Source organism: Sparus aurata, chromosome 9 (assembly GCF_900880675.1).
Source record: "Sparus aurata chromosome 9, fSpaAur1.1, whole genome shotgun sequence".
Lineage (NCBI taxonomy): Eukaryota > Metazoa > Chordata > Actinopteri > Spariformes > Sparidae > Sparus > Sparus aurata.
This window is the reverse complement of record NC_044195.1, coordinates 27,996,296-28,128,977: the sequence shown is the minus strand read 5'-3', so window position 1 is coordinate 28,128,977 and position 132,682 is coordinate 27,996,296. Positions and strand designations below refer to the sequence as shown.

Below are 132,682 nucleotides of genomic sequence, written 5' to 3'. Positions count from 1 at the left end.
TGTTGTTCCCCCTGCCTTCTTTAGAAACAAAGTATGGCGAAATTTCCACGCAGTGAAAGCATTTTTTTCTCTAGCGCTCGAGTCCATAATGAGCCGTCTGGCTTCACTTGAGAGCAGAGCGTCGTTGTGACTGACTTGTAGTGAACTGTAGCAATGTGTGCGCGCGTGCATACGGTATTGCCGCATTGGCAAGTGTTAGATTAATTCATTCACATTTATTATTCAATCATCATTATATATTTTAATTGTAATCCAACTAATAATCCCATTTTTTTCCAGATGTATCTGTAATCTGATTACGTCTTTTTTTTCTGTAACTGTAACGGAATACAGTTACTGTTTTTTTGTATCCTAATTACGTAACGCCGTTACATGTAGTCCGTTACTCCCCAAGCCTGTATATATATATATATGTGTGTGTTGTAGGTGCACTAGGTGAGATGAGGGTCTTACAGCCCCAAACAACTGCTGCAGCCTACACACTGCTACGTGCACCAGGGGTTCATCATAACAAAGTATTACTATAACTTGTGATTATGCACTGGTAAAATAAAAGAGGTTGCACCACAATTAAATAGTTAGAAATGGCCAACAATATGGGTAATTATTTGTCCATATTGAATGTCAAACACTCCAGGTAGGAGGAGGGACACTGAAAAGCAGCTAACATAGCTTTGTTTTTAGCATCATTAGCTTGTTTTGCTTTTTTTGATTTAAGCTAGCTAATACTAATTAAACGTTTTTATTCAACACAGTATTTTTTTTTTAATGATATAAAAAAGACGACAAACCTCAAAGTTGGGATTTATTTTCCTCCTCCTCTTTTTCTCCATTTTCTAAATTGCGTGCTCGGACGTTGAAAATGTTAAATTAAACAACCTGTAACTGGCCTCTGCACTTCTGTCATTTCCTGATCTTATTAGGCCTTTGTTGAAGTTAAATTATTTCCCTTAAGATAGATAGATAGATAGATAGATAGATAGATAGATAGATAGATAACTTTATTAATCCCCGAGGGGAAATTAGGTCATCATAGCAGCAGGTACATTCAAGTACAAATAGTCAAATAAATCCCCTTTGTCATTTGTGCATATCAGAATTCCTTTATTTGTCCTGCAAACAGGGAAATTTCTGTCACAGCAGCCAAAGGACAGTAATATTACAATAAACAATAATAATAGTAAAAATAAACAGTATCATAGAACGGTAAGAAATAGAAATAGGCTCGTATATATATATCGTATGTACATGATATTTACAATAGGAACAGTGTACTCTCACACTCACAGCACTGGGCAGCTCCTTCAGCAACAGACTGATACACCCTAAGTGTGTGAAGGAGATGTATCGCAGGTCCTTCCTTCCTGCTACTGTCAGACTGTACAACCAGCACTGCTCCCAATAGCCTATTGACCTCACCCTGTACCCTGCACTGTGCAGTATGTCTGCACAAAGGTCACTTCTGCTTTTGCACTATTTGGTCAATTTCCTTAACACCCATATTTATTCCATATTTATTATCTGTATTTAAAATCTACGTTTAAATAACAAAACAAAACAAAACAAAACAAAAAAATGCTGTTAATTTTGCACTATATCATGTAAATATGTATATATGTCTATTTCTTCCTTTTTTAATTTTATTGCTTATTTTTGCTATTGTTTCTGTTCATGTAATATTCTGTTGCTGCTGTGACAAACAAACAAATTTCCCCGTCTGCGGGACATTAAAGGATTTCTGATTCTGATTCTGATTCTAATAAGAACAGTGTGGCAGTGTGTTGTTATTAATAAATAATAAATATATACACATTATTAGTTTTTCTGTGTGAGTCTCAGTGGCTGCATTAAACAGATGGGCACCTATAGATAGTATGCAACCTTTACAGTGAGTCAAGATGTTGAATAGAAAGATCGAGGATGAGTTTCTTTTCGTTATTGACTGACTCTTCCTTCATAAAGCCATAGAGCCCTTTTCACCAGTTGTGTGTGTGCGTGTGTGCGTGTGTGTGTGTGTGCGTGTGTGTGTGGTGTGCGTGTGTGTGTGTGTGTGTGTGTGTGTGTGTGTGTGTGTAGTGAATGGACACATGTATCCAGGCTCATACGTGTCCACCTATGTTCCACAGAGCATGTTTACCAGTATGTGCCTCTCTCCACAATCTTTGTTCCGCTTTAAAAAGCTGCCCACATGCTCGTTCCAGCCGTGGGAGGCTCTTCATTGTGCAGTGAGATTAACTTGGCAGGCTGCAAACAGCACTAATACATTTAGTCATGCCAACTTCTACAGAAGCAGAAACAATGACTCCATCACTGTAATTAAATAAAGCTCCAGCTCCACTCTTATTGCTTTATTCGACTGGAACAAAAGTTCATGTCAGATGAACATGCATTTTTGACATTATTGCTTAATTGTGGGTTCAGTGTCAAAGCCCTTTGAGTGGTGGATGTGAGGCCAAGTGTGAGTCACGCTAAGTCCTAAAAAACGGTTTAGTTCAAGTTGATTTTTATGGCACATGTTATCACAAATGCACAAAGTGCTTCACATGGGGATGATGCATACATGAAAAGAGTGTTATTGGTGCAAGTCAGCATCGAACATGTACAGCAGAATGATGTACTGATGCTCAGCTCATCGGTGGTGAATGAAAAGTCACTTTCCTCATTAGCTTGAATATGAGAAATGAAAGTTTTGCTCAGTAGATGTCACAGCCCTGGTTATCATCAGTCGATACTCTGTGTTTGTCAAAACTGAAAATACAAGAAGTGACAGTGTTTTTTCGTCATCAGAATTATTGACTGTAAGTAAGACAAATGCTTGAAAATTGTCGTCAGATCATAAAGTTTTAAGCCATTATTATGTGATCTTAAACACACAATATGTCATTTCTGCCACTGGGGGTCTCTCTGTCAAAATTAAAAAAACACAACATTTTCCATGTGTTGTGTGGAGAGGAGAGAGTTGGGTGACGAGCCGGACCTTCTGGAGGAATTAACACCCAAATTAACATTTGATTCTGCTTTGATCCAAATCTGTGCACTGACGCGAGGAGAGCTTGGTTATTTTGATATTGAAAAGTTACTGTAACAATGACTACTCGAAGACAAAGGGAATTTACTTTACTACAAGGATGACTTTACAGAGGAGAGATAATAAGAATAGACAAAAATGGTGTCTTGATGTATACCATGACTCACTATCTCACAGCTAATTTACAGTGAAATAATCCAGCTGTTTGTGACAAAGAAACATTCGTGCAAGTAACACAAACGCCCACAAATTATCCCCCTGTCAAACTTGCTCTGTTGGTGGTGAAAGTCTCATTTGTCGACACTCTTCCTCGCTCCGACTCTCTCCTGGAAGTTATAGCGACAGGAAAATCAATGAAACACACTGTTAACTTGAGAAAACGTGTAAAAATATTTCCCTGCTCTGCACTGTCCTGTGACACCTCCTTAAATGCTGCGTCCAACACCGGCGACCTCATGCGCTGGTTCTGAGGTTTCAAACAGAATTTACTGGCTAATTAGTTTCCAAAGGCAAAGTAATCTCAATTGGCCCTCTCCAACAGTCTCCTGCTGTACTAATGAACCTTGCTTAGGATATTACAGTCAGACAAATGAAAGCCTCTGGAGAGGAGACTGTTAATTTCTGTTAACTAAATGAGCAATTTATGGGTGATATTAATATTGACAGATACTGCAGGCCGTACTGGTGCATGGTTACTCTCCTTTGCACTATTAATTGGCTGACTGATTTATTTATTTTTTTTATCCCAAGAAGAAAAAACAAACTGTCTTTTAAGATCCTGCCCCTTTTCTTCAAGAGCACCTGCATTTTTCTTGAGTTTGATAATATATAAAGGCAGTCCTCGAGCACACCACCACCTCTTTTCCACAGACAGTCACAGTTTGGCATGACCTGGCCTTCACCTCAACACAGACAAAGTAAAAAGTAAAGTAAAGTAAGTAAAGTAAAAAATCATAATAAATCTTTGTGAAAGCAGAGTTGGTCAGTTTTGTGAGCTAGTTAATATACAGGACCATCCCTACGAGGATTCAGTTACGGGTATTGGTGGGATTTAAACGAGATGATGTCCATCTAATATTTTCAAGCTCTTATTGTTCATTTGTTTTATGACAAACTGTGATTATCTTGAGTTGAAAAATCATCTTTTAAATTGACAAACATTAACATTGACATTCCTCAATAGTGCTTCCCCAAGTGGTCACAAACTCCACAATGCAATGTGTAGTATTATAATTTACACAAAAGTTCTTGTACTCCTGCGTTAACTTTCGAGGGTCCCGTGTTTCAGCCTTTTTGTTTATACGTTTGTTTATTAGCCTCAGCTGTTTTTTCAGTATGCTAAAATATTCCCCGGACATTTAATTGTTGTAGGAGCTCCGGTTTGTGGGCATGATTGACCGGAGGATCTTGTTATTCACCTGTTTTGTCAGAACAAACAGAGATCGCCTCCAGACATCCTGGTGTGGGCCTCTTCATCAAAACGTGTTATGCGCTGGTTACATAAGTCCAATCAGAAACGAGGAGTCTAAGATTTTTTTTATTCGACCTTTCAGCCCATGACCTCTCTAAGCCAGTCGTGTTCTTGCTGTCAAATTTTGGAATTGTTCTTGCTCACATATCTCCTCAGTTTTCCTCATTGTGCACACAATGCGGAAATCAATTACATGTCAATACTTTTGAGTCTTCTTTTAGTTACTTTCTCCTGATTTTGTGTCTCGTATGACTCCTTCCTGTGCTCCTCCCCATCACCCTCTTTCTCCCTCTCCCTCCATCTCTGGAGACCGTTAGGCCTCAGAGCGTGAGACTTGGCTGACGGAACTGCTTAATGTGACTGAAAAGATAAATGGGCATTGCGTGACTCACAAACGTAAACACCACTCACGAACCAGAGAATGTGTGCTTGTTAATTCACTGTTTTATGTAACATACACCACGTTGAGATGGAAAAGAGAAGTATGGAGAAGCTCAATTAACACATTTGAAACCAAAGTCCAACAAACGCGAGCGAGAGAGTTATTTTTGCTCATTGATCCACCGGAGCAGTCGGTCCTGTAAATCTACTTTTTTGGGCACTTCTCGTTAGAGTCTCATCTCCTCGGCTGTCTGTGGGCAGATTGAAACGTTGCTCTAGGTTCCGCTGGGAAATTGCGAACAAGACAAAAATACACCAGAGCCGCTTGGGAGCAGAAGAGATTTGAATTCTGACACACACATACAGAGAGCGCTGAAAATAACATATATTAACATGAACAGCAGACATCTGCGAATGACATTAAGGCATCTGTTATGAACATGTGGGGGACACTCGGAGGAGGCGACTGGGAGCACTCTCTGACATCCGTCACTCAGACGTGCCCTTGGTCCTCCACCCTTTCAGATGGATATCTGCAGGATTCTCTTCATTTCCAACCTTTCAGCTGGTCGCAGGATGAATCGCAGCAGCAGCAGGAAACTTTCAGATATATGGTTTGACCATTAAAAGGACCAAAGTGTCCCCAAAGCAAAGTATCTTTCTCCAGGGAGATACATTTTGTTGTGTTTATATTTTATTGTTATCAGAGAGAAACAGTCCTGTTATACAGCGTGAAATGTACGCTGTCTGGATAAAAGCTGAGAAATATGTTAAGATTGAACAGATGTTACTGTCTCCTACACATAGAGCCCATAGAGAACATAGTCTCAGCTCTTCCGGTGGAACCCATAAGACCTTATTTTGGTAAAAAAATATGCATGATGGTGAGCAGAGGGAGACAAATGATTTTTCAATCTTGCTTGAATTGTGCCACAAACTAGACATATGAAGTTTGTGAATCTAAAAGATAATTCAATTCTAAGTCAATAAAGTCTCAGCTTGTTGTAAATGAAGTAAAATACCAATCTAGTTTTGTGTTTCAGCGCTCAGTGAACTACATCGTCTAGCTCAACACAAGTCGCCAACACCAACATGGCCGCCGCCTGGACACAGAAAAGGTACTTAAAAGATGAGAATCACAAATCATTTGTCTCTCTCCATTCACTATACAAACCTTTTCCAGAATAAGGTTCCATGTGGCAAACCAGAAGTGGCGTGGCTTCGCCTCTCAATCGCACTGAGGGACGCGCTCGCCGACGGTTGAGCTGAGTTGAACGAAGACATCCGGCTGCAAAGTCAGTGTCAGTGTCAGAAATTAAGGAACAGAGTCTAAAAAAGTGACGTCAGTACCACTCCAATCTGCAATCAGACATGAAACAGTGAAAATAGTGAAAAAATATGCATTAAAAAAAAACATGTATGATGTAACGTTGATTTTTAAAGCTGATTATTTCCATTTACTGCAGCAACGTCTGCACCATGAAAGTAGAGTCAGTCAAGAGCAGGTTCAGAACTTTTTGTCATCCATCCTCTTGTTATCTCCAGTCACTTTCACGCAGCGGTGGTTGTTTACTTCTCCAAACAGGAGCTTCCGTTTACTCTCTTTATCCTGATAGACAAACCTGAGCAGGGATCTGTCGAGGCACAAGTTCAACCAGATTATTAAAGACAAATAAAGCGCTCGGTGTGTGTTTTCAGTGAGGTTTCTGGTGCTAGAGCATCTGTCTCAAGTTCAGTTACTTTTAAAAGAACAGAGCCGTGAAAGAGCTGTGTGTGTGTGTGTGTGCGCGTGTGTGCGTGCATGCAGCAGGTAGTGGCATCTAATCTTCCAGTCCGCGGTAAACACTTCCATCAGGTCAGTCTCATGCTCTGAGGCAGTTCCTCTGGTCTCCACAGGGACACAGATTCCTCCGGCTGCAGAGGTGATACAACAATCTCGTACGACAGAAACCAAATCATTCACAGAGCCATTCATGTCCTCTGAAGGAGACGCATCGCTTAAACATATATTATCTTTGTATTAGAGGTAATGTAATTCTATGATGTACATATTATTTTACAGTATAGTATAATAATCATAATGTTATATCTTCTTTTATTCTGTACAGGTGTGAAAATGACCCTGAAGTATGAAATATAGAGGATTTTGGACTAAGACAAAATCATTACTTTCTAACATTCAAAGTTACAGTTAATTTTAAATACATCCGATATTGAAATTACACTAATATTACGATTCCTGTTCACATTGATAATAAGTCCTTGTCCTGCCTCATCTTACATGCACCACCTTGCAGCAGGGATCATATGATATCAGTCAAATGTTAATTTGTGCCATCTGTGGCAGAAGGTTTACAGATTTAATGTGTGTATATGAGATGGTTGGCTGACTAAAGCCTGGTGGCAGCTTAGCATTCCCTCTTGAAAAGAAGCATTATGTAGTTCTGGGTAGGAATTTTTAATCAGAAGAATAGAAGAGTAATTAGCTGAGCGATAAAAAAACAACAAAAAAAACTACAGGGAACGCTGAGACAATATAGGGAGGTAGAAATAAAGTATCGGCGTGACTGACCTAGATAGAGAGGGGAAGATAAGATGTGTGCCTTTGTGTGGTAAAGCAGGTCCACCCTGGAGATCTAATCTTCCAATGTCAGATTTCTTAGAAAATATGTTACAGGTAGAAGTAGAGAGCTGCTCTCCACTGGAAAAGAGATTTTTACACCCTCTTGTTCTTCTGCAGCACCCATTACTGGTAAAATATTTTAATGGAAAGAAACTTTGAAAAAGCAGCCAACAGTGTGACGGTGTTAAAAGCCATTTTCCTGAGAAGGATTAACATACATCACCATTTATTAATTCACTTTCTCAGAGGAGCTTTACGAATATGAATGAAGGTGCTCTACAAAAGCTGAAGTACAGTCAGGTAATTTTATTTGATCATTTCAACTCTCAAATATTCTCTGATCAAATTTACATTTTTCATTCATGTATTGGAATGATTTGCGAGCTCCTTTTGAACCAGCACTGTCGGTTTGAGTGTTTTCTTTATTCCCTATTCCAAAATTAAATACTTCCCATAAATTTCCCATAAATTCCCATAAATACTCAATTTTAGTTTAAACTGTTGCGTGATACTCCAAAATGGCAGTTTCATTCTAAGATTGAATTCCTCTGAGCGGCAAAACAAGCCACGTGGTTTGGAGCGACTGTGTTGGACTTTCGCCTCTGAGCCTGACCTCTGACCTCAACCCACTCACTGTCCTTGGTTATTATATGAAAATGAACATTCTGGTGCAGTGTTGCTCCCGTCACAATATCTGCTGCCCTCGCACACACGTGTGGCTCCGGCATCTAAATCTCCTCAGGTTGCTTTTCTCCTTCATCAATAATTCGCCGGGGACACTCAAATTGTTAATAAGATGAGTACGTGTAGGTGGAAAAGGTTATGGCTGAGAGCGATATACAGCATTCATCGTATTTTTTTGTTATGTTTGACATTGTGCCATTGAATAGATGTAACCGTCAAGCTGTGAAGTGACATATAGGTACATACAGTCCGACCGGGGATCGTAATTTGTTCTTTAAATTTGATCACCTATGTCAATGTTTACTCTGCTTCATCTGTCGAGGGGGAAGGACAAGATTCATATGCGTAGTGTGATTGTGTTAGGTTTTTCTATCTTTGATGCCTGCTCCAGAGCACAGTGAGGGCACAGCCTCAAATGTCAAGAGAAGACGCACGCCTTTCTTCAACATTGCCTGCAAAGTCTGTGGACGTTCAGACCCACGTATAGAAACATAAAGAAAGCTTCCTTTTTCTTGCCATTGCAGCTTCAATCATTTCATGTTGACCACTCAACAGGACAGACACACAATAATCAATAATTTAATAATGTGTAAATACATTTATTCATAAAGAGAATAAATAATTTGTTGTATTAAATCAACTGGAAAAATGTATGTTTTGCAATCTGATCCGAATTACTTTGAACTCATGAACTCTTGGGATGAGGTAAATGCGCGTGTGCGCACACACACACACACACCTGATGCTGACTGCATAAAAGTTGCGATGGCTGCATGTTTTTATTTGTTTGATACGATACCCTAATGCTTATTGTTTTTGCATGGATTTTCATTGTGATTTTTCCTTCATACTTTAGTTGGCGTAAAATTTGTCCCCCTGGATCGTCCGTACCCATTCAAACTCCGAAAGTTTCGCCCAGTCAGGATTGTAAACAGTATATCATTTTGTTTTCGCGCTGGTGGCTTGCATGTATTTGCTCCATCTCCTTCCTCGTCCGTCTGTCTCACATTTCAAATGGAGATGCTAAAACATATTTGATCATTGGATGGAGGTGCGCGCACGGTGCATATGATTGGATGTATGATGTAGACGTAGACTATAAACAGGAAGAAAACAGACATTTTTGATGGGAACCTTTCTAGACTACAGAACGAAGGGAACCAAATTAAGGTTTTACATTTTCCCCCAAAAAACAGGACAAATTGTGTCCCGGGAGAGATTTGTATTTTCCCGGGACAGCTGATGAAAAAAGAGAACAATTCTGGGAAACACGGGACGGGTGGCAACCCTAGTGTCAACATAACAGGTTAGTTAACACTAGCCATTGCCTCCATTAAATGACTTCAAAACTATGCCAAATGCTTAGCAACCATCATGTTAATGGAAACTTTTTATGTCGGTAGCCTTAGTCAACCTAATATTAAGGTTTGTGGTTGAAAGACGTAGCCAGCAGTGGTAACCTATTGAGCCCTATTGATCTCAGAATGTGTCATGCTGTGTACACCTTTACATTGGAAGCATTGGTGGGATTAAGCCAATCAATTAACATCAATCAGTCTCATGTAGAAGCCCACACTCTCACCTCTTATTCAGTGTAACACAAGTGGAAGGATGTTGCTACATGGAGCAGAATTTGGCTGAACAATGGGCTTCACAGCACTTAGTGGGAAATGATGCTGCAGATGGCAATTCATATAATAAGAAGGGCTTTTATTCTTTTTACTTAACTACAATGGGGCCGTTGAATGAATGAATAAAAAGCACAGGAAGTGCCAAATTAGAAGAGGTGGAAAATCAATTACCAATTTTTTGTACTCTTTGTATGTTGAAAATTCTCGCACCCACACAGATGTTGTCAGTCATTCAGGCTCATATCTGCTCATGTTGAATGTGGGTGAGGCTATGTTGGGAATTACGTCAGTTTACTAAAAATGTAAATTTTTCCTGCCTAAACAGATTAAGTCAACAGGGGAGGTCAATCAGTCAAACCTGAGTCTGTACAAAATACAGGAAAGTAAGATGGTCACACGCCACTTTCAGTTCAGATGTGGTCTCGATTGACTTGGCCCTTAATTCAAATGACCTGATCTCAAATTACTTGAAACCCACCAGGTCTCAAATGACTTGGACTCGTCTTGAAGGACTAGAATCATACTTGTCTTGAGACTTGAAACTTGAATTAGATTTGTCCCGAATAACTTGGACTTGGTCTTGAATGACTTGACACGTGAGATTTCAAGTCATTTGCGACGGATTCAAGACAAGTGGCAATTCATTCGGGACATGTTTTCTAATGACATGAAACTTAACTCAGACCTGTTTCGAATGACTTAATACTCGATGCGTTCTTGTCTCAGATTACTTGATTCTCGACTTGAACTTGACTGAAACTACTTGAATCTTGACTCAGACTGATCTGAATATGACTCGACACTTTACTCTAATGACTTGAGACGTGACACACTCAAAATTTAATGACTGGAGACTTTACTTGCACATAGCTCCTCGATGTAAGAACAAGCTGCGTACTCTAATCTACTTCTGAGCTTTATCTTTCGTATGGTATGTGATTGAAGCTGAGCAGGTCCTCTGAGAGCTCCACTACAGAGGCATCAGATATAAGATCTAGATATAATGCTGTATGACTACTGTTCATTCAGTTCCTCTTGCAATGCCCACACAGTGTTGCTATGTGAAAAAGGCGGAGGTGATAAGACTTAATTTAAAGTAATATACTGATAATTCCTCAGGACATAAAACATGAGGCCTTTGTTTTGTTTGCGCAGAACTAAATATAGTTTTTTCTTTCATATTTTTCACATTTCAGCAAACGACACTGGAGCTTAGACCTAGTGCGTTCATTATGACTCAGTGTTGGTGCACTGAGCCATGCGCGCATTAATGCAGGATTTATAATTCACATTCAACACATATTTATCTCAAGAGTTAGATAGGCGGTACAAAAGGCTTTTGGATAAATAAGTGCCAATCCTCAATGTATCAGACATTAATCAGACATTTTATTTAACTTTTCTTCACGGTCAAAACATTCAATCATCAGAAGTCACTCCAACAAAAAGAATTATACATTTCTGAACAAACGTTTCCCTCCACTTTTGGCACAAAGTACAAAGTAAGATCATGTCGGGGAAGTGTGGGTGTGTTTTTAAAGTGTGTTTTGCTGACAGGCAGGTTACAGGTCAATGAATCTATAAAGGAAAGAGAGCATTCAAAAATATCAATGAGGAAACAGTTCACACCGCACATTGTACCACACAGGGAGATCACGAATCAATAGAAACCTTAGGTCTGTGATCCACACACTGTGCTCTAGGCTATGGCGATGTTCAACAGAGATGTGCGTTGGCTAATCCATCGCTTCATGTTCTCTTTGTAGATAGATTGTGATCTTTCCGCTGTGAATTTCCTACTCTTTGTTCTCATTCTTTCCACATCTTCAACATCGATGCTTCAATTGGCTGAAATCAATGTGGTACTGTGCTGGTACGGTGTCTTCCTGTATGATAAACAGCACGGATAATATAGGCGTTTGAGGGAGGGAAAATAAATGACAGTGTAAGAATTTTTGGTTAATTAAGTGTTTTGTGTGTCTGACTTCTGCCTCTGTATGTTGGCCTTCAAAGTCCTCACTCTTAGCTATTTCTACCTGTGTGTCTGCTGGCATTTCTTCATTTTAGTTCCCCCGGTGATGACGATGGAAGCTGCAGAACATACCACCACTGAGCCCGTCCAAATTGGGGAATAGACCCCTGAGCGCTGACTTTCTTTTCCATGCTGTGCTGTCTTTCAGTCGGTTGCACCGCACATCAGCCAGTCTTTACTCTGCGACATCATTACCACCTGGACTCCTCCTGCTGGTTCACTGTGCATTATGCCATTAAGCATGCTTCGTCTCCCATTCGGAAGAGAGATGGAATGCTAGTTATGCCAAGACGTTGAGGACCTGAGGCCAGGATCTCTGGTGTGAGCAGAGGAAAGGAAATGAGAACTAAAAACAGACACATTCGACTCCCACTATAGCTTGACAGTGTGAACACAGAAAGCCAGCCCAGCCCAGCTGCCAGGATATAATGTCAGTAATCAACGTTAATGCAAACCACAGATACATCCAAGGTCGACATTTGTACCAAACGCTGCATATCACGTTCCACATTATAAACCTATTATTTGGATCTAGAGGGGACGGTGGCGGTGTTATCACACGCCACAGGGCTGCCAGCCGGCGACTGCAGCTTGACTTTGTGGGGAGATTATTTTTCACAGGAGGGCGGACCATCTTCAGCCAGTTTGTGGTGACCAAAAAGGGGTAGGCCATTTTAAGTCAAACCATGATTTTCTCAAACCGTAACCAAGCTGTTTTTGTGCTTTAACCTAACCAGAGCACAAGCAGAGCGTTGTGACGAGAGAGAAATAGAAAATGTAACTTCTGTTAAGCGCTACATTAAGCAGCAACCTAAAGAAATCTTTAGTTTAAACTGATCTGTGGTTTTGCAAAAACATACTTGGCATTCATTATGCTGGTGATTGGGTTGAGCTAGCTGCTTAATTCAGAGTATACGTTTCAAATATAATACACATTAGTTTAGCGGTTTGTCCTCTTGATTGTGGTACAAAGACTTTCTCTCAATCCACTGACAGGTGAAACTGTAAATAAATACAGTATATTTATATACACATAACATCTGATGTACCTGGGTTCCCTGACAGAGGTTGGACGGACTGTCCTGTTGTATCCTTGCCATTGTGTAAAACGGTTCAGCACTGCACTTGCAGTTGCAGTGAGCAATATTTTCATGGTCTCCAAAAATAGTTGTTAAATTCTTGTATGTATAGTAACAATATCACCACATCTTTGAAGCAGTTTCTCTCAATAAAGCATTTTTTTTGTTGTATTTACAGTATCTTACCACCAGTCCACATCAGATTCAGTTGAGCAGTTCCGTTCATCTTTACCCAGTAAACCAAACAAATGATTTCAGTCCAAGTTAGACTGTCGCTGCAAATGTTTCACATCGATGTGCATTCAAGCATCAATGAAGCAGTTTTGAAGTTTGTCTTTAAGCTCCTCTCCAAAGGCTAATGAAAACATGTTTATGGTCCGCTTGAAAGCCCAACCACTCATGAGAAGAGTTCCTTTGGTCACTGAGGTTGAACCTAAGGGCCCAAAAGTACCTCTTGTCTTAAGTCTTGTGACCCTGCCCCTCTCTGTCCCTTCACTACACAATCCCCTCGCTGCGTTTGCTCCTCCACACCACCAGGGCAGTCATGAGGAGGGTGACCAGGATGGGAACTATGATGAAGGGACCCAGGATGCGGTTGGGTGGGTCTCTAAGAAGCCGCCCCGACAGCGAGCAATCGTGGAAGTATTCCCTGTGGACTCGGATGAAGAACTCGTCCACAAGCCTGTTGGGCCAGTAACACTTCATCTTGTCCGCCACCAGGGTGGTGCAGTTTGTCAGCTCGCCGTAGAGTCTGCATGTTGGTAAGACAAAAGAAAAGGAATAAGTGAGCGAAAAAGAATAAAAAAGGAATCATACCAATCTTTGTTCTTACATTGCACATACGCAGGTACTGCTCAACATTCTTAGTCATCCTTAAAACCTAACCTTAAAGACAGCTAATCTTAGCCAAAGATCTGATACCATCCAGGGTGAGCCCGAGCATGATCTTGGATATAGCAGATAAATAAGATGTGTAACTAGGAGGTGCTAAATTATCCAAGTGACTTCAGAGGCAAGACACTTGACCTTCACCATTGGAGACCCTCCAGGAAAAAAGAAAAAAGGAGCGAGAGGCAGCAGTCATGTGTCTTCAGTCTTTTGTTTAGTCCTACAATGTGTGAGTGTGTTGCTCCTCCATGGTGAGACGATCGTAGGAGTTCACCGGGCCATAATTGAGTTAATGACCCATGACTATGACTGAGCACACAGAGGACACTGCGACCGCACAAATTAACGTCAGATGCATCATAACACTTAGAGTATACTGTATAAGGTCCAAACAGGCATTTCAAAATTACAGAGACCACAGGCATACACACACTTTCACAGTGGAAGTTGATTGACTAAGGTTCATTGGTGGCGTGGCTGGGCAGTGGAAAATGTTGATTTGTGTTTAAAATGTAACCAGCTGCTTCTTTTACATGACGCACATAAAAGTAACCATAACTTTAAATGGTTAAACTGCAGATTTGCGCTGCAGATGTTTTTTTGAAATTCTTAATCAGACCTGGTTTTAAGTTGCTTTGATATATACACAAATCAGCCACAAAAAACAAACCACCAACAGGTGAAGTGAATAATATTCATCATCATCTTGTTGCATTGCCAAGTGAACCCCCTCATAGCAACAGCACCCCTCGATGCTCAGATTTGCCCAAGGGAAGTGACAAAGTGGTGTGAACTGGTGTCAACTGGTCTCCAATTTTCCCAGCAACCAGTCCATTCATGCATCTGTTGGACATGCTGGAATAACTCTGATCCATGGATGCCCAAACTTGCAACAAAGAGGACTCAACGGATCTGACACCAATGCCCTGGATACCCCTAAAGGTCATGCCTCAATGGGTCAGTGCCAAGTGAAATCTCTGGCAGGGCCTTAGTGGATCGGAGCTGGTTCAGCATGTCCTATTGATGCTCAATTAGATTTGGATCTGGGAAGTCCTACAGATGCTCGATCGGATTGGGATCTGGAAAGTTTGGAGGCCAGGTGAGTGCTTTAAATATTGTGGCTGATCTGTGTATATACCCCTGACAAAGAGTACTATCCCTGTTCGAGCTGTTTTGACTATGTAGAATGAACATTGCTGTCGTCTTTCTGGCTTTCTGGCTCTGACTTTACTAATTCAAGTCCTTTTAGCTCTGTTTTGGTCTCCACCATTCCTGAGAGGTAAATATCTCTAGGGACTAAATGCTCGGGATAACTTCACCAAGTGGTCGCTAACGTTGATTGCTTGCCATTTGATCCAGAGCAACAGATTCATCAGAGCTTTTTTTTTTTTTTACTTTGCTGCTTCTGAATACTGATATCTTAATCTTTTGATGATGTGCCCCCAACATGAGGTGTTTCTTTGTTGAAGTCTTGTTGATGTAAACAGCTCAGGGCAGCTTGGCATGGGACCAGCACTGCAGAGCACTGTGGCTGCTTTGGGTGGCAGGTTCACTCTGTTTACTCGTGAACTTCCTTCCTCTGCTTTATCCTTGAAGTTCTAAAAATCAGTCGTGGAAAGAGAAAAAAGAGAATTCCGGTCACGCTGCTGGTCTAATGAGCATTGAGGTTTTCAGAGGATGTTTATGAGTCACCGACTGAGAAGTCACAGCAGAGTCGAGGCCGGGGTCGTGTACACAAAGAGATGCAGTCGGTTACAAGCTCACCGCATGAAGATACGGTCAGCGTCAAATTAAACCTGACAGCATGCATTTTCAATGAGAGCGTGTGTGTTTGTGTGTGCTGCTAGATGTGATCAAGTATTTCATTTCTTTTTGTAACTATTTCCTCTTTCATCGTCCAACCTCATTAAAGTGTGTTCAGAATAAATAAACCTGTGGGAGGTAAAACCACAGCAGTTACACACTGTTAAACTTCTTTTAATTTTTGAAGCCTTACCTTGGTCGCTGACTGCACGACCGAAACATTCAGCGCTATTTTTATGTCTCTTACCTCCGCCATTTCACAGGCCACAAGGCAAGTGTGTGTACATGCATTCATGGGCACAAGGAACATGCCATGTATTATGCATGTACCATTAAGTTTTAATGTATCTTTTTCCCAATCAATAACAAAGACTGGGACTTGAAAACAACAATGAGGCAGTCAGGAGTGTGTAAAATTTAATTTCCTCTTCCACTGATCTCCATCCTAACATCGAGCACCGTGACCAATAGTACTACCACAGATTCTCCACTTTATGAAATGCATCTTGAGGATTAGAGTCTTGAGGATTAGAGATATCAGACGTGCTGGTGGGCAACACAGAGCGTACTGTTCCTCTTTTACAGAAATACAAATGTAAGAAATTTAAAATGATGCTGGTTTCGATCAGCGCAGTAATCAAGAGTCCATATTGCGTTATGCTCTTGCTGTTTTCTCTGTAAGGATCAATAAACAGCAATGACTGCACAGTGGTAACAGGGTTACTGCCGACTGGGTGCAGTGACATTTAAGATTAACACAGTCACAGTAAATAGTAAAAGGTGTGTTTATTTGTTTTTAGGTCAATGCAGAGAGCAGAGAAATGCGACTTTTAGCAACATTTTTACCTGATTTCACACGTTTGTGTTTTTGGTTGGTTGGTTGGACTGTCAGCAGGATTATACAAAAAACTACAGAACAGATTTTCACAAAACTTGGATGGAGGATGAGTCTTGACCCCAGAATAGAATCTGTGTGGACATTCCAGGACATTTTTCCTCACCTTCTTTAAAAAAGAACGGAATTTTTGGATCTTGATGGAAAACATGTAGGTGTATTTAGGTGGCTTGTCCGAGCCTAAATTATGCTAAAGCAGTTATGGCTGGCTTGAGTGAATTAAAGGAGATTAACTGGCGGAGGTATGTGCTCTACTGAGGGGCATTCTAGACGAGAGGCTTCAAAGGCCAAAGTATTAAGGTTCATCAAGACAGCCAGACACTCTATTCCAGTCACGTACTGGGTGTTTATGTTAGCATCGACTAATGGATGTTGAGTTTGAGTCTGCACCATTCCCTGAATTATCTATCCCGGATTGCATTTGCCATCCCAGTTTGAACCTCAGGACGTCGGACAAAAAGGTTTACATAGATGGCTCATCTTATTTAGACAAAGAGACGGCGCTGCTCCACACAGGGTTAGCTATTCTAAACAGTCACAGTGTTTCTTGCCCTGGCACCCATTTAAAATCACTTTAGATCTACTGATAATGATATGCCCGGATTTCTTACAGGCATTTATGTTTGCTAACAAAAGGTCAAAGTATTCCTCGGGAGGTAAATCAGCACATAGAGTAAGTCAGTGTTGCATCCTCCTGAAAATGATGCGGCGTCACATTTCAAAGATTCACCTGTTGCTTTTATTTACCCAGCTTCAAAGCCCCGAGCGCGCTTAATATGAATTTTATGGAAAGGGCTAGACATAAACAAGATTCAAATGATATCGAACTGTCTGTTTACTGCTCACATATCTTTTTTTTTTGCTCCTGTTTTGAGTGCAGTTTTGTTCAGTCCATCACTTTCACATCATTTTGCGTTATCAGACAGCACACACCAGTAAGCATGGTCAAGTCTGTGCATAAATGCGTGCCCACTCTCACGTCGAGTGGTTTTTGATTTTGTATATTCTAATCCGAAACTGTGTGGGAGATGAGGTGCGCAATGTTACATTTATTTTTTCAGGCGATACGGGTTTTGAAAAAGGGATGTTGAGGAGTTTGAGCTTGCAAAATGATGCTCAGAAACGATTTCAAAAACCTGTGCTCGTATGTCGTCTGGGAGCAAATGAAAAATTCATCTTCAGATCAACTCAGACATGGAGACAAATAGAGTATGAGACAAATGTGAAGTGAGAGACAGGCCTGAATTAAAGCTTAACAGTTCATATTTATTTATGTCAAAGATGAACGACAGAGGCAGCTGAATTAGGCAGGCGCATGCTGTTTTTAGTAGTTTGATCTGCTGACTGAGGAGCACAGCGTGAATAAATAAAACCTGGATAATGAATAAATAAAGACAGAGCAAAGCTGCTCCAGTGACTTGTGAAATATGTCTGGACTGTTCCTTTACTCCACTGGGGGACAGCCACAGAGCTCGGTGCGTAAGGTGGACAGGTATGAAGCCAAATAGACGGTGTGACATGTGACTTAGTTACGTAATGGCTGCTGTCCTTACAAGGCAGAAAGATGCCAGTGAGGTTATCAGAGCCTTGAACGATTCACATGATCTCTGCCAAGGAGGTTGTGTTTCTGTTCAGGGTCAAAAAGACGCCAGTATCCTCAGTCGTTCCGTGTTAAGACACATTTAGTTTTTGGTGTGTCGTTTAACACCGTCCACGCAGAGTGCCAAAGTCACGCCCTTGGTCAAAGTGACTTCACAGCCAAAGTCAGTCTGTCATAAAACAGATGTGTTAGTGTTGAACGCACTAAAACACGTAACTTAAACATTGCAGAGCTGCTCCTGTATATTCCTCTTAATATGACCTTATATGATTTATTATGATTTTCATCTTTTTTGGTACTTTTCTGTCCCGAGGCAGCGGCCATATTGATGTTGGTAACGTGTGTTGACTGGGACGATGTATTCACTGAGCGGTGTAACACAGATTGGTATTGATGGTATTTTACTTTATTCACAACAAATTGTGACTTGGAAAAATTCACTTTTAAATTGGCGATATATATTTAATATATTACATGTTTAGCTCGAGACACAATTAAAGCAGGTTTTTAAAAAAAAAATGTATTGTCCCTCTCCATTCACTACCATACAAAGCTTTTTTGAAATGAAGTCCCATCAGACAAACGGGAAGCGGCTTGACTTCGGATCTCTGTTAAGTTTGTGTATTTAAGTTATGATGAGTGTGACCGTCGGTTTATTCCAAAACAAACACACGGATCCTGCGCTAAAACTTGCGTCTCTTAGCTGTCTTGGTAGCTTCCAGTGTGGTGGGCTTGTTTAACCAACTATGCTCGCTTCAGCTTCCACCCACAGTCTGATATTGCATTATTTCACATTTGACCTATGTAGCTGTTCTTCTGGTGAAGACGAGCTTGCAACAAAAGATACCTCTGTTGTGTGGATCCAGATGCAGTCTGAAATGTTTTTGTACAAGTGACAAATCCTCCTCCCAGCCTTTAAAAGCTTGAGCTTAAGTGGAGGAGTGATCATTTCTACAGGAACCATTCACACAGTTGGAAATGCTATTTTTAAAACAGACTAATATCATGCTCTCACCTTCTAGCTTTTAATGTGTCACATTTTTCTGAAAGTCTGAAAAAGTAAAATGCAATTTGCGAAACCCACTTATGTCTTGTTTGCCGCTGCCCTCCTGACAGCCTCTGAGTCATATTATATTCAGGAGCAGATTATATTTAGCCGTGTTAAACTTCTCTTTGAGATCACCATCAGAATGGGAAACATCTCCAGGGTCAGGCTGCTCGGTCATGTTCAGACAAACTGTGTCCCCGTGTGAAAATAAAACTCATTCACTGGAACGAGTCTAGTCACAAGCCTGGTGGATTATATTGCAACATTTGTGTGGTTCTTCAGTCTGGAATGCAATCGTTGCAACAACAGATAAAATAACTGCTGCTGTGACTTCCTAAAGGTCGAGAATGTGCAGTGCTGCATATTTAGGCATCTAATAATCATTGATACTGATGTATCCATTCCTCAAACAGGACTTGGATTGTATTTAATTTCTGCAGCCAAATGCATTTCTTTTCAACAGGGGACTGTTTTCAGCCACCCGACTGAATTGTCATCACCTGATTGAATGAGCATCATCCCTGTAAAGGTTATTGAATGCATCAGTGACAAACTTGTGGCCTCATTTAAGTTCTGACCCCAAGAAACAGTGCATCACAAGCTTCAGTGTCTCTTGTGAGGCGGACCAGTTTATCAGTACTTTGTGAGCAAAGAACCAAAGACTGTGCCCTGGAATAAGAGGGACAACAAGACTTCATGTTCCGGCACTTTCAAGTGTCATGGTAAAAGAAGGGCAGCGTTGTGGCGCAGTGGTTAGCACTATTGCTTCACAGTGAGAGGGTCCTGGGTCCCAATCCTGCAGGGGAAGGGCCTCTCTGTGCAGAGTTTTAACCACCAGGTTAATTAACCCTTGCATTAGCCAGTATCAACTCGAGGTTAAGTCTCCCTGACCAAAGGCACTGGATAAGATCTGATCCCTGGATGTGAGGGTCAACCTCACGATGAGTTAAATGCAGAGTACCAGTCTCAGCATTGTATGGTATGTGATCAAATAAATATTCTCCTTCTTTAAAGAGTTATGGCATCGAACATGCGCCTACTTGCACTCGTGTTACAGGCCAAGTGTCCCCTTAGGACAGTGGCGGTCTGCTGCGTTCGATGATGCCAGCACAATATTACGGCCATTAGATTATAAAGAGTAAGTGGAGACATTTTGGATGTACATTTAATAATTCATAGATCAATGTTTCAATGTAAACTCTACATCACAAAGTTCAGGACTTTATTCTCTGTGTTCTGATACAAATCGCTTAAATGAAAGATAGTACAGACGCTCTGGGGTCCAGAGGGTTAAATATAGTCACATAGTCACGCTGTATACGTGAATAATAAAGAGCTGCATACTCTGGTTTGTCAGGTGGAAGTAGCTCCCGTTATGTGGCGCTTCTTGATGATAAACACGAGTATAATCAGCCCTCTTTGGAAATGTGGGGTGCAAAAAACAAAAAAAAGAAACAGTTGAAAAGCTCACAAAAATTACATGATGTGTATTTATTCCTGGAGCCTTAATTATGGAAATGCAATTGAAGCACTCTTGAAACTGAAGATGTTTGGCTGGTTGTGTTAAATGGCTGTAAACAGTCAGCTGAAGAAGTATGTCTGACTGTGAGTGTGAGTGTGAGTGTGTGTGGTCTGGGCTCAGTCTTTTATTCAGTGTATGATTATGAAGAAGCCTGATACCCGTCGCTCGCTTATTCAAATTTAAATGAGAAAAATGTGATTCATGGCAAACTGCTGTGTAAAACATAACTTTGTACTTTGTTCAGAAGTTATTGGTGCTAGACTTTTGCACAGATATCTGAAGAACAGACGGATTGGAAGTTTTAACAGATGTTTACATTAAAACATGTCGTGCTGTGACGCCATCCTGAAAATAGATCTAAACTGTTAAAGCGCAACTCCACCAATTTTACACAATAAAGTGTGTTGACAGGTCTTGGGGAATACTACTGCAGAGGAAGCTGCATGATGCCTCCAGTGATGTCACTCATTGGTGAAGATGCATTATGGGTAATGTAGGCACAAGGAAGAAGAATGTGTGGAATAAAAACAAGAAAATCTCTCTAGTCCAACAGCATTATTGGACTGCAAAAACAAAAACCTCAAAACATTACCCACAATTCAACTTCACCACAAAGTGACACCATTTATCAGACAACATGCAGTTTCTTCTGGGGCCACAACAGGCTTTATGCTACTTTTTTCACTTATGCAGCAGTACGCCACAAGACCTGGAAACACACTTTAACGTGTAAAATTGACGGGATTACCCTTTAAGTACACACAAACAAGAACAGTAGTCTATTAGAAACACCGAATTAACATTTCTTGTCTTTAAAAGATTAAGAAGTCACCTGGTGGGCAATTTATGAAAGATAAGATCGATTTGACATGGTTATTATATTGTTATTCATTATAACTGAGGAGAATGTCTGATAAGATAACAAAGAGATTCCCTGGAGAAGGAAAATGGGTCATGAAGCATCAAAGCAGCGCGGCCGGCGCTGAGAACAGGAGACACAGAGAAGCCTATTGTAGATTAAAGACTATTGTCATTCGACACAAAGATACATATCTGTGCTCATTTAGTTCCAGTTCTAAATGTCTAAACATGACCTGGTGTCTGTCCTGTAATCTTGAACAACGTGTCATCACCGAAACTCCTCCACAGTAAATGGAAGTGATGAAGTGAAGCCTTTCTGTCACGTCAGAGCAGCGAGAGAGAGATTCCTCCCTCTGAAACCAAAGAAATCCAAAAGAAAACAGGCCAATCTGTCACCGCCGAGGACATCACACAAAATGTTCCTCCTCTTTCTACTTTGTTATTCTGCTAACCTCCTGCATCCCTTTCCCTCCAGGGAGATTAAACATCTGAGTCTGTGCACAAGTGTGTGTGTGTGTGTGTGTGTGTGTGTGTGTGTGTATGTGTGTGTGTGTGTGTGTGTGTGTGTGTGTGTGTGTGTGTGTGTGTGTGTGTGTGTGTAGCCCTCTCTTTCCTGCACAACAGCAAAAGTGAAAACTTTTGAAAGAGGTTCTTTTTTTTTTTCAAACGTTGAAGCAGCTTCTTGTCGTCTCTGGCCTCCAAAACACACACACAGCTTTCTCTCGGTTGCTTCTTATCTTCCTTCTCTATCAATTTCGAATCAGTCAGTCGGTGTCACACTGAACAGACGAAGCTCAGTCTGCGCTGACGCTTGTTTTCGACACACGCGTGCTTGTGTTTGTGTGAATAACTGCACATGTGCCGCATGCGTGTTTGTGTTGGAGTGCTCTGTGTGTGTGTGTGTGTGTGTTTGTTTGCCCGGGTATGAATTTGTTCTGCGCCTGTTTATACAGTTTAAACATGTGTGTATATAAATGTTTGTCCTGTCCGCGCTAAAATATCCCCGACCACACCTGGACAAATAAACTAACTCAGATGCTACAGCAGGCCCGCTTCACATCATTCACACATGCTGACCTCTGCGTCAAAAGCAATATAACTGAAGAGGCTCTTAGAACCAAAGGCTTTGTTTTATTTAAGTTTATTGTTTTCGTTTTCATTTAAATAATTACTTTCATCATGACTTGACACTCCCCTCTCCTTTCTCTCTCCGTATCCTCTCTTTTTTTTCTATTCATATTATTGCCACATGCCTTTTAGAAAAAGAAGTACATTTACTCAAAAGATTACTTATCAAAGTATATTATATTCTATGTAATCGACGTGTAATTGTTACTGCAGTTGGAACTCTATAAATCAAGATTGTATCAAGAGAACTTTTCTCAACCTTCTTTACTTTGAATTTCGTTCAACTACCCTTGTACAATATACTGTAAGAAACATATCAAAACATAAATCAACATATAATTTACCCAAAATCTTGTGGTGAAAGTAGCGACAGAGCTTCCCCTTGTTGTGTCCAAGCAAAATATATAATATAATATCTACTAAGCCTTTATAAAAATCATACATTTGTTGAGTTGTGTACTTTAACTATTGCAAAGGTTTCCAACAGGGTTCAGAACCAGAGAATCGATACTTTTACTCAAGAGAACGTTTCAGTACAAAAAATATCTGTTGATTGTAGCTGCAGTCTGGTTGATAAACGGGAGTGAAGATAAATCCTGCTGGTAAATGGCTCCAGATCAGAGCGCCATCTTTATTCCTCCACTATAACGGTTGGAGTTATTTCCTGTACTATCAGCTCTGTCCTCATGTGTCATGTTTGCTTTTCATTTCCTTTATTTCTGACTTTTTCTCCTCTCCACCTGTGTCCTGTGTTGAAGCCTGTGTTTTCCAGTTACTCAGTTCGTCTGTTCTCTCTGCCACATGTCTCCTGTTACTGTCTGTATCCCTGGTCAGTCCTGTTCCTCGTGTCCCCAGCTCTTCACTGGTTTGTCCTCGATTTGGATTTTTTTTTCTTTTTATGGCATTTTCTTTTGTACCGCATGTCTTCTGCCACCTGCCTTTTGTTTCTTTTCTTTCTTTTCTAAAGCTTGCTTTTCTGTTCAGTCACCCACCTGCATGTGTATATTGTGTTTGGGTCCCTTTTTGTTTAACATCCAGGAGGTCTGGCTCTCCTCCAGAGCTAGCCGGGCCACCCGGCCCTCACAAGGACAAACATCTTCTGTTTTGTTTTGATAGAGAGACGTCTAGTGGTAGAAAATTTCATATTTTAGATTAGATTAGAGTATCTGTTCTTTATTGTCCACTAGGGAAATGTATTTTTATTTTTTATTTTTATTGTGACTATAGTGAAAATTTCTCTACCTGTCGCAGGGAACTTTAACAAGAAATTCAAAATAAAAGAGGAACACTGCGATGGATATGACCTGAAACCTGTGGTCATTCATGTATTTCATGTGTTATCTTACCAGCACAGATGACAGTCTGGATACATTAAAAGGGGATATTCTCTCTGTGGAGGTGTATATGTTAGAAGAAAGACATGCAGGGAAAGAGAGATGAAAGGTGATGGCTAACAGTAAAGAAAAGAAAATGGTTTTGGGGGAAACTCATCCTGAATTCCTGCTTCAACAGAAACCCAGAGGGACCAGAGAGTCGTCAAAGACAATGTTTGCAGTATTGATATACAAGGAGACGGCTCAATTAGAGCAGGGAAACATATCCTGCCTCTGAAGGCTTCAGTGTGAAGCCGTGTCAATATAATATAATGATGACAGAGGAGGTGGAAGATTATAATGAATTGGAGCTGCAGTAACGAAGGGGAAGAGATGATGTTTGTTCCCTTCAATGAACGAGAATAAATGTAGTGGTTTCCCCCTCCGAGCAGCCTATGAGACATCCCAGCCAGTTTGATGATCTTCAAAAACGGCGGACTACTTTTTAATCAAACTTTAATCCCACTTAAAAACCATCCTGAGGAGGGCAAATATTCAAATCATCGTCCCTGTGTTCTTAACATAACAGCTGCAGTCTCGAGGCAATCTAGCTGGCACTTGATGTCATTCAGTCATTAGAGCTGTGAAAACATACGGTAATCTATTTCTAATCACAGGCTAATCAGCCATTTATTCACGGAGGTCCGTCGAAAGGGAACTTCATTAAGCTTCCACTCTACAGAGCTCGCTGGATTTGTCTGGCCCGGGCTCGCTCGTAACCCGATGTGAGCTCACTCACAAAAGGGTTTTTAAATAATTACAGACGGCCGACAGGCATGCATGCAGGACTGACAGACCAAAATACCCTCCAACAATCATACAGGAGAAAAGCTCCTGCAAAACCAAGAAACTGAGCTATTTTTAGCCAAAGAGCCTGCAAAAACAGAGATAAGGGCAAAGGGGGAGAATAAACAGCTTAATTAGGATTAATCAAGCACACAATATTGGTCTTTGGATTTATTTGGGAAACTGTGGATCCTAAAAAAAAAAGTCGGCCCAGCCAGGTGCTCAGAACAAGCTGACTTGACAAAATGACCAGTTACCTCGTCGCTTACAAGGTCACCAAATCCAACACTGCTCAGTTGAGATAGGAACATTGAAGGGAGACCGTGCAGAAGACAGGGTAACATTTTTAACTAGTAGAAAGAATACATTAAGAAACTTAACCGATTACTTTCAGACAATTATTTTCTGCATTACAAGTTTGCTGAAACTTTAAATGAATATGCAAAGTAGACATTGTCTAATTAGAATGCCGTCATTTGCATATATTTCCATAAACAGAAGTCTGAACACTGACTAAGCTAAGTTCAAAATTATTGTTTTATTTTGTTGAAATATTAGCAAAATTTAGCATGTTTATCCAGAATAAAATGTTCTGTAAATCAGAATATAATAAGGAAAATTTACAGTGAATGTGTCTGTAATCCACAGATACTGTTCATTAAAATGTGTATGTGTCATCGGGTACATGTCATGTACTGATATTAGTGATAGACCGTTACATCGGGCGGCCGATATTATCAGCCGATTTTTGTGTTTTTTACGTGTATCGGCATCGGCCGATGCGGGCTGCTGCGTTCGCCGATCCGGCATTATTTACAGACAGGCGTCCACAGGCAGCTCCGTGTTGCTGGAGACGCTGCAAGAAATGGCATAGCAGGAAACCAATCCAGTGTAGCAGCATTTCACAGAGCACTGTTCTACCTCACCTGTTTTTAATATTTGTTAAATATTGTTTACTTGTTCTTGTTCTACCTCACCTTTTTTAATTTCAATAAATGTTCCTTTTTTAAAATTGAGACTCGTAACATTTGTTATCATCATTGTGTAATTTTTATGATGTAAAATATGTACAATATCCAAGCTGGCTTTGTCTGATCACAACAGGTATTTCAAGCCAAAACATGATGTTTTCCTAACCCTGACCAACTGGTTTGTTTACCTAAACCTCGAGACAAGAGAAATTGGACATAAACAAATGGAAAGTTTCAACATAAAGAAACGTAGAGCTTTAACTTATCTGTCGTTTAGCTTAAACACATTTATTAAATCATGTGATTGGGTCGCAGTTTAATCAATCCATAATACAAAAGATCCTGTCAGCCGTAAAAATGTTTTTCAGCATAAAATGTTGTTTAAATCAGAATATGAATGATAAACTAACAAACCTGTTAAAACCTTCAGAATATAGTTGGGAATATAACTGGAATGTTCAGTGCAGTGAGTGCTACAGCAGTGGACAGTTAAATTATGAGGGGGAAAAAAACAACCTAATTCTGATTAAATTCTGAACACAAATTAGGTTTTATTCACTACACAAAATCTGAGCTAATATGGAAACTTGATACATTTTCTTTGCATTAGTCTAATAAAAGTTATTTATTGGGAGCAAAATAGCCAAAAATCTCAAAAATGACCAGTGCTTGAAACACATGATGTTTTCACATTTCTTTTTGTAATGAAGACTTTAAGCTACACTGAATAATAATCAGAAGAGAAAAAAAAGAAACTTTTTGGAACTTCAGTCTGCCCCTCGGAGGCTCTGTGTCGAGCCTCATTGGTTTATTTACACAGAAAATGAAAACTAAAATTAAAGAAAAGTTGTTTCCGCGGTGTGTCTCAACCGTGTCATGCATAATGCAACAGGAGCTGTGTGCGTGTTGGAGGCTACGTTGAGCTGCTGCCGCTCTGAACGCAGTAATAATGTGCCACAAATAACTGAGTAGCCCGACAGACAGAGCGGACGGATGAGCAGATGCAGCCTACAGGGTCGTGTGTTACGGAGGCTGGCAGATGGATTGACTAAAGCAGAAGCATTCTTAACGGAGCTCATACATATTCACGCGCAGCGGATTATCTCAAGTTGTTGATGTTAAAGTTTAGAGAAATAGATGGAGGGCAAGTAAACTTTATTTTTCCATTAAATGCATATTAGTGATGTGAGCTCCACGCTTACATATTTATTTGTCATCGATTTAAAACTGAAAAACAAACACCACGATTTTATTAAGGAGGACGGTCGGTTTTATTTATTTGCTGAATGTTCACAAACAAAATGTTCTCGCTCTCAACTCTTCAAATACGGCAGCTTGGTCATCGGACTAGTGCTTCAAAATATGTCGCTTGTTGTCAGTTTTGCATGAGCAGGGCTTCACGGTCAAGTGAGTGATAATTAATCCGGTTAGACTTTAATAATAAATCTTACTGACAAACAGTTGATGTGATATGAGTTTTAGACTGTAATTAACATTGTCAAACGGTTGCAGTTTGGTTTGGTTTTGGAAAAGATCACACTGGGTTTAAATCACGACATTATGGAAAATGTCCACCGTAACCTCATGTAGGGTAACTTGAAATAACTTAAAAATAGAATACTGACTCTCGGGCAAAAGCGGGATGGATGTGTACTCCAGTGTCGAGAGGGAAAGTCCAGTTTTATGACCGGTCCAGCCACCATGAGTCATTACAAGAAAAAAAGGGCAAAATCAAAGAGGAAAGAGAGAAAAGTAATACAAAAATGACTCAATAAAAAGAAGACATCACATCGTAAGAATTAATAACAGATTGAACGATGAAAAAGCAGCAAAAAGAATAGTAGTAGATAAGCAAATGGGAAAAAAAAATTAGAAAGATGAAAAATCAATTACAAAAAGACTTGTCTCCTCAGGTAGGTTGTTATAAAGTCGAGGGGCCCTGACGGCAAAGTCAATTTACAAGAAAAACCTTGTATATTCAGAGTTTAAATTAAGAAATGTGTGAGAAAAAACAACTCAGGGATCAGCAGAACACTTATGTGCATCATCAGGAACTACAACACAATACACAAACAGAAGGTTACAGGTGATTTCTTGTCCGGTTGATGACCATGATCATGTGACTCTTGGCTGAATCTGATTCCAAGCTGATCAGGACATCCACTGCAGGCATAACACACGACAGAAAACTGGGCGTGATGAGGTTGAGCCAACCTCTTTAGTGAAGCGATGTAGTTTATTGACGAGCGGAGATGGATTAGCGGAGCCATGATCAGGTTAAGAAAAGAAGGCTGGGATCAAAGGCCATGCTACAACGTTAACAACAGTGGTGTGAATGTTGTATTTTTGTATTTTGTTGTATTTTCCATGTTCTGTGCTCCTGAGACATAAGTATCATATTTTATTTTTTATTTTGGTTTTCAGGATGTGGTCTCCCGCCTGTCCACGTACCGTTCCACGTCTACAAACAGAAAGCCTTCACAGCAGACACAAACTTTGAAGTGCGGCCCACGTTACATCGTCCCTTCCTGCTTAGCTGTCAGTCAAGCCCGTACATCTGCCTGCCCACTCAGAGGCTCACAGGAGGAAGGAGAAATTCTCATTTATCTCTGGAGCTTCTCTTAAATTCTGTGGACTTTGACTAATGATGTTCTGCTAATGCTCTTATTCTGGTAAACAATATGATTGAGTTGTATCTATAATCTCTGTGTGGTCATTGGATTAAAACACAGACTCCACCCGCAGCGGTTTACCAGAAGGCTTTTTCCTCTAATAATGGCTGCAGAAAAAGACCACTGTGAAGACTCAGACACCCAATAATTGGAGTTGCACCCACCGGCTGAAAGCAATTAAACTGCTGCTTTCTTTGTAACAGAGAAGCCGCTGGCACAGAGTAATTGGACATGACAGCTGAATACCAAATACGTTATCATTACATATTTTTCTCTCCAGCAGTTCTTAATCTGATCAAGAACTTCCTTTTTGGCCAATTTCATCATGTTATATTTAATCCCAATTAAAAAAAAAACCCTGGACTGACTACAGTTACAAACCATCCGATTCACAAGTGCAAAGTAAATCTGTGCACATCCTCCTCCGGTTGTGTGCACTGACCCAGGTGACGCCTGCATTATTGAGGCGTCTTCGGTAGCCTGACCTCACACAGAAAGCTCCCGGGCCACAGAAGCTATTAAAACTTTAGTAAGAGATTTAACGGGTGAATGAGGAAATAAAGACCACGACGGAGGTGAAAAGCGGAGAGTGGAACTTCGAATACTTGAGTATTTCCGTTTCTGCTCCACTGCATCTCGGAGGTATTTATTGTGATTTCAAATTTGATTTTTTCTAATTAAGTGAAGGAAGAAGTGTTCCTTCTAGAATGAAGCGCCACAATGCTAAAAACAGGGCTGTTTTTCTGAGCTATTGACAAAATATAGAAAGATCCTATTGGATGCTGTGTTGCAGTATGACCTTACTGAATATAGAGTAGTTAAAATGCTTTATTTAAACGTGTTTTGGGGATGAAAAGGTTTTGGTCCAGTAGATGGCCTCAGCTGGCAGCAGTGGGTGCAACATCACCCCGCCTGCATATGCTTGTTGTTGCCACTTCCAGGCTCAGACTGTCATTCTGCATGTCTAAGAACAATATGGAGCGGATTCCTACAGAGACAGGCCTTTTTGTTAAAGAGCGAGATACTGAAACAGACGACGTTTTATCTTCAAAGCCACCAGACTCCATTGGCAAAAACAGTCATTTAAGCCTCACAGAATGTTTATGTTGCTGGTCTTCTGCTGCGTCAATCATTCACTTGATGTTTTAAAAGAGTTAAATTTATATACTTATTTTTAACCTGAGTAAGATTTTGAATTCAGGTCTTGTTGGGTGTATTTTCCCACTGTTATATAATATAGAAATAAATATTTACTGGGAATCCCAAATCTCTCAAATGCCACTTCATTAAAAATTAAACAGGAATATGTTTCTTATATTTACCTCCCTCTAAAGTTTCCCAAATTAAATGAAACTGAATGGAAATCAATGGAATGTGAACATAGAGGCGCAAGAAACCTGCAGGCAAGCAAACCTCTGATGCAGGTAACCTTAAGTTGAATGGCCTGATTGGTCATGAGGGAACGTCCCACACTGCTCTCAATCACCAATGATAAGGATGTCTCCACACCTGAGCAACAGATGACCTGAACATACTCCAATCGATCTGGTGGGATTCGGACATTCAGCTAAAATAAAAAGAAAGGAAGTATCATATATCATTTTTCCTCCCATCTGTGGAGCTATTTATCCATCTAGATTGTTCTGGAGACATCAGCTGATGAGACGTCTGTCTTGTCTCAAACATAATGGGACTAAAAGGCACTTGTGCTGCTCAAAGTGTAAAAAGAATGCACTTGAAGAAAAACTTAACAGCCTCTGTCTCTTTCCTGGAATCATGACCCATGATGAGATGATCCACAGACCTTGCTGCGAGCGGTTTCATGCAGGAACTATCTTCTTTTTGTCAAACTACACAAGCCGAGTGCCGTCTAGTTATATTATATTCTAAGTAGAGGATCTTTCACCACTGGTGTTTATACTGCCTTTAAAATTATCATACCTCAGTTAACTACATGAGCCGCTTCCTCCCTTCAGCTCACCTTTGTTTTGCATGACTCAGCCTCTAATGACTACTCTGATATGAGCGGTATGTTGCGGATGAGTGACCACGCGGCATCAACAGGAGCGTGTCCTGATTAATCATAATGTCATCTCAATGAGCCGTAATTAGAGACGGAACTGTGAGAGGTTTAGAAAATAAAAGCACAGAGGACAAACAAACGATTAACAGACAGACGCGTATCCGCTGTTGTTATTTTTAGCATTTATGATCCTAAAAAGGACATAAAAATACAATATATTATAAGCATGGGTTTGTTTTTGTGTGTCGGTGAGAGTGTCAGATGAGCGGATCAAATGCAAAACTTTAGAGTGCTTTTAATTTTCAAAGCAACAAGCTGGAAAATGTTCAAATTGAACCTAGATGGAGACTTGTTATCATTCCTGTCTCCAGCTGGACGTCCACGTCTTTCCATCTGCCTTCCATCTGCATTAACAGACTCGTCATATTTTCCATCTGCTAAGTGTCTTTATCCATACCTGGGTCCGTGCTGGCAGACGGAGGTGATTAACTGCAACAACATTCTTCTCCGAATTATCATACAACTAAATGCAACCGGATAATTTATCACTGTCACAGCGGGGCCGGTATGAGAGTAATTCAACCGGTCCCAATTAAAGATCACCATGTCAACGGCTGAATTTCTCCTTTTTCCAATCTGAAGTCGTCTAATTTTATTTCTTTTTTTTTTTTTTTTTCCATATAATTGCTAAGAGGCCTGTCTACCCTCTTTCAAGGTTTCCCTCCCTGGGAAGTGTTTTCTGGAGGTAATTAGACAATCTTGACAAGTTACATTGATTCATTGAGCTGAATATTCAGCGGTAAATATATATTATGAATTAGGTTGTATTGGGTGCATGCTGATATCTGAGTTTGTGATTGAGTCACACGTCGCCTACTGAACGTAAACAGCTTTTCTGGTGCGGCGAGGAGCTCAGAAGGATCACCGCAGCTGATGTGAAATGTCTAAACGCATTGTAAATCCTCTTCCTTCATGAGTTTCACACGTCAGAACGTATTACAAATGATTTCCATACATTTCCATAAGCGGTGAGAATCGATTATAAGACTCTTGGGACTTCCTTGACTTGACTACTCCGTCACAGCAAACACCGCGTTTGCAGATGCAAGCTTAGCTCGGACCTTAAAAAATCAAAATCAATCTCCACTTCAACTGCTTGACATTCAGTCAACGTCACCGTCATCAAGTCGATCATCGGACTGTTCAAATACAATACAAATTAGGCCCGCGGTCGTGTCATACAGACACTGTAGAAACCTACAAATCAAATGAAACATCAGCTTCTCCTGCTTCACGTGTCTTACCGGAGGAGGTTGCCACAACGGAATGTGCCCCTGAAGGAAAAAAAAAAGTTTGAGAATATGGAAAATCTTCTACATTCATTCAGAAATTGTGCCCAGTACCGTCTGGACGTTTCAAGCAGCATCAAAACTGATCCATGCTATTATTAACATCCGTGGTTTCCTTTGTGTATTTGGTTTCTGTCTGATGAAAAGGGAAGATATTTGCTATTCCATCTCCAGTAGACTGATTAGAAATACTACACACTGTCATGATTATCTGCCCATTAGCGTTATTGATTGCTACATTGCTTCTGAATTGATTTGAGATATCCCTGCATTGAGTGGCGGGTGGTGACCTGCTGAACGGATTTCTTTTCCCTTTTCTCATTGCATGCTGGGAGTTGATGTGAACACTACGGCATATTGACAGGAGAACAAATAGTATCAGGAGGGGTTGTGGGAGTGCAAATGTATAATGGATGTCATTAGCTTGAAAGGTCACAGAAACAAATGCAATGTCTCTGCATTAGCAACTGTGACATTCTGCCATCACTGTACCATATAACAACAGCTATAATGTACAGGAAATACACTTTGTAAGCCTGAAACTCCTGGATAATGTTAACGGGAAGGCTACCAAGCAAGAGACTGTCGTTCAAGATGGTGTTTCAACATATCATACCGAAAGCAAGAGAACGCTTTAATAGACACCGTTTTAGCATTTGTCAGCGTGAAACCACACTGTGCACTTTAAATGAGGAAGTCAGCAAGCAAGAGCAATGTTCGAGAAGATGTTTCAACATTTGTAAGCTTGAAACCACAAGATATTTTCAATGTGAAGACTACCGAGCAAGAGACCGCTGTACATGACAGTGTTTTAACATATATAAGCATGCAACCACTGGATGTTTTTACAAGATGCTGCAAAACCAGAGACCACTGTTCGAGACGGTGTTAAAACCACACAAAAGCATGTTGTAAGTGCAAAACCGATGGCTCTTTGTAAGGAGACCTCTGTTTCTGTGTCTAAACCTAACCACACCATAAACAAAACATGAAATTGAAAAGCGGACATTACAACATGTAAAGTTTCAACATATCTATAGTTTGCAGAAACCTACATTACCAACATTCATTCTGGCGACTGGGTTGTTTTCACTGAAGATGACATACTGTATTTAATTTAAACGTCTTTGAATGCAGACGAAAGGCAGCCATGCAAAGTCAGTTTGACACTCGAGCGCTTTTCTCTCTGTGAAAGCTTGTAAAGTGTAATGGAAAGAGGACTATTCTGTGATCTGAGGAAAGGACACACACACAGACACGTACGCAGACGCCAAATGTCATCTCAACTGAATTAGAGATCCCCAGTGGCATCTTGGCCAAGATGCAGCTTTTCCTCGAAGAGGAAGCAACTGTGCTGATATTTGACCTCTTCTACACAGCTGAGCAATTTATGACATTTTAATCTTTCACTCATCCATCTTCCTTTTTTTTTGTTGTTCTTTTCCTGCTTTTTCCGTTTTTTTATCCGTGAGGAGGATTGAAACAGAAATTCTATTCTCGAAAAGCGATCAAACGTTGTTCAAAGATAGAATTTCTGTCCCACAAAAAGATAACTGACTATGACTTTCATCCACATCATCGTCCGTTTTATTTATACTTCGATATAACCACTAACATCCAATCATATCCATGCAGGTGTACAGAATAACCCGACACTTCTCACTTTCCTGTTCTGGTACCAGCTCCCTCCTCCTCCTCCACCCCAACCTCCTCCATGTGTACTATATTTTTGGTATAGTTGATGTAACTAAAATTGTGTAATGTTTGTGTATGTTTATCAACAGGGGGATTAGTTCTCCAGAAACATCGTCACTGCGATTTCCCTCAGAGAGCAACAAACCTTACTGTAAAGCTTTATGCCTTAAATGGTCAATGGTTTGACGAAAGAGGCTCTGACAGACTCTTACCTTGTTGCGTGTGTAGTTTTCCTGAAATGAGAGATAACTACAAACTCTCTGACCGCTCTACTTCAGTTTCACTGCCAAATAAAGCAGTTAGATAATATAAATGTTATGTGAAGGCTTGTTTCACGCCCTAACAGACCTTGTTGCAGTGATACTGTTAAGATGCTAGAACTTAGCAACAATATGGTGGCGTAATGGCAAAGTAATCATATGCAATGTCAACGTTTCTTTATTTCTTATTTCTTTGACTGAATGAAACACTACTTTTATGTACCGTGCACCATGTGGTCGGTGTGGATGGTGGACGTACAAAGTGCAGGACTGTTACACCAGAGTCCAGGGTTTCGTGTTTGGTTAAGATGAGGGAAAGATTGGGATTTCAAAGAATTGTTAATTAAAAAACACATGTCCTTTTTTGTATTAAAACACATGGTAACTGTTCCCTCACTTTATCCAATTGCTGCCAGCCTAGACAAGACCACAAACAATTTTGAATAACACTGTAGTTTGTTGTGTAATTTCAGTCCTTCGCCATCTCCTTGCTGTTGTTGGTAGGGTAGTTGATGATCATGGTGGTACGATGCAAACATGACGTAGCTGAACTTTCTGCTATGCTTATTTTATGTACCTTGTAAACCGAATCTACCCAACAGCGACATGTACGACTATGGATAAACTCAAGCTGCCGTTGACACGAGTAGTTGACTTTTTCCACTGGTTCTTGCAGCTTAGTGAACGTAGATAAACGTGTCGTCTGCATACACCAGGATTTCCACATGGATGGACGATGTACACATTGAATAACAGAGGCCCGAAAACAGAACCTTGTGGTACTGTCGTGGTTCAGGCTCCCACTGTTGACAACTCATTATTCATTTAAACACAAAGAGTGCAGTCTGTGCTGGGATTTACTGTCTTTAGAGTGATTACAGTAAGTACTAGCTAAGTGAATATTAAGGTCCTTATATTGTTGCAGCTTAGTTATTTTCCACTCCTACTATGACATAGTTGGCTTCCGACCAAAGCGCTGTGAAAGGGATCGAAAAAGCATCAGTGTGTACTTCTCATGAGAGCAGAGCCGGTGCCGCTCATGAGACTACAACAAACCAGCCTGGGGTCAGACTTATTAGAGACCTGCTTAATTGGGTTCCCCTAAGGTTGATGACAGTAGGGGAGTGGGGACTTGTGAGCTATCTCAGGGAGGCAGCGTGATATTACAATTAAGGTTTTATTGTCTGAATACAAAGCAGTTTGATGATCATGAAGATTATTTAATTGTTATGGTGCCAATAACTGGCACTAAAATCGTAAGAGCAATGAAATCCTGTGGTGCCAGACGTCTTTTACAGACAGTGCAAAGATAATATTTGTACAGGCACAAAAGATCTGTGTTCATGCCAGGAACATACATCTTTTGTTCCCTGCACTGACTGTCGCTCGTCCCCCTTCATTCTTTCCACTCACTTACTCTCTTTCTCTGCTGTCTCTCACGCAGTATCTAATCAGCCGTTGGAAGGGGACCAAAAACTTTGAGGATTGTATAGATCACAAGCCAAAAATACTTACTCGACTGTGTCCTCCCAGCTACACCACTGCCCCTGGTCCAGCTCCTGCATGTCCAGTCTGAATTTGGCCAGGCAGAACGCCTCGATGGCGAGCTCGTACTGGGGTCCACACGCCAGCGCAGACACACACTGCGACACTGCTGAGTGAAGGGGAGACGAAAGAGAAAACATGGATGAGAAAAAAGGCAGAAAAACTCAACGTAAACCATTTTGCTTTGGAGACTAAAGTGGGGTGACAAGCTGCCATGACCTTAAATGTTGTTGTTTGTTTTCCAGTCACTGCAACCCAAGATGTCTCCCCATCTATGGGGCATGACACATAAACACCATCTGCTGTCACAGTGTTAGCTGTTAGCAATATCACAAGACCCAGAAAACAACTACTTAACTGGTTACTTAGTGGTTGGTTATACAAGCCTGTTTTTTTTAATTTTTTTTTAGAGGAAGCTGCTGAAAGGCCATTCGCCAGGTCGTTAGCTGCAAAGGGCTTCAGCTGCTACCTGTCAGGTAACGTAGGCTTCTCTTTATTTCATGTACTGACTTACAAATTATTCAACTAATTTATGAATTTTTTTAATTGGGGAAAAAAAAAACAAAAAAAAACTTTTCAATAGTGTCCATACATTTAAATGCAGATTGGATCATCTGAACAATATAAGTAGCAACATGCACAAGGAATCATGGAGGTGGTTTTCATTTTTTGGTAGCGCAAATGTTCTCAGTCTGTAATGGTGTAACATAAAAAAATTACTTTTTAATGGCAGTAATCTTGTAATGTAACTTTTACAATTAAAAAGCAGTGCTCCCCACATCTGGAACACACTACTTGTCTTGTCTGAAACACACTCCCTAAACATCCTTCTTTTTATGACTTCCTCCTGACTCTCCTCTTCCTGTTCCCCTGCAGCCTCCACATACTTGCATTGCATCTCTTGTTTTTTTTTCCCTTATTCCCTAGACACTCGTCTCTCTCTCTCTCATTTTCTTCATAAGCGGCTGTTTCTCATGTTTTCGTCTCGGTGAATCTGTACACAGTACACCTCCATCATCCCCTTCCTTTCTGAACCCTTACAACTTCTCTCTCTCCTGCCCCCTGAGAGTTTGTGAAGAAGTGGACTGATGGGTTTGCATATGTCTCGCTCATTCAGAATCACTTATGTCAACTGTATTATGTATGCAAATGTGTATGTTTATATGTGGATGCCATACAGCGGGGATGGGGGACAGAAGCAGATAAGAAAAGATAAACATGGAAAGAAAATCGTATAGAGGTTAAAAAACAATCTTGTTTACGTTCCTACAAAGACTCCAACTCATGCTGTGAAGAGGGAGGATGAAAAGGTTTATCTGCTCGTCTACACTACTCTGATCAAACACCGTGATCAAAGATCAAGATTGTTTGTGAAAAGCCACAGACATAAAAGAAGAGAGAGAGAGTCGCCTCACGACCTCTTTGCAACAATATGCTGACAAATACATTGCTGTGACTGACTTCAGACAAGTCATTTGATGTGATGGCTCGTCCCCATGACACCTTCTAAAACCGTTCCGAAAATGATCCGTGTGACAGTCCTCCGATCTGCCATATGGTTGAGCCTGAGTTAGGTTCAAGCAATGATAGCTGGTTACATGACAAACATTTCTTCACTGATTGAAATCATTCTGATTGAGAGATTCCAACAGCTGTTTACGTGGATGTGAAATAAAGTGACTAGGACTTTACTGACATGCGCAACTTTAGTGAGAACAGTTTTTTCATTTATTTTATGGTACCAGCCGTTAATACAATTTCAAGCTGGACCCACATCTAGTCATTAAAATGAGAATTACAGCGCATCAAAAAGGTAACCTTGGTGTCGTGGTTTCACAAAGAGGACCCAAACGCAGACACACAAGCAATTTAACAAAAAGCAAGCTTCAATACCAAAAGCAGAAACTCCAAATCTAACAGAGAAGCAACAAAAGTCAGGAAACAAAACTCAGAAACTCCAAGGACAATGGCAAAAAATGTTCAAGCCAAAAAGCAAAGCACGAACCAGAAATATTGCGAGGGATATGGACATAAAAGCCAGGACACAAGACGAAAAAAGTGTCGGGCAGACACAGGATCACAGAACATACGGACGGACAAAGAGGATTGATTAACTGACAGAGCACAGGTGAGGAGTCCACAGGGCGGGAAACCAGACAAAGGTAGGAAGTAGAAACTGAGACATGACACTTCAGAACTACAACTTAAACCGTCATCTTTTAAAACAAGTGTTGGAACAACTATTTGCTTCGAATCTTGTGACGCATTCAACCATCCTTAAATCTAGCAAGATCTACTACAAAAATGTTTGTTTAGTCTGTCGGCCACAGACCAGCTCTTTTTTGCTACCGCCATGTTTCTGTCCAGAAGCAACGTCAGAAAAAATATGTTTATTTCCACCGGAGGGAAACAATGAGCAAGATCATGGTTAGAAGAAGCGTTTGTTGGTAGGGATCCATCCAATCACCCCACCAACCACACAAGGTTTTGAAATGTTATAACAATATCACACTTCAACAACACTTTCTTCTTGGAGACAACAGTCATTTTCATTAGGGTTGTTTGCCACAAGAGAGTGTTAAACCTGTATGTTTAATCACAGCCATTTTGGACATGCATCGACCAACACTGTGGTGTACATTTCTGTAGAAACAGTAAAAATGAACCCAAATCCCTGTTGACTGCAGGGCCCTCAGGCCAGCGCTCTCTATATATATCCACATTATAAATCCATCCATGTGAGCGGCTCATTGAAACATGCTAATGATGGCTCAGTTGCATGTATGTTGACGCATCAGAGCCTGAAAAATTAATTAATTACATAATGATGACAGCAATCTGTGCTCTACAATCTAGGTGTCAGTTCTGCACCGATCAAAAGAATAACGTAAGATAGTATTCAGAGATAAAAACACTGTAAAAGTAATTAGTAACATTTATTCTCCTCTGCCTTTAAGATGAACATCGTCTTATCAAATGTGGAGCACTGTTTCACATCACCACCACTTTAATTTTATTCTGCCAGTTTCCTTATCACACTGTTTTAAATAAAGGCATGCTGCCAGTACATCATATCAGAAGGCAGCAGCATTGTATAGCCAGAGTCTTCCCATGAGTGTTTAGTGTAGCAGCAGAAGATATACAGAACGAAGCTCCTGCTTCTGTGGAAACTTATCTAGTAGTCAAATGGAAAAACATATTTTTTTGCAAAGAAAAAAAACAATCTTTCCTCCTGAAATTCCACCAAAAGTGTACAGTGAAACAGCCCAGACAGTCTGAAAAAGTGTTTTTTGCTTTTCATTTCAACTTCACATGAGTCATCTTCATCCAATCACTTGCATGAATCTCTCCGTTTTCAATCGATGTTTTGTACCAGACTGGCGGGAAGGTCATGATTGACTGAGGATTTTTCTCATTTCCTCCTGCATCCATATATCGATTCGGAGATGAAACTAAAAATAATGCACTGAGGCCAAGTTTCAACCCCAGAATGACTCATGTGCATGCGTGTGTGTCAGGGTGCTGAAGTTTGGTCCGAGATGGGTCCGACTTTCTCCCTATCCCAACTCAACTTCAGGAAAATGTGCCAAACGGCAAGAGTTTCTGCAAATTGCAGATGTGTTCATGTTTTTGATTTTACATTTAAACGTATAATTTCATTGTCATTCTTTAACCTTATCTATACAGAATTAAAAAACATTCCCAATTATGTTGTTGTACAAAACACAGTTGCTGTCTGATTATGTATCCAGCAGGTGTTTTTTGAGTGAAGTGCTACATATCTGTCTTTGACACTGGTGAGTGTTCAGAGTCACTGAGGTGGTTAGTTTGAGGCTATATACAGCACTTTGTTAGAGACAGGGTCATAGTTAGCATTTTAGAAATACCAAGGTCATGCATCCTGGCTCCATTTGGGGAGTTCGGGGGCGTACTGTACCCAAAAAACATACGACTAAGTAGTTTCAGCAGCTCCAGGACATGACCTTCGTGTCCTCAATGGTAGTTCTGGTAGAGGTTGGGAAAGATTGTGGTTTTGCTAAAATGTTGAACATCTTTTTGTCCTTCATCGAGTAGCTGAACTGTTGCTGTTTAAAGCCAAGACCATCATCATTCCCCACTCTTACCTCCAAACCATAAAGAGGTTTAATGACTCTTTTGCTGTATTACTATAGGAGATTATCTAGTGCACCGTGACAAACTTCATTGCACTCCTTTCACAACATATTTGCCGTCGTGAATCAGTATTTTTGAGACAGTACCCTCCTTCAGACCTTTTTTCTGACTTTGATCACTTCAGTAGAACTGGACCCATCACGACACTCTTTGAGGATTTTAATCTCAAGACTTCACTTTTATCTGGAGACTTTTTGGAAGAGTTTTGGGGTGAAGCCCGCAGAGACCGCACACTGGGCTAAATAAACTTGACTTGACTTGACCCGTGCGTTAAGCTTCCTTCTGTAAATACAAACAGGCTCTTAGTCGACTTGTCTGGTTGAATAACGCTCAACAACTGCACTTGAAGTCATTCTTGTAAGTAGACAGCGGCCTTTGACCCGGCACATGCTGCCTCGTCTCTCCTCTCTGTCGGGGGGGGGGAAACTCCCAGAATGCACCTCTGCCTGTGTAGAAGCCAATCCAGCAGCTAGCTCCAGGGGGCTCTGTGTACTTTATGTGTGTTTGTGTACATGTGTGTGAGATAGATGTGGACTATCTCGCTATTTATAGTTACGCTCCGTCTTTATCGTCATCCAAGAGGCATAACGCTGTGTACTGACAGCACGGAAACAAACAGATCTAATCTCACAGCAAGACAAAGTGATCTGCCCATCAGGGACTCATTACTGAAAGAATTTTTCTATTTTCATTATTTAATTTGTTTACAAAAGATAGATGAAAGATGCAGGGACCATGTGTTAACATTTAGCGTCTATCTGCCGGGAGATTTGTGTGTTTGCGTGTGAACTTACTTGGAGTTAATTCTGACCCTCACCTGAAGGTTACTGAAGGACATTTTCTCACAAAAAACAAAACAAAACTTCTGTCATTATCCACTAATTCCCGTGCCAGTGGAAAGTCAACAGGAAGTTTTACAGTCAACAAAACATTTATGGAGCTTCACAGCAAATCCCAAACAACTGAAGTAGATTTGTCTTAAAATGCTAAACATCTGAATTTTTGTTTTAAAAAGTATCTTGAAGCCCTGACATCCCAAATTGATCTGAGAAGACATGATTAACACCCTTTTAACAGCCGAAAACTTCAACTTAACTCATTAAATCCTTCATCTATCCAGCTTTTCTTTATGTGTGGTTCAGCTTGTGCACACTTCAGACGGAGTGCATGCTAATGCTTTTAGCCTAGCATCTACAAGATTTTTGCATTAAAAGGCTGCACATAACATATATTCAAATCAATTCTAGCGTCTGGAGACTTGGATTTATCCAACAAGCCGTATGAAGCCATTTAAATTACTTTGTATCGAGTTTTTTTGTTTTGTATTGTTTTTTTGTGTTTTTATTAAAATGCTGCAACTTTGTTTTGCTGTGAAGCTCCAGAAATCGTTTGTTGTCTATGAAACTTCACACAACTTTCCATACACATGAGGCTGAGATAAAGACTGAGTTTTCATTTTTTGGTGAACTTGACCTTTAATTTCTTCACCACATTGCCCCGTTGAATGCCTCAAAGTCCATATTTGCATGTTCAACATGTACGTTCACTTTGACAGCCACTCATCTGCGGCGGTTTCATCATGCTGCCAGATATTCAAATCATATCTGGAGTCTTTCCAAACAACAGCCTCTGAGCTTATGCCTGACATGTCGAGATGCTTTGAAATAAACAGAAACAAGCACAAGTTGTTGGAAAAAAAATGGGGATTACATGGGGAATTAGTCTGAAATAGAAGCAAACAGGCCAAGATGGAAGGCAGATGAAACATTAAGCTACTACATGCATATTAAAAGTGACTACAGAGACGTGCAGCTGATGTTGAGATTCACGGCGGATGAAATCAACGGCTAAATATAGATGAGGCGGGGGCAAACTTCAGGGATGACGCTTCACAGCACGTGGCAACACAACTTTTTTGGCATTCCCGAACACTTGATGCAAACTGCGTCAAGGGAAAGATTTGAGTAACTTTTTTTACAGTATGCAGGTCGACCTGTTTCAGGAAAAGAAAGAGCAAAGACGAAACGAAAATTTGCACCAAATAGCAGAACACTGTCATTAATATTTAAACAGCTGATCAGTAAAGATGATTTGATCAAATAAAACTCATCTGTGTGTTTTTTTTCCAACTGAGGTTCTGTCTTTTGTTTCAGATTTCTGGGGAAAATTAGGAAAATACAAACACTTACAAATTCCTACAGGGCCTTTAGTCTGAGAGTAAACACAACCCAGAGGAGAAAACCAACAGCATGAACGTTCTCCCTTCTCTTTCTTGTCCTGTTCAGTGAGGTCAGACGTTGTTTTTCTCATAAATTTCTAACATGTTCCTCGGCAGCATCCCACAGTAATGCTCAAAGCAGCAGGGGCTGGCAGAGCGAGCGCTCCTGAGAGAGGAAACAAATGCAAATTTTCAGTGTACTGCATTGATGACGATGCCTTGATGAAGAAGAAGAAGAAGATTTGGGATGTTTTTGAGAAGTTTTAGTCGTGGCCTCCCGCAGCAGACAGTTTTGGTCTTTATTCGCTTGTCACAGAGGACAAAGAGTTAAAAAGGAAGGACGTTTTCTCTCCCCGCTGCCCAGCTCTGAATTATTTTCCATCTCCAGTCTCCATCCTACGACAACTCTGTCACTTTCACGCCAAATCCCACTCCAGCCTTGAGTAATTATTTCCCCTGATGGCAATTACAAAGCGTCTACTCAAATAACTTGAGTAGTTATTAGATATATTATGCAATTACTGTGAAGTTTCCTCTCTGGACCTCCCCCACCATCGTTTAGTTCTCATTTGCAGAAATAACAGCAGCATGATGACGATCAGACGATGACAACTAATCCCTTCCAACTTCTCCGGATCAACCATTTCCAGTCCTGATTCCACAGAATGAAACAATACTCCCATCGCACACGTGTATCAATTACATTCTCGTCCCACTGCCGATGTCGCTGGTCTCCGTCCGAAGCTCATCTCTTGTCAGTGGTGAGGGGAGGCCAAGGACACAGCGCAGAAATAAAGGTCTATGAGGTTCAATAGTAGCTTGTTCATCAGTTGTTGTTCAACATGGAACGACATGACAAAAGTAAGACCACCACTTTCCGAGCATCAGCAGCCGCTGAGTATGTGAATATCAGCCTCAATGTACCTGAAACCTCGCTATTTTAAATGAGCTCCTCGGGTTGCATTATCTTGTTCTTTACAGGGCAGCAGCAGCAATACAAAGAGCAGCCTGTAAAGGGTGTGTGTGTGTGTGTGTGTGTGTGTGTGTGTGTAACACAAATACCCACTCTACAGGCGTTAAAATGTACCAGCCTTCTATTTTCTATGTTTTGCGGGAGGTGTGCACGGCCATTATATCCAGAAACAGGTCATACAATCTCAATATTTTGTTAAATTAAAGGATTTATGCAATGTAGGTTTGGGGAAGTCAGAGGGAAAGAGTGATTGAAAGAAGGGATTGATTTTCATGACTGAATGAACTGAATAAACAAACTGTCAACACAATTACATACGGTTTTGTATTTGCAGGGAACCTTGTAAGTAGCTACTTTTCTAGCTTCGAACAGTGTTTTGGAGATCAGAAAAACTGATTAAGCCATCCCAAAACAGCAGGCTCACCCTCCTGGTGTGCATGTGACTCACACAATCCTACACCACATGCAGTAAAAACTTTAGATTTCACATCAGCTAATCAGTTCTGTGAGCAGCCTGCCAGTATTCAAGTTAACTTCCTTTTCTCCCAATGAATTTCTGAAATCCGGGACAAAGGTGACGTCTCTCGGAAACATCAGCAGTCAGACAGACGGACAACGAGGGGCTAAGCAAACGTATTTGAATGACAAATAAAAGGTGAATATTCAAATTATTATCTCCAATGTTAAAGGAAAGAAAGCTGCCTCCTGACAGGTAATGTTCGCGGACGCCACAGTCTCCCGTTTTTGACATGAGACACACTTCACCGTTCTCAAAACACCTTCCAGGCTCCGTCACTTTTCAGTTTCAGCTCCGGATAAAGAGATCTGGTCGGCTGAACCTGTAACAACCTATGTGATTGTCTGACTGCTCGTGTTTCCTGCTCTGACTTCACTGTAGAGAGACGTCGCCCGTTTCCCCCAAAAAAGTCCAGCCCTGTCAAAACAGACAGGAATGATTGCCACACCAGTTATAAGCCGCAATATAAGACAGCAGTTGTTAATAAGCCTGAGTTAAAAGCAGTAAATGCTCCACAGTCTGACTAAACTGTCTCATGAATAAATGAAGCAGCCGTCCTGGCATCACATCCACAGAGGACGGACAGTCGTCTCAGACTGTTGAGTCACGGACGATCCAGCCTGTTAAATATTTCACACGCAGCAGCCGGTGACTCCTTTCATTTTGGAAGTGACAAACAGACGAGAGGCAGGCAGATGTTTTCTGTCAAAGGCGACGACTAATTAAGCAGCCGGATCTGATGTTCACAAATGAACCGGCCTCCTCTTCCTCCTCCTCCTCCTCCTTCTCTCTCTCTCTCTTTCTCTCTCTCGCTGTCATCATTTTCTCCCCGATGATTCATAGAGAAGGAAATCTACATCTTCGGCCTTTTGATCCGGATTATTTTTGACCACCGCTGCCCTGTCGCCCAGTCCAACATCAAAACACCCACTTCCTTGACTTTCAAACACTTTTTTTTTCTTAAGTCATGAATCATCTCGGGTTCACGGAGTAGTAGAGAAGAACGAGAGAAAACGAGAGATCTGTTTCTCTTCCCACCTCTCTGACAGCTCAATTTAGATTCTGTAAAGTAACACAGGTTTTATGCATATTTTAAAATAAAACCCACACATTTTCAGCTCTCCTTGTAAAAACTTCATCTATTTGATGTTTACACTTGGAAAAGTTTGGGGTGCGAGTCTGGCGCACTTCTGTCACTTTGCATCTGAAGTCTTTCCTGTTGCCACAGCAGGAAAATCAGGGCACGTTCCCAATTCATGCGTCGAAAAACTTTCAATTCTGTGCAGTCAGCAGTCTGCAGCTGGAGCGCCAAGTGACAGTGAGTCGTTCTTCCCCTTCTCCTTCTTTTAGCGAGTTGTTCAGGAGCAAAATGATACCGGTGTTTGTGTTGGTGCAGAACCGCCGCTCTGTTCTTTCAGATGAGACGGGAAAAAAATAAATCTACTGTCTGCATCTGTTGGTCAACCTTCCCTTTCTGTTTTATAAAGTGACATTTTGGTGTCCAGCGCACCAGAATAAACACAGTGCTGTCGGTCCTTTAGGTAAAGCAGACATGTATTTTTGTAGCCAAATGTTAAAGATTGAGATGAGATTTTTTTTTTTATGTTGTGCAGTAATTTTTAGGGCTTGCTGGAAAATAAAATGATTTAGCTAAAATAGAAAAGTTAGGGGGAAAATAAAGATAAGGAAAAACAAACTAAATACTAATAAGTTGTACTGGATGTGACCACTAAGCATGAAACCACCGGATATTTTTTACATTTTTAAGCATGAAACCTCTCGATAGATTTCACATTTGCAAGCGTGATACCACTGAATAAAAGACAAAAAACTAAAACTTTTTAAGCCAGAAACCACTGAATATTTTTAACATTTGTAAGCATGAAACCACTGGATAGTTTGAATGTCTCCAAGTATGAAATCACTGGATATCTTTTAACATTTGTAAGCGTGAAACCTCTTGATATTTTTAGAATTTGCGAGTGTGATACCACTGAGTTTAAAAAAACAACAAAAAAACATTTTAAAGCCTGAATATTTTCTACATTTGTAAGCGCAAAATCACAGATTTAAAAAAAAAAAAATTCAAGTTTACAGCCACTGGATATTTTTAACATTAGCAAGGGTGAAACCACTTTTTCGTGGCAACAAAACCGGATATTTTTGATGCGCTCTAGACAATTTCCAGCTGTGTTTGTGGGGCAGAACCAAGTAAGTCGAAACATGATCTCCTCTTTAACCTTCCCAAGTGTTTTTGTGCCTAAACCTGATCCGACCACGAAGAAAGGGCTTGTTATGACATACGATTAAAAAATGAGGAAACATATCTGTAGTTTGCAGAACTGTACGCTGCCGAGATTTCTTCTTCTCTGTACATACTGAAGAGTCATTTAAAATATCAGGTTCATCTGTGACAAACTTTGTCTTCACATCCTCTGACTGTTAAAGTTAATGAAGGGATGTCTGTGATTGAGGTTGTGACTAAATATATATATGAATAAATCATTCGGTGATGATAAAAAGTTCATTTTAACAACAATTTCTCATGTCAGTGGAAAAATCAATTAATCACCTAACTGCTTCAGCACTATTGAAGCTCTAGAATTAATAATTAAGGTCACAAATAACTCTAAAAACTGACTATTCAATTCATTTAACTTTCATTTGATCTCTAACATGAATTCTTTCAGCCTACTAAAAATCTTTTCTGTCTTTTTGTTCTCACCCAGTTTCCCGACGTTCTCATTACAGCTGCTGAATAAACCAGCAGACTGTAACGTTCCTTTTAACATGAGTGGAAAATGGTAATTCTTCACTTGTGGCATGTTCCCTCAGAATGATTGTGCACTTCTGAAGCACAGACGTGTTTTTCATCCTCGGCAGTCTGCAGCCTGTAAGCCGACTTATCAAAAGAGAAGTGGTTTACTGACGTGAGCATGCGAGAAACTGACCATATGTTTGGCGCTGAGTGTTTACTCCGCTGGTCCAAACTACACGTAACAAACCCATTAAGTGAGTGTCTGAAAGAGTGTCTGACAGTTTTATGGGCAGTCGACTTTTCATGTGTCTGTATGTTGTAAAGGCAGTGCATTGTGGGAAAGAAAGTAGCCTGTTGCATCATTAACACAGAGTTGATGTTATACTATGTTGTGTACTAATCAGGCCTGGATTTATTCGCGGGAGTTATAAAATAATTTGTGAGCCAAATAAAAAACATTTTACGAAATAGCTTAATTTCTAATTTGTGCACATTCGCCAGTTGTATGACGCAAGAGCACAACGTTTTTGATATGTGTTGTTGCGGATTGGTTGACACATCCGGCAAATAAGAGCAGACACATCTGGAAGCCAGCTTTTATAAAAACATATAGTTCACCTTGGAAAAGTGGTGAACTTTTGAGGGTCAAGAGTCGAAAAAAAAGCTCAATACCACTCTTACTCGTGTCTGTTAGATGCAAAGCAATTTGTTTTTTTTAGCAATTAAACAAATGAGCTGAGATGTGTAGGTGGATTCTATGACCTTCGGACTTTAAAGGAGAACTTCGGTCGATTTAAACATGCAGCTTCATTGCTCAAGCTACCCTTGACTTGCCAGTACCGAAGACGCAAACACATTTGGTCCAGCCATTACAGAGCTCCGTGAACGGAGATTTAGCATTGAACGCTAACAGCATGGGGTCAGAACTTTACACTGTGTTTTAAGCGTCTTAACATGCTGGATTTATTTGCAGGATTTATTTATGAATAATATGTGAGCCAAATAAAAACCATAGTAATTGCGGTCTTAAAGGAATAGTTAAAAATTTTATGAAATAGCTTAATTTCTAATTTGTGCATGTTCGCCAGTTGTATGACGCGAGGGCACAACGTTTTTGATATGTGTTGTTGCTGATTGGTTGACACATCTGGAAAATGAGAGCAGACATATCTGGAAGCCAGCTTTTATAAAAACATGTAGTTCAACTTGGAGGTGGTGAACTTTTAAGGGTCAAGAGTCGAAAAAAAAAAGCTCAATGCCACTCTTACTCGTGTAGCCAGTTAGCTGAACTTACCTCAGAGACATTGGGGGAAACGGCTCACCTAGGTAACCAGTTACTTCCTGTAGTCTCAGTCAGCTTTTCTGGCACATAATGCCTTTGCAAAGAAATGTGTTTTTGTAGCAATTAAACAAAACGACCTTCAGACTTTAAGATGCTTAGCACCTTAAAGTTTTTTTTTAGTCTCATTCCCAGCTCGTCAAATAATGACAACAAAGCGTGGGGTTGGAAATGAGACTAAAAAAATCTACTTTTCTTTCAAACAGCACCTTTAATCAGGCTATTTGTTTCCCCCTGCTGTCAGTCTTTGTGAAAGTGGCGTCAGTAATCTCATCTAACTTTCCACCAGAACGTGAAAAGTAATTTACCAACTTTAGCTTTAAAATCACATTCTGACACAGGACCCTCTGCAGGATCATTAGATAACGAAGGGCTCGTCTCGTCCATATTTTAATGTTGGTTTTGGGAAGTCTGAGGCCCCCACATGGCAATAAACAATGTAGGCGTTGTCAAAATGTTGCTGAAAACTCCAGCTGCAGTGCAGAAAGTGCAACAACAGCACAAGAATGATGCATCGAAAGCAATCTAATGATTTTGCTCTCAGTATTCACTCAGCAGGTACATTGATCATTTAAGCAATTCTCAAAGAATGTGCTATACGATACCGTTCTGACATAAATTATCGGTCAATGGGAGAAACCCAAAAAATGTCAAACTCACTTTTCCATCCATCGGCCACAGTGAAAGTGGGAACATTTGAAATGTCAACCCCCCGAAGGCAGTCTGAACACAAGCTAAATGAGGTTTTCACCCTCTCAGTCTACATTTTCTACGGAGTGCTCTCCGAGACAAAACAAATCACAGCGAACCTGGTGAACCGCTGATATGTAAATCGTCTGTTTATCACAGTTGGATACGAGATGAGCTGCGTGAAAGTGAGTCAGTCGTACACTTTTATCTGTTCGGCGAGCGGTGCACGTCGGATGAGTTAGCGGAGAGGAACGCCGGCAGCGGTGCATCAGCTGCCGTCATCGCATTGTATTACAGTTTAACCTCCAGCTCTGTCTCACACACACACACACACACACACACACACACACACACACACACACACACACACACACACACACACACACACACACACACACACACACACACACACACACACACACACACACTTCCCTCCACCTCGCTGTCTGCAGTCCTGATCAGACAGCTGGAGCGCCAGGGGGGCGAAGAACTAACAACATCCTCGACAGGGGGAAGATTCCCCTCAAAGAAATGTCAAAATGAGCAATTTATTCCCTTAATCTCTCACTTCTGATCGAACTTTATTACACACACACACACACACACACACACACACACAGTCGATCCTCTATCCATGACGCAGCGCCTCGAGATGGCCATGAAGCTTAACAAGCCATTCTCTACCTCCAAGGCACTCGAGCGTTATTATTAAACCCTGCGGCGTGCTTCACTGCGATGTGTCACTGCCTCTTGTTAAAGAAAAAAAAAAAACAGCCGCATAAATAAGCCCCTGAATTTGAATAGGGCCCCGAGCCACCCGGATGGACTCGAGATCAGAGGAGACATTTAAACACAGACGCACACAGTGAGGATACAAGAAGTGTTTCTGAGGGGAAGGCCAGACAGATGCCGTTTTGTTTTCACTGAGTGCTTTAAATTATGGTTGTGTGCCGTAGCCTAAAAAGGCTGAACTGCCTGTTTGTTATGACACTATTAAGCAGTCCGACACGACCAAACAGCCCTCTTGGATGTCCCTACGGTAGAGGGAGTATGACAAGTGCCCTCTAGAGAGGCCCGCTACATGTGGTATAAAGCGTGATAAAGGGCCCACTCGGGTGCCCTTCAGTGAACCATCCAGAGGTGTCATATAGGCTGCCGAACATGCTAGAAAATTAGTTTTCACATAGCTACTTAAAAGTCACATGACTAGAAATCAAAAAAAGGTGTTTTGTGAGGTAACAGTGACTTTTACTTTGATAACAATCAGTTCATCTTTCATTCTTGAGATATCTTGTTCACAAAAATGGAACGGCCGGATGGACGGACGACCTGAAAACATAACGCATGATCAAATATTTAAATCTTAACAGTTCGAGCTGTTTTGCCATTAATTTGAGCTGCAATGACTGGCTGATTAATCAATGTGAAGAAAATGAATTGCAACCAATCATAATAATCAAATAATTGTCATTTTTCAAGCAAAAAAGGTCAGGCGTTTGCTGGTAACAGCTTCTTATATGTAAGAATTTGCTGCTCTTTCTGACGGTAATGAAGAGTCTCTGGGTCCTGGATAACAGAAGGAATTTAAAGACGAGACTTTGGTTTCTGGAGAGGATCTGTTTCACAATTTTTTGACCATTTGTAAACTGAAAACTGAAACCAAACTGCAGATCAAATTACACTCAAAACGATCATTAGTTGCAGGCAAGTCCGTCCTCATCGGAGGAGAAACGACCATACAGGACAAGAATGCGGGCGGCAGGTAACGAGCCATGTTTACGCTTGTTGTTGGCAGCGGCCTCTAGTGGCTGCAGCAAATATTACAGCTTCGGAGAAGGAAGACAGCCGAGGTGGTGTGAAGAGCGAAACGTCGGTGTAGGGAGGAGGTCAGGGACGACAATCAGGTTTGAAAAGCACGGGACGTTCACTGAGGGGACAACAGTTCATGTCCAGAAGTCAACAGTAAATTATTCTAACCTACCGATGCAGCAAGGTAACGTCACCTACATAACGTAATGTTACGCTTGTAAAGTGATTTTAACCCAAGCCACCATATTTTCTGACAGTCAGCCTGTTCGGTTGTGTCGGTATGAGGGTGTGTTGATGCAGCCTTGTCGTTGATGCATGCAGCAAATGCCCTCTTCATTCACCCGTGCTCCTCTGACAAGCCCGAGTCTTCCAGTGTGGGCTGACGTCTCTTTTGCACAGCATGTTTTTCAGATTCTGTTCAGCGCCGCAGAGTCAGCGGTCGCAAACGTGAGAGCACTGGGCTTGAGCTGAAGAAACAGAACTCAAAGTGCTCAGTATCTTCCAGTGTAGCAGCTGTGTTTTTGAGAAAGAAGAGGTGAAAACGCACAGAAAAATCTCTGTCGCCTTCAGCTGCTCACATAATGATGTGCTTAAAGTGAGACGGCAAAAAAAAAGGCGAGCTAACAACACCGAGCAGAAGAAAGAAAGACAAACTAGGTGTGAAGTGAACTGAAGTGTGTTAAACTCCCGAATCTACTGCTGCTGCTGCCTGTTACCGGTAATTCAAAGAAACAGTGCAGCTGTTTACCAGAATATGGTATTTTTTCAAAAAAATACCCAATTTGTTTCCTCCAGAACTGTAGTGCTCACAATAGACAGTCGAAAAGAGGATCATACTTTTAGTCTCATCTGTGTCTGTCTTTGTCTAAACCAGGCAGAAAACAGCCGGCGGCAAACCGACCGGATCTTGTAATCTGCTACCCGGTGATGTAAGCCCTCCTTCAGCGCGCCCACTGCTCCCATGTCACGGTGTAAATTACGAGTGAGAAACCGGACTGAGGAACAAACATGAAGTCAGAGCGTGACGTGATCCCATCGCTCTTCTCCGCTGCGTGGAAAACCAGTTTTTATACATTTAAAGCATCTTGATTAATGACCTTAAGAGGTGGATTTCGTTGCCTTTGGACAAAGCAAGTTGAGCCGTTTCCCCATTTTTTCCCCAGTCTTTGCGAAAAAAGCTAGCTACCTGTGACATGTTGACATAATACTGTACGATCCAAGCGCACACACAGGCTGACAAGCTGAAGAAACAAATGGACCCGTTTATGCCGGAAATAACCCACATAAAATGTGTTGACAGCCATCGTTCTTGATGTGATTAGATCATCTCTCCCTGGAGCTCTACATACAGCGCTGTACGTGACTGTGATGGTGCGCTGAGAGGAACAATAACACAGAGGTTTCACTCCGGAGGCTGAGAGCTGTGCGAGAGTGTGAAAAGTGCTGAAGATTATTTCTATTTATTCTAATTCATATCCATCCTCACTGGAACTAACAGGCCATACTAGACGTATCAAGCCACATTAAACGCTCGGGCCGACCTGGCAAACCAGGCGCAACAACAAATGATTTCATGGTTTGGCTCTTATCAATATCAACTGGAAGCAAATGAGATTTTTATCACAGGGATTAGGCTCCAGGGATCGTTCGCTATCTGACGTAAAACCAATTTAATTGCGTTTATAATTGATTCGGTATTTAATAAAGACAGAGAGAGAGAGAGAGAGAGAGAGTGCTGCAGTGTAATTGGTTTCATGTGTCTCTACAGAGCGGGACGTCCCCGAGAACCAGAGCTCCTCAAAGTTTAAATGACTGAGTGCCGACGTGTGAGCGAGGGGCCGAACAGGAAAATACAAGAAACACAGAAATGCGGCACAAATAAAGGAATTCTGTTCCCGAAAACACAAGAATGTACCATCGAATTTGTGATTGGACCAATAATGGATAATGGCTACTCTGACCGCATGTTTCCTGAAAAAGACAGATCAGTTTGTCTGTTACCTGTGAGATGATATCTTTACTTTTACTCAATTACTATCAGGTACTTCTTGCAAACCCTGCCTGTGGAGGATACCTCCTGCTGACCGGTGCAAGTTAGAATCAGAAGCAGCGCATTCCGGATGGAACCGGATTTCACTCCGTCCTGAACACTTCTTGGACGCATTAACATTTAGCTTCTTTCCCCGATAACGACCTGATGTGCTGAAGAAGTCCACAATCTGCCCTCAAGTCTCTAGCAACTTATTCATGTTATTCACAAAAGGACCGGTCCACTCCGCTCTCGTGTCCCACTGCGCTCCTAAAATAATTCTAATCCCTTTGAGCTGAGACTGAACTCCGGGCTGTCACAGCTGGAAATGAATCTGTCAAAAAATAACCCATGAAACACTTCCCTCCTTCCTGCTGCTGCGGAGTGAGGATCTGTGCACACTGTGGGCTAAAAATCCCACTCGTTCCCACTCTCCCTTAATATTCGACCGCCATAATGCGCTTGTGTTTTATTTCTCTTGCCCTTGTTTTTATGTTTTTTTTTATTGTGAAGCTCTTTATGATGTCCTCTCTTGGGAAGTGCGATAAAAACGCAAACTTTGCTTCCTGAGCTACAGCCGACCCCTCATTAGTTCCTCCATTATCCTGAAAACACTCTCTGTGTGTTTACAGACGCGCTTGCACGGGTCTCATTGTCCGGCTCCCTTTTGATCTGAACCTCGTGAAGCGCACACGGAAACGCCACCATTTTCCTCACACTTGCTAATAAACAGAATAATGACTGAAGTCGTCGTGCGTCTCCACTCTGACACGCAGCTCACTGAGATAGACACACCTTTGCGAACCCACACCTCCTCAAACACACACCCCCCCTCAACCCCCGCACATAAAGACACTGTACTACTGTGTGGCAATTACTGAAGAGGTGGTGCATTAGTGTGTGTGTGTGTGTGTGTGTGTGTGTGTGTGTGTGTGTGTGTGTCCACCACATCTATCTCTGTCAAGCTGAGACTCATCCATCACCGGATGATCATTACAGCGAGCGGGGCTTTCAGCACAGATAGAGGTCTGTCCTGACCCGGGTCTATCTGGTAATAGCATACAATTAACGCACAACAGTAGGATGAGCCGCAACACCTCAGCAGCGCGTTATCTACAGAGCAGAGGGCACAGAGGTGCGAGTTAATACATGCCAGCGATACGACACACTCAATTCTTGCGAGGAATATAAAGACGTGGATTTCTTTCTTCGTCTTTGCTTGCAACAGTTGTCATTTTGTAATCTCTGTACTGACGTTCGGCAGGCGAAGAGCGCTGTTACTCCTTCAAGATAGCGGTTTATGAAGTCTGATGGAGCTGATAAACAGTCCCTCTGACGCCATTTCATATACAATCACTGAGCGATAAAATTACATTTAAAAAATGAACTAAAAAAGAAGGACAAGGAGGGAAATTTTGTGGAACAAATTATAAACAATGCAATATTACTTTTTTTTTAAAAAAGAAGATATTAAGATGTAATTTGAAACTAAAACGTTTAGCGAAGCGTGAACAAAACACAGAAACACATCAGCCTCCAGCTGAGAGAAGCATCGTTAAGCTGCTCATTATGTCGACGAGAGCTACTGAGAGACCATTTGATCATCAGGGAATGTGTCGTCAATCAGATTTCCTCCCAAAACACAAACTACATACTCTGAATACACATGTGGAGACAAACAATAAATACTTTCAAACAGGACACGGCTCACTGAACGGCCTTCACAGTCACCATGATTCAGCACTGAAACACCTAATGAGGGATTATCCTCAGGAAGTATAACTTGGTCACGATGGAATTATCTCACCTCTCCAATTGTAGTTGGATTGAAATAGCATTGTGCACAACATTATATCTTATATCAATCATGCACTACACTTCCCATAATCCTGCATTGCGGAAGAAATCTCCTTGATTTCTAATGATTGGCCCCCGAAAAAGCTTTATCGGCTGACCCTTAGAATAAACACCTCCGTCGTTACAGAGCGATTCATTCTGTCCACACAGAGCTGCTCAAGTTACCATTAACTGCAGCCCTACTTCAAACCGGTGAAAGAAACGCTGCATCCAAACAAAATATGAAAATAAGTCAAAGTGAATCAAATCATGAAAAGGCATGAAAAGACAGAACGGACTCAGCTCGGTCTGCCACAGGGGGGGGTTTGGAAATGGGCCATGGAGGTAAGCAGCAATGATACCAAACAAGGCTTGAGAGAGAGAGTGAGGACTGAGTCGTGGATCCACATCGATGTCCTGGATTTGAGTGAGCGGCAAGGCGTCCGTAGAGTGCTCTCAATCTGAGGAAACAGCTGGAGGAAAGACTCAGTGCACATGAACTCAGGGATTTGCGCTCAAATCTGTCTGTGTGCACTGAAACAGCAACAGGAGTTTAAATCTGTCGCGTTCTCCATCTTCCTTGAGAGAAACACGAGGAGATGGGGATTTTGTAACTCACGTCCGACGACCGGAAAGAGGCGAAAGGGCGAGAAGACACAGGCACATCTGTATTTACTGTGATTGGCTGCGATAAGGGAAACACACACAATCCACAGGTAGCGTGCGTCAGAGCAGGTTTGATTAGAGGTGAGCAGGGGGGCTGATGAGGCCACCGAGGTGAAGAGAGAGGCCGTAACCCCGTCAGGAGGATTTAGAGGCTGGGAAAGAAGGAATGAGCTGCCCGGTCGGCCGTCAACACGCACGTACCTGCTCTCTGTCTCCGTGTCGTGGTGATGTCACGGGAATCTGTGTCTACGCAAACAGGAAACTGATGAGGCTATTTTAGGGTTAATTGACTTCTGAGCAAAATCAGTTACCAGAAACAATCGTGCAATATGTCTCATATCACATTCACATTACATGTTTGTGACCTGACTGTCATGTCAGGAGGTGGAGGGGGACGGTGCTGGTGTAACATTTGTAAGTGTGAAACCATCAGATGTTTTTAAGGAGAAATCAGGACAACTTCCGAACGTGTTTATGGCGACAAAAACTAGTTTTTTAAGCAGAAATACGATGATTTCCCAACACTGAGTGGCATTTGTGCCGTCACCTCACCAGAGATGCAGTGTGAGATCATTTTGTGTAATTTTTTTTTTTTCTTGATCAATAAAGTGAAGTATTTCATTTTCCCTACATTCAAATTTCTGAATAAAAGCGACACCCCTAACATTGCACTTGCAGACTTTTGCCCCAGCTGGGGCGGCTGTAGCTCAGGAGGTAGAGCGGGTCGTCCTGTAGTCGGAGGGTCGCTGGTTTGAATCCCCGGCTCCCCCACCTGCATGTCGACGTGTCCTTGAGCAAGACACTGAACCCCAAATTTCTCCTGATGAGCAGCTGGCTCCGTGCATGGCAGCCTCCACCATCAGTGTATGAATGTGACAGGTGACAGATCCTCAGCACGACCACTGCAGATGTCAACAGTTTACATTTTGTTCTAGTATTCATGATCCTTTTGGACTTTTGGACTTAATAGCACGATGACATAAAACAGAACATGCAGCGAGGGCGCTTGACGACATCTGGTTAACGACCTGGACGACACACAGGATACATGTCTACACCTGCTGACGCACTTCATCCACGTTTCCTGTGATGAAAAACTACCACGGCCGAGAAAAAAGACCGAAAACATCGTAAACATGTTCGCGTCCCCGTCTGTTTGCATCCTGTGTGCTTGTCGGCTGCGCTCTGAAGCAGCAGCGGTTTTGGGGATGAGAGCGCTAAACTGGCTGATGGAAAGCTGCCACGGTCCGTTCACGGGGCTGATTAGACATTTCTGTGGCCGAGTGAGAGTTCGGGTTGGTGGTCGTCTCGCCTCATGTCGCAGCACCGCCTGCAGCCGGAGCCAAAACCAAACCACTCATCCACTCCAGAGCTGCAGAGGAGGACTCATGAAGTGTCCAACACTGTGAGTGAAATCACAGAGCTGCTGCGGCTGCTTTCATTATCTTATCTAGCTTTTCCCATTACTAATATTTTTGAATTAATTTGCCACATCGTGTCACTGAAAGACTGTTTTCTGTCAACAGGGTGAAATATGACTTGTTTTGGTCGAATCTGCATTATGCTCCTATGCAAATTTCTTTCCTCCTCACTTATTTTCCCAAATACTACACTGCGTTTCAGCTTCGACAAGAAAACCCTGTTGATTTATCGCCGTGTGACCTCCCCGCTGTGAGCTTTAGGTGCCTGCAGCGGCAGTAAAACGTCCAGCTGTAGATTATGTTGAAGCGGGAGAGTAACAGAAACCTCTCAAGTGAACTCTCCGCAGAATGGAGGCATAAATCCTCCGCCTTTTGTTGTTTTGTCCGAGTGTCTGCTTCAGCGACCGGAGACCCCGAGGAGAGTAAAGAGGATCCGCGGGGTCACATTCCTGCCGAGGGGCCTCGATATCGGTCTCCGTTTCCCTCTGCTTCAATCCGCATTAAGTTAACCTCCTCCTTTAATTTACCTTCAAACAGTCCGCACTGATTAGTATGCTCAAATTTGATCATTACGAGTCATAATTTCAGTTATATTATGTCAAATCTTCAGTCTACAAATCTTTCAGTCAAAACACAATATGCAAAATGAAAAAAAAAACAAAAAAACAACACTGCCATGGTCTTCCCTTCGCTCTCTCTTTTTGTTGTAATCCCATCAGAGAACAGACACTAAGCCAGCTCTGCTGCAGTGCCAGCAGCACTTCTAAGCCAGCAAAGGGCACAGTCGTCGCCGCTAACAGCTGAGACCTCTGTCTCTTTCACTGGACATTTTGTGTCGCCAGACTTTTAGCCAAAAAACAGAACAGAAGGATGAGAGGGACGGAGACAAAGAGTTGAGTGTCTACAAGGCATTAACAAGGTTTCATTAAGGCTCGGTAATAACACTGGCCGACTCGCAAAAGCAGCATGATACTATGAGCTCAGAGGAAGCAGAGAGAGGAGGGAGATACAGTGCGAGTATCAAAGGGAACTTGTCCAATCAGTTGATGGTAAATGTAGTCTTTAAAGCATTAAATCTTTCAGTGTGTGCTATATTGACCAACGATGCAGAGTCCTCCTGCTGCAAAACCGTTCTGAATGTCCCAGGGATGTAAAACGTTCTCGTCGCTAACATCCACTCTGCTCATATTTTGGGATGTGACAATTTTTGTGTTTCACGAGACATCAGGACAATTTGTTGCCGAAAAAATAAAAGGTATTTTTCAGGACAAGTCAGGATGATTTCAAGACGTGTGTGTGAGAACACAGCTGGATGTTTCTAAGAAGACAGCAGGACATTTTCCAGTTGAAAATTCAATATTTGTGTCGAAACCAGGTGTTTTTAACAAGAAGTCAGGCAAATTGTTTGAACCAAAAAAGTGTGTATTTTTGGCCAGACTTCAGGACAATGTCCAGCCATGTTTTTGCCAACTAAAAAAATGATATTTTGAATGAGGCATTGGGACAATTTGTCGCTGAAAACTGTGTATTTTTTAAATTTATTTTTACAAAATGTTTTCCAGCCTAACCAGATGTTTACTTTGACAGGACATCACGACACTTCCAGGCATGTTTGTGGAAGCACAACTAAATTTTTTTTTAACAAGACAGGGGATATTTCCTAGTTAATGATTGAATATTTTTAACAAGATGTCAGGACAATTTCCAGGCATGTGTTTGACAACACAACTAGATACTTTTAACAAGATGTCGGGACATTTTCCAGGCATGTGTTTGACAACACAACTAGATACTTTTAACAAGATGTCAGGACAATTTCCAGGCATGTGTTTGACAACACAACCAGATACTTTTAACAAGATGTCGGGACATTTTCCAGCTGAAAACTTCAACCAAACATCGAGGTAATTGCCAGCTGTGTTTGTGCAGAATCTACAGAGCCAGATGAGGCCAAACATGATCTTTTCTTAAAAATGAACAGGAGTTGTGCGCCTTAACCTAAATAGACCAGAAGCACAGTGTTTTTTACAGCATCAAACTGTAAATCCAACAGAAAGAACTCTAAAGTTTCATAAACTCACTAGTATCAGAAGAATAAGAGACGTTGCAGCAGGAGGACTCGACTTTCATGGCCACTAGGTATCCCCAACGGAATGTATTGCTTCATTTGACTACATTTACCATCAACACTGATTGGACATCCACATAAACATGGCAAATCTTCCCTTTATCTTATTAAAAAAAGTAATTTCATTGAACACTGCTGCGAGCGGGGAGCATGAAGAAAGAACACAGAGAGGTGAGCTGTAAATCAACATGATGCTACGGCGGCTGCATGCTCAGCCGGGACTCATCTGCATAATGCATAATCGCTGAAGTAAGGAGCTGTCAAGTATAACCTGCAATAACTCTCTCCCGCTCCCTCATGCCGTCGCTCTCTCAGTGCGACTACATCTGAAACCCTGCGACCGATGTCACCCACTTCTTTCCTATTCTTAGTCCGCCTGCCGTCTCTCCGCCGAGCGCTCCGAACATCCTCACCACAATCTTTCCTCCTCCTCGACCCGCCGCTCCCGCCCACCTTTCAAAAGGTCGAGTGTAAAATTTTCATCAGACGTTCAGATTACACCTGCAATCTGTTCATACAGGGTGAGCGGGGCGTCCGGTTACATGCTTGTGAAACGGTTGATTAAATTTTCAAAGCTTCCAGTTAACTGGCGCTGACGGGCGAGCTATAACGAAAGAGATCAAGAGATGAAGACGGACGACGCTATTCAGTTACTCTGGCAAGGTTCCTTCCTATTAGCTGGAAACATTACTCCATCCGAGAGGACGCGTAGCTTTTCCATGCCTGTAATTGCTTAAGCGATACTGGCGAACGCGAAACACTTTTCAAACGTCAGCAATACGACTACAAAAGACTCTCACTTGCGTCGCAATCAGCACAGCCAAACCATTACTTATGCTTTACGGTGGCTTTGTTGAAGTCGGACGAGTAGTGAAAAGGTGTTTTTAATACTGTGATCAGCTCTCAGGGCAAAAAGGAAAAGAGGGAAACATGCACAAAGCACGAAAACATGCAATCTACGAGCTTCCGCAGCATCAGTGCATCAAAACAGCAGGATTTATAACGAGTCTGTCTTTCTATTCAGAACGAATTAAGAGGTGTCACAGCTTGATGAAAGAAGCTGGTGGTGCGGTGTTGCCACCATCTCACCACCTGTTGCATTTTTCTGTCACTCACTTTCAAATCAATTTGCACACGCTCGCCGACATCAAGATCTCTACAACAGGGAGGCGACGGTGCTCACACCGCGTTAGCCCGCAGGGGCTGTTTTTAATCATTTCTCTTGTTTGTCGCGACCATTAAAAGATCATTTCTTCATGTGTTTTCACTGCAAGAGGTGAGGGAGAAAATTCGGTCTGCGCAACGATGTATTCCAGAGTTTACTGTGAGGCTTCAGCAGTCTGAGTTATAACAATTAGGAGGATATCTTTGTTCTGCTATCGACTCACAGCAGTTCGTCAGGGAAACACTGTCCAGGGAAAGATTATTCTCCTTTTCATTATGACCTTTAGTTAAACTTTCCCCGAAAACGTCTGCTAGGCGTCCCAGTCTGTTTGAAGTGACAGATGATTGTAGATTACAGCACATGTTTACATCTTTTTGCTAGCTCCTGCCTGTTAAGGTAATGTCTTGTAAGCCGACGTGGGCTGGGCGGATTTATGCGAATGACACTTGAATACCAACAACATTAAACGAAGCATTCTTGATCCGGATACGGCGTCAACTAATTGCAATCCGGAGTGATTTGATATGTCAGATCACATCTGGACTCCGTCTCTCCTGCCCACTCCGATCAGCTGTAGGCCAAATGCAATCTATGGAGTTCGGCTACATCTGTATGTCAAACATTCACCCACCAAGTTAAAGGTCACCTTGCTCTGCCTCTTCTTGCTTATCAAGCTTCTCATCACAAAGTGACAGACGATCCCCTCCGCATAAAACTAAAGACAATCTAGAAAAACCCATCCAGGAAATGTATCCAGATTAACACCATGCATTAAAACATGCAGCTGCTGTCACCTGCAACATAAGCAGAGGTCTTTGGCTGTGAAGTGTTTGCATATGTGTTTTCCTTTACATGTGCACAGGAGGGCTACACATGGAGATTTATCACGCAATGTGTGTGTTCGCACTCAGCCATTCGACTGTGCGCTTATGAATATATTTATGCACATGCACTCACCCCACGTAACAAACAGGTTTAAAGGTGCGTCAGCATGTCGGCGCCCGATTGTGGCAGTGGACGTCTTCAGACAGCGCAGCAGTCTAAGATGACAGTTCATGATCAGTTTGGACTTTTGTTGGAACAACACACACACACGTTTCACGCGGCTCTGAATGTTTCTGGGTTAATGCGACGAGCAAGGCGGCAAAACTGCCAACAGCGTGAGCTCGAGTCCAACTGGGATCCAACACGTTTAATAATGTATAAGGTTAAATGGCGCAATAATGCACTTGAGCAGAAGCGTCCACTGCTTGACATTTGGATGGCAATATAGTTTCAGGCAGTCAGTTCACTGCCGACTGTGAGGGAAGTGCATCATTACGTCAACATTTGCCGTGTTTTATGAGACTTCAGACAGCGGCCATTTTGTTCCAATTCATCAAAAACAGGGCGGCAGAACGCTGATGATTATTTTCCATACCATTGCGCCCTAGAAGGTTTAACACAATGGTTTAAATTCTATGGATGGGTATCATTATCATTATTATATCATCATCAAAACCTGCCGATAAATTCAACAATACTACTTCTAGACTGAAATATCTCAGTGGAAACAATCCTAAACTGTCAATAAAATGACAAACCCGACATCAAAATACTAAGTTGATTTTAGAAAGACATCATTGAGTGTCAGTCCTCCTCCTGATATGATTCACTGCCTGCAGGTTTACAAGAATTTGCTAAATAAAATAAAATAAAAAAAACAATACGTGGCAAACTACGCTGATAAATGGCAGCCATTGAAGTTGTTCTCATGAAACTGACTGTTCAACATCTGAGATAAATTTGCTGTATTTGCTGCTGACACCTACATTTAAATAATTACACTACGTCACATAACCCGCTGGATCCACATCAGAACCACAGGATTAGTATTTTACTGTCCCCCCCTCCTTTTTTTCTCCATTGTTTTTCACATTTGATTCCTTCCACTGAGGTTACTGAAATGAACACAGCTGTTTGTGTGTGTAGAGGCACAACCACATCTTCCCTTGGCATCAACCGAGCACTCAGTGTCTTGCTCAAGGGCACTTTTACGACATGGAGAGCGCGTCTGACTCGCTCAGTGCTTCACATGACTGCGTTCACACGTACAGGGTGATGTGTGAGGCCGTGTGCTCCAATTTCCTTTGTGTGTTGCGTATGTAAGCTACGTGAGACCGTCTCCCATTGTCTGAGCGCGGCTGTCGAGTATGGCCGCATATTTTTGGTGTGCGGATCGTCCGTGTAAATATGTGCGGGCGCCCCGTCCACAGTGAAGGTGGAGGGGCCATTAGCAATTATCCAGCCGCCATGGAGCTGACAAGCACTTCAGCACCTTGGTAGTGGAAACCACAGCGTGTGCCACGGACACACACACACACACACACGTGTATTACAGTATTACACATGCACATGCACGAACGCCTCGCCGACTACCATCGCCTCAACGCTGCTCATTAGTTGCTGAGGCGTGACAGTGAAAACTGGGTTACTGCTCTGCCAGTGCACACACACACGCATACCACACAAGCGTAAACAAACACACACATACACACAGTTGCATGTGCGAACACCAATCGTGACCAGCTATAAAACGGGTTAATGTGCAGAGAAAAGAGCCGTGGCGACGAAAAGAAGAGCTACGGGGATAAAGCGAGAGATGAAAGAAAGGCAGAGAGGAAGAACTTTTCCTTCTGATGATGTTAAGTGATGTTAAACTCGGTTACAGCTTGTGTTCCTGCAAGATCAATTCCACAGAGAAGCGGCGGAGGGAGAGGATGACTGCTTTTATTCATCTCATAATTTCCACAGGAGGTGAACATTTTACAGGACGTGTCGGCCGAGCTGTAAAAAGCCCCGTGAAGGTGATGCTGCGCCTCGGTTACCTGAGGTCAAAGCTATGCGAGAGGCAGGGCGGTCACAGACATATGAGCCGTAAAATGAGGTGATCAGTGTGGAGCGGGTGGGCCGTTTGTCCGGATCTACCCACGGCTACAGTGAGGAGATGACACCCAGTGTGTTACTGAAGCCGCCGCTCAGATCCACAGCTGACATAGAGGAGAATTTAACAGTAAACCCACCCGGATGCGACTCCTCTTTGCGGACCCATACGTGACACAAAGCACGACAGATAGGATCTAAACGGGGATTTATTGGGCGCTTTCCTGCTGCTCCTTCTTCCTCTTCTGCCGCTACAAATGGTTGTGTTTAAATCCACGCCTGGCAAATTAACAGCAATTCCAATTCAAATGGACAAAACCAGATGCTTTCATTTAGTCCAATTTGGGATTTTTTTTTTTTCCCCGCACAGCCTCGCTCAATTTAGCGCTGAATCCCCTCCAGTAAATTGGTGAGTTACGCATCACAGGCAGCGGAGAGAGGATTTATTTAAAAATGCTGACTGAAGGCAGTTCATCAGAACCCCAAAGTGTTACTCACTCCGCAATAGACCGTCTGAAACATATACAGAAAATCCTACATAAATTTGCCATCAGGGGATAAACAAGCCGTGTGAAGTCAAATAATATCCACAAGGGTGCCGAACCTGGAGCCAGTATCACAGAACAGAGGAACTGAAGGTCACTAGCTCAAATCCCTGACCTAAAATAATCCCTACTGAGACTGAATGCCACCGGAAATCCTCACCCTGAAATAGATTATTATTTAAAAACCTATTAAGCCGTTGGAAGGTTGACTGAGCAATCCCCAACCACACTTCAGAGCTGCCTCTCATCTTAACAACATTAATACACTTAACCCAATACATAAGCAGCGCGCTGTAAATCCAGTTTTACCAAAGTTCTCAAGAAAGTCGATTTTTTTATATTTACAAAACAAAATCCAGCCACTGGTTTCCACTGGTTTGGTGATTTTGATCAAACATCTGTATTTTAAGGCTGGATCGTGATACATAATAAGTCTTTTGTAGTACAAAGTGGGCTAAATGTTCGGTCCTCTCTGGGTAGTGTCGAGGGAATCAAGTCCCGACTTTGGTAAGAGAGTGTCAGAGAAGAGAGATGAAAGCGTGAATCAGCCGTCAAAAGGATAGAATGTTGGAAATGAACGATTCTGCATAACAAACTGATACATTCACATTTGTACGTGTCATAAGCTTGATTTGACACCTCTACGAAACGCGTCACGTGGCGTAACGGGGCGAGGACGCAAAGCAAAACTTCTCACCAGGAGAGTCGAAACCTACTGAAAACTGCGTGGGGTGATCAACAGGATGGAGGCATTTTGATTTAATCGTCAAAGCAGACAATGACACAGTATTTGAACTGCGTAAAAGGTCAAACTCATGACAGAGTTCAGGTTGGGATCAGTTAACAGTCTCTTGGACTAGACTGTGTTTGGATGGAGTCTGAGCTCCACTCTACACTCTACCTGACTGTATTTTGTGTGTAAACAAAGGTTTGATGATTAAATGGATAATGTCTAAATTCACCCCTCATCATCTTCAAGTTAGTGTGTCATTAGTATCCTTTATTTACCGGGAACCTACAGAATACCATGTTAGATATAATAAAACTGTAATAATCACAGTTGGACCATCACAGTTTATATCCACTGCCAACATTCAGCACAATCATCCCCAGTCCAAGTTCTTCTTGGATGTAAAAGGGAGGCGGTAGGAATAATATCTGCCTCTGAATAATTCTACGCTCTTCTGTGTTCCCAGCAGGTAGTGGAGCCAAAAATGCTGATTCCACAGTCGTATGCGGTCCAGAGTTAGAAGTGACTGAGCCTCCCGCTGGCCTGTACTGTAGCCCAGAAGCCACAAACCGCTCCAGCTGAGCAGCTCCGCGGTCGGCGGTACAAGAACTGCGGCTGCAAGAGACAGCTCCCCGACTTCCAGCGTTACGCACAAGTCTCCATGCCGGAGCCACTCCTCCCTCAGGTCATTGCTATAAATACCGATGTGTTACTATTTGACCAGTCTGCTTGGATAAATGTTTGGAGAAATCCCTTTCAGGCTTCTTGCTGTCTGTACATGACTGCGTGTCACGAGCTCTGGATCTTGTGGGCGCACTTTGACGTGTCGGCGTTGTACTTTCCGTTGAAGCAGCAATGGCAATGATAAAAAAAAAAAAAAAAAGACAGAAAGAAATTCTTCAAAAGAAAAATTCCAGCCTGATGCACTGGTTGAGTGAACCACGGCGACAGGCTCGCTATGTTGCTGTTACGTAAGGTTAAATGTAATGTATGAGAGCAGCGGCCTGGATAAATGGACTGTAAAATCTGCTCTCCGGGTCTCAATGAGGGGGCTGACGTCTTGGGATCGGAGGGCGAGGCGGGAGTTATGCTCACAGTTTGTGGTTCAATTCTTATAAAAGGAAAATAGGAACGCTGCTATGTGCGCAGATGTAGGGTGGAGAAGCTGGCATTAATAATACATTATTGCTAAAACGGCGCGTCAGAGTGTACCAACTGGGTACCAGTAAAGTATAGATTATTATATGGATGTTGGATCTTTGTGGTCAGATTTACTAAGAAATATTACAACTGTGAAAAATCAGTTTGCTCTTTATGTTGACAATAATAATGAAAATACTAATGTATAGTTTTAAGCCAAACGCCCCACAAGGAACTTTAAACTGGTTATGAACTGGTACAGAGGTTTGTAGCTTCTTTCAGCGAACTGTTTTGGTTTTTACAATTCATAACTTTGTGTGTCACCACTCTCAGAGATATTTCCAGACAGATTTTTTACAAAAGAAAAACAGACAAAAACCTGCACAGCAACTAAAAGCAGGCAGAAAAAAGCTAGCGGTCAGCTGGTGAACATTTTGGGGCTGCTACAAAAAACTGGATACTTCTCTGTGGAGTTACGGGAGTGCTGCAAGGAGCTTGGATTTGCATTCATCAGGTGAACACAACACAACATGAATGCTAATGTTGCGCCACATCTGCTGAATGAGTAATCAGGAAAGGGCTGTGTCTCCACGTTGGCTTATTAATTGAGAGATTACTGAATACCTGAACCGGTCTGTGGCTGCGGTGCTCGGATACTGAAGGAGTCATTAAACCATGAGGGAAAAGTTTGCAGCCAACATTTAAAGCAAGTCAATGGAGGTAAGAAATCAACAGTAGGTTCAGCGAGCGGGCTATAATACTGATTGTGCAGTGTGCGGAACCAAAGAAGAGAAAGTTGGTAGTGGCTAATGGGGATCAAATGGATAAATACATCAAGCGTACACACACACACACACACACACACACACACACACAGAATGGGTGGTTTGTTAATTTAGAGACTGTGACAAGAGAGACGGTTGAGATTTACCACAAGATCTGCGCCTAATTAGGCAGAGTTGTTCACAGACGGTTGATATCACACACACACACACACACACTCTCTCTCAGCACCCACTTAGATTTTCCCTTTCCACAAAACTGGAGACAAACCAGTTTCTGTGCTCGCCTATTACAGTCTGAGTCTTTGGGCTCACTAATCCGCTCAACACAGTACGAAATGGGATCTTTGAAGAAAAAGAACTTGGAAGGAGTTCTTTCACCGGCGATCACATATTGATCAGAGTGCAGCAGGCTGCCTCTGCCGCAGCTCACAGATTTGAAAAAAAAAAAAAAAAAAAAGCCCAAAAGCCTCGGCGAAGTGAAGAAGCACGACCTCGGGACGATATTTGAATTTTGCGCTGTTGTTATTTTGTCGAGAATATCTATATTCACCTCCCCTGTGAGGAACTCTCGCTGAGAAAGCGGCGACAGAGATGCAAAAAGAGACTCGCGGCGGGGGGGGGGGAGAGGAAGTCAACAGGAGGAAGTTATCTAATATTAAATATGGAAAACAGCTCCATCAAAAGGAGGCACGGCTCCATTTGTTAGTTTTGTTTTTCCTCGTCTCATCCCCTCGTTTTCCATCTATCTAATTAGACAGAGTCCGGTGGGCGGGTCGGGGCGCACAGGATGCACATAAACACACACACACTGACACACCAGGAAACACACAACACGGCAAACAGACGGAGATATATATCAGCGCTATTAAAACTTTCACCATCCAGCCCCACCTACCTCATTTATCTCTCTCTGTCTTGTTAGACTGCCTTCTTCCTGTCATTGTCCTCTCTCTCTCTCTCTCTCTCTGTGTCTCTCTACTGATTTATAGAGATTCTTAAAAACGTCCCCTCGAGTCCTTCACACCAGAAGAGCCTCTGCTTTTTTTTTAAATATAAGATCCATGTAATCTACACAGACGAGAGCTTAACTGGGGGCAGAAACCTGACAGAAATTAACATGATTATCTCTGGTGCCGACATAACAGTTCACAAAATGTGTCTGTGAGCAGTGGAGAGGGTCCAGTCCACTTCTCTCTCAGCCTCCTCTCTGCTGTCGGACATCCACGCCTGCTGCCGCTGCAGGACGTCAGCCAAAAAACTACCGGCAAAGTAGCTTTTTTTTTTTTTTTTTTTAATAAACAGTCGGATCATTCCACACTGATGCAACAAACGCTTATCTCTTCATGAAGATATGCAGCAGTTCATCATCAGGGAGTCTGTTCCTTGTCTCCTGCTCTTGACTTTTCATGCCGAGTAAAGAAACATTGGGAGCACAAAAGACGTAAGCTGAAGGACAGGCTACATTTTTTCATTGCGATAAAGTACGATAAAAAACATTAACTGGTCCCTGTGATCTTCCCTCCTCACTTTACCAGCTGTAAGAAGTATTCTATACACAAGGTCACTAATCGTTGGATGGTGGAATAATACACAGTCTAACCAATAAAATGTTGAGTGTCATTAAAGGGATATTCCGGTCCATGGTCTAACACACCGTGAAACTGTGTTAGGCTCCCTCTCGAGAGATAAAGTTTGCAGACCGCTGGCTAACGTAGTTTTAGCATCCTCAGAAACGACAGAGCTGAGGCGCTCGGTCTCAAGCTGCGATTCCAGATCTCTTACCTCCTTCAACTTCAGATGCTCATCCTCAGGCATCTTTCGCGGTTTGCCTTTGAGAGTCTGGCTGAGAGAAGTCTGTACTTCAAGCTCATCCAGAGTCAGAGGCACATGGATCCGTGATTTCACGTCCTCTCTCTCTCTGTCTTTAAGAAGAGGAATTTGGAATCACGTAGAATGGCTTTCAGGCCACATATCTCTCTCTCCAACCGCTCTTTCAAAATGCTCAACTTTTTTTTTTCTCTGAACTGATCGACGGTATATGTCATCGCTTCCTCTTGGATTTCCAGTTGGACTCAGCAGATCAAAAAGCAGATCAAATTCATCCCTGTCAGTGTCGTTTTCCATGATGAGCAGCTCTGTCTTCTCCTCTGTGTTTTCACTCATCTGGATTCTTTCTCTACTCTTACTTTCTCCTCTACTCTGGGCACGTTCCATTGAACCAGTGGGACAGTAAGATGTGTCTGAAATAAACCGAGGTCTGAGCACAAATGACAGAGATACAAATTCATACCTCCCATAACATTTTCCACTGAATCTCTGATCTCGAAAAGATCACTGGAGAACAATGGGCCTCATTCACCAATATCTTCTTAAGAATCTTCTTAGATTCTTTCTTAAGTTGTTCTTAAGAGGTTCCTTAAGAAAACCCTACGTCAGATTCACCAACTCGTTCGTAAGCCTCAGAATTGTTCGCAGCTGTGTTCTTACACTGATGAAAGCAGCATGAGCAACATATATGCCATTGTTTTGTGGGCCTTGGATGGAGAAATGCCACGTATAAATAGGGTGGGGGGGTTACTAATTGATGGCATGTTTCCAATTTACTTGATTTATCTTAAATCATTGGCACATTTAATTTATTTTAGAATTTAAATTCTTTGTAAATTACCAAAAATATGATATAAATAAATAAATGAATAAATATGGCAGAATTGTCACTGTAATATTGCATTTTATTGAACTATACAAGAGAAGAAAACACAACCATGCCAACATTTCGGCACTGAAATGTGCATAAGAGTACTCCTGAGTGTTCGTAGGATTTGTTCTTGCCCAAGAAAAAATCCTAGATTAGAAAAAATTCATGAATGCCACAATCTTCGTAAAATCTTCGTAAGTGAGACTTAAGAACAAATTTGTTCGTAAGAACGGTTCATGAATGAGGCCCAATGACCATTTTGTCTTTGATTCATTCCCCTTTCATCTTCTTGTTGTTGCTATAGCAACAGTGACAATCTTTATCTACAAAAACCTAATGGTTTTTTGTTATTGTGTCATTTCAAGTTTATTTATCTTTTTAATCTGAAATGCATGTCTGGTGCTGTCACTTTTCACTAATATCAACAGTTTCACTAATATAACCTTAGGTTGGAGACTTAAGACCTAAAATTAAAAAAGCAGAAACTTCAGAAAGTTCCGCCCATCGTGTTTAAAGTGAACCTCTCGCCAAAAAGCAACCGAGGCTTTATTTGCGATTGAATATGGGCCGAACCTTCATGTAAAAGCATAATTACGACGAAAGAGGCCGTTTTAAGATTTACCGTAGATTCGTTTTCGGGCAAGCACATTTTCTACGGGCACCCATGCACTCACATTGTTCTGTGTCAGTGTTTAAATAAGCTACTATTAGCTCGCTTTATTGACTTTCAAGCTGGGGGAGGTCAAACTTATTCAGACCCAGTATCAGAAATCACAACTGGCCTGAAGGAGCCGAGTAGCTGTGGTGTTTCCAGAAAGTTTAAAGCGGCTCTGAGGTTTTGGAGAAGAATTTTAATATTTACAATATTAATGAGGTGATAATACAAATTCAGAAATTCTGATTTTTAACTGAATAAACAAGCTGTTCTCAGAGGAAGATAAGGTCCCAGAAATCTGATTGAAGCTAGAAAGGTGGCAGGGTCCGCCACATATAAACAAAGTTAAACAGTATGAAACCGTCCTTTAAGGTGAGTTTGTGTATTCATCAGTTTATTCAGTTGGGAAAACAAAGACAGTTTTCCTTATTTATTTGGTTTAGACATGACAAAAAAAAATCAGATTTTTCTGTTCTGACTAAAATTTTTACTCCAAAACTACAGAATTAACCTTTAAGTATGAGGTATTACAAGTCTTGTGACAGAGTTTGGCCAAATCAAGTCGGTACCATCAGAAGTTAAAGCCTTTCAACATTTCCAGCTTTGTTTTGTTGGGTAGCTGTGGAGGGAGGTATGTCTCAGATACGTGCTGGCTTGTTGCCAGATACACATTTTTGGTTTGAACTCACACAGCTGAAGTCTGACACTAGTGACGGGCTTCCCTTCATGGCCAGCATGGACGGGAGGTAACGATCAGAGTGCATCAGGAGTATTTTAATGAGACAGATTTGCAAGAAGCTGAAACTAAATCAGCTGCATTTCCTGGTGGAAGCCTGGCTGATCCTGAACGAAGCCGCCGAAACAAAAATTCATTAACTCGAGCTCTTCTTTTAATAACTTTTCTCATCATGGAAGAGGAATTGATTGAAAAGCTCGCCCAAGACCAAGACTTATTAAACCAAAGTAACAGACCGCTTACTCTTGAGACACCAGACGTCGTCTCATGACCCACTCCGGGTCTCAAACCTCAGTCAGAGCACCATACATGAGCCGCACTGATTGCTTCCAGGACGTTCAGTCAAACTGTCAGAGAGTCCCCCAGATGTTTTTTCCCCTGAGCTGCTCCACAAGGTTATTTCCCTTTGGTCACTTCACTTGCTGTCTAGTCAGTAGCTTGTGTGTGCCTGTGTGAAATATTTCAAATGAATTCATTTTGAGTCCTGAGCCGACAGATGAAAGACGATCATGTCGGAGGGGGAAAGAGGATTAACGTGCCTCTCTGTGCCAATCCCTTCATATCTATGTGAAAGAGCAAAAGAGTCCTCTCCCTTTATCCGTCCAGGACTCGCTGGCCAAGAAATAAATTACCAGGAAAGAAAAGGTAAAAATGGCTCCTGTCGTGGCACAAATGATGACCTAAACGGCACCGTTTATTGGGATTGATATCAGCTCTGAGCACTGTTGATTAAAGCCTGCCGTCGATCTTAAAAAAAGTGCCTGTAAGACTGACGGAATAAATGGATACTGCGAGGATGAATGAACTGGCTGAATGAGGGATAATTATTCAGGGATCATGGGATGTAAAAATAACAGAAGGATTTTTTTTTAGAGCAAAACTTTTCGATGGGGATGTGGTGGAACAGTAACGATGGTGCTGCTGCGATGAGTCATAACTTTGTCTCTCGGTAAACACAGCACACCTACACAGAGCCTTTGTAACAGGAAACAAGGGCCAGAGAGCAGAGGAAGCTCGCCGGAACACTTTCTGTTGGAGAGCAAACAGCAGTTTGGTGTTTTTTGTGTGTTAATTTTTCTTTCTTTTTTTTTTTTCATAAACAATGAGAAGTCTGAAACAAGCTGTTACAAAACAACCAGAAGTGTAAACAGATACCGAAAACGTTCTTCAGGATGATGTTAAACGGTCAGTTTTGGGGTTAGTGGTGAGACTCGCATTACAGTTCAGCTGGAGTTAAAGCATTTAGTGGTCAGCGGTGGTGGTGGAGGGCGAGGAATGAACCCGAGTGAGCTGGATGTCTTTCATAAGGGTCAGATTACACGTTCTGGAGAGCAGAGAGACAGATGTGTCTTCATCGGCTGAGTGGTCTCATCGTACGTTCTGTGGTAGTTAGCAATGCTTAATGAAGTGAATCACGTCCAGCACTCCGATTACCTCCGCTGCACGCATGGATCCAGCGGACTCGAGGTGGAAATTATAACTTTGCTGATTCAAATCGCTTCGTTCAGTTCAGGGGGAATATTCATACTTACTGTAGTAAGTTCAAGAACGTCAGGTTTTCTAAGCTGAGTGGTCACAATGCAGAGCAGATCAAAGACGAGTCCAGGACGCCATAATTAATGGTGCTCCATTGCAACTGACTGATCACGTTTTGGTAATAGCTTACAGCTCATAGCTCAGCTTAGCTTTAGCTTCCTTTCTAACACGTTTGACATTGTGAAAAGGTCTATTTTAACCCAAACCATCTTTTCCTAAACCTAACCAAGTATATTTGTTGCCTAAACCTGACAGAAAAACTGTAAAACTGTGTATCCAGTCTCCTGATTAGAAGTCCTATATATAGCACGCTCAGCCACAACAGCTCGTTCCAACTTCAAAGATCCTGTTTCAGTCAATTTTTCGGATAAGTTAAGTTGAATTGATGGTCCTGGAACAACATTATGAACACGTCCAGCTGCCTACGATACAGCACTTAGAACACATCCATATCAGATCGATCACAGTTTGAATGAACTTCTGTACGGTCTGCATATGCAAACTTTTCCACCGATGCTTCACAAAACATTTACTGATGATAGAGGATGTAGTAGCCACACCGCAACAGCCTATAAATCCTCCAATAATATTCAGCCACACCTCTACAATCTTGTTTTTATTCATGCCTAAACAAACCAAATAATCAAACTCTCTTTGTTTTCATCACTGAATATTGTTTATATGTGGCGGACCCTGCCATCTTTCCAGCTTCAAACAGAGTTCTGGGATCTTACTTCCCTCTGAGATCAGCTTGTTTATTCACTTATGGAAAAAAAAACCCATATTTCTGAGTTTGTATAATTACCTTATTAATATTGTAAATATCAAAAAAATTCTCCTCCAGAACTACATAGTGCCTCTTTAACAGGAAGGTGATTAACAAAGAACAGTATAACATTTTCCTTTACTGTGCTGACAGTCGTTGCTACTTTGTTGCTAACCTTTTTGAAATAACCAATGGGACAAAGACTAACTCAGCCTTAAGTGAATACTTGAAATGAATGATGAAACATCACGATTGTTTCTGGGCGGGTTTTTTTTGGCAGTCTTGAAGTGAGAGGAAGTAACGCACTACGGATCAGAGGCCGGGCTGTCAAACAGTGCTCTCAGTCAGCAGCGGGGGGAACTCCAGCGCTAAAAGCAACTGATTCAATCAGTAACTCCAGTATAATAGTCTGGATCAGCAACACACTCAATCTCCCTTTTTGTACGATGCTCTGAGCTTTTAAGCCATTCACACGTAGCCGCTGCAGAAGTTACATAATTAATCCAAACAGCAATAATCCAAATGAGAATTGTGACCTGGAAGAGTTAAATGTTCACGTTGAAAGAGTTGTTTAATTAAGGGTAATTGAAAGTGGAGCCTGCAACACTCTATTGTGGGACCGCAGTTCCTCATTAATGCTAATTCGGCTAATGCTAATTACCGTTTTTGTCAACCAATGATTGTCTCCTTGAAACAGAAGCAGCACTCTGCATTACTTTGTTGTTCAAAGCACACGTGTGTTCAGCATGCAGCCATATCCAAACATCCCCGACTGATCGCTAGCCTACGACGGTAGATGAGAGAGAAAGACGAGCGACGTGTAACAAAGGTTCACGGTCAGCGCCTTAATAACTGGGTCGGCGGGCCATCGCCGAAATGTATCTGGTTTAACTCCAATCTAGATATATTCCCGAAGTCGCTCTTCTCTTGGGTCGACAACAGGTCTGTTGGTGACAGCTGCTAACAGATGGATGTACACATGAATATAGATCATCTTTGCTTATTCATTCCTTTTCACTGTAGTCGTTTCCCAGACTGAAGCGACTGTCCTACTGTATATTTGTCTTGTTCATAAACCTCTCAACTGAGCAAACATGCCTCATTCCTCAGTATCTGCTGTGTTAGGGAAGCGTGATTGCACTGACCTGATAACGACCTGATAAAAACGACATAATTGCACAAATGCTGCCACTCCAATGAGAGAGGAGCTTATACACCCACCCGTCCAAATGATTAAGTTAAACGCGCCGCGGCAGGATCAGGTGCTCTGAATGTCAGAGCGCTTTTTTTCTTCCTTACAGAAATAATGAGCAGCGCTGTACGGTTATATCCTCCTTATTGAAAGTGTAACCTGATGGTTTCCACCTCCTCGCTCGTTCTGCACACCGAAGAGAAAGAGAAAGACTTTCAGTGCGAGTTTGACCTCTGCACCTCTCGTCTTCGTTAAATCGCAGGTATGTGCAGCACAGCCACCTAGATGTATTCCATCCTCCGAGTGAAGACAAGAGCGTTACCTCCGGTCTGAACTTACTGCGACCTCAACATGCTAAAATAAGTCAACAAAAGCAGCTGAACTGGTAACTTTGGACAGATCTCCTACTTGTTAAAAAACAGAAAGAATATTATAATTAAAAAGTTAACTTCTCAGGTTAGAGATGAAGAGTGTGGGTGGTATTTAATGGATGCTTTTTTTTTTTAGGAATTATAAATACAGTTAAAAGCAAATTAGACGGTTTATCTTCACATTCAGATGAAGAGGAAAAATGGATATAATCCTCTTCCAAACCGGGCGTCCATAGATACACATGGAACCAATCAAACGACTGATTAAAAGTTCCTATTTGTAAGAAGAGAGTGTCATTATTTCACCTTTAACTCGGTAAAAAACACAGCTGAACAAATCCGTCTTGGCTGTACGGATTAAGGACCAAAGACCATCGTATAGATTTATAGATTTCTGTTTAAAGAAGTGTCTCAGTATGTGAACTCCCTCACACACACACACACACACACACACACACACACACACACACACACACACACACACACACACACACACACACACACACGTCTCCCCCCTCGACTGCAGCCTCCCATCTGTCCTGCTGCTCATCTCCAGTTTAAACAGAGACCATCTTGTTTGCACTTCACCACATAGTGTGACAGGAAGCTATAATAAATCTCACATCACATCATAAAAAAAAACTCCCCGACTAGATAACGATAAAATATGACCTCAAAGTATTTTATTGTCGACGAGGAGATTATAGTTATGAAAAGGATCAACTAATGAGGTTTTTGACCTTTTTCCTTCACATCTAGAGCCAAAGAGAGGAATCCCTAATATACATATTAAAACTTTAAGCCAAATGAGTGAATTTTGATCAATAAGAAGTTTAATGTTTTGTACAAGAAAAGAAAAAACAAAGAAGAGCACAAACAAGCTTCCATTAAAAAAGGCACTTTTTAAACAGAAAAGACTTGTTTCAGGTCTTAATAAATGAAATACACAAACTCTTCGTTTTCATGACTGAATAAACAGTTTCACTTTGTTTACATGTGGCGGACCCTGCCACCTTTTCCAGCTTCAAACAGTGTTCCGGAGACTTTATTATTTTCCTCAGAGAACAGCTTGTTTATTCAGTTATGGAAGAAAATAAATACAGAGTTTGTATCATTACTGCATTAATACCGTAAATATTAAACTTCTGTGTTTGAATTTCTTCCCTAAAACTACAAAGTGCCTCTTTAAACTTTCTGGGCCACTTGGAGACACTGCAAAAATCAACCTACTCAACCAAACACAGCTGGTGTGTTATTATAAATATATATAAATATAAGAGGCTGTGACTTCTGAAGGTAGCGACTTGATCTGGCAGAACTCTGACAGAAGCCTCGTGTTGGCTTGAACTTAAAGGTGCATTATGCCAAATCGCATTATTGGGGAAGAAATTTTGATCAGAAGTGAAAGATCTTTCTCTTCTGATTAAATTTTCATTTCCAATAATGCGTCGACAAACTTTGACAAACTGACCTTAAAGGACGACACAGTTTCATATTGTTATACTTTGTTTATATCTGGCGGACCCTGCCAACTTTTCTGTTCTTTTCTGTTCTGGAGACTTTATTTTCCTCTGAGAGCAGCTTGTTTATTCAGTGATGGAACACATTTTTTCATATATCATAAATATTAAAATTCTGAGTTTGGATTTTGTCTCCAAAACTACATCGTGCTCCTTTAATATGATTACTGTCCCCTGAAAACAGAGCTCCTGTGGAATTATTGCATTTCATTTTACTGGTTGCATTGAACTTGTTTCAAACTGATATTCACATTTTAAAATCGATAGGTACTGTGGGGATTCCCCTCTTTGGCTCTAGATGTGAAGGAAAGTGGTCGAAAACGTGAAGAGTCGACGTCATAAGTAACCCGAGCTGGTTCTGTGTCGTCACGTCTCATGATTTGTTTTATATTTTCCAAACATGAAGACTAAATGCATGACTCCTGACACACACACACACACACACACTGAGACTCACCTATGATGAACCACAGGAGCGTCTGTTTCTGCAGAGCGGCTCCGGTCTGCGATCCCATCCTGTCGCCCTCAAAACGATCCGCTGACTGAAGTTTGGCGGGGGAGTGAAAGGAGCGAGCAGCTAACAAGAGCTCAAAGAGTGAAAAGGTAACATGACAACAAATCCAGTGCGCTGCGGGGGTCCGTTCACTCAGCCACGACTGAAGCCTCTCCCGCAACACCTTGCGCAAAACTGCTCCGGTTGAGGAGGGTGGAGAGGAGAAGGAGGTGGTGGTGGTGGTGGGCGGGAGCCAAGACTCGTCCTCGCCTCCTGCTCAACCTGAACTCCCCCGAGTCTTCCTGTCACCGACGCGTTGTCAGCCACACATGAAACATACTGACTGGTAAAGTTGGCGCTGTCTCTCCCAGCAGCCGCCCGGACGGGTTTTTGGGGGAGAAATCCGGAGCGCGCAGTGTTGGAGGAAACTGCGCTGTGCGCAACGGGACGCACCGGCTGGGACCCGCGGAGCCGAGCTGAAGGGACTGTCAGGGTTCACTGCTCCTCTCGGGGAGGACACGGGAGGATCTGGGTGACGCGGGACGGACCCAAAACTCTGCAATTACAGAGCAGGGGAGGGAGGGGAGGGTGAGTTTTGGGCGAGGGAGGAGGCACGGGATTCCTTTGGGTACTTTTCCATTGGTTAATCGGACACAAACCAGCGGCTGAAGCAGCCTATGACAAAACACCTCACACATGAATGAACTGGACTGACAAACAAACAAACAAACAAAAGTAATTAAATATGGGCAGAACTAATCAAATCAAATCTTCAGTCAGTCAAGATAAAAACACAGTTGAAGTGAACAGTTATAAAGAAAACTGTTGTACAGATCCACCAACAACTTCTGGTGACACTCAATTTCCTTAACCCGCATAACATTAAAATTAGGTATGCATCAGGTCAGATGTGACTTGAGAAGAGTGGTGGAGTAGTCGGTCCACCTGTGTTGTGGATCGGACAGCTGCAGTATGTTTGCAGAGCTGCACGACACCTCCACCTGGTGGTCGACTGACGCGTTACAGCGCAGGTTTGGTTGATGTTTGGTATCCTTTTAAGACTTAAAGGAAGGATGCAAGATCTCACATACATTTACCTTTACTAACATTTAACATGTTTTAGCTTTAAAGAAGACTAAAACAAGACTATGACACAACTGCCAGACACCCCCTCACTCTTAAAGTCAGACGGGCACAAACAAACAAAATAAAAACATGAAACCCTCCTCGTCCGTCTGAGAACAAGAGGACGATGGATGATTTCTCTGCTCTTGATCAGACTTTGAGGACCTGATAACTTTGTCCAATTGTTCAATTATTTATGTTGTTTATTTGATTTTTTTCAGCCTTTGAAAGCAACACAGTAAATATTTCCCCAGTTCAAAGCGACCTATGATGAGAGAGGGGGGGGGAAGAAAAAACAGAATCAAATATTTCCCCTTCACTACGTTTAACTGCGGCAAACCAGAAATGGATATTTGCATCTGCAAGATGGTGCGTTTCGTTTTGAGTCCACGGTTAATTAAAATCCACGTTCTCTCTTATTTGCCCTCATAAGTTGATTCGGCATCATGCTGCTCTCCCCCAGCTTCACCTCCACCTCCACCTGCCAGGCTTTACAAAATGACCAGCTTCAGCAGGTTTCATCACCTTTATCACTCCATCTGTTTCAGCAGATCCACCACCAGTGTCTGGACTTCATGGGGAGATTAATCTTGCTGCTGTTCGGGGGCAGACGTCCCTCCATCACACAATCTCTCAGTAGAGCCCTCGGAGCTGAAGATTAAACTGCATCCTCTCCTGATTTAATCTGTTTTATTGTGCATCAGCTTGTTCCAACTCTTGACTGAAGCTATATCAAACCTGAGACTTTATACTGGAAATATTTGAAAAGTTTTGTGATCGCAACAAGAAGTTACAGTTATGACTGACTCGGGTGGAGGAAGGTGACTTTGCCTCGCTTTCTTTGGATCATTTAAGCACGTCCAAGAAGTAGAGAGGACCTAATTTGTTTCCCATTGAAATATATACATCGTACTCTAATAATCTTGAGTATTTGTCCTTTTATTTAAAAAGCGTCGTTGTTGCACTTTGCTTTGAACCCAGCGTGATGAGGCGCATTCATTTGGATGAAAAGGCCTGAGGATGACTCATCTGTTGATGCTGCTGACAACAAAAAAAACTCACAAAATCATATAACTTAATGGAAAAACTGTCGAACCCTCTCCCACTGAAACAGAGTCAGGACCGCAGGGACAGATGGAGGTCAGGGTGGATGACGCAGAGGCAACAAAACTACCAGTGGGTGGCTTCACAAAGAAAAGGCAGCAGAGAGGGTTTGAAAAGTAAAAAAGGCAAAAAAAGAAACCGAGGACAGCTGAGATCAGTCCGTCACTGAAGTCTGGAAAAGGTTCAGAAAAAACACAAATATCTGTGTGTAACATCATTTCGAGGTTGGGTAACTCTGCAAAGATGACCGTGTCCCTCTTGTGCAGGTGATGAGGACGCAAAAGAAAGTTAATATAACAGATCATTCGGACAATAAAGCAAAAACGGTGTGTAAAAATAATCAGACGCAGACACTCCATGAAGAAAGTCCTGAGTGAAAGCCAAAAATCATAAGACAGCCTTTCACGACCACCAAGAAACTAAAGACCAACGAATATCATCTTCTTCCAGGCTCAGTCAGGACAGAAACAGAACAAAATGTCGTGGAGGAAACCCCACAGAGCGAGGAGGCAAGTTTCACTGCGATAAAAAAGAGGAATAAAGTTGAGAGGAACTTTCACACTTTGAGCGGCCAAATCTGTGTGTTTTTGCCACAGAATGCTAAAAAGACAGCAGACGGGATTAAAACTGAGGATAATTAAAATCACCTCACATCAAGGTCAAAAGAATTACAGGGGCGTGAACAACAGAAAAGTATCAAAGAAAGAAATGAAGCATTGTGATAAGGAGAAAACGCTCGGTTAGCTCCGATGTAGATGAAGGAGACAGAACGTTTGGCAGGTTAGGAGGAGGACGGGGAGAGAGAGGAAGGTCGTCGAGAGGATATAAAAGTGGCAAAGAAGTTAAGAAAGACTAGACATGACCATCAGGGTTGAGATTGCTTTGTTGTTTACACCTTTACACCACTTGGTGGGTTCTGGGCTGGATGCCAACTTCAGTAAATATCTCTTCAACACGACACAAAGACATCATAATGTCAAACTGCCATTTCTGCACATTCTGATAATAAATTGACATACTGTGCCTTTAAGAGCTCATGGCAAGGAATCACTCCTGGTGTAGTTATGGTCCACACGTGACCACAGCTCCATGTGAGTCACAGGTTTTGTCTGAAGTTCAACACACTTCCGTCTTGTAACCTGCAGAGGTCAGTGCAGCAGCGCTCAGGATAGACTGTGGAGTTACTCTTGAAGCTGCATCATGTCTGTGAGGACCATCTCATCCAGTTGGAAGAAAGTGGAAGAAAGAAGAAATATCACATCATCTTGTGTCGTTTAACATAATATGGTGCAAGAAGCATTCGAACCTGTTAAGTCAGACATGTTTTGGCGAGGTGGTGGTTGGCGTTTGAGCTGAAGTGGAGGGAAATCCAACACGTTGCTGTGGGAATCCCAGTGACGTGAGCTGGCTGGCTGGTTTAATGAGCTGGGCGAGAAAGGCAGGCAAGCAGGTGATCCTGGAGAGAGAGAGAGAGAGAGCGTGGACAGGTGTGAGGGGAAAAACACTGGCAACCTGACCGACAGCTAAGCTCGGCCAGAAGTGTGGCACACTGACACACCGCCAACAGCACGACGATGCAGCTGAGACTGTCGGCGCAGGGCAGTGATGGTTTGATTGCAGGCAGGTGTGCTGATTACTGATGGTGAGCAGGTGTGCAGAGAGAGAGAGAGAGAGAGAGAGAGAGAGAGAGAGAGAGAGAGAGAGAGAACGCAGACAAAAACCAAAACATGTCCGGCACACAGCACTCTTACTAAAAGACAGAACATATGGTGTCAGGAAGGATTTATTGTGATAAAAATCCATATATATATTTTTTTTTATTTATGATCGGAGTCTACAATTAAAGTAACTTATCTTAATTGTAAAATGGGGTTTCCCTCTGAAATGTAGTGGAGTGGAAGTATAAAGTAGCTGAAAGTGGAAATACATCGAACAAATACCTCCAAATTGTACTTAACTTGTACTTTTAATGTACTTCTACTGTAATGTCCACTACAGGAGACAGTCGATGATGGTCTTAAATGTGAATATCATAGTTTTCAATTGTTTAATTCAAGTGATGATGTTGGTGTTCGTCAATAAAGAGATAAATGATCCTCACACGTGATTTTGTTTACAGGTCTTCTGCTGGCAAAAGCAAATTACACGTTTAAATTCCGATCCACGTGTGAAGAAGAGTCAGTCACATGTGAACAGATTCTCAAATTCTCATTTGTTTGTTTGATTCAGCATCATGCTGCTCTCCCCCCGCTCCACCTCCACCTGCCAGGCTTTACAAAATGACCAGCTTCAGCAGGTTTCATCACCTTTATCACTCCATCTGTTTCAGCAGATCCACCACCAGTGTCTGGACTTCATGGGGAGATTAATCTTGCTGCTGATCGGGGCGGACGTCCCTCCATCACACAATCTCTCAGTAGAGCCCTCCGAGCTGAAGATTAAACTGCATCCTCTCCTGATTTAATCTGTTTTATTGTGCATCAGCTTGTTCCAACTCTTTACTGAAGCTATGTGATGTTAACTTTGCAAGAAACAGTCAAACCCGAGACTTTATACTGGAAATATTTGAAAAGCTTGTGATCGCAACAAGAAGTTACAGTTATGACTGACTCGGGTGGAGGAAGGTGACTTTGCCTCGCTTTCTTTGGATCATTTAAGCACGTCCAAGAAGTAGAGAGGACCTAATTTGTTTCCCATTGAAATATATACATCGTACTCTAATAATCTTGAGTATTTGTCCTTTTATTTAGAAGAAAAGTCAGTCACATGTGAACAGATTCTCAAATTCTCATTTGTTTGTGAAAAAAAATAGTTTTTTGTGAAAATCTTCAATTCACATGTGAAACTGTGAGGCAGGAGAGGACACATCTCTCATGTGAGATTTTAAAAGAGATATCAATTTGGCATGAAAAGGCCGTTGGTTCCTTTAAAAATCATTTTTATCTACAAGTTCAAATATGACTGCAAGCCAGAAAGCATGTCTTTTAAGTTCCCTCCACACTTGACTTGATGATGCTCCAAAAACATACTGGCACAACACTGATCTGCCAGGTCTCGCTCTCTCTCTCTCTCAGAGCGTCAGGCAACAGACAGCCTCCTGGCATTTAAACCCTTCGCTCGCCGCCCGCCTGTCTGACCGTCTCCAAGGCGACCAAGTGTAAACCAACAGCAGGAGGCGTGCGGGGGGAAAAAAAAAAGAAGAAGAAGAAAGGAGAGGAAACTCTAGAGTGGAGAGTCTGCTGAAAAGGACCAAAGGCTTGGCTTTTCAGATGTCAACAGACGGAGGCATAAAGCTGGAATAATTCACCAGGGAATGTGAAGACATGACATCAGTACAGTGAGTAAAGAAAAGCTCATTATGAACATTTTATTTCATTTATGTGAGTCTTATTCTAAAGCAGGTGGAAGCAAAACTAACACATATGTTTAATGTCTAAAAAGTTGCTTCCTATTTTTCAAAACTGTGCTTCTTTCTAATAACTTTTTACACGCTGAAGCATTAAAACACTTCGGCCATCTTGACTGTTGCTCTGTTAGTGTTGTCAAACATTAAGCCAGAGTGAGTCCAGCCCTCCAAGAGTTGTGTCTATTGTGCACACACACACTCACAAACACACACACACACACACAGGTACGCCCACTCATTGTTCAATGGAGGAGAAGCTCATTAATGGATGATTATTATATCACTCTGATTAGGTAATAATGTGTGAGAATAACCTGCCCGTGCTCTCCGGGGGACCAGTGGATCATTAGAGACCAACATCACGGGACAAACATCCCGGTCACGATCACACAAACACACAGACTGACTCAGACGCTCGGCTGAACGACAGGCGCCGTGTTTACGATCACTTATTTGCCTTTTTTTTTTCTGCAAAAACTCAAGTGTGGCCTGACCTCCTGCTCAGACTCTTCTGACTGGAAACGTGTCGACTATGGAGAGAGGTGAGAAGAAAAGGAGTGTCGATGCGATGCCGAAAAGAGAGCAGGGAGCGGTGGAGGGAAGTGAAGAAGAGGTGGAGGTCTCGGACGCTGAAGATGAGGAGGAGCAGGGATCTACCCCGCTCATTGCCGCCTGTCGTAGAGGCAGGGCCGAGGTATGTGCAGCCTAGATTGCCCCAAAAAAACTTGGGATGCTGCGTAAAGTGGGCTCAGGAACACACAGCATCCCAACTGTTCGGATGTATGTGTGTGTGTGAGAGTGTTTGACGCCTATTGTTTTGTAATCGTGCTTTAGTTTGGGTTGCCCAGCTAAACAGGCCTTTCACCCGACCATTGCTCAGTGGAAAGTTCCTACAGGTGAGGTCAGCTTTCCGGCATTGGCAGGCTGTACATTTCCTATCAATAACAACAACATGTGCTAATGTGCATGTGGGATCTGTGTGACTTGGATCTCGCTCCTGACGTAACTCCTCTGCATCCCCTCGGGGAGCTGTTGCATTCAAAACAAGCAGGTGACTCACCGGTAACAAAGGAGAGACACTCCCCTCGTGGTCCCCTGTGGAGTGAGACAATCACAGAACATAACTGATGATATTTTGAAACAGCAACTTAAACACTTAAATCAAAAGGACAGAGTTTAAACACTTAAATAGCCAGATTTTTATGAATGAAGAAAATGTATGTATCTTCTTTTCATCCACCAGTTTAAGTCTCCTAAATGTCCTCTCATGTGTTCCTGCTGCTGTTGCTAACAGGTGGCAGAGCGGCTCCTGAGGGCCGGTGCTGACGTGACCCTGTGTGACTGCAGCCGGCAGACGGCGCTCCACGCAAGTCCTCCCAAGCTCCGGGAAAAACTGTTGGGATGGATGTGGAGGCCTCATCTGCCTCCCAAGGCTCGGCTGCTGCAGGCTGCCTGGCAGGGAGACCTGCGCTCCCTGAGGAACCTGCTGGTAAGACTCCCACACACCAGGCGGTAGATGATTCCCCCCGGTGAGCTGTTACGAAAAACACATCCGGGAATCCTGTCTGTTTTTATGTGTAACGCGTGTCGTCGAAATGGATTGAATGAATCTTACTCCTTACATTAAATTGATGATTTAACAGAGTTATGAGGTGACACATGAACACAAGGTTTTAGCAGACCACAAACAAAAGCACAGCTATGCATGAGGCTGCAGGCATTACAGATGAGTTGTCTTTGTAAATGTGTCTTTGCTATGTTCCGCTTTTACTTTCACACAAGTGCTGGTTTGCTGCGTATTAATCCCGCCTGTGTCTGTCTGCACGTGTCAGACTCAGGCGGACTGGGTGGATGTGGACGTTCCAAACAGCGACGGTGTGACAGCTCTGATGCTCGCTGTCAGGGACGTTGACCTGTTTGAGGGCATAGCCACGCCGCTGCCGTGGGAGTACAGACCTGTGGAAGTGGCAAAGGAGCTGCTGGGACTCTCGGCGTAAGAAATAAAAACACATATTCATGCACTGATATACTGTACAGACAAGCACTGTAGAGTTTAGAGTCACAGTTTCAGCAATTGCCAGCTTGTGTATTTGTTCAGTCCTCCTTGAATGAAACAACTTTTTAAATGCACGTTTTGCACACTTCAGCAGACCAAGTTCAGATTTATGTGTAAAGGAAACTCATTTTGAAATGACGTTTTCTGTTTCTAAACTTTTTCAACCAGCGATCTGCAGGCAGCCGACCACAGCGGCTGTTCCGCTCTGCACTACGCTGCTAACATCAGCAGCCCTCTGAAGGACGACATCATTCACGTGATGGTCGAGGCCCTGAGTCACACAGGTGCGCACCTCTCTGCTCATGCTGTGCTAAATATAGAAGGATTGTTTGCCGGCAAGTTCGCCTTATCAAGTCCATATTGCGCTGCCCCTATGTGATCAGAAAATCTAGTAATGCTGCTTTAAAGCTGTGGGAAAATTCTGATCTCCATTCAGACGGTTCATGTGATTTTTCATTGGGAAAGTCGGGATTATTCGGTAATTTGTACATTCTTATGTTTCTTTCACAATTATTATAATCTGATTAGAGTTATGAAGTCAACCAATGTTTTTTGTAAGATGAAAAAGGATCCTGAGCTCCAGCGTTTCCCACAATCCACAGCGCCACACTGCTTCCCTTCTGTGCCCTGTTTTTCTCTTCTGACCAACAACAAAATAAGACCGGAAACACGTCGTAAAGAACATGTGATGGAAACAGACATGATGCTTTCGTAGGCCTTCTTACTAAACAGCACGCACGCGTCTACACCTTTATTCATAGCTTCCTATTCACACACTTTTTTTCTCTTTCACACACATTTTGTCGTACACACCAACAACGTACCACGCTTATTCATAATCCTGTTTTTCAGAGTAAAACCTCCTCGGTTGCGCTCAAAGCCGTCACTTATGTGGGTGGGTGTAAGAAAGGCTTGTTTGTCTATGTGTGAGCCACCACGCTGCTGAGAGCCGTCACGAGAGAGAGCGTGAGTCAGAGTTTGTGCCGTGGACGGAGACACAGAACAAGGTGACACAGTGGGGGGATGTGGAGAGAGAGATGAAAACAAACAGAAAGGTTTTTCGACCCTCAGAACACTTCCTCACCTTGTGTAAACGATTCAGGGTCCATGGGTGGGGACCCAAACGTGGAATTCAAAGTGCTTTTTTTCTTGACCTGCTTTGGTTGTAACTGGGAGGAAAGTTGAGTTTTTTTCCTTTTAAATGTGTCAATAAAGGCCACACAGAGTTATACTAATTTCTGATTTCGTGCAGATGCTGCCCCCATGTCCCTCCTAGCTCAAGATCTGGACTCGGAGTTTGAAGATTCGGACATAGAGTTGGACCTCGAGAGCTTCTGTCCCGATCGGTCCACAGCTGCCTCCCCCACGCACACACCGAGCCAGCAGCATCGCTTTCTACTCTACAGCAACACGGGGGTGAGTGATCCAGATGTCAAGGCCTTTGTCATCTCTCCTCAGAGCTTTGGGACGAGACGTCGCCTGTATTCAGTAGCTGATTCACTGAATTGGCAAGATTTTAGCTAGTGAGACTAACAAGGCAGTAAGCATGTGTTCAGTCTGCTCTCAGGCAGTAAGACGGCACCCAGAAGACAAATATGTGGAAGCAGTAATTGGCTGTTTGGATAAGTGTGTGTGCACGTGTCTGTGTGTGTGTGTGGAGGAGGGGTGCTCTGGGTAGCTGACACTTGGCTGCCATACTGCCGTATTATGGGTGTTTATGGAGCAGATGAGCAGGGCAGCTGGTGGGCTGGAGGAGAAGAGCAGGTGGTTTACAGGGGGGAAATGCTGCAGGAGTGTAATGTGGTGTGTAGCGCTGAAGCTCCCAAGAATATAAACTTTCTGACCTCACATTTATGCTGCAGGACCTCTACAGTCTGGGACATGTAATAAATTAATTGCTTGCCTTTGTTCTTTCCAGGAAGTGCTGGAGTCTCCAGGGAACCCTCCACAATCAGACCACCATAAAGACCTCGACCAAGGTAAGGACTCCTGCAGTTTTACTGGTGCGAGTGATTAAGGTGTGGACTATCAGTGTATGAAAATGGAGTCTAAGTTTTATATTTCCTTTGTGGGCTTACTGAGGACAAAAATGTCTTTCTTTAGACATAGAGGATAAAAGGGGTTGGAAACAGAACACGACAAGGGGACATGATTTTCTTATAAAATATATTGGTCAGCTCCCAAACAGGCCGTCAGATAAAATCACCTTCCAAAGGGAGGCGACTGAGGGAGGCGTGACTTGGTAGGAGGGGTCTCCTCACACACAATACGACCTCTCAGCTGAGAAACATGCCCACCGGCTTGCATCTCAGCCACATGAGCATGGCCGAGAGGCAGAGAGGAGAGAGTCACAGCGAGGACCGGACATGTTGAGGATACGGAAATGAAAGACAGATTATAGGTGTAATCATTAGGTCAGCAGAGAGAGGAAGAATCTGATTAAGTCCTTAAACGTGGTCTCGATATGGGAGCAGAGTGGGACAATAAGAAGCTGAGAAAAGGGTAAGCACATTTCTGTGTTACGATGTGGATTTGGCGTCTAGAAACACTTCAGATGTGTTGCCTGTCAACTGACACAGGTGCAGCTTCATCAAACTGCTTCAAAAACCTTAAGGAAATGCAAAGTGAAGTCAGGTTTCGGGTTGTTGCTATTTATGTTTTGTGGCATTTCTTTAAAATCGTGTTATTTTTTCGGAACAATGTTTTTGTAAATGCAAATACGTAACTGAGTTTAACATTTGTTGTAGAACTGTGAGCACTGAAAATACAATAGATTTCTAATTGGTGGGTGTAACTGTGTGTGTGTGTGTGTGTGTGTGTGTGTGTGTGTGTGCGTGCGTGCGTGTGTGTGTGTGTGTGTCTGCAGCAGATAAGGGAATTCCCCTCTGTTTCCAAAACGCCATGGAAACGCTGAGAGACATCAGGCAAGCCTACCAGGAGGCAGGGAGGGGAAGCAGGTGGGGCGAGAGAAACCTCACAATCTGTTACACACACACACACACACATACTTGCTATTGATACACAATTATTTACAAGCTGATGTCACTGAGCTGATTTCATTTACATATGAAAAACATCGACATCTGTTCATACGTAACCACAAACAATTTGTGCGCGTACAGTAAACTCTCCGTCCCCCCCCAACACACAGTCACTTGTATAAACAACACACTCTCCTCAGGCCAGTCAACAACAGCCTCTTACTTCTGCATGTGCAGCACAAGAGTGTCCTATCTGGTTACACTGCTGTCCTGTCTGCAGGCACCTGTCACTGTGTCCAGAGGACAACCTGTTCTCCCAAAACAGGTTAGAAACATAGAGACAGGGGGAGAGAGGGCTCGGCTGAATCAGCCCATTGTCTGTTATGTGGAGCTCTCACCACTGAATCAAGTCCAAACTCTCCGAGGAGAATAAAGGTCTTTGAGCGGGTCTCTAATTTCATAGCATCAGCTTCCAGTAACACAGAGAGATGGGAGGAAATGAGGATTTTGGCGTAATGTTCACTTCAACACGAGGCAATGAAGCTCATCAGCATTTGTAATTTTATTGTAATATTGTTGATGGGAACACAATGAGTCCCTTCTAGTCAAAGGCCAAATGAAGTGTGTTTGTGTTTTCAGAGGTTTGTTTCTGCCGAGCCTGAGCAACAACAGCCGGCGCTGGAGCCAACCAGATCCTGCTCCATCATGTGGTCTGCTGAGTACCAGGACCTCCTGCCTCCCAGTACCCCCCGGACACAGGTAACACACTGCAGCTGGGCTCATTATTCAGGCATACAGCACAGGCTCTGGTGCTCTCCCTTCATTTCTTCCCTTCCCCTTTCCCCTAACAACTGTGTTCAGCTCTGCCAAACTGCTACAGTCAAGTTGATAAATTGGAGGGAAGATAAATCTACTTTTTTATACCAAAAGTTAGTAGAATAAGTAATGTCAGAGCTCTGCTTCCATCGGTAAACGGCTCCTGTTCAGAGCAGAATCCGATGTGATCCAGGGTGTTAATACCTCCAGAAGGTCTGGCTCTGCACCTGACAAATGTCATTTATGCCATTTGTTTTTTCTTTTGGACATAAGTTGGGAAGGACAAAAAACTGCCAGTGTATGACAGGTCAAACAAGAGCAGGTACATTAACATCAGAGATCAGAGCTGAGAAAAAAAAAGAAAAAAAAACAGTGTCAGCCTCCACCTAATTTCCTCCACCTGTCAGTGGTGGAAATTAAACATTGACCGAAATAGACTGAAAGAAGACTAACCTCTCCTTTAGTCTTCTTGATCTATGCCCAGCCTGAGTCGTTGGCACTTCTAAACTATTTCTTGTTAAATTAAAAGACAACACAGACGTCTGAGTGATTGTAAACCACATACCCTGGACCTGAACCTGAAGATTTCAGGCTTAACGTTTTAGGGTTTGGTTACACTTTGAACCCTCACGTCTCCTACACCCTTTAATTGTGGTGGTTGGATGTGCGTGATAAAGTCAACAGTGAAAAGTAATTATTAATCCAAAGAAATTATTGAGCTATTAATATTTGACCTGTAATGTGAAGAACAACTGATTTGTATGCATGTATTCCTTTGGAGCAACTGGAAATCTTCTTACTGCCCTTTCCTTTTCTGATCATTCCAATCTCTTTAGTTCAGAAGACACAAGACATCAGTGGTAAACTTCAAAAGTCTTTGAAATGTGATTTCAAATTGTCCCTCACAGGCAGAGAACAAGAAGTGTGATTGCTGCATCCCCGTCCTCCCCCAGCCTGCTGTCTGTGGCCAAGTCCAGCCAGCTCAGCCAATCAGCCCCCAGCATCATGGAACCACTGCTGTCTTCAAACACCATGATCCAGGCCAGGGCGCACATCCAGACACGTACGTAAATGTTCCAGCTCAAGCGTCCAAGCTTCTGAACAAGATAATCAGTTTGCTAAATCAGACAGCTTTGACACATTTATTTTTAAGACTTAGAAAGCAGTGCAGTTCGTATGGCATTATGCCTGTTGGTATGTCATTTTAAATATATAATCTCTTCCCCTCAACAGGACTGGGTTCTCAAGACAATGTAAATGAACAAAAGGTACATTTCAAACACAAAACCTCCTGATATCAGCTTCACCAACGTTTTCTTTACATACTTGTATTCCTTCCAAATTAATCATCAATGTCCTTATTCTTCGCAGCTCTCACAGGGTCTCTTGCCGACTCTGCATCCCAGAACACCAAAGCTGTTGGCACCGCTCGACGGCAGGCCAAGGGATGTTGCCGCTCTGCCAGCACTGAAGCACCACGTTCCCCTTAAGCCCATCAGCCGGAGCCCCCTGTGCTCCAGGACCCGATTGAGGAGAGAGGGACTATCCTGGGGCAGCCCACGTACTGGCCCTCTGAGCACTAAGGGTGGTAGTGAGGAGAGCGGGTCCAGCAGCAGCAGCCATAGTTCCATCGATCTGGAGGATGAGGAGGAGGAAGATGAGAGAACTTCCGGCGGGAGTCACCTGAAGTTCGTCAAATTGTTGCAGCATTCAAACAATGTAAGCTGCACCGAGACTGATTCAGTCGGCGAGACAAGGCAGGATTTTAATGTTCGGACAAGGATCAGTCATATTCCAGAGCCTATCAATCATGCAGGTAATCGTTTCGGCACTGAAAAAGCTTCAAACTCTCACTGTGAAGGCAAAGCCAGCAATGTGAATTACACAAAAGAGCCTGTTGGCAAGCAAGGAGACACTGTGAACACGGAAATACCTATCACATCAATGTCTAAGGAGGAAAAGAACAATGTGGACCACGCCACAGAGCCTGAGGCCGGGATTAGCCACGGGACAAGGTTTGACCAGGGTGATGCTATTACATGCTCTGACAGGAATTACAGCAATAACCTGAACAGCCCAGAAAGAACAAAGAAGGATCTCTGTTCTGAAGGAACCCAGGTAGATAAGCCAATCCCTCGTTGGGAGGATGTAAAGTTAGATACTGACACTGCCGAGGAGAGAGCTGGAAACCTTCTACAGTCCAACGTGGATCACAAGAGAGACAAGGGGATGTTGAAAGCCTTGAAGCCTCTCCGGTGCAAGGAGAGAAGAACCCGAACGAACTGTGAACTAAGAGCAAATATCCAAACGAACCACCAGTCCTTCAACATAGTGGCGCACAAAGACCGCAGCATCCTGAATCGTTCAAAGTCCAAAAGCATTCTGAGGAACTCCACACTTTCCACACAAGTTAAAGACAAAACCAGGAAAAGCCCCGAGCTAATAATCAGCGGAGAGACAGTCGCAAAAGTCAAATCAAAGCTTAAATCCGCCAAAGGTGCTCACTGCGACACCGGCACTCACTCTCCACGGAAGAAGGTGATCGATCATGCTCAGAGCAAGAGAGCAACTCCAGACAAGTTGATCAGATCTCAACAGCACCCACCAGCGACCCGACAAGTAAAGAGACTTGTTGTAGCAGGGACACAAAGATCTAAATCTGCTGTGGACTTTGTCACCTACAAGGACATGTTTCAGCAAATACAGAGTGGAGATGAAGGGCCAGCCATCTATGAGATGTTTGCTGGTCCCATCTACGATAATCTCAGAGTTTCCAGCTCTTGCGACAAAGTTAAGGAGAGACAAGTGCAGTCTGCTAAAGTCAAACACAGACCTTTGAGACAAGCACAGAGGAGAGGTCCAGGGGAGAGGCTGGTCGTTTCGGCTAAAAGCAAATCAAAACCTGCATCCCCGAGGGTGAAGCCTCACCTCACACCCCTACCATGGAAAGACCAACAAAAAATGAAGGATGTGCCGAAACTGGATCGACACACAGAGGATGAGTTAGCTCCTGCAAAGGATTTCTGTCATAATAATTCTCAAGCTCAAATGTTATCTATCATAGAGGAGGCTCTTTCTAGATATGGGTCTGAAACATTAAAATCAGGCGACAAAACACTGATTGCGGCAGCAGTTTCCTCTCGTGATGAAGAGTCACCAAACCCACCAGTTCATGAGCCAGTTTTGTCTCAAAGCCCTCAACAGCCGAAGATCAACACCTGGACTTCGTCTGACAGCAGCAGCCACACCGTCATGTCACCGGTTTACCAGAGGTTTCTGGATGAGGTGGGAGACGGGCCACTTACAGACGACCTTCTGCAGTGTCTGGCCGAGGAGCTGATCTCACTGGACGAGAGGGATGTATCGGTCGGCCCGTGTTCTGACAAGCTGGGAGCAAGCACAGAGTTGTCCAACAGGGAAGATGATCCTGTATTGGAAAGAGATGCATTCCCTGAGGTAAACTATTCTGATGATATTGATTTTAATCTAAATGTTAATCCTTAGTTTAAGTTCACTCATACATATACATATCTATAATCTTTGGCGTGAGTTGCAGAGTTGCGACATTCAGCTTGTGGGGCTCAAAACACATTTGAAAAGCAATTCAGCAGCGTTTCTCACCAGAAATCACGACAAGCATTTGAATATATGAACTATTTTTATTTCTACCGACTTCAACCCACCAACCGTATCACCATGAAGAAGGAAGTATGCATCTACTCATGGATGAGGGGCTAGCTAGCTAAGCTGACTAAGCTAGCTATCGTTATAACTTAGCTGATGAGTAAGTTCTCGATGTTTATAATGACTGTGTCACAAACTAAAACAGTGGAAGAGGAGAAATGTGCATTTTTGATTTTGGGGTTTACTGTTCCTTTAAGGATTCAAAATTGGGTCTACACGATTAATAACAAGTTGTACCAGTGTAACAGCTTTATGTTATTTTGACATTATTGTGAAACAAGTGTTCTTCCAAGTGAAGAAAATTGACTAAAGAAAATGTTCATGAAATATAAGGTTCAACCCAAAACCACTTTCACACGGTTACTTACAAATATTAAGACGCTATGACGTTCTCATGTGCCTACTAATCTCTTAAGAATCAACTTAACATTTTCAACAAACTAATTCAACACCCCGAGAAACCAGATTATCTTGATCCACCAAAGCTTCAAAGACACAGATTTTTTTCCGAGGCTTTGCAAATTCGTCAGTGATTTCCGGTTGATAATCCAAGTCACCCCACTTTCTCGTTTACTTTGCTGATATTCGTTGTGTTATTGCAGGTCAATTCAACATACAGTGCTGCTCTGCTTGGCTCTGGGTTGGTTGTCGACGACGCCATCACATGGACAAAGGGGGAAGTACTCGGCAGGGGAGCCTACGGAACAGTAAGTGTGCTAATTTAGAACTATATTTAATCTGAAAACATCATAGGCACAGCAGCAGGTACTGATGTTTAACTAACCCTGACAATCACTGCTGCCTTCTCACCAGGTGCACTGTGGCCTGACCAGCCAGGGCCAGCTGATAGCTGTGAAGCAGGTGAGCCTGGACGCCTCCGACCCCGATGCTGCAAAGAGGGAGTACAGTCGCCTGCAGGGGGAAGTGGAGCTGCTTAAAACCTTGAGACACAGCAACATCGTGGGCTTCCTGGGGACCTCACTCAATCAGCATGTGGTCTCCATCTTCATGGAGTACATCCCTGGAGGATCCATCGCTAGCATCCTTCACAGGTTAGGTTGATCCGAGATACCTTCACAACTTGCCCAGAAGTATCTGTTGAAGCACTGAACCTGACCTAAAGTCTTATGAGTCTTTAACACACACTGTCCCCTTTCCCACCTTCAGGTTTGGTCCTCTGCCAGAGCCTGTTCTGGCTCTATACACCCATCAGATCCTGGAAGGGGTGGCCTTCCTGCACCTGAACAGGGTGATTCATCGTGACTTGAAAGGAAACAACGTCATGCTGATGCCCACCGGTGTCATCAAGCTCATCGACTTTGGCTGCGCCCGTCGGCTCAGCTGTCTGAACCACACAGCGAGCAACAGTGGAGATCTGCTCAAATCTGTCCACGGGACACCGTATTGGATGGCACCGGAGGTAGATTAAGAGTTTGTTCGGGTTTTCCTCTCGGCTGGGAAGATTCTGTTTAATTGGTCAGCTGAACTTTAAATTGGAATTTTTCTTTCCACTCCTCAGGTTATCAGTGAGACGGGATATGGCAGGAAGTCAGATATTTGGAGTGTGGGTTGCACAGTGTTTGAGATGGCCACAGGGAAACCACCACTGGCACACATGGACAAGATGGCTGCCTTGTTCTACATTGGCGCTCAGAGAGGGTTGATGCCCTCTTTGCCAGATGGGTTTTCGGATAACGCCAAGGATTTTGTAAATATCTGCTTGACAAGGTGAGACCTGTTGTCTTCCTGAGTCCAAACTCAAATGTTGTTACAGTAAATGTAAGGCCTTCCATACAATCACTTACCCTATAAACCTATACCTGACTGATTTACAGAGTCCACACTTTTTTGGAATCAGGGATGTAATTATAATGAAAAACTATACTTACATGACCTTGACACTTCAGGGAATATTTTTCTATTTATAGACCTGATTTGAAATAAAGTTCCCTTGTTTTTTGTGTTTTCCCTCAACTCCAGTGACCAGAGATTACGGCCATCTGCAGACCAGCTGCTGAAGCATTCGTTCATCCCCCAAAATGAGGCCGCAGTGAACTCCTGGGCAACACAGAAAAAGAACTGCTGTGGCCACTCAGAGTGTCGATAACAAGGACGGATTCGTTTTAATTTCACAGGGATATTAAACGATTTAATTCAGACTGATGACTCAGAACATAAAGTATTTTTTTGTGACCCTTTAAGGGCCGTCGCCACCTTTTCCCAGTGATGCATCAGTAGTGTGTTTGGAGCACTTCTGCATGAGAAGCACTTTTATACATTTCACTTGGTAAAACAATATAACCTTTAAAATGTGAAGCAATAGATGCCAGACTTTTGTTACTGATTTGGGGTATTTTCTATAGCAATTTTATAAATGTGCCAATCATATGCCTTAAAGAGGCAGTTCCCCCCAGAATCAAAACCACATATTTTTCTATTTAATGCTATTAATCCACCTTAATTATTTTGAACTGAGTAGGCAGGTTTTGGAGATATATTGGCTGGAGAGATGTCTGGCTTCTCTCCGATTTAGTGGACCTAACAGACACTCGGCTTGTGGTACTCAAAGTACCCATAAAAAGGTCAAGATAATCCACAGATCTTTTTCAGGAACTAGGATTATTTTCTCTGCATCACCACACAGAGGGAAGCATACGTATGTGCTCATGAAAGTGTGGAATGTGAACATTTGTAGCACCATCTTCTGCTTTGCTGTAACAGCAGCTAGTCATCTACGAGGAGATGCATGCTTCATTCTGTGCAGTGATGTTTAACAAAGAAAATCTGCTGTTGAGATTTCCACATGTTGCAGTTCCATTATACTCCAAAGAAGGCCGATATATTCAAAACTCTGCAGCTGACACCAAAACCATCTAGATGGATAATTAGCACTACAGGTGTCTTTTTCATTCTGGGGTTTACTGGACCTTTAGTTTTACATTTTAACAGTGTAATTAGAGCTTTCTTTACTGGCTGATATTATTAGGTTGTGATTAATGTGTCCAATGCATAGTCCATCTTAAATTATAAACACATTTCCATACTTCTTAATTTCCGTCATTTTTCAGTGCCGAGAATGTGAACTTGTACTTACTCTGATGGCTTATTGACAAATGAGAATGTAAAACTGTGCAAGACATGCAACTTATTAAAACTTTTCATTTCTTTACGTTTCTTTACTCCTTGAATCTAGTAACATGGATACATGCATAATAAAATGACAGCAACAACCAAGGTTTTTATACTGTGTCAGGGTAGCGCCAACTTTGTAGTTTATTTGTAATACTGAAGTGAAAACGGGGGAAAAGGATGCAAAGAGTGGGTTCAGCTCATTCGTCCACAACTGCTTTTGTTCAGTGTGCCCAAAATGGGGTAAAAACAACCCGGCCTCAGGTTTGTTGTGCATTTGCACATGAATGAGTAACCCAGTCAAGAACAGAGGGGACACTCATGTCAACATTTGAGAACAATATTGAGTTTAATGTAGAGAACTAATGTAAAGACGTGCCCGGACAGATACATGGCTGTAAATGTAAAGTCAACCAACTGGATGAGGACATCAGTGACAAAACCTATTAGGGACGTCCACATTGCAGATACTTGCGTTACCCAGCAGGTCATGTTGCATATGGCCAATTGCTCAATGTTCTGACAAATCTGGCTCGAATGGAAAACCGATTCCGGAGATTTTTTTTTTTTCTGATTAAAGGTTGATTCAGTAATACATGTTCCCCCTTCATGGGCTGACATCTAAGAGCTACAGCTTCATGTCATGATATTATGTCTGATGCACTTCAAAGTAAAAAGGGTTATGTAAACTTTAATAGCACACTACTATTGTCTGTCAGTTTTTTTTTTTTCTTTTTGAGGCACAACCTTTGGCATCCAGCTTAAGGTCTACTTAGAGGTCCAAAAAAAATTATAATTTTTGGTACAAATTGCATCGCTCTGATGTGATAAGTAGGTGTTGGATGTGCCGGTGTTGCTGCGGGCATCAACTGATATTTCCTGTGATGGGGAAAGCACAGTACGGCGCCCTCTGTAGGAAGGCTGTAAGAAGCACACACCGCTGGAATGCTGCAATCATTCACCCGATGATGCCCAACCAACAAAATAAAAGTATTTTATAGGTATTATAGTTATCTTGTTATACTTACAAGCAGCTCCAAACCTGAGTAGTCATGGTATAGCTTTTTTTTCTCTTTAAACATACAAAAACGTATGTACATTTATCTCCACTTTCTGTAAACAGCAAGTACGTGTTCTCCTTTGAAATCCCTTTGATGATTGAAACATGCAAATCATACGCACAGTACTTAAGTATAAAAAGAAATCAAGACAAGAAAGTAATTGAGGAGATGAAACTTTACACTAAAAAAAAAATGTTTTTGCAGTACTAAATGGAATGCCAGCAAACATAGCTTGAACTCATCTCCAGCTGGCCTATCGGTTTCCTCCATACAACCGCATAAATGTGATTCAATTAAATTACTCTTAAAAAAAATATAGGAGGAAAATGAAGAAAAGCGCACCTTCCATGCCTTTTTATAGTACTTACTAATACTTTTGTTTCCCATATGGAGATCTGAAATGTAGGTAAAGGACTCCAACCCCATGATGAAACCACACACACACTCACACACACACACACCTTTGCACATTCTTAGACTCATTTGAGGATGAAGGAGAACCAAGCAGCAATTCAACACACTAACAGAAAGACAGGACTGAGTACACAACTCAGCAATCTGACAGTCAGGAAGCATATTTTTCTCATCATTCTTGTCTCTCAGAAATTGAGATGTCCAACAATACTTTTGTTTGCAGACTTTTTCTGCCTTTCAATAAAGGGTTTATCATCACATAAAGAGTTATTTTCCTAGGGCACTTAACAGGGAGGTGAGCATAGTCTTCAGAGTCTGTGGGTAGTTTGTTGCCATTTCCATGTGCTGGCCATGGCTGCAGAGAGGTGGACTCAGTGTCTCTGCTCTCCCACTTCATGTGGCGACTCACTAGGAGGAGGGTACTGCTGAGAGGTCCGCAGCCCACCTGAGTATGACAGGAGGGGAGGAGGAGAAACAAGAATAAGGAGGAGGAGGAAGGGGGGGAGGGGGAGGTTAGCCTTAGATCTGCAAGCCAGACGAGACACACTGCAGTACAGGAGAGGAGCAAGGGAGGAGAAAGGGGAGAGAAAAAGCTGTAGTACCTGCAGCACCAGTGCCACCCTTGGAGATTTTGCTCACTTTTGAGCAGGAAGTGGAGAATGCGGAGGAAGGGTGGTGGTTGTGGCTGGCCTCGGCGTGCACTCTCTTGCGCGATGAGGATGAAGACAAAGAGGTGGATCCAGGAGGAGCAAGTGTAGTCCCTTCCATGCTGACCAGTCCTGGAGGACCACGTAGTAGGCCTCCAGGGCCCTCAGGGCCTCCTCGCCCATTCCCACTGTGTGTGTGTGGATGAGGGTGACTGTGCTTGTGATGGCGATGGAGGTTGTGATCTGCTCCACGATGTTGTTTGTCCTTGCTCACCAGAGGGCTGGAATGTTTACTTTTGTTGTTGGCTGCCATGCCTTCATCCGATGAGCTGTGGCGCTCTGATGAGGAGACTTTAATCTTCATTTTAAGCTCATCTTTGCTTGATTGTCCACTTTTATCCAGCTGGGAGCTTCCACCAGGCCCAGGAACAGCCAGGCGGAGTTTGAGCGAGCCTTTGTCCCGTTTGTCACCATGATGGCGCCTTTCTTGCCCTGAAGTTGAGGAGGGGACTTTAATTTTCATTGGGGAGGCAGTGGTGCCTCCAGCACTACCATGGGTTGATTGGTGGGGCTGTAAATGTTTTCTATGGTCTACTTGGCTTGTAAAGGATGGTGCATAGGTAGAAGAGGAGGAAGACGACATATCCCCCCTCACATCAAAGTCCATTACCCCTCCGTGTTGTTCATGACTACGTTTCTGACCAGATACAGACAGCTCTGCATGCTTCTCTCTGTATTTGTCCAGAGACAGCTTCTGAGCTGAAGTAGATTGTGGTGGAGGAGGCTGAGCGGTTTGAAGGTAGGCAGACTGAGGTGGCGGCTGATGCTTGCCCACCGAATTCCCGCCAGCTCCTTTGTGTTCCTGTTTGATAGGGCTGAAGTCAACTGTTTTTTCAGTCCTGTATACTGGTGCATGCTGAAGCAAAGAGGAAGTGGAGGTTTGCAAAGACAGTGGGGGCTCTTGGAGGGGGATGTTGAGGGGTTCCTGTTTTATACAGCTGGAGTACCCTGCTATGCTCTGGTTGCCCTGGGGCCACTCACTGTGGCTACCTGGATTGTATGTGCCAGCCAAGCTGTCCAGAGACAGGGATGCAGTGAAGGAGCCGCCTCCTTTGGAAAAACTTGGGTTGGAGGAGAGTCCTGGGAGCGAAGACTCACCATCTGACAGCATGGAGGGCCCAGGAAAGGAGTTGTCTGACAACTGAGAGCTCTCAGACTTGGGCTTCTTGGCAGCTTGTGTTGCCTAAAGAGTAGACAGATTTGTAACCCTGTTTAGAGCTTGATTTTACTTTGCGTTAAGCAGACAGTGGTTTAACACTGGAAGTGGCAAATATGTCTTTCAAAGGCATGAAACAGAACAGAAACATATCCTACCCGCCAGTTGCGTATCCTCTTTAAACGGCTGGGTGTCTTCTCCAGAATTTGCAGAAACTCATGGGTCAATTCTACAAATACAAGAAAATTGACATCAAATAACTTATTCAATGTAACTCATCATGGAAAAAGGAAAATACATTATTCAATCTCACCATCAAGCAGCTCGAGAGTGACAGAGTTGTCCACGTACTCCCACCAGTGTTTTCCGTCAGTGGAAACTGGGATTTCCCAGTTGGACCACTTACATGCCAGGTGGATGCAAACACAGGCGATCACTGTCGGCTTGTACTGGAGGCAGAAGGTAGTGAGGTGTAGACTGCATAGTGTGTGAGGATATGCGTAAGTGATGAGTGTGTGCAGTGTGTGCAAGAAAGAATGAATGTGAGGGTACAGGCATGTGCCAGGCCAGGTGTTCGTCACAATTGGTTCCACATGTGGAGAAAAGAGAAAGAAAAGAAACACAAGAGGGAGCATACAGGTTTAATCAACTGTAGGCTTTGGTTGGAGAAGATAATGCTATCTGTTGAAACATCAAACTGTGATCATAACGGCTCATTTCAAAAACAGGTCAAAATACACATGAACTAACTTCGTGATTTCTGCGATGTAATGGAAAGTAAGTGACACTTATTTATGTTTAACAGCTGGTCTAAATGCTGGGACATAATAAGAAAAATGAGGGAAGTGGGGAGGGGGCCACGTGTGGCCTTGCCATTGTGAAACACTGAACCATGGGGCCACCCATGTGACAGTTGCATCATTGTACAGCTAACTGACAGGGGGCTGCCCCTACAAACCTCTATGTGCTTGCCTCTCTTTTTTTAAAAGACTGTGTTAAAAGGGATAAATCTAGCGTTTCTTGAAGTGTAAACATTGTCTCAACACTGAGAGCCTTACTATTTCGAAAATCGTAGCTAATCTAATCTGAATGATGACCCAGTGGTAAAATCACCTTTTCATAAACATAAAAAGAACTAGCCATAACTTTTTTTTATCGCTGCACTTTAAAACAAGTACAATGTCTGGAGTCTGGTCTATCACATTACAGTGACCTTGAACAACGCTAACAGCGATGGTAAACAACCAACAAGCCTAATCATTTAAAATATTAGGAATGATTATTCTTGACTACATCAAAAACATACATTTGTTAGCATATGGAGCTATTTTTAGAACGGTCATTGGCTTTCCATCTTTAAAAGTGTAACAAGCAATTCTGGAGAAGAGAGTTGGTTGCCGAGTCTCATTCCAAGGTCATAAAATACTGAGTCTTCAGTTGGTGGGCCAGGTAAGACCACCAACGCAAGCCACCTTTATTTGAATGAGACTCCACAACAATTATTCTCTAGAAACCCTTGCTGCAGCTTTAATTACTGCCAGCTCAGTGTAAGACTACTAACAGTCAGCATCCAGACATTGTCAACTGATTTGAAGTACATATAGCTGTAGAAAAAGTTAATTACATTCTAAAAAATCCTTTCCACCACCGCCTACTATAAACAAACCCTTTAAGGACCCAGATTTCCAACTACAAGACATGTTTTCCTCACTTTAGAATCAAATCTAATCACCAAATATGTAAGAGACACTGAAATAGTAGGCATTACATATTCTGGAGGTCCTTAATGGGTCATTATTCTTGTCACATCTATCACGTGTACTACATGTATGAAAGAATGTTGTAGAGGAGCGAGAAAATGTGCAAAGGCGAGCAAATATTGCATACTGTGAAAAATATTTGAGGAGATAATGCATTTTTAACAAATGGATATGAAAAAGAAATAAATGTAAAAATGTATTTGCGGTACTTACCGGAAGCACTTCTACGAGAAATGTTTACATCTGTGAAATCTTTAGCTGCTATTCAGGCTACCAAAGTGTCTTTCTTTTAGACTTATGCACTTTTTCGCAACCGAACAAACATGTGGGTTTCAAGCGCACCACTACACTTCACATCTTGCATTCAACCCATCTGTGCCAACACGTGGTCCCTTGTACAATACACCGCACTGCGACTGGGGCCGGAAACGCTACAAGCCACCCTGTCCCGCTCCCTTTGAACAAAGGAGGGAAGCTGAGGGGAGAAGGCAAGCATCCCAACAACCACCAGCGCAAGTAGGGCCCGTTGGACACTGATAGGGTACCCTGCATTACAGGAAGCTATGGTGTGCAGTCAAAGTGCAACAAAGGAGGGGCAGGATAACAACCTGTTGGTAGCCATGAAATAGGAAGTCTGTGCCAGATCCTTGCTTGCTGTAAGAGAGAAACAGAAAAAGAGAAAAACAGGGAAGAAAAAAATGATTTACATTTCTGCAAGACAAAGCATTTAACTATCATTAGATCAGGAACTGAATGTGATTTTCAATGCACTGATTAAGCCTGGGCCAAGACTGAAACGACACTTGGTGCCTAATTTAAATTGCACTGCACATTAAATTTAAATGTGTTTTTTTATACATATTTGCCACATTGTGTTTCTTTGCAGAGCTTTAATGAATGTCAGTAGGCAGGATTGGTGGAGTGGAGCGACGGCAGATTGTCCACTAGTTAATCAATCGCAGACTGGGTCTCTCTTGGACTTCTGCCAAAAAAAAAAAGCTAAATTGTGTTGCCAAATGTAAGTGAGCAGCCATTAATATACCTGGGCTGCATGCCCAAATAAAGTCTGTTTGTCAGAAACACCGTCATTATTTATTCTCTTAAATTTTCTGGTAATTTCAAAAAGAGAAACCTTCCCTAGCCCCCAAATAACAGATACAGGTATCGTGTTCTGGTTCCGCTATCATACAAGATACACAAAACAAATGGCACCCAGAACCACTGATATCTAAGGGGTGTCAGTTTCTAACTTATAGAAGGATATAACAAGAAAAATAATTGCGTTTCAGACTTGGACTTGGCCTAATAAGTGTCAGTAAATGTTGTTCTTAATGTGTTGTATCATACAATGAACTCGAAAGGTCATCAAAAGAGCAAGGTGTGTGTGGTCACGTAACCATTACATCAGCAAGGTTTTGACCCCCCTCCCCACCCATATCTGAGGTGGGACAAACAAGAGCAGAGGGCACAAAGAGCAAAGAAGGAAGCCTCTACCTCGCACTAGCTGGGAACATTTCACCACATCAGTGTGTGGGTGATCAATAGTAATTTCAAAGCCTGGAACAAAATACATGACAGGTGAGTTCAACACAGACACAGTTGGGAGGTGACAGGTCATTTCTTGATGAATCAAACAGTTCAGGTGCTAAATTTTAAGGCTATCGATTAAGAATCTAGTTTGTATCCAAATAGCTGAGCTTGATGGTCAATTCATATATGTACGTTCCAAATGAAGTGCAATCCAATCAGCTTTGACCACTTTCTCTTTGGATAACAGAATGTAATCGATAAGTGAGCCCAAAATGAGGCAGCCATAAAGCAAAATGTTGTCGTGCCGTGACATTAAATAATATTTCCTCACGCCATATCAATAACATGTTTCATGACTATCGATGAGGGAATGACGTGTCACCTTTACATGATTTATCGAAGAATATTGTAATGACAAGATACCCATACAGCAGCTGATAAAACAATTTACTCAACAGGCTGTGACGAATAAATTCAACAGTGATCAGTAGCATTACTCCCTTAGTGATAAAGATAATCCAAAGAAAATTATTATGATAAATAAAACTATCTCTCTCTCAAGTCATCCATTCCAGTCACCACTACTTACCCAGGGTCTGCAGCACTATGGATTCAAGTATCACCAGCTCTTGAGCTTGCTGGAGGTATGCCTGAAGTTTGATAGACAGTCATTACAACACAATTGTAATGAGTCTATTAATCTATCCCCCTAACAACTGTTTCAAAAGGCCAAAAACTCCAAACAAAGAGGCTCATTTTACTGGTAATGCAAGCCTTGTTGGGTGTAACAGTAGGCCGGGGCAGTTAAAATAAGGCCCTTTGTAGAGGGCAAGGGAATTTGGCACAGCCAGGTAAACAAAGGGAAACCATGACCACTGAGAAACTGGAAAGTCAGATGCAGACAGGGGGGGTGAAATCAACCACATAATACGCAAAGCTTCTTGAACTTACATTGCTTTTTGTGTCTAGAGGCGGTTCTTGGGGGTTCAGGCAAGCATGTGCAACCTTGATGACATGTTCGAGTTTCCGGGGTTGTTCTTCCACTTTAGCGGCCAGGAATAGGGTGGTTGGAGATATTATCTGTGCGAAAGTGTCGAGACATTTGAATACATACCAACAGTGTCATTTCAGTGTCAATATGCCAAAATTGTGATACATGTGTTTCAGGTCAAGGCCATGTGTATGAAACAAAATACTTACATTCCTATGGAATTTGGTGAAAGAGTGGTGCATATAAAATCTATGCATGTAAACAATGGCTGTATTTATTGTTAATTGGGAGCTGGAGAGCGAGTCAAGGTAGATTTTAGTTTCACTTGGTGTAAACCACGCTGCCTACAGCAGCAGGGACAGTTAGCTTGCGTGCCCTTACTTCTAGGCAAGACGTGAGATATTCCGGCCACGTACAAAAACAAGTGTAATAAAAACACACATTAAAAACAAAGTAAAGACGTCTGAACAGGTGAGTCAACGACACTGTGACAGTTAAAGCAAGCTAGCTAATTAGGGGGCTCACATTAGCTTCACCATCATTTTACGATACTCGTGTTGGATTAAATTAGCAGCAGTTTGTCAAATACCAACTCTGTGCATCAGTGTATGTATTCCAATGAGGCATAACGTTAATTAATAAACTGAACCCTGTCGAACCGAGAGGTAAAGACACATATTTCTGCGGACAGGGGGGCTAGCAACAGCTGCAACCACGCCAAATGGCCTTTTACGTCAATCCTCTGCTAGCTAGTTAGCATGCTGTATTAGCGCATGGCTACAGATTAAACCACGATATTGAGATGTCACATTTAGATTTTTTATAGATAGACATTATTTCGGAAAGCGGAAAAACTTGACGTACAACACGAAAAAGTCCAAAAGCGGCCTCCCTAACCTCAGCAGTCAGTTTAAATAAGCTAAAGCTAAAGGGGCCCGCTCGATCTGCTAGCGCCATGTCTGCTTGCAGTCCCGTCGAGGGATAAGTTTGTTTACAAAGGATACACGTTGAGTCTCTGACCCATATCTTGGATCAGATTAGCCGCTTGTTGCCGGTAGGAGAGCTCCCGGTCTGGTTCTACTCCACATCGATGGGACGGCGTGTTCTCGAGCTGGTCCCGGGTGAAAAACCATTTCGACGAAGATCCCCGGCACGCCGCCATTGCTTTCCAACGTTCGCTTGGGCATCGAGAAACCGGACGTGACGTCGGTGTCGCACAGGAAACCACATCTTCTTCTTCTTCGATGGTGGCGAGACCATGGTGCACATTAACAGTATTCACATTTTGTAATTACTGTGATTCTGTTTCGTTTTAAGCGATATTATTGTATTTCAGCAGCTTTTATTCAGTTATTCACATTTTAAACAACACTGCGTTTAGTTTGGGTCAGTTCCATTTGTAGCAAAGGACATGAAGAGTCCATTAAACCTCCAGATGATTAACCCACAATTACAAATGATTAGCTATGTCAGAGTCCACACAAGTTATATAACAGAATGATAATAACTTAAAAGAAAATTATAAAGTTTTAAAGGTTTTTTCCTGGGTATATTTAAAAAGCAGGCAAAAGTCAACAAGGTGTTTTGTGTCAAAGCTCAGTTTTTGCAGTGTTTCAGCTGTGTTTATCTGTGTTCTTTATCTGTAAGAGCTGAGTTAATGAGCGTAGGAATCACTGCATTGTGCATTCTTTGAAATAGGGCACATTTTAGTGTATAATTAAGATCTGAGGTGTAAAAGTTCCTGGCAGCCTCGTGAACGTAGGAACCCTTTCATCGTATGAACTTGTTCTTTTACAGCTTATAGAATTTCATGATTTCGAACCGAGGTGAAGGGAAAATTATATGTTTATTAACGATCACAATAAGAAATGAAATGGTAGACTGATCACTTGCTGTTCTCGTGTATTTCCAATAACTCTTCTCCAGGTTATTTCGAGTTGAAACAAATAATGCAATTCGCCAGTCAGAGTGAAACACTAATTTATTGCATCAAACAACAATTGGTTCTATCTACTATACAGGCTTATACAGAATGATTGATCATCCAAATAGGAATACTTGAAGGCAGACATTGCACTGAGTCGCTGGCTGTAGCAAATGTTCACGTTACTCAAATTTCTCTCGTTTCAGGCCCAAAAATTCCAGTGCGTTTCCAGCAAGTAATTTATCCTGCAAAACAAAAAGCACACACCTTATTAAAACACTGGACCGGATATACAGTACCCTAAGAGTTTGAAAGTACAGAATTGAGGACATATATTGTCAAAATGTTTGGGATGGATTGTAACACCCTGACTGTTAAGAAGACTTTGTTATAGAGTCAAATTACAACTGAGCTACCAGAATTGTCTAAATAGAGAGGAAAATATTTTGACCTTTAGTTTGGCATCAAATTCGTCCATTGACTCGATCAGTGATCCGGGCTCCAGCTCACCCAGCGGGAATGGATAATCTGTTCCCAGCATCACTTTATCCTGCAGGAATACATGCAGGTTAACTTTTAGCAGCAAACATGTTCAGATATACACACCCAACAATAATAATAATAATAATAATAATAATACGGACTGTCATTCTGCAGCATCACAATGCTCGATACTGTTTGACGACACAGTTTTTTATATCCAAGGTTAAAGTATCTTTACAGAAATTTTCCACACATTCTTCCATGCAATACTTCCTCTGTGTCTTCTGAACGTCCTTTGTGTGTGTGTGTGCGTTCACTGAAAGAATACAAGCTCACTTTTCCGATGACGTCAATGAGCAGCTTCAGGGCGACGGGATCGTGAACCAGGGAGTCAGTGAAGAAAGAACCAAGGTATTTCCGTGGACTGATCTTGTTGTCGACAGCACACAGATCAGGCCGAACTTTGTGACCGTGTTCAATTCTACCAACAGTGAATGGAAATGAGCCGCCTGCAACCAGATGAACAAAAGTAATAATGGTTAAACATCATCCCTACAGTGGCTCATGGCATCTTTGAAGAAAGTTTGAAGTTGACACGTAAGTGGTTGTATTATTCTGCTGTGAAGTTAATGTGCTACAATAGAAACATCTGGTCGTTACCTCCATGTGCAAAGCAGACTTTTAATTTAGGAAATCTCTCGAAGACACCTCCAAATATCATCGAGCAAATAGCCATGGTTGTCTCTGATGGCATGCCTGAGAAGGAAAAGAAACAACAAAATGTAGTGCGTCTTTTCAGCGGTAAATAAATTCAAATCAATATTGTGTTGTTAGTATGAGACAATGAAATTTGTTAAGACACTAGTTGGTGGAAAGTGAATCAAAATGCTAAATGAAGCTTTCCTGGTTACTATCGGCTGTAACCACAGTGCATCAAATATGATGTGAAAGCTACAGTGCTAGAAAGTCAACAGCAATTAGAGAGTTTCACCACGCAGGGAAAAACAATGATTTGGTTTTGATGGCTTCATCAATCATCGTAGAAAATATATTATAATTGTTCCGTTAATTAAACATGATTCGATTTCAACCACAAAGTGACTTTATTTTCAAGAAAGAAAGTGTATTTTTTTCTGTTTTATTGACATGACCAGGGGAGGATATTCAATATCTCCTATTCCTACTCCATTTCATCTCCCTCACCCACCAGCCATGGCAGCCAATACTTAGCCATCCTCCCATCTGTCTGCATGTCCCACGGGTGGACAAATATGGAGCAGCCCAGCTCCTCGGCTGCCTGCGTGGCAGACACAAAGCGAGATCAGTATATCTCCATGAAGGTGAACTTGACCTCGGAATACAAAGGACTGTCTTACACCTGGGCATGCAATCTGTACATACGCAGGTACATTTTTAACTCCTAGAGCTTCGTGTTATCAAATAAGCATGTACTGCAATATTCAAGGTCTCACAGCGTAGAAAGGGTAGAGTTCAGAGGCGTTCAGGTCCCAGTTGTTGATATGTGAGCCAATCTGCACCCCAGGGAAGCCCAGCTCCTTCACACAGCGCCTCATCTCCAGTACAGCCAAGTCAGGGGCTTGCATGGGCAGAGTGCCCAGGCCCACAAACCTCTTGGGGTGGGTGCGCACTGTCTCGGCCAAATTGTCATTTAGAAGGACACAGAGATCCAGCGTGTCATGAGGTTTGGCCTGTAAACCCAAAATAAGATTTAATTAGGTAAATATACTGAATCTGTGGAGGCTGTAATCAAATTTGCTTCATATATTCTTTATCGTGTTGATACTTCTGCGACTGCAGAGGAACTAAAACTGGCAAGATGTGTTGCAGACAAGTGTGGTGTTGCACAAAAAGCCTCAAAATGTAATTTGTTCCTTTTTCTCAACAGGAACAGGTGCAGCTCACAGTAGTTTATCATGTGTGTTATTAAGAACATTAATGAGGTAATGACACAAACTCACAGATATTTATGTTTTCCATAACTGAATAAACAAGCTGTTCTCAGAGGGAAAAAGGTCACCAGAACACTGTTTGAGGCTAGAAAGGTGGCAGGGTCCGCCACATATAAACAAAGTAAAACAATGTGAAACTGTGTTGTCACCTTTATTATTCAGTTTATTCAGTCATTAAAATGAAGACAGTTTGTTTAGACATAAAAAATCAGTCAGTGAAGATCTTTCTCTTCTGATTAAAATGTCTTCCACAAAACTACATATTGCACCTTTAGTGATAAAGTAATAAAATATAATAGCCGCACTGTTTTTGATGCAGGCTGCTCAGACTTCGTGTTCACTCACCCAGTAACTGAACATCACAGGGACAGTAGAAAGGGCTTGAACTGTGACACCTGATGGTCATAAACACAAACGCCCATTTCAGTCATCAAAGAGATGATACACTGCTGTTTTTGGTCACTTTTGTGTGTTTGTGTGCATCTACCATGTTGATCCATGTCCCTTATGCGAGTGTTTGCGTCCCAGCAGTTTTCCTGAATCACGCGGAACAGCTTCCCGTCCTTCATCATCTCTGCTTCACCCTGACACAAAAACACAGAGTGTGGGCGCCCTTACAAATGTACTCTACTTGTTCATTTCCCTCATTACATTTACAACTTTCAGGCTCGTGTTTTATAACACTTTTAAAACACAACCACATGATGGCAGCAGACAGCTGATTGATACTGTGTCATGGAAAGCGTACAGGATGTTACCTTTTATTTACATCTGGCATTTAGCCTATTTCATGATCGATGAACTGTCTTTGCGAAGCTTCTTGGTGTGAAAGCAGATATACAAACAACATCTGGAGAGTCCTTTTTTTCCTCCTTTTATTGGTTGTAATTGACTCAGAGTCCTCGTTGATCTTGTTTTAACATTGGCAACAGGACCTAAACAGATGTTCAGATGCATCAGCTGTTTGTCTTCATGTGCATTTTTCTTAATCCCAGCCAACGGCTGCCACCTAAGGTTGCATTTGCTGCACAGTGGCCGGGCTGCTCTGAGGTCTGCAGCGTTGAGGTGAATCTCTCCGATGATGCAGAGGCACCGTGCTGAGTTCTGCAGCTGCTCGCACGGCGAGGACCGGGCTGACAGGTCCACCAGGGGTGGGGTGCAGCCGGGAAGAACCTGCTGCGTTCCCAGCAGAGTATGCAGCACAATTACATAAGTGCCCCTGCTGCACCTATACTCCGTCTGTATGTGCATGCCAGGAAAAAAAAAAAAACAGTGACTCACCTTGCAGTGATGGTGGAGCTGGACAAAGCCGTCGTATCCATACCTCTGAAACACATGCAAAAAGGGTGATTATGCTTAATAACTGGCGAAGATTTCATATACTGAAGACCACAATTACATGAGATTCTGGTGCATCTGATTTAAATGTCAAATCTCTGCATAAATGTAGACGTAGTTTGGTATCCCACACACGTCCGGCTGTGGAAAAGCCTCTATTGATTGTGTTATCCCATCTGCGAGGGTTCAATCTTCATGCTAGAGGACTATCCTCTCCATCGCCCTGCAAAAACTCTCAGTGAACGCCATCTGAGGCTGTTGACTCGTTTGCATACTGATGAAGCCGCAAATGATCTACGTGAGCAATACAGCCAGTAAAGCCCCATTTCATATCCCCGCAGATCTGCAGTGCTGTGTACTCAGTTGATGCCACAGAGAGGCTTCAGCTTTTCAAACTGCAGGATGGATTTGCCGCCCTTCCCTCATAAGTATTTCTTAAAGTAGCTTTTTCAGTGACAGCCTGCTTTAAATCACATTAATATGCAACAGCGGAGACCATAAGACATTAACCCCAATGCTCTTTTAGGGGGTTGTAACGGCTCAAAAGCGGATAAATAGAAATAAAGTTGGATGTCAGAGTCTTAAGTTGTGAAACATGGTTAAATACGAAGGATTTAACCATCAGCGTGTTCATGCAAAACTAAATATGTACATCTTTATCTTGGTCTTTGCTTTTCTGATGGCTTTCCTTGCTCTTTCTGCTCTTTCTGCTCTTTCTGCTCTTGGTCTGCTCACATTTTTCGTATATTCCATTTTCTCTATCGTCTGCTGTTTGTGTTTGACCGCAGCATCATCTCCACCACTGTTGATCGAGTGGTAAACTTATTTTGTATCACTCTTCCCTAGATTGTTTTGCAAATTCTCCTTGTGCTCGATAAAGCAGAAATACACGTTTTTACAGAAACCTTGTGGTCTCCCGATGGATATGATAAAAAAATATATATATATATCATTAATCACATGAAGAGGCAGACTGAACAGGAAGTGTGACAAAGCACAAAAGCTTTATTTGTCACATATAATAACCTCTATAATCTCATCAGTCATAGGATATAGATAAGAACAAAAGGGCCCCAGTGGTACAGTGCAATAACGTAATAAATTCTAAACTTGGCACTCACAAATATGTGTATAGAAACCTTCAGTGTGTTTATCGAAAACAAGCTGCAAAAGTGGTGAAATACAGGATCGTTTCAGTGTAACACTAAATATCACTTTGCACACTTTCAAAGCCAGATGTCTAAAGTAAAAGAGAAAGAAAGAAAGAAAGAAAGAAAGAAAGACAGATGATGGCAGCGGGCAGCAGACCAGCACTAACTGTGGGAAATCATTAGCTAAAGCCGGCCTCCACACTGACACAGACATGAGGGCAGGAGCAGATAGGACAGGGAAGACCAAGGCCAGAGCCACTTATTGATTAAAGTTTAACCATCCATAGAGAACACAGATTTATGGAGTGAGCTGTTAAACTCCCTGCTGCCTGCCGACACTCCAATGGGGAAAAGTCTGTACATTTTTATCTCCCTGGCATTTAATACAATGAGCTACAGTGCCGATACCAACAACGATGTGTTTTTAAAACCCCACTCAACCCTTCTAAGTGGATTTACACATAAAAAGAAAAAAACAACCTCTCAGGCTGTCGATGAGCTTGTCTCTCAGTGCCTACCTGCTTCAGATCGGGCCACTCCTTTGGTAGAATATGATTGTGAATATCAACCTTCATCCTTCTGGAGTCCCTCAGGGAAATGTGGAGGTCTGCTGCAGGAGGTTTCTTGCAGCAACTGAGTGGAAATCTCAGCAGGTTTACTCTCCGCCCTCAGAAAGAAACCAATGACCGACAGGTGACAGACTGCTGCTGCCGGGACAGCCTGGTAATTTATTACCTAATCTATAAAACAAACAGAAAGTCATCATCAATCTGCGGAGGACATTCATCCTCATTAATGGTTGATATTCTGACCCATGACATGATATTACAGCCTAAGACTAGATTATTTACACTCCACCTTACCAGAACCACACACAGACGCTAATTTAAATGCCTGTATAATGCTGCGTCAGCGTTTTGTGCTCTATAGTTTATGATAAGTGCATGTTTGGATGTTGCAACAGTCACATTACTCCATCAGGCCGTAGACTCACCACAGGTGAAAATCACAGAGTGACGGAAAAGCTGTCTGATATCTTCAGTGGTGGAAATTGACTGAGAACATTTTCTCAAGAACAAATTCAAGGTACTTGTACTTTGCTTGAGTATTTCCGTTTTATTCAACTTTGGACTTTTGACTCCACTACACTTGCCTGGCAGCTTTAGTTCCTGTCCAGTGAAAACCATTTATCTCCAGATGTCCTAATATTTGTGATAAACTGAAGGATCTCGTGTTACTTAATGGGTTGAGAGAATTCTCCTACTTAAAGATAAATACATGATTTAAAGACCCTCTTGGATTCGCTTGAAATGCATTATCACAAAGTAGTTATACTATCATACTTTGACTTAAAGGGTAACTCCATCAAAATTTACACATGGAGAGCACTACTGCATATGTAAAAAAAATCCCAGAGGAGGCTGCATGTAATCTGATAAACTGCCTACAGTGAGGTCACTCAGTTGCTAAATTGCACCCTGGGTAATGTAGTTGTCAGGTTCTGAAAAGCAGTCTGCTGGTCTAGAATTGACCTATAACAGTGTGGACAATTTAAAAACAAATCATTCCAGCAGAAGCAGAGGTGTCGCCTCTTTAACGCAACACATTCTTCTTTCTTTTCGAAACCTGGTGCCTACATTACCCACAATGCAACATAATCTCTGAGTGACATTAACTGAGGCAATTTATCAGATTACATGCAGCCACAAAATACTTTAAACGACTTGGTTCCCCACATATGCAGTAGTGCCCGACAAGACCTGTAAGCACACTCAGGGCTGTAAACTAACTTTTTGGCTCACCTGCCAAGGGGACCGGTAGATGAAAGAATCTACCGGCCAAGTAAATTTTTTACTGGCCAAATAATAATATATACTCTTTTTGTTGCATATACATCTGTTTCAGTACTTTTCATGGAGATAACAGTATTATATACCAATACATGCTTACAAAAGAGGCCAAAGTATTATTTAGAAATACATTTTAATATTATTAATTCAATTTCATAACATTGCAAATTGAAAACTTGAACAGTGCAAAACTTTGACAAAGGAAACACTCATTAATTAACTATCAGGCTCTGTAATAGACTTGTCAGTGGCGACTGTACCATAATAACATTTACACTGAATTTGATAGACCCATGGTTTTACACTTTTTGTGACGTGACAACTGTTCTCATATTAAGCCACTTGATTTACTTAAGTACAACTTCCCTCAGCTCATGAGTTAGAGGTGTCATCATTGCTGCGCTCGAATCACAGTCACTGCGCCAAACTTATAAAAGCGGTGACGCGCACGCTACGTTGCTTCTGAGGGGAACTATTTTCTACAGCGGTGATGTCGGGGGAGCTACTTCAGTGCGACACAAAACAAATAGCCGGGTTAGCACTAACGTTTGCTACCATCATAATTTATCACTTTACAGCTACTACAATGTTTTGCTATATCATGCATAATTTATTGCAAGAGCACGACCATCGGGACAAACATTTACCCGCCCCGTGGCATGTATCCCTCCAAAATTCAGTCGCCAGGGAAATATTTTAGTCGCATTTGGCGAGTGGCGACCGCTAGTTTACAGCCCTGAGCACACTTAATGTGTAGAATTGGTGGAGTTACCCTTTACAGCAACATTATGTAGAAACTGGCATTTCTGCAAAGTTTGTGCAGACTTGCTCAGGCACGACCCACCCTACTCTGCCTCTGATTGGCTACATCCTGTAATACGCATGTGCAGCCCTCATCAAAGACTGAAGAGAGGCGAGATGTCTCGCTCCTTAGCTAAAGCAATCAAGACACAGTGTGTGACGGGACACTGCAGCGGTGCACCATGAGCGAAAAATAACTTTTGAAAATTAAAGTATGTAAACCTGTTGTACCAAATAAAAGTATGAACCTGAGAATGTGTTTAAAAAACTGACATACTGTTGCTTTAAGTGACATTTAATTGTAGAGGGGTATTTTTTACAGTGTGGTATTGGTAACCAATAGATCTGAATGTCTCATGTTCTCACCTGCTCACATTTAAGTGGTCTCGGCGCCACCTGGTGTTTAATTGTTGCGGTGAACATGTTGAGTTTCAGGACAGATGCATCATGAACAATCACTAACAAGGCTGTGGTGTAGTAGACACGTTTGTTTCCCACTGGTCTCGAGAACTGATGACACATTTTTAGGATTTAGGAGCAAAATTACAATCAATAAAAATGTGAACTAAACTAATAAAGCTCATCTAAGCATCATATAACAAAGATTAGATTGATAATAGGAAACAATATCACATTTATATTTTTCTTCCAGGAAAAACAACAACAACAACAACAACAACAACAACAACAACAAACAGCTCTCTAAGATGCATTAAAGTTGTGTTTCATTCATGCATCAAACTTTAAAACGCTGTGATTGATTTATTAATTAATTAATTGATTGATTGTGGATGGAGGTCACTGGTTACCTCTTGCAGTGGCCTGTGCAGGGAACAGGGAGCTGAGTTGTGAGAAAGGAGGAGAGGAGGAGAGGAGGGAAGGAGGAAAGGGGAGGAGGAAAATAAACTTGCTGGCACCGCCTGTCAGATCCACAGCAGATCTCGGCAATTTATCGCTTCGCCGCATCTCTAACCCTAAACTGTCTCTAAGTGGCTCCGCCGGACAGCCTGTTTCCACCGAGGCTGTTTCCTCGCTGTTTTCTGGGAGTTTCACGCAGAGGGAGTTGGCTCGCTGCTGATGCTGGGGAGATAAATCCTTTATCTCTCATCTCCTCTTATCGCCATCTCTCCGTCTCTCCTCTCAGCCCCACCAGCACCACCAGCAGCACCACCTCAGCCTTGCGCAAGTCTTCACCGGTGGCATATCGGGCGCGCTGCATGGCTGCTGTACTTAGCGAACCGGCGTGAATCTTTTTATTTCCCCATCTTCATCTTTCATCTTTTTTTTTTCTTCTTCTCCCGCCTTCGAGCCTGCGAAACAAACCAGCAACTGCAACTATAATGACGGACCCGGCGACCCAGGATTCCTACCCCGTCCCGGACCCGACTATTGTGGATCCCTGCCCGGCCACGGTGCGGAACGGCCAGTGCGCCCCGGATGGCTTCACCAACAACCATCACCAGCCGGCCAAAGCCCCCGGGCAGCCCGAGACGTTCACCACGGGCCAGGAGATGAAGATCACAGACAGTGTGGAGGGAGAAGGTAACTCCATCTGTCTCTGTCATGTCCGGGGCTGCTTATTTAAAAAAAAAAAAAGTTATGGATGTGCGTGAGCGTGGATGTGTGCGTGTCGAGGGGCCCCTGGGGAGACAGGAGGGGGGTATTTTTACCCTGCGAGGTATTTTTAGTCCGCCCTCATTTGAATAATTTATGATGGTCCTACATCAGCAGGATTCAGAGTGAAGGCAAAGTTGAATTCGAGGCTTAAAACACCGTGAGATTCATTCATTCATTCATATTGGATTGCCTTCAGAGGACAGGCTCGGCTGTGGGAATTTTCGATAGCGCTCAGTCTGCTTTACAGCTTCTGATACCAGTCACATGCGCGCCTAACAGAACCCTTAAGCGTGTCTTTGCATTTGCTTAAGCACTTGTGAGTCCGCCTGTGTGTGATGTTTCCACTAGAAATAATCCCAGTCATGATCTCATACATGCATGAAACCACAGAAACCAACACATTCCACCGTGGAGAACAAAAGGGGCCCTTCAGTTGTACAATAAATCAGGAGCCTGTTGCTTGTATGTGCATTCAGCTGGATTATTCCTGCTCTCAGTGAGTGATTGACATTTTGACTGAACCGCGCAGCTTCAAGTAGCTCGTTGGAAACTAATGTGATGGAGCATGTGTTTAGTAATTGATTAAATCTGAAGTGGGTTTATGTATTCAGTATCTGAGAGAAGGATTTGGCTTCTCAAAGACAAAGTAGAGGTCAGGATGGAGGATGAGATGTTGTCGTCCCATGAAAGACTTAAAGACAATGGCCGATTGTCAGATTTGAACCCTTAAAGGCGTAATTCAGCAATTTATTGTTGCAATTCTATAAGGTCTGAATCTTGTCAATCAAAGTAGTTGAGTCTGCGAGATCCTGACGTTTGGTCCCTGGATCCTCCATTTCCCATGATGCAACTCGATACCATTTTTCTTTTAATTTGCAAACCATCTTCGTTGCTCAAATGTCACAATTTGAGATGCAGTCCAAAGTTGTTGTCTTGTCAACACTAAGAGCAGTAAGTAACTAAAGCAATAGCTGTGAATAAATCCAAACCATGACTAGAACGACTACAGCCGTGGCGAATGGATTCATCGGGATCAGTTTCAGAGCCTCCCAATCACAATCCGCCTGAATTTACAGGATCATCACCTAAACTTTGGGGACATTTTTCTCCAAAATAATGTTGCAGGAGTCTTTATTATATTGGTTTCTAACTGTAGCCGACCCCTGTTACGTAAGCTAATTGATGGCTTTTATGAAACACTTTTTTAATAACTCAATCTAGGTTATTTAAACAACTTATTAAAGGCCTTTGTAACACCTGACTGCAAAAGAAGCAAACATAATCTTGCCTTCGACATGTTCTGCCACGCTTGTAACACAGCGTTGGATTCTCCTCCTCTCATTGTTCACGAACGTAATAAAACCGTTTTCTTTTCTTGTTTTTTTTGTTTGCCTCTCTGTGTAACAAACAGCAGTAACAGGGATCATTGTCGATTTTCCAAAGCTGCTGACACAGCTTGAGGGCGCAGCGCGTGCTTGGCGCTCACAACAGCTTTATTGTTTTGTCACTGTGGATGTTCACGTCGTTAGCGTGATAGTTATCGTCACAGTGATCACTCTTGGTGTTGGACGAACCCAGAGAGAACCCTGATGACATCAGTATGACATCACAAGGGTTCCTCTCTGAGGCTCTGACAAAGCTTCTCTAGAAATAACAGATGTCATTATCCAGCGTGTCCACGTGTAAACCCACCGTGACATCGCTCGTTGGTTTTGAAGTCTCAGGTCTGGCGTTACCGCTGTCGCCGCCTTGGTTTTCTTGGAGCCAGGGTTGACCATATTTGGACGAGAGGGCGGAGCTGGGGGGGAGAACCTGAGGACACGCTGTGGTAGCAACCTGTCAATCCAAGCGCAGCCCTGATGCAAATCATCTGTTTTACTCTAAATGGGACCATAGTTTACTAAATGAACAACATGCTTTATTGAAGAAGACTTGAAACTACAGACTGAGTCCATAAACTGTTTACTGAGGTAATAAGTCAAAGAAATAGGTTATATTTCTCATAAGCTCACATACAATCAGACCTATTTTTGAAACCAGTAGCGTCGAACTCTTGCTGTCCATTACAAAGAATGCAGGTTTAAGGCACTTCTACCTTTCAGACCAGGGAGCTTCATCAACTCTGGCAACCGCCACTAGTGAATTGATCCGTTCAAAAAGGTCATTAACTTGTCTGAGAACGAGGGTCTCACACACACAGATATTAAAGATGACATGAAAAGCGATTCGGAGACGCGTTCAGCGAGGGGAGCTTGAAACAAACACATCCTGCACAATATATTTCTCACATTCACAGTGTCTCTGCCTCCCTCCCTCCTTCGCTTCCCTCATCTCTCCCCTATTTACATAAAAGTCCCTGCCATGGCTGCAAGAACACCTCTGCAGTCTGATCATGCTCGCCCATGCCTGTGTTTCTATCTGTCTATCTATCTATCTATCTATCTATCTATCTATCTATCTATCTATCTATCTATCTATTTAGCTTACAGTTATTTCAGATAGCATATAATTAAATCATGTAAAGACAGGTTTTACAGATTATGTAAAAACTGTAATTAATTTATCTCTTTCAGCTCACACTCCTCCCAGGAGTATTAAATTCAGTCATGTGTTTCCGGGCTTTGTGTGTGTGTGTGTGTGTGTGTGTGTGTGTGTGTAATCAGAATTTCGAAGCTGCAAGGCTGATGTTAATTATTTTTAGAAAAGAAAGGTGTGACAAAAGACAAGTGTCTAGAGTGAACGCACATGCAACCACCCACACTGTGTGTGTGTGTGTGTGTGTGTGTGTGTGTGTGTGTGTGTGTGTGTGTGTGTGTGTGTGTGTGTGAGATGAGATGTGAAGCACATGCTTTCAGCTGTCTGATCCCCCTCCCTGCCTGGTATCATGTGAACAAAGTGATATAACCATGCTGTCTGACTTACACACACACACACACACACACACACACACACACACGCACGCACACACACACACACACACACACTTACACACACACACGGGCAGCTATCATGACATCACACTATGTCAACATGTCAAACATTCATATTATTTATGCCCGTATTCACAGTAGAAGTGACCGAAACTGGAAACTGGAAACTGAAACACAACAGAGCTGACCGGAGACACGGTGAGCGGTTCTGGCTCAGGTGTGTGTGAGCTGACCAATCAGAGCAGACTGGGTATTTAGGAGGGGGGGCCTTAACTTTGACCTAAATGACAAAACAGAAGTGTTTTTTGAGCATCAAGCCATGTAAAGTTATTCTAGTAGTAACCTGAAATAAAACTATTATTTAGTTTATTTGTTAAACAATTGAGGATATTGCAATTTCTTCTTGCATATGCAGGAATAAAAGGAAGAAAAACATGTTAAGAAATTAAAATTAAATGTATCATCATGCGCACCCAACTTTTGTCCTGCTGCTTCTGAATGAAAAAGTTAGGCGCACCAGGGCAACTATTGTGGAAGGTCAGTCAAGAGCCCTGCCATAGAAAATGCTGGTGTTGTATAAGAGCAGGATCAGACAGGTTTCAAAACATGTTTTGCAATCAAGTCAAATGATCGTATGATCAAAAGTGTTGATTGTGTCTCTAAATGTCGCTCCTTGTGATTCCCTCCCGCGCACTCGCAGCACTCTTTTCTGAGAAGGTCATTTCCACAGACAGACCCTGACGGAAAAACTTCCAGATCGCTTTTAAATCCTCGTAAGCACAAGCCATGTGATTGTCTTTGACATTGTGTCTTCAAAAGAAAATCAATTACGGACAGATTAAGTGATTTCCCATCAGCTATATGGTTAAAGTCAAGGGGAGAATGGGTTTGTGCAGTAAGCATGAGTCGCAAAAATAAAAGGAGCCTGTGTGATGTTTTCTTCTTTGTGTAAACAACATTTACATGTTTTAATGACTTCAAGTGTGAGAATGACAGTTGATGTGATAAATTATGGATGTATAACTACTGAATATACACCATACTGAAGATGTCATGTCAGGATTTCAGGTTTCTAAACTAATTACGTTCAAACTGGGTGTCTTTGCTCGCCATAGTCTCAAACAGTACAGGAAACATTTATGTGCGTACTTGGATACAAAGTAGTTACCAACAGTTATACTGTGGATACAAGTTGCCAGAACTTCTTCTCTGGATTGACGTCTCCATTTGGCCACACCGACACTAAACACACTGTGGTAGTTATCAACAACAAGTACTGCATGGAGGGTGAACTGGACCGCACAGACTGTGTGACAACAGGGGAGAGAATATTATATAAAGGTAACAGACTGTGAAAACGTTGGCAATTTGCATTCCTGTAAAGCACGAATATGTTTACACTTTATTTTTTCACTCCAGTTTTCTTAAATGTCCTTAAACATATCAAGAACATTCACCCTTACAAGTACTGGCTGAAGGATCTGCAATTAGCTAGTTAGCTCAGTTAGCTGTGCAGCTAGTGGCCCGAATTCGGAGCCTGGAGTGTTAATTTTATTTATGTGTTGAATGTTTTTTAAACTAAACTTGATAGACAGTGACTCTTTAAGGGTCTAGTGTGATTTGCTCATTTGTTTCAGTTGGAGCAGATCTGCAGTCAGTGTTTCCAGCTTTTCTGCGGATCTAGTTATATGTGGCACCCTGACAAATATTTACAATTAAATATTCATATATATATATATATATATATATATATATATATATATATATATATATATATATATATAAAAAATGACCCAGATTTGTTGGGTTTTCAAATAGGAGACAGATTGAAGGTTTCTGCAGTATTCTGAGAAAGTCGGTTGATTTGAATAAATAAACTCTTCTGGTAGCACGGAAGAGGCGAAGGTCTATTTATATGGGAGCATTTTTTCAGGTTTTGAACACAATCTGTTGTAATGCACGACTCTCCCGCTGCAATGACACCTTATTAGTGTTGAAGTTGATCCGTGCCGATGAGAGCAAATTCCCCCAGAGCAGGAGTTTAATACACAAAACATGTCTCGTCCTCCAATAGTCCTGAACAGTTGCCCCGTAAATACTACAAATAAGGGCAAAGCCTCACAAACACCTTGAGTTTCTGTCTAAATTACCCTTTGAGTGCAGATTGTCTACTTATAAATGTAAATCTTTAAGTAACTTCCAAATATTATTACTGAAATGTGTCCAAAAGAGCCTTATTTTCCCTCTATTAGCTCCCATTATCAGTCTGTGTTTATGGGTAAACTTGAAGTCTGAATAGAAAACACCTCCCATGTGTCTCAGGAGGGTTCACATGCGACTGCAGTGCAAATCTCTGGCTCTGGACAGAGTGACAACTGATATCATTAAAAGCATTTTCCGATTGAAAAAGTTCAGGCTCATGAATGTTGCATTAGTCTGCAGAGCCGGCCTCACGCTACATGACAATAGAAAACGCCTCAGGCGGTTCAGAATCTCTGCTTTTTGTCTGTGACTTCAGGCAGAGACTCCTCACACAGACACAGAGCTGGGAGCCATGAGGAAACGCATGCAGGGTTGTTATACTGATATTCTGCTGTACAGCTCTGTGTCGAGACCGTTAGAGGGGATCTGAGCATTTACTCTGTTTGGTTTAGTTGGTAATTTTGTATTCTGAATGGGTTAGTTCATCATTATTTTGTATGAGTTCGAGGGCCCGACTGCGAGGCTGCGAGGGAAGTTCTGCTGGAGTCAAGGATTGATTACCGTATTAATTTTTCTGTTTATTGTCTTTTAGCATTTTTTTTTGTTCTACTCAGTTTAGTCTTTTTTTTTACTTCTCCAGAGCTGTTTTTACTTTTTTCAGTTGAAAAATGTTACGTCATAGTGTAGTTTTAAAAAAAAAATCATTTTCAGTATGAGATTACATTTATTTGATATATAATGTGGGGTAATTGTACAGTTTGTTAAGGATACTGACGTCCCAGTCTCAGTAAACATACGCACAAATGCCCCCTCACGCTTTTTGTGTTCGCAAATTTGACCAATTTATATAAAAACTGAAGACAAATCTGGTGTATTTCTGTCTCTCTTTTGTCAGTTTTGCAGGGACGCATCATCGGTACAGTTAGTTTGAGTTTTTTCTGTGACGTCTAGTAATAAAAAAGAGTTTGCAGCACATGTTATTTTAACTTTTGCTTTAGTTTTAGTGGTAGTTTTAGAGCTATAATAAACTTTGCTTTGAATTGGGGAAAAATTGCAGAACTTCTGGAGGATTTGGATGCAAGTCAGCAGCTCGAACAGAATATGGTGGTATTTTAGGACGCTCTGTTCTGGCCAATTCAACCAAGCGCCCTATTTATATGTGTTTTGGTGTGTAAATGATTCATACTGTTTTTGTTTTGGAATTGGTTCAGTAGATCGGTTCGGCTGGCAACCGAGACACACTGCACTAAAAATGGCTGCAACATGATCCTCTGTGGAAGCTTCACCATCGGAGTTTCGTTCACAAAAAATTGCCTGTTTTTGTCGCGCGTAAATAAAAAACCACCTTGGCAAAGAGACTGAACCCCAAAATCCAGACACCATCTTGCATGACGGCCTCTGCCACAGGCGTGTGTGTGTGTGTGAATGTGTGTGTGAATGGGTGAATGCTGAATTTATTACACAAACCACTGGCCTCATTGACTTGTCATGCATATTAAAGCTGAATTTCTCAATGTGGTTGTGACCAAAACAACACACTATTGTTGTTGTGTAACCGATCCGAAGCAGATCATTTATTACTGATTCAAAAGGTTGAATTTGATAATTTTTTATCACAGGTAAGCTCAGCATTTCCCCGAGGGACTCCTGATGGAAACTTTCTTTTGCTGTGATGAACAAAGTACTGATTATTAAATATTTAACGGTCCTACTTGTAAGAAAAGTTTACTGTTAAGTCAAATACTGATCATCCGCTTTTGGGATTGTAGGTCGGAAAGCGTTTCTTTCTTACAAACAGGCCATTATAGATTTGTGTTGTTATGTAAGAATTGTTCCCTCTGGACACTCGATGAGGTCAAATGATAAATATGACATTATAAAACACACACACACACACACACACACAAACAGAAGAGGGAATTGTTCTTGTAACAGAGTTTACGTGTCTCACTGCAGGTCTCCTGGAGAGCAGCATGCGTCTGAAGCCCCACGAGGCTCAGAGCTACAGGAAGAAGGCGCTGTGGGTCTCCTGGGTCTCCATCGTGGTGACGCTCATACTGGCTGTGGCAGCTTTCAGTAAGAATTTAAAGTATTCATTCATGGGCAACGTGTGGTGCTGCACATGCAGCGTGTGTGCTGTGCAGTCAGGGCGAACTGACTGTGGCTGTTTATTCCTCACTTCCCCATTGACTCAGAGGAGATGTTGTCATCTAGACGCCTGTTCTAGTAATGGCACAAACAATGTTGTAACGTGAGGCTGGAGTTACAGTGTTCACTATAGATTATATTCATATTACCTGTTTATGTAAAGTCAAAAGTCGGAAATGCTGCTTTTGATTTGGACTAAATATCCCTAACTAATTCATTATCATCATACGTCTATTTACCTGCAGGATTAAAGCAATTATTTGTTTGTTAAATGGTTTAAGCGCAATATTTGTTGCATATTAAATGCTGTGATTGATTTTAAGTCCATGATAATCTGAGCGCTACTTACGGCAAAGACGAGACTGAAAGAATAATAAAACAGCACATGAAAGAAAAGCTGATAAAAACAAATCACCGAGCCGATTATCTCCGCGGCTAACGGAGCATCGAGGACACATTATCAATGGATTCTTTCAGTGCGTACAACAAGCCTCCGCGTGTTGCAGGACTTTTAAAAAGAAGCCTTCCCATTCAGTCATAAAAGTGAGGATAATTCGAACGTCAGCCCATGTAATGTGTCACTAATTTGGACTCAGCATAGGTCAAAGGTCAAGTCACACATTTTGACAAAGAAAGAGCATTAGCCTTTTCAGCCACACTGACCTGCTGAAGGACAGCTGGATGAAAGCACATGACTGAATCTGACTCATTCATTTTGAAAGCGGAGAAGCTGTTGTTTTTTCTGGTGGAGCGTTGATGGAGCCGTTCTTTTTTTTATATGTCTCATTCAGAAAAATGTGGTTTGGCGGCTTACACACATACAGTAGTGCGGTGAGTAGGGGCACCGTCGATAAATCGGTTGTGTTGTGAAGAAGAGAGGCCTTCATTACATATGAAAAGTAGGAACCTGAAAACTGCGCCTCACAAGTTGTGTGTTAGGCTTGTGTTTTTAGTCACAGTCACATAGTCCCAACTCTTTAATTTTCTAACTTATGATCCAGTAACAAGGTTTAGGAACTATTTCTTCATACTTCCATCCTGAACAGTTTCTGCCGTGTTCTCTCTCCCAACATGTCAAACAGGGCAGATAAACCTCTAAGTTTGACTAAGTCACCCATAGTGTCATTTATTTGGAAGCTCGAGGATGATTGTTGGTGGATTTTAGGACTGGCAGCCCGTAGTTTGCATCCTGACAGGTATTTTGATACAAAACAGGATCTTTTCCTAAACCTAACCAGATAGTTCTGGTACCTAACCTAACTGTGATTGTCTGAACACTTAAATAACAGTCCAAATAAGATGTCATTGTATGTGAAATGTTTGTCCGTACACTTCATTCTGAAAGTCTTAGTTTTTGTGCCCTTCATCTACAAAACTGATGCTAGAGGGGTAAGTAGAGCGTCATAGTTTGGACCTGCATGCCACTGACCAAGCTGCAGTGTTTAACTACTTGGGAGTTAGAACCTGTTGATACTTTCATAGTTTCAAAACTCCCTGACAACTTTTGCAACAACAACAGTGATATCGTTATCACTTCTGTGTATTCTCAAAGGTGTCATTGCAGTAAGTGTTTCCATAAATACATCTAATTACAATGGTTAGATGTGTGTACGTTAGTGTACAAACACAGGGTTAAAGAAGAGTGCAGAATTGCATATTCACGGTTTTTACTCAGCTTCTTCCTCTGAGTTTTTAACAAAGAGGTTAACAACAGTTTCTTAGATGGAAGTGTCTTATATATTTCACTGCTGTGATGGCCCTTATGCGAAACAAGTTCTTAGAAACTGAATCCAGATCTGGAACAGAGTGACTTGTTTTTCCGTTCTGGCTGGTGATGCACCACGTGTGCTTTACCTCAGTGCTCCCTGTGATGTTGTGAAAAGGATGAAGCAATGCAGCCGCTGCACACATTTTGTGGTCTCATGATACAGAGGATGTCCACGACGTTACTCCTGTGAGCGCACCACAGGATGTTGCTTTGTCATCCTGGCTAAGCATCGGCTTCAAGTCACAAAGTGTCCCGGTCTGCTCAGACCTTTTGTCTTATCCTTGATGTGATGAGTCGGCACAACCTTACTTCTGTAAGTGATTCAGCTGAATCTCACCAAAGGAAGCTGGATGAGGGTGGCATTGTTACTATTGTTGATGGTGCTGGGAGCCGAAACCCCATTTATTGACGGATTTGATTACTCATTATGAAAAATAATTAATAATTAGGATCGTAAATGTTTAAAGAGAATGTTTTATTTTATTTTTTTATCTCACAGAAAATAAAACAGCATAATCAACAATTTAAGGTCTAATATTTTTATGATTAATTTTTTATTTAGTTTTTACTAGAAACATCTGTCAGGCCAAATTGAACCGTACGGTGGGCCGAGAGTGAGCAGCCCGGTGGTAGAGTACGCCAAAAATCACTGGAAAGAAAAATAAACCATGAGGCAAACAGATTGGATTTAGACTTAGAGGTCCAATGATGATGATCACGACGTTGGTGTTGGAGACCGTGATGATGATGATGAAGATGATGATGTCTGTGATAAATGGACATGGTCTTTGGGGGAATTGGGAAGAGTTTTTCAGATTCTCAGAAGTCATCACAGAAACCGCATTACAAACATTGCTGCAAATGAGTTCGGGTCTGAGGGGATGGTGAATGGAGTCCTGTTGTTGATTCATATTTTTCGCTCCCTTCAAATGAAACCAGCGCCAGGAGGCATGGAAACAGACTGTACAAATCTGGGTGTTTTTCTGCGTGTCTGTGTGTGAACACTGTTGGACAGAAAGAGTTTGAATATGGAGATTTAAACAGAAGATGACCAGTACGTATATGAACCCGAGCTAGCGAATGAAAGGACGACGATGCGGGGAATGTGCACATAGGCTCCCCTCCACCAGTCACCACTGCAGTCTCAAGAGGACGGGTAGAAATGTAATAAATAAATGCAACACTTCCCTCCTCTCCCACCCCCCCTCCCCCCACAGCGTGGAGAGGGGGTAAAAAAGGAGACGACTTCAGTGAGAGAGAGCAGAGGTACGAGAGACAGATGGAAGTGGAGGTGTGAAGTGGAGCTCTGAAAGGTGCGATGGCACCAGGGGACGAGGCAGGATGAGTCCTGGCAGGCGGCGTCGGGGATCTTAGCGGATGTGGTGGCTCAACTTTAAAGAACGCCAGCGCGCCGTGCCGTCTCCTCCCGCCTGTGCCCTACTTTCTCTCACACTCTCACTCTTCGCCATCCTCCATCTTTTATCTTTTACGTTCCATCAGCTTGTTTCCTCACCCTCTACGTTCTATACCTTCCCCTTTGATGTGCTCTCTATCAGCATAGTGCGTCCTCCTGGGCGAAGACAAAAACAGTTTGATTCTATCAAGCCACCCCGTGTAGAGCCCACTGCAATCCACTGTGTACGGAGGAGGATCAGGACCACTGGAAACACTCTTTTGAGTTCTGACTTTTTTTTCCCCCTTCACAGTTATGACTTCTCTCACAAAACAGTCACAATTCTGAGAAAAATAACGTCAGAAATCTGAAAAATAAATAAATAAATCAAAAAATCAAAAAAAATCTGTAAAAAAAAAAGTCTTAAATTCTGAGAAAACAGTCAGATTTGGGAGAAAATTATCTGAATTCCAGGAAAAGTCACAAGTCTGAGAAAAAACTTTGAATTCTGTTTTTTTTTCCAAGTAAAAATTCTGAGATTAAAGTGAAAATTTTGTGAGAAAACAGTCAAATTTTGGGAAAAAATGAGTGAAATTCTGAGAAAACAGTCTGAATTCTGGGAAAAGAGTCAAAAGTCTGAGAAGAACAGTCTGGATCCTGGGTTTTAAAATCATAATTCCGAGAATACAGGAGCCTGAATCCTCTTTCATCACTGTGTATTTTGTGTCTCCTCCTCGGGTGGACATGTTTTAATAAAGCGCAGTAAGAGTCAAAGTCCTCTGTATCTCCTGGTTGATCTTTCGTCCTGTTTCTGCCAACCTTTCCAGTCTTTGCTCTCTCTCCTTTCCGCCCTGTGTTCTTCTCTATCACCCTTTTTTCCTCTCTCTGAGGAGAAACCGCCTCCCTGTGACCTTTAGCAGTATTTTAACATTTAGAAGGAATGGGGACTCGAGGCCGATCCTTTTTTTTCTGCTCCACTTCCAATTGTGTCGGGTGTTGAATGTCCTGATGGTAAGTGGCTGCTGTGTCAGCTCACAACCTCTTTGTGAGAGGCCGTCCTTTTGTGCTCTCTCGGCTATCTGCTCACCTGTGAAAGAGGCACGAGTCCTCGAGGCTTTATCAGACGCGACGGGCTCGAACGCCGAGCCGAGACCACACTTGAAGAGGGAAGTGGCGGGTGTACTGGCTTCGAGCCGGACCGAAGAGCTCGAAGGAGAAATTAGAGGAACAGCAACAAACGCGACTGACGACACGGGAAACCACCAGATGAGGTCACATTTCCTTTGTTGTGTCGGGCAGTAAGGCATGTGAAGACGCGCATGGATCTGAGTCGCACATTTTCTAATTTGACTGAATGAATGAAGAGCCTTGATCCAAAAGAGAAACAAAAGAAGACAACTGTTTACTTTGATTCTGCGCTTAAACTAAAAAAAAAAAAAAAAAAAAATCACTGCCAGCCTCCCACGTATGTTTATTTCTGTTGTTTTATGTAAATAAGGGTCTAAAACAACAAACGTTAGTCCCCAGACAATTTTTTATACGGTTAGTATTTTATGTAGAGTACACTGCGTTCAAGCCGGAGTTACATGATGTTGGCAGATACAGAAGTAGTATTTCTCTCCCCCTTTTTTCTGTCTTCATGATGAAATCTTAGCAGTAATACAAGGCGAGCTAACTTGAGTATATCAGGGTAATAGAGACGGTGGAAGTAATAAAGAGTGCAGCAGCGTGAAGCAGATGATCACACCGTCCTTGTTCACACTTTAGACTTGACTTGTACCATCGTCGCTTAATGAATAAAGATGAGAGTGTGATCAAGTCATCACGTGTGGTTACGAGGAGTTTTTTCTTCTTGTGAGCTGTTTACATTTACCGAAACGACTTTAGGATGCAAAACTCAGGAAGTGATGTGTAGATTAACTCTCAGAACTCAGTGCCTCTTTATCACACACGCTGACTGCGACGTGTCCACATTAACGTGCGCCGTCGTTCCAACGTAAAACAGCCATAAAGTTGGAAAATGCTGACCTGCCAGAAAGCAGTTAGGATGTTTAAAGGAAAGATATGGCTCACTGAAAATCTTTCCAATTTGTGTGAATTTGGTTAAAAGGAGTTATGAAGTAGTGACTCTTATAAGTCAAACAGAGCCTGTTCAGAGCACGAGGAAGTAATACGCAGATTGCTGGATTCAAATTTTGCCCCACCTTTATCATTCCTCAAAAAACACAGTCTTTTGTATTTAGTTTTTATTTTGCAAACTGCAGTTTGTACATTGCAAGGACGTTACATTAAATCTGGACACTAGACTTTTTTTTTTCCGACTGAATGGCTCCAGTTAACCTGTTGTTGGGGTCGTGACACAAAAGAAAAATGGATCGCTTCTCTCACAGTGAAAGCTCATGGGAAAAGATATTTTCGGACCACACTGTCTCACGTTATGTTGTGATTACATGGTTTGGCCACTACAAAAAAAATGGCCTCAAAGCCTGGCACTCTTCCCGGGGTCTTGTACATCCATGTTGACGAGCTGCCGTTCAGCTTCCCTCCTGTTGTGGCGAGTTGTAGAGTGTTTTGGCACATTACTGCCACCTGTAGGTCAGTGGATTAGTGCACATGCCATTGACAGAAAGGTGCGGGGCATCGCTCACCTGATCATGCATTTTGATCCTCGCGCACGAACAGGTGAATGGTCCCTTTAAGTTTTTGCGAATTTCATTTCAGTATTGTCTTCAGATTTATAAACCTGTATAATGATTTTTATATATGGCCAATCAGAATAGAGGCTCTATAGTGGCCACTCAACAGAGTATAAAATACAAAGGAAAAACTTTATTTTTGTACTTAAGCTACAATTTTGGCAGCTTCAGGGGCATCAGAAGCACAGATGAAATAAATAGAACGACTACACTTCTCCTTCATTTTACATTTTCTCCTTGCAAAGGAGCAACTTCACATATGAAACATATGAAGAGAGGGAGTTTTTGCAACCTTTCAGTGTTTCTTATTAGAAACCTCAACCCAAGCTATAGCTAACTGAACACATATTGTGTTGATATCACATATGAGGGATTTCTTTGTATTGTAGTTTCTAAGCAGCCAGAGGTAAAAGCTGTCCCATGATCAAGGAAGTGGACCTAGAAGAATGATTTTTCAGATTGCCTTACAGGGTTTTCCAGCAGCAGGCTGTAAGAGCCGGCCCGCCGACTCATTTGGTGCCACGCGATCAATCAGCGGCACTGCCAACTACCATTTAATGTTTGAGCAAGGAGGCTTCTGCTCGGAGGGAGCAGGAGGGACAGAGGAGGGGAATAAAGGCGATATAGGAAGGGGACATAAAGTCAGGGAGGGCAGAGGAGGAAGTGCAAAGAGTTTGGAGTAAGAAGTACAGGAGAAAAAAGAAGAAAGTAATACAAAGACTGTGTGATGGAAGAAGAAAGTTAGAATGTGACGGGAGGAGACGGAGGAAGATGAAAATAAGGTCAGTGATAGATGGCTTCTTCACACAGCTCTCCCTCTCAGTCCTCCCTCTCCTTTTCTACTTTTCTCTCTGTCTCCACATCCCTTGTTTGCTCTCTCTGCAGTAGAGCCGTAATTACTGCGATTTAACCCAGATACATAAAGTAAAAAGCTCAACGTCGTTATAAATAAACCATCACTTTATGGATATCTATCTGTGCCAGACTTCAGATAGGAGGAGCCGTTAGGGTAGGGGAAAAAAAAAAAAGTTTGCACAACTTTCAAACAAGAAAAACGTATATTTGACAAGTGGTAAGAAAAGACAAGATAAATAAACCACTGAAAGACAGACAAAGCTTAAAAAAAAGATTGTATTCAAAGTGGTTATTGGACTGTTTACATCTTCTGTTTTATTCTGTGTTTAAGTGTAGCAGGCACCTTATTGCCTTGATGTATATTTAAGCATTTCAGCGTCTCAGCCTCGGCTTTACTTTGACTTTTTGCTGTCCTAAACAGGAGTCTTGACCCGTTATGCAAGCAGCATTATACGGTAAATGAAAATATGCTCCACTTCTGGGGATTTCCGGCGGCGAAGGGAGGAGGACCCAAGCGCAGACAACCGAGACAGACTGAAACTGTTCAATGATTTATTGCTAAAGGGAAGGTAGATATAGACAAAGAGACAGAGACAGGGACAGGGTCAGAGTCAGGTTTAGGAGGCTCAAAAAGAGAAGGCACAACACTTGAAAGTCTGGCAAAAATCAGCTGGTTAAATACTGCAGGAGTGATGAGGGGAAAGTGGAAACAGGTGAGCAGGTGTGCAGGGAAAGACAGAAGACTGGAGGGAAAGAGGTTACTGTAGGACAGGAGGGAGTGGCAGGCAGAATATGATAATATGCATTTAATCATCTGTGTGAACCAACTCTTTAAAGGTAGTCTGTGTGGGTTACTGTTTTGTGTGTGTGCACGCACCGTATTACACCAAGAAATGTAGCAATGCACCAGCAAAGGGGAAGAAAAAGACAGCTAGGCAGAGAGCACGAGCATAAACAGAGCAGAGTGCAAACTTTTTAGAAAATCAGTTTTCGCAAATGTCTTCCACTCATTTGTTAAACCTCAAGGATGCACAGCATGTGTGCTGTGTTTTGGTGGGCGGCGACGCCGAAAGCTTGTGTGCGTTCGCAAGAAAACTCTGCAGTGAGGCAAATAGCTGAGTTTGAGTTTGAGTTTTTCTCACTGAACTATCGTGAAAGGAAAAAAAAAAACCATTTGGTGTTGGTTGTAAGTGATGTAACAAAAAACACTGCGAGGGTCCAAAATCCATTTATTCGTTGCACCACAGCAAGTCCCTTAGCAAAACAGAGAAACATCAGAATGTAAAAAGGCTTTAAATTGAACAGAAGTACAGCTGTAAGGAGATAGTAAAGCAGAAGAGAGCAATGATCCATGGGAGCCCAGATACGTCAACATGTGAGGCGGCGAGAGCCAAGAGAGAGCGATCGTATCGTATCTTATCTTATCCAACAAATACTATCTGTAGATCTTTATCTGATACAGTTTATACCCCCGACACTCATTCATTGGGTGACATGTTTCTTCATCTCTGTGAGCTCCGATACTAGAATTAACTATAATTTATTTGAGTCGCTCTATTGACCAGTGCACAAAATGTGTCTCAGTTCGCGAGGGAAGTTAGATTAGAAATGCACTATTTACTCCTGTATAAGTAATGTTAATGTAAAACTCCAGAGCTCAGCTGTTTCAACTTACTTAAAATCAAACTATTTAAAAATTAATGTCTTCAGAACTAATGCACAAGCTCGAGGCCACCAGACTAACCGAGGAAAATACAAAGTTTATTGGTCTTCTCATGCGATTTATTGACAATAACGCTATAATGTAGAAGAAAAAAAACAGCCATCGCGCACAAGTCACATTTTATTGAGGGGGACGTGAATTAGACTCGACTCCATGAGTAATGACAGACCACACAACACAAGAATTATAGTGTCTGCAACCATGACAGGTAACAGGATAACGAGTCTTTACGTCATACGTTGGTGATGAAATGCTGTAATATGATCGTCTGTGGTGATTAGGGATGCATTTGCTGACTCCTGCTGCTTTCTCTGTCTCGTTAGCTCGATGTGAAAGAATAACAGAGCCGAGGGGGGGAAAAAAAAAAACAAGTGATGAATCACAGTGTACACAATGGAGATGTTTGCATTCAGCTGTACGGTGGTATCTGCAGGCCATTCATCATCTCTGGGCAGTCACTGCAGAAACACAGTCGTACCAATATCCCTCCCTCCCTCCCTCTCTTGCTCCAATTCCACCTCTCGCTGCGCTTTACTTCCCCCACCGATCCCTCACTCCCCTCGCTCCTGCCCACTTTCCCTCCTTTTCCTCCTCACCGCCCCAAACCTCCTCCATCTTCTGTTTCCTCCCTCGACCCCACCTACTGTCTGTCTCAGGGTGGAAAACACAATCATTTATTCATTTGTTTTTCTCTTCCTTTCCTGCGCCGTCTATTTATACCGGTAAATACCGAGTTGCCAGCCGGAAATAAGTGCAAGGCGACGCGATGTCAGACTGAGAAATCAAAATCATTCACTTCCTGTTGTTTTTCTCTGCAATCATTTCACTCTTTTTCTAGCCTTTTTCTTTCTTTGCCTGTGTTGCCAAATGTTTGTGTTGTGCACAATCCCCATTTTCGTGCGACCGTCCAGATGTGTATCGTTTTTGTGATTACCGCCCGACTCCAATAAGCAGCTAAGACTTAATCCCCTGGTCCAAATGTTCATTACGTTGTGTGTCATTGTGTTTTTTGCCGCAGCCTTTACATGTCACTCTCTCGCTCATTTCCAAAAATGTCACTGCACATGTGCCGTCGAGGTGCCAGTCTGTGAGGACCGTATGATCCTCGCCGCTGTCACTTTGAGGTCAGCATGCCTTGTCTGTCATCGCGTACGGTCCCAAGTGAATTAATGTTGCATTCCTAAAAATTCAGTCACGCATGAAGAACATGCAGACTTGTTTGACCTGCTGGTGCAACATAAATATGTAGGTGGATGTGACAAACAGAAACGGTATGAGCTTAACATCCAATTTTTGGGGTACTAATCATCAGGATCATCAGTAGTGGTGTTAACCAGACTAAGTACTAACAAGTGGGCATGCGAGACAGAAAGGCTGAGTGAGTTTTTGTTTGTATGTGTTGGCAAACTGTGAGTTTCCCCTTCAAACATTATCCCAGTATTAACTCCCTATATGATCTGGTTCCCTGATTCTAAATGCAGTTATACATAAACATCACTGGGACAAATGGATACAATGTTTTTTTAAACAGCAGTAAATACCTTCATGTGTACGACTGCCAAATTAACAAGAAGGACCACACAGTTAAGAATCTGTCATAGATAGCATTTGATGGCATTTTTAAGTGTATCTTAACTCAGCATCTCACAAAATTGAGTGATTTTTAAGGGGAATCTGGGGACTACCTCCACAGGCATCAAAGAAGTTGCCTACATTAGTTAATGTTTACGGTAATTGTGAAAGTTTACCATCAATAAAATGTTGACTTCTTTCATAACAGTGTGTTCAAAACTACTGCAAAATGTGCACTATAGAAACAGAAGCAGACAGGCTGGTACAGCTGTGCCGTGACATACTTAAAATAAATAAGTTAGAGTGTTGTATTTAATGCCGAATTTACAAGAGGGCACGAATGATTTTGAATATGGTACAGCTGTTTTGCAAAGTTTGTTTAATTTCTCTGTATGCAACAACTCCTAAATTCAGACAATGTTAAAGGGAGTCTGGTTACTAGTTGAAATTGCGTTCACAAACATCTGCTGCTATCATTGGCAGGTTAAGAGCGTGTAATTTACATTCAAGTGAACCACATGTTTATCAGACATATGTGTTGTTGTGGTTTCTTCTTCGTCTTCTTCTTCTTCTCCTTCTTCTTCCCCTCATTCGTTATCCAGTCATTACCATCCATTCAGCATCTGCTGGAGCTGACTTATATTGTCACCATGATAATGGGTTTTTACAAAAAGTGCCGAGGCAGCGCTGTTTTCCATAACGCGGATTTGCCAAAATGTAAACATCTAGGCTAGAGGCTGTAAACATGGAAGAAGTTTGATATGCAGATGTTTGGGGCGATTCATCCTCATTAACATTTCATTAGTATTCACCACGTTTGTTGCTCAGTGCAGGATAAAGATTGACTGATGGTGCACAGGTGCTGTTTTAATCTCATGATCCCATCTCGTGTGACTTAACAATAGAGAGAGAACAGAGAAGAGGAAGTCTGGCGCCATCTCAGAACTCAGCTGTCTCCTTTTTTTTACGCTTCATACCGACTTTATGCAATCCAACGATGACCAATGCCATTTGAACGTCAAGACTTCCTGTTCTATTTCTGCACAACTTATATTTAGATGCAGTTCAGATGATTTTTTACGAATTTGTTCGTAGCCCAATCCAACAAATGTTTGAATACAGATATATATATTTTATGATATGATTACATGCATCACAATGTATGTTACAGGTGTATGTGAGGGATATAAACCCCATTGTCCGTCATTTAACTTTACCTTCACAGGGGTTTTCCATATACGTCAGGGGTGTCACGATTTCAGTTCTAGATCAAAGACGTATCAAAATGAGCTTTCAATTTTGATTATTGAAGTAAAAAGCAGTATCAACGATTCTACCAGCGTATTCTTTCTCTCCACCGCTGCCTACTCGCTCGTCTCCGAAAAAAGAAAAGAGGTACTTTAAAGATGACACAGCTTGCTCATCAGTAGCCTGCAGGTAAACTCCCAGACAGTTAACCTGCGTGAATGAGGATGATTGACTGACTGGAGATGTTGGGCTCATTTTCTTTTTCAGAGATCCTTCATTGATTTGTTTGGGAAAGAGGGTTTTTCCCCGCAGGGGAAGAACTGAACTGTACAGAACTGAAAACTCTGCCAAAGATCCTTGATGGATTTGTTTTGGAGGAGGTAGAGGAAGAGGAAACTGAACTTTATAGTGTTGTTTATCGTTAAATCACAAAAGGTGGTATTTGTATTGAAATCTTGAATCTTTACTTTAGTTAATATTATCTGAAGCTAACCTGAAAAAAGCCACCTGGATAAAGTAAAGCTCTGGTTGTGTCTTTTTAGAGAAGAAGAATTGAAAATGTTAACGACAACCGTCAGGCCATAAAGCCAATCCAACAAATCCAGATGCATCCAGTAATGGCAAGTTTATCTGTGCTGAAAAAGATGTTTAAATCAAATTGTTGGATTGAATCTTCACGTGGCTTTGGAGAATCACAACATTCCTACTCAGCACATAATTTCCGCCATCCATCGCAACAATTGTGGAGATTTTCCTCAATTACTGACTTTAAGTCCAGATGTAAAATGTCACGAGCCTTCCCCTTCGATTATTTGCCAGCTGCAGAGAGAGAAACCCTTTATTACTTTGGATTGCTGTTATCAGATGACCGAGGAATTTGCAGCGGATAATTTGACCCGAATCTCCGCTTTCGACACATGAATTCCTTCTCAATGATTACTCTTACTATTGTTTTCTAGTACTCCACATACCTGCTCTGTGTTTAGTGACCACCCCTGTCATTCCAGAGAGGTTTTGCCTCTATGATGGTCCACTGCAGCAGAATGGGGCCTCTGTTTGTTGACTGGTATGTTAATTTTTAGTGGTTAAACGTCTCATTCTTTCCCTCATCTGCGTATTGTGTGGTAAGGAGTATAATGCTTCCTCTAACAGCCCATGATTTGACAGCATGTGCTTCGACTGTATTTGCCGTTTTACGCGCAATTACATGATAAATGGCAATTGTGCTGTGTAAGATTCACTGGCTTCAGCAGCACAGAGCATCACTATCTTACTGCTGACAGAATGGGGACAAGGGTACTCTGACTTCTCAGGGTTACTGAGGTGTCTGATGCTCTGCATAGACACAACTCTCCATTAGCTCTACTCTCAGTGATGTGAGGAGCGGAACATCATGGAGACTACACATTAGAGAAAACATGGTTTTGGTTTTAAGACCTCTAGTTCATAAAATAGTGGGTGAGGGCACTTTCAGACATGAACTGTTGAGTGTGGTGTGGAAGCAGACAAAGGGTTTTGTGATAGCAGCAACTCAACTGCCAGAATGAATGTTGTGTCAGTGTTTCAGCAAAACACAAATATGTTAAAACTTTGTTATGCTTGTGGTCTTGTTAGGTTTAGGCACGAAAGCCACTCGGTTGGGTGTAGAAGAAGATCATGTGTCAGATGAAAATACCTGTTTTTCTTGCCACAAACACGACTTGAGATGTCCGGACTTCTTTTCAAAAATATATTTTTTTGTCACAACGATCAAGGCTGGTACTTGTCATGTTGTGCTGTTGTGTTTACTAATGTTGAAACATTGCGGTTCCTCATCATAAATATCCAGTGGTTTCTCACTTATGAATGTTGAAACACAGTCTTGAACTGCGGTCACTGGCTTCTCACCTGTGACTGCACCACTTTCTCAGGTCAGCGTAGAATGCGATATGTGA

General features: G+C 42.2%; 5 protein-coding genes across 17 annotated transcripts in view; 2 read left to right on the top strand and 3 right to left on the bottom strand.

The window, feature by feature from the left end:
* Positions 1-11,185: 11,185 nt before the first annotated feature.
* On the bottom strand, positions 11,186-75,708 carry ramp1 (receptor activity modifying protein 1). Of its 3 annotated transcripts, XR_003985414.1 has the most exons (4): positions 75,124-75,708; positions 35,319-35,457; positions 12,900-13,680; positions 11,186-12,166 (listed from the first exon to the last, which is right to left on the bottom strand). XR_003985414.1 is itself a non-coding variant. In XM_030429555.1 (3 exons), the coding sequence occupies exons 1-3, from the start codon at positions 75,179-75,181 to the stop codon at positions 13,425-13,427; spliced, it is 453 nt and encodes a 150-aa protein (XP_030285415.1). In that variant the 5' UTR covers positions 75,182-75,708; the 3' UTR covers positions 11,186-13,424. The 3 variants fall into 3 exon arrangements, 2 of the variants coding, with proteins under 2 accessions (XP_030285415.1, XP_030285416.1); XM_030429555.1 differs by having other exon boundaries at positions 11,186-13,680; XM_030429556.1 differs by having other exon boundaries at positions 11,186-13,680; positions 35,319-35,454.
* A 4,830-nt stretch (positions 75,709-80,538) lies between these two features.
* On the top strand, positions 80,539-93,500 carry map3k19 (mitogen-activated protein kinase kinase kinase 19). 3 transcript variants are annotated; one of them, XM_030427779.1, is made up of 17 exons: positions 80,539-80,725; positions 81,278-81,488; positions 82,089-82,283; positions 82,627-82,787; positions 83,019-83,134; positions 84,103-84,266; positions 84,769-84,829; positions 85,720-85,807; positions 86,471-86,590; positions 87,556-87,710; positions 87,881-87,915; positions 88,019-90,103; positions 90,934-91,038; positions 91,145-91,383; positions 91,499-91,751; positions 91,851-92,059; positions 92,312-93,500. In XM_030427779.1, the coding sequence occupies exons 2-17, from the start codon at positions 81,327-81,329 to the stop codon at positions 92,436-92,438; spliced, it is 4,275 nt and encodes a 1,424-aa protein (XP_030283639.1). In that variant the 5' UTR covers positions 80,539-80,725; positions 81,278-81,326; the 3' UTR covers positions 92,439-93,500. The 3 variants fall into 3 exon arrangements, with proteins under 3 accessions (XP_030283639.1, XP_030283638.1, XP_030283640.1); XM_030427778.1 differs by having other exon boundaries at positions 85,717-85,807; XM_030427780.1 differs by lacking the exons at positions 80,539-80,725; positions 81,278-81,488; positions 82,089-82,283; positions 82,627-82,787; positions 83,019-83,134 and adding an exon at positions 83,824-84,026 and having other exon boundaries at positions 85,717-85,807.
* Positions 93,501-93,567: 67 nt separating this feature from the next.
* Positions 93,568-102,289, bottom strand: ccnt2a (cyclin T2a). Of its 9 annotated transcripts, XM_030427782.1 has the most exons (10): positions 102,084-102,289; positions 101,289-101,370; positions 101,040-101,168; positions 100,678-100,738; positions 100,053-100,115; positions 99,167-99,212; positions 97,112-97,275; positions 96,957-97,027; positions 95,538-96,825; positions 93,568-95,380 (listed from the first exon to the last, which is right to left on the bottom strand). In XM_030427782.1, the coding sequence occupies exons 1-10, from the start codon at positions 102,239-102,241 to the stop codon at positions 95,307-95,309; spliced, it is 2,136 nt and encodes a 711-aa protein (XP_030283642.1). In that variant the 5' UTR covers positions 102,242-102,289; the 3' UTR covers positions 93,568-95,306. The 9 variants fall into 9 exon arrangements, 7 of the variants coding, with proteins under 7 accessions (XP_030283642.1, XP_030283641.1, XP_030283643.1 ...); XM_030427781.1 differs by lacking the exon at positions 93,568-95,380 and having other exon boundaries at positions 95,389-96,825; XM_030427783.1 differs by lacking the exons at positions 93,568-95,380; positions 100,053-100,115 and having other exon boundaries at positions 95,389-96,825.
* Positions 102,290-103,042: 753 nt separating this feature from the next.
* Positions 103,043-108,671, bottom strand: acmsd (aminocarboxymuconate semialdehyde decarboxylase). The gene is made up of 10 exons (XM_030429392.1): positions 108,464-108,671; positions 106,738-106,782; positions 105,944-106,040; positions 105,802-105,851; positions 104,959-105,195; positions 104,690-104,783; positions 104,147-104,242; positions 103,823-103,995; positions 103,455-103,553; positions 103,043-103,248 (listed from the first exon to the last, which is right to left on the bottom strand). Exons 1-10 carry the CDS (start codon positions 108,518-108,520, stop codon positions 103,186-103,188), a joined length of 1,011 nt encoding a protein of 336 aa, XP_030285252.1. The 5' UTR covers positions 108,521-108,671; the 3' UTR covers positions 103,043-103,185.
* A 2,803-nt stretch (positions 108,672-111,474) lies between these two features.
* The window catches only part of LOC115588663 (transmembrane protein 163-like), a 63,526-nt gene continuing 42,318 nt past the window's right edge, over positions 111,475-132,682 (top strand). Inside the window, exons 1-2 of the mRNA XM_030429393.1 lie at positions 111,475-112,138; positions 119,302-119,421. Coding sequence (XP_030285253.1) covers positions 111,937-112,138; positions 119,302-119,421 — 322 coding nt within the window. The 5' untranslated portion in view covers positions 111,475-111,936. The remainder of the gene's footprint in view (positions 112,139-119,301; positions 119,422-132,682) is intronic.

Coding starts and splice junctions, on each gene's coding strand:
- map3k19 (XM_030427778.1), top strand. CDS start 81,327: ATGGAGAGAGGTGAGAAGAAAAGGAGTGTCGATGCGATGCCGAAAAGA. Junction 84,267..84,768: donor TACTCTACAGCAACACGGGG/GTGAGTGATCCA, acceptor TGTTCTTTCCAG/GAAGTGCTGGAGTCTCCAGG. Junction 87,711..87,880: donor CAGGGCGCACATCCAGACAC/GTACGTAAATGT, acceptor TCCCCTCAACAG/GACTGGGTTCTCAAGACAAT.
- acmsd (XM_030429392.1), bottom strand. CDS start 108,520: ATGAAGGTTGATATTCACAATCATATTCTACCAAAGGAGTGGCCCGAT. Junction 104,784..104,958: donor AACTCTACCCTTTCTACGCT/GTGAGACCTTGA, acceptor TCTGCCACGCAG/GCAGCCGAGGAGCTGGGCTG. Junction 103,554..103,822: donor TCATTGACGTCATCGGAAAA/GTGAGCTTGTAT, acceptor GTATTCCTGCAG/GATAAAGTGATGCTGGGAAC.
- ramp1 (XM_030429555.1), bottom strand. CDS start 75,181: ATGGGATCGCAGACCGGAGCCGCTCTGCAGAAACAGACGCTCCTGTGG. Junction 35,458..75,123: donor GCTCCTGTGGTTCATCATAG/GTGAGTCTCAGT, acceptor CCCTTCACTCAG/CAGTGTCGCAGTGTGTGTCT. Junction 13,681..35,318: donor AGCTGGGAGGACACAGTCGA/GTAAGTATTTTT, acceptor ACCAACATGCAG/ACTCTACGGCGAGCTGACAA.
- ccnt2a (XM_030427781.1), bottom strand. CDS start 102,241: ATGGCGGCGTGCCGGGGATCTTCGTCGAAATGGTTTTTCACCCGGGAC. Junction 101,169..101,288: donor TCACCAAATTCCATAGGAAT/GTAAGTATTTTG, acceptor ACTTTCGCACAG/ATAATATCTCCAACCACCCT. Junction 99,213..100,052: donor ATGTTCCCAGCTAGTGCGAG/GTAGAGGCTTCC, acceptor TCTCTCTTACAG/CAAGCAAGGATCTGGCACAG.